This window comes from Ammodytes marinus (genome assembly GCF_949987685.1).
Source record: "Ammodytes marinus genome assembly, chromosome: 1".
Classification (NCBI taxonomy): Eukaryota; Metazoa; Chordata; class Actinopteri; order Uranoscopiformes; family Ammodytidae; genus Ammodytes; species Ammodytes marinus.
In genome coordinates, this window is record NC_137230.1 from 19,782,450 (window position 1) to 19,926,628 (window position 144,179).

Genomic DNA, 144,179 nt, shown 5'->3' on the forward strand with positions numbered 1-144,179 from the left:
AATGTGTTAAAAAAGCTTTTATTTGATCGCATAAAACACACTGAATTTGGAACATGGTTAAAACCAACCAGGTAAAATCAACAAGGGTCTTAGATAACTGTTTACCTACATTGGGACAAATAGAGACAGAATCAGAGGAACAGAATTCGGGCCACAGTGACTGTTGACTGAGGGTCAGAGTCTTCACAGCTGAGTTACTATAATACAGATGTGTTAGTGTCTGACCTGCAGTCCTCAATAGGAATCAGTCCGAGACAATGTTTGAAATCCTCTCTTCTGCTACCTCATTAATCTGTCTTCCAGTCGACGGATTCCACTAATAAACAGCTTTCACATAAAGTGGTTGTTTTATGTCATATTAGCTTTCTTTCTTCAAGCACTGCCTGCTAATGATTTATTTAGTGGGGGCATGCTCTGCTAGTTTCAATGTGTCTTGTTGAAGTGCACCCCAAATTGAAAGTTTTGTTAGAGGACGTACAAATACCCTGGAAACTCCAGTACAGTATGATTGCGTACACATTTAGGCATTATCTTATTGAGTTAAGGGGTAGTGACAAAAAGGAGAAAACCATTCACTGACCAGACCTAAAGCTACAGGGGATGAAAATGCAATAAGCTCACTCCTGTTAATTTTCTCACATTATCTTGCGTTTCACAATAAGCCAAGATCTCATTACGAGCTGATTTATACAATTAGTTCGCCTCAGCACTGCCAATTAAACAAGGCCAAGGGTTTTTTAAGGTCACGCCTATCTGATCTGTCACTAATTTGCACTACAGCACCTCAGTCGCCCATTGCCGAGGAGGCCAATAAGCCACCAACAACAAGACCAGATAAATGTAGCCAGTATATCGGCGCATTGTTGTCGGAGCACAGCACGGAGTCTGCTACGTGGGAGGCTGGAGGGCTAACAGACCAAGCCGGATAAAGGCAGGAGTTGCGTACGGGTCTGAATGTGCTAGCCTTGAGGCTGAAGGTGACAATGGGGGAGAGGGGACCCCGGTGACCCCCAGCTGAATGGAAAGCTGTTACATGAATAGCATCTCTGAGTTTAAAGTCTACTCCTGCCTCTCCAATGAACACATATAATTACTAAACACACAATTTCTCTGTTCTGAACTATGCTTAACCACCCACTCATGTATTTACACGCAAGCACGCACACACACGTGCACACACACACAAACGCACACACACACATACCCACAACCACTATAGGCTTTATTCCTGTTGTGCGTAAGCTCTTATAATCACAAAGAGTAGATATTAGCAAACCTTTAAATTCTTAATCTGATGTTAATTGAGAACAATGAGTTAATAATAAATTGGGATATGTATTCCTTGGTTATTGAAGTTAATTATTAGTCTGAGGGGAGGGGGGGGCGACAAAAGAATTTATAATTGCAAATAATGAGCGAGCCCAAATGATATTATAATGAAGCAAATTTAGTAATCCCTGTGGTGTAATAAAGAGTCAGTGTCAGTCGGCCTATTGTAGCTGCATGTAGGGTCTTTTTTCCCTGCTGTGAATTAGACCTACAGGCAGGAAACATGGCAGGAAACAGGCACTCCCCATTCCTAATTAGAGGATGTGGGACTTATTAAACCCAATTCCAGTCAACCCCAAAATTCACATGATTAGTTTTACTACATTTTAAATTGTCACCACGCTTAACTTATATATTATGTTTTTTGAAGTTAGAGGGAAAAACTTTTGGGCATTAGAGGAAGAGAAGCTGGGTGAATTTTGCCCCATTAGGCCAAAACAGTTGGAGTGAGGCACAAACATTTTTTCTTCTGTTAAAATCATTCCACTAGACTGAAGGTTTAGCTCTCAGATATAGTAATCCAAACAGTCTGATGGAGCTGACATCAAAGAAGCGGGGACAGAGAGCTCGCAGCCACCTGTGGCATTTCTGTCAAAGAGTGGCCTTTTCTCTCAGGCTGGCTCTACCTCAAACACACACACACACGTGCGCACGCAAACACACACACACACACACACACACACACAGAAATGCAAACGTGCGCACACACTGAAAGCTGCCACACAAGCTTTCATATGCCATGAAGCAGCATCGAAAATTATAGCATAATTTCCAGTGCTGTAATTTTGGCAGGAAATACACACACATACAACACACACAAACACACCCATACTCTAAACTTGGAGAAAACAGAAAACAGTTTGCTTGTGCTTGATGAAGTTATAGTGAAAAAAATGGATACACACACACACACACACCTATACAATTAGTCTGGGCACAACACAAGCTTTAAATCCTCATTTCTGCAATGATACGGTGGGTAAAATATAAGGTTAAACCATTCACTTGTACTTAAACCTCCCACGTAGAACCTGCTAATGTCTTTATGTTACACATCGAACAAACTGTATGCCTGCTGGAATTGCCATTTGAGCCTCTGTTGAGTACGTAAAGGGAAAGCAGTTTTTCAATTCCAGCTGAGAAAGATTCCCTTTCAAATCAACTGAACCTTCAAATTCCAGACATGTGTTCATGTATGGTGTGTGCTACGCTTGATTTAATTTCCCCTGACCATAACAGAGAGTTGTGTTTTTTAACCGTTATGTGACACAGACTCAGTGTGTCAACAGGCAACAACATCCCCACAACTGTATGCAACACAGGGAAAACCAACCACTAGTAAAAAACTGTCCCCACCACATTGAGGTTGTATGTGTCATGTACCTTTATGAACTCTATATCACATTACAACTATATTCAATATGGGACATGTCTGAATTGCATGCATTTGGGCGTCTTTAGGTTTAGGTGCCTGCCGCATACATGTATGTAAATGTGCATTTCACCTGTGTAGTTTTGTGAGGATATGCATGAGGCAAGCCAGAACTTGTACTTGAACTACTGTTTGGAATTCTTCCAGATCTGCAACATGTTAAAAAAAAATCCTTCCTATCCTCTATTCCAAATCCTAACCCTCTCCTGCGTCTAAAAAAAAATGCAAAAGTAGGAATTCTGCCGAGTTAGACATTTTGACAATAGAGGTAATCTATGCCATCGGCGGGCTGCTCCCCTACCTGGATGCTGTGTGGTTATCTGTGCAGAAGCAGCAGCCACACAGTCAAGCAGGGCCGGGGACTGCACGGGGGGGGGGGGGGGGGGGGAGTTTGGGATGCAATGAGGTGGGGCTATAACACTGGTCTCAGGGGAAATAGGGAAATTGGAGGAAGTGGATGCTGTGTGCAGGGCGAAGGGGCTGAAGCGCAAAAACATTCTGGCACAGAAATGTCTGATATAGTAATTGAGCACATGTGATTGTCTGTTAAATATCCAGTTCCATAAAGTCAATCCTCTCTGCAACGGCATCATCTGTGAAATATGAAACGACAGCTTCCCTGCAGCAAATAATCACCTAAGCCGAGGAATGAGAGGACATCGCTGCTTGGGAAACAGCAAGTGTTCAAGCCCACTGTGGTAAACAGATCATTTAAAAGGTGGTAGTATTTGTAAAGTCATTGTTAGCTCTTCAATTTATTCACCTCCTGCTGTTTAGATAAACTATGGCCAGCCATGGACAAAAAAAGAAAGTCTAGTGCTGTGTTGTTAGAAAGGACAAGCTGTATTTCCACAGCGATCCACCGTATCATTGACTTATTTGGTGTTGGAAACAGGTCAATCACGTGCAAACATCTGTTTCATGCTCCAGCACTCCTTTAACTGTCACGGCCTTACAAATCTCTCTTTTCTCCTCTTTTTAGCTCTACCCTCTGTCTCTCTCAGACTGCCCTTTTCTTTCTGCCTGTGGCTGTTCACATCCTGACACTGAACTACGGCAGACTAGACATTCACAAACTGTCTAGCACCAATGTGTCGGGAATGACTACCGGAGCGTCCCTCCAGTTAAAATATTTTTGTCGAGAGTCAAATAGTGACCTGTATTTTGGCAGAGCTGGAGTGCAAAAGTGTCAGATAGAGCAGAAGAGAGAGAGAAAAAAATCACCCTAAAACAGTAGCTAGTTTGTTACAGCAATAGTCTGATACAGATAGAGCAATGTGGTTGAACGAGGGCTTTCGTTCCGCGCTCTGCAAATGCATTATCTGTCATTTTCCTCTGCGTCAAATAGCAAGAATAAAAGTCTATTTACTGAGCGGCTGGGTTGAGGCAGGGTGAAGAGACGACCAGCAGATAGAATATTTTCTTGCACAGTGGACGGCGTTTTGGTCCCCAGTGCTCCAAACAGCGAGCGAGCAACCTATCAATTCTCTTTGATTCCATCTCACATACACTTCACTCCAAAGACAGAGAGAACACAAAATAGGCTTGTCTTTTTTGCACACTGGTGAGACTTTCCCCCCCGAAAACAAGATTTGCACACATTTTTCTTTTTCTCCTTGTCTCAGTTTCTTTCTTACTCAGTGTGGGGGTTAATGTATTTGTGTCTGTGTGTGGGTTGGGGGGCAGGGGCATGAAAACAAGTCTCTCAATCTCTCCCAGGTAATGTGTTTATTTTCCTGGGCCCATCTTCTAGTTTACTGCGTGGTGGCGTTTCTCCCCTCTTATCGCCTGGCCCTCACGGGGCACTTTAGCCCCTCAAATCCTGTTCACCACATACTGGTTTTCGAATCTGTGAAATAAGTGCTAGAGAAGCGTGGCCACAATGTCTGCCTGTGTTGCTACCGGACTCAAATGGGATTGGTGCTTTTTTTCTTTCTTTTTTGTCCTGGGAGATGCATAAATGGAAGTTTTTAACACCTCAAAAGGAGGCTGGGCCTTTGTGGAGCCACACTAGAGAAGCCTGCCAGTCTCCCGAGGAGGCAGACACACTGAGTGCCGCAGGACAAAGAGCTATAGGAGCAGAATCGGCAGGGGCATCACTCCCATACACCAGCATGCACTGTAAAACTGCACTTACATACAGAGCGATCATACGAACACATACACTCATACACAAACATAACAAAGGTAGGAATGGCATGTTCTAACTGTCCTAAAATACGTCTTAACAACAAAAAATATATAACATGTTAAAAGAAAGGAGAAATCAAATAAAAAATGACAGGCCTATCATGTTTTCAATCTGATAAATCAAACAAAAGCAAAAATGCTGACATATTTTGACTTAACACCTGCACTGCCACTCCACATGTAACCAAGTAACCAAATAATTTGATATAATTCTTCTGAATATATCACCACCATAAGAAAACAACATAGCTAACTGTAAATAGATTCATGTGTGATTATACAAACACGCTCAATAAAAATGACAAATACGAGACAGCACAACAAGCACCGCCATTTCATACTTATTGATTTCAGCTCCAGTGTTTGAAAATAATTCCCTCATTTCCATCCCAATTTCCCTTATTGAAATTCTTCTTTTTTTATTCCCAAGTGCAGCCCAACAGCTGGCGTTTACAATCAGTCTTTATGCTTTTTAGACATCTACAATAAGCATTTAGATGCAAATATATCTGCCTGGTACAAAAGGAGTTGCAACTTGTGTCAGAAGCAACATAATCAACCTGCAATTGTCTCCCGGGCTCCGAGTGGTTACCAGAGACAAGGTCTGCACCGTAAGCATCTGTATTCAAATGATTCCCTATTTCAGGCACGGTTTGGTGTGGATATTTTCCAACAGTACTGCACGGAAAATCAATCACATGGTGAATTAACCCAGAAAAGAAACAACTGATCCATAAATGATCAGGTTACAACAAGGCATTGGTGTCCGCAAATTATTCCGTGTTCCGTGTACCAATGACTTGTATTACTGTCGCCCATTTTTCGATTTGCAAAGGTAGGTTTAAGTTGACAAATAATTATTTTAGGGGGCGAGCTCAGAACAATTCAGGCATACAACTTTAACTAAGGACATGTGTGAAACCTTTGTAGCATATGACAAAGTAAAGGAAGTCCTCAATGGGCCGCAGTGTTCTCAGAAATATAACCCAACGCTGTACTTCACAGCATAGCAGCATTTCCCTGCATGTTTCTCTGCACCCTGCAAAATACTGATCACATTTTCAGTCTTTCTTCTCTGCTGGACCAGACACGCATGACAACTCCATTTACTTGAGAGAAGAAAAACGACTGAAATCTTGATTTCAGATTTATGGCTCATACATACAAATAAAAAAATGAAGCCTGTACTGAAGTGTATGTGGCCTTTTTGTAAATCTGAAACTGATCGGGGGCATATGCTTTGCTTTGGCTTGACTGGCCCTTTTACAGCCATTCAAAAAAATTAACATTATAGCCTCTGTGTTCTTTTCTTTTTATTTACAGTTGCAGAGGTCATTTGTCTTTTTTTAAACACACAATTAATAGCAGCGTTTGCAAATGCAAATGAGTCCATTTAGGGGGAGGGAAAATGATCAGTTTGAGAATATTTCTGCCTTCTTAATCTTCTTAAGAGGGAAATGATTTAAAAGGAGGACACAAATCTCCAGTGACATGGCAGGAACTGTAGGGCACTTTCCTCTCTCCCTCTCTCTCCATTCTCCCTTTCTCATCTCACTCATGTCTCCCTCCCGCCCGCCCCCATCCCCGTTTCTCTCTCCTCCTAATTCACCATCTCCCCCCTTGTTGCCCTGTAAGGGTAAAAGGGCCATGAGGAAGGGACAGGGAGCTGAGAGCAGGGCTGTACTGGTCTTGTCCCCCCCAGAGGAAACAAATGTAGTGTTTGAACCACTGATCGCCGGTATAATTGAGTTTAACACTCCTTTTCTGGATTAAATAAAAGAGCCTTTGAAATGAAAGGTCAAATTACCTCCACAGTCAGGCAATAAATAAGTCAAACAAGGTAAGAGGTTCCTGCCAGCATATGTTAGTAGCAAATTTCATTAGCGGAAAAAACAGGAGGCTCCTCCATTCCCCACTGCATTGAACAAAAGCAATGTTGGAGTCTGAATTGTACAGCAAAGGAATACAATAAAAATATACATTAATCATCAAATTTCATCATTTAATGTTAGATTTAACAGAGTGTGCATTCAACCTAATCTGTTGATGGTAAAGTATGAACACTCCATATTTCAGGAAAGTCAGCCTTCATATTGTAGTATCACTAAGATATCCACAGCAATTTTGCAAATAATCAAATTGCATTGGAGGGGAAAAAACTCAAATTGGGTTTACATTCTTGGCAATTAGTCTGCACACTTTTAATGTGTGAGCCCCCACCGACCCCAATTTCTGTAAGGTATCCTATTGGCCCATTGTCCATTGATTGCAGCATAGGAAAGAAAATCGGCATAAAGTAAGGCTGCAGTCTGGACTGGAGGCTGGGCAATGCACAGAACAAGGGAGAGAGAGAGAGACAGACAGAGAGAGAGAGAGACAACACTGCACTACACCCAACCAGCTACAATGTGGCCTTTGTGACATAATGCACTCAGCACAGCAGATTGTGGAAAATAATCCAAAATGTACTGGTTCACATATCCAGCAATAACAACTGACATCACAACCTGTACCATATATCCCATGTTTCTGGGCACATTTTACATTTAGTTGGGAATGAGGGGGGTAAAAAAAACATCGTCAGGCAGTTATTATACTCCCATCGTGTCCTGGGAGCCCATTACAGCATGGCACAAGCAATGGTAAAACTGAGAGACTGAGTAGGTTGAGGCAACCGGCAGAGAGAGGGCTGGGGAGCACTCAGGACTACAAACCTGCTGCACACTGTTAACTGCTGGATAAAGAAGTAGTTCAAACAAACACTTTGCACCCACAGATTATGTGTATTTAAATTTCGGTAGTCATTAAGGTTTAGTTTTTCCCTTCCAGTGTTAGCTGGCTTCCGTGCGCTACCATTGGTGTTAAGTGAAGCACCTTCAGGTCAGAGCTTCTTAAAAAGAGTAGAAAGCTGCAGAAAGGCAGGAGGAAGAGGTTCTTTAGCAGCGCTGCCCAGACAATAGTAACATGAGGTCAGTTTTTTTACTGTGCTGAAAGCTCGACAGGTGGGTCACATGAAAGATCGCTATGTTTTCTGCAGTTGCCCAACACATGCTTCTCATTATTCTACAAGAAAAACTGACATTGCTCCAAGCTAAAGAGAGAGGGCCCGCCATGGCTACTACTGTTCACCGCAAACTAGTTTTCAAATGTATCTTACGTTACATATGAGTATACATTTTGCAGCTGAGTATGCTTTGAACATTCCATTGGGACTAAATGAAAATGTAAATAGATTTAATGGCATATCCAAACATGCAATAAGTGCTGCAAGGTAAGTATGATCAATGTAATAGAAGAAAAACACTTTTCAGGATTTCAATTGAATGAGCCAAGCAGACTTCTAAATAAAGCCAGCAGACTGGTCCCCACAATCTTTAGAAATGTGAGTTAAAGTGTATACTGAATAAAACATATAAATAAACGTGCTGAAATATGTGACTTCCATCCAGCTAAAAAAAAATCGACAGCTGTACCATTTCAATTTTTAAATGGCAAAAATAATATTTTCAAAGCGCTGCTATGGTGTGTGTGTGTGTGTGTGTGTGTGTGTGTGTGTGTGTGTGTGTGTGTGTGTGTGCGTGTGTGTGCGCATGTGTGTGCGCATGTGTGTGTGTGTGTGTGTGTGTGTGTGTGTGTACATGTGTGTGTGTTCATGGTCAGTGCATGTGTCCATGTGTTAGTGCATGTGTCCATGTATGTGCCCATATATCGATGTGTGTGCATGCCTGTTCTCCACCACAGCCCCCTAGACGTGGTCTTGGGGCAGACTGTGGCCTACAGTGAAATGTTGAAATTGGAAAAAATATAACCCTTCTTTCTCTTGAATAGCCCAGAGATAAGCACCCTTTAGCAATGAAGCCAGTGGAGTTTAAGCTTATTATGAATACCTCTCAGAGCGCAGAAGCATGTATGGAGAAATCAAAGGGAGTAATAGGCAGGTAAGCCTGTGTCATTTTAAGGAGGAAGTCAGTTGTGAAATTGTAAAATCGCAAGGCCCTGCTGACAATCTCCTGCCCTCAGAACACTCCCATAAATGATTTCTAATGGCAGTGGCTATCACATATCTTAAAAAGTCAGAAGTTTGTGACGCGAAAAGAAAGAAAGTCCAATGCTAATCTCTCCATTGATGGAGACCAATAATAATAAGACCATCTATCTCTTTGATTAAACATAACATTCTCTGAAGTTCGCAAGAATGTGAGATTCTTTGCTCTAAGCTACCCAGAGTAGGCCTGGCTTTGCAGAACATTCCTCATGGTTTCATGTTCAATTGGCTGTGAAAGTCAGCATAACTTACATGCAGGCCTGAAACCATAAAAACTAACCCATCTTCATTTTTGTTAATGAAGTTTTGGGTACAGGAGCAGCTCATCAAATTTCTGAATTCCGACATAAAGTGCACATATACTCGAAAAATACACAAGCTGTAGGGTCAATGTATTAAATTGTGCCTTTTCTGACTAATAGCTTAAGTTGTAGATCTACTGTAAAGATGATATCATAAGCGCTGCTCCGAGGCAGCCCGGACTCTGTAGTGCTCCATATTCTACAAAGACGTGTGCGCACACGCGCACACGCACGCACACACACACACACACACACACACACACACACACACACACACACACACACACACACACACACACACACACACACACACACACACACACACACACACACACACACACACACACACACACACACACACATACACACACAGGCTTATACTACTATGCTTTTTCTCCTCTGAATATTCATCCATGTTTCCACATCATCTGCAGGTCTCCTAATCACAGTCACTTCCCCTTTAATCACACGGCCCTAATTAGGTCCTAATAAACCATTTTGCCATTCTCTTGGAGCGCCTCTGTGTCACTCACACATCAAACCAAGAAATACTCCATTAAGGGTCTGTCAACCTCAAAGGAAAGCTCCTCCAGCAGCAGTGATACAGATACCGCAGGCACACCCTCTTACACTAATTGAAATTATCGAAAGCTCCGCTTACATGTGACACTTGGCCATGTCTGAAACCATGGCCTGAAGTACAGCAGTCAAAAGCACAACGGTTGTGCCAGCACTGAGGCTCCACTGGGTTCTCTGATGTCTGGTAATTGTTTAAACCTGAGTGGATATGGCACAGGGCCTCATGCTGCCTGTTCTGCCAAGAGAGAGGGAAAAAATGTTCTTATAGCACTTTTCTCCTCTGTTTCTTCTATTCTAATTCAGTCCAGGATGGGCTTCAAGGAAAGCCTCAATGATTCCATGTTCATCTTGGAGAACCAGTGTTGGGGACGTTGATCACTGACCAAAAGTTGATAATGATGACTGTTTAATTAGAAGCCTTTCTTTGGCCTGGCCCCAACCCAAACTCCTCCACCCTGCAGATGGTAACCAATAAATTTAGCTTTGCTGAGGATAAGGAGGAATACTGTACCTCCCCACTTTACCCTCAACCCCACCCCTATAACCAAGGACATAAAGCCTTTCTCTTTTTCGCAAACACAGCCCTGCTGCATGAGCCTATATGTACCAGTAAGCAACATTCAATGGTCATATACATCTAAATTAGCAAATTGGCAATATGTTTCAAGGGTAATAAATATTTTATTTTCAACCTTTTTGTACATTTTCTTTTTTAAATCAACTTAACAAAACCGTTGCTGCAGAGAGTTTACTATCAACTTTTTTCATCGGTTTTTGCTGTAAAATCCCCTCCTTGCGTTTAAGTAATAATTGCATTTTTTGTGGTTATGTTTAGGCAACTCAAAGCACTTGGTTGAAGTTGGGGAAACACTGTGGTCAGGGTAAGCACATTATGGTCATGGTTGGGAAAACTAAAACACTTCGTTAAGGTTAGCAGAGACATCATGAGAGTGGTGAACGTTTAAAAAGTCAACTATGAGGGGATGCTAACCCAAGTCTCCAGCATATAAGTCATGTGCCTGGCCACCCGTTCCAAGCTCCTCCCTACGACTTCAAGCTGCGGTATAAGAACGTTACTCTGTGAAGAAGCGTTGGCAGTGAACGTGAATCACATTTGCAAATGAGTTGCACATGAATGTAAAACGTAACAGGAGGTTTCTGAAGTCATTTGTATATATATTTTGTATTCAGTCTGCAGGCTCATTAATTGTGGTTATATGATATTTCCAACAATAGCGAAAGTTTCATCTTTTCATCTTATGTCATTCCTGTCCCCTTTGCGAAGTTATTGTAGATTTTACAGCGCGTATACTGACTAATGGAAAAGAACGAGTGTTCCTGTTTCTCAGACCGGACAACCCCTCCCATCTTCCTCTGGTCCCCCTCAGCCTAGTCCTCCTCACCAACCTCCTGTCAATCACCCTACCTCGGACAAGCCGGACATGTGTGTGTGTGTGTGTGTGTGTGTGTTTGTGTGTGTGTGTGTGTGTGTGTGTGTGTGTGTGTAGGTGTGTGTAGGTGTGTGTAGGTGTGTGTGTGTGTGTGTGTGTGTGTGTGTGTGTGTGTGTGTGTGTGTGTGTGTGTGTGTGTGTGTGTGTGTGTGTGTGTGTGTGTGTGTGTGTGTGTGTGTGTGTGTGTGTGTGGGAGTGTTGGTGAGTTGTATGTGGGCGAGTGGCTCGTGCCAGAGTGGCTATCCCCTCAGATCGTCAAAGAGGCTCATGGGAAATTTACCGCATGGGCCAAACCACAGGCTTTCTCTATCATTTCAGCAGTTTTCTCTTTTTCAGTCCCATTCAAGTTTAGCGATTACCAGAGACGTACTTTCTTTGGCTTTATTGTCTGCATCGGGCTTTCTGGACTTTCCTCACTGTATCTGCATTTGTCTTATAGATGTGTAGGTGAGCTAATCAGGGATTTCTTAAATTAAGTTTAGATTGGGCAACATGTTTCGCAGTTGTAAAGCAGCAATGTTGATTCTTTCAGGAAAAAAATGTGCATTTCAGGAGAAAAAAACACTTTTTCTTACACTACAGGAGAATAGGTTTGATCTTCATATCTATCTTCAGAATGGTGTGTGGTAACATGAACACTATAACATCATTATTTGTGCACAGTCTTTAGCCTCAGAAAAATCCGCTCTTAGCCTATCTTATCACCGACAGGAACTGAGTGAGAGAGAGGATAACAAAGAAAGACAGAGACCAAGAAAGAACTTGTGGTCGTTTCTGCTGAAGCCATTTTCTCATAATGCACATTAAGGGCAAAGCCTTGTAGCACTTCCAAGTCGGTGTAAAAAGAAATTATTCAGAAAGGAAACAAAGGACCTGGGCAAGAAAAGGGAGGGGATAGGATATGGTTAACTTCATCAAAACTTTAGCCGCAAGACCCTTTCCATCTCTCCCTCCACCCTCCTCCTTTGTCACTTTGATTTATTTTTGGCACCGTGCATTAGCATTTTCCAAAGGAAAAACTGTTGGGAATCTGATTCTGGCCCAATATGTACTTTCTTTTCCATAACTTCCTCGCCTGTTTTAGATGTCACAGTAGCCGCTCCATGATGCAAGTGCTTGATCACTATTTGTTTCCATCTGAGAGGGCTGACACTGTCTATCTGCGGGAGCTTGAAATTCAGCGACGGCAAAGGCAAAGTATGTTTTTGTTTTAGAGGCCTGTCTTCAAAATTGTAATAAAATCGACACGTAACAGCTGAACTATGGTATTAATGCACTTTTAAAATGTGCAAACGTGTAAATATGGTGTCTCGCGGGTAATGCGTTTATGCAAATACTCGCTGAAGGTCGTCTCGATGAAGTCAAGATTTTGTTATTGCATTTTATTATCATGCAGTCAATCAAACGTGGTGTCACCGAATATCTGGACCAGCCGTCTGCGACATAGATCGAAGTGCCACAGTTTAGCAAATATGCTCATCATGGTCACGTCACACTTCAGTGCAAGACAACACACATGTATCTTACTTCAAAATCACAAATCTCTGAAGAAGTGCGCCCCATGTACGAGCAAACACACACAAATCTACACACAAACAGGGAAATGAGTTGCCAATCTGATCTGGAAAACAGTTGTGTGCCAACTAAAACGGCTCCCAGCATCCTACAGGCTGGACCGCGGAGTAGTGAAGGCAGATTGGCTGGCTTAGTCACAACTACGGAGCATATTTTACATCTCATGTCAGATCAAGCTGGCAGATACTGAGCCGGTTGTCAACTTCCACCAACTGGATAATGTCTAATTGTTCCGCTTTTACAGACAGTGGAGAACTGTGTAACTTGGATACAAAAATAACTACTGCCTTCTTAGACTATGGCGTACATAAACTTTGGCGAAAAACCGACTCATTTATATTTTCAATCACAAAGGGTAAATGATTCCAACCTTGTGGCTCATGCTCAACCCTAAATGTTTGAATAATTCATGAGGGATTTTTTTTTGTCTGCGATAGGGTTATTCATCGCAAATGAGACATTCAAATACGGCATGTGCTCCGTGCCATAATTGCGCTGCTTCTACCCTTATCAGAGCGCGAGGTTTTTTAAAGGCATTCTTTTACATTATTTCACATGAAAACCCCTCAGTGTCACTGCTGTCGATGTTTGCTCAAGTGAGATTTTTCTTTAAAGTCCTTTAACGCTTCCTCTAAGGCAGCGCGGCTGGCCCATGAGACTTGATGGGAGGGATCACAAGGAAAAGGCTTGTTGTGACGCTTTTGTGTGTGAGCAGCTCAAAAGCCCACATTACTCTAATCTCTTTTCCCTTGTTCACTCACAAGACACAATCGCAGGTCTTCAGAGCTTCTCCAATTCTAGCAGGACAGAAATCCCCCGGGGCAAAAGATCACAGTCCCTTCTTCTTTCTTTCTTCCTTTCTTTCCTTTTTCAAAACAATCTCGGCATTCTGCAGCAAGGTCACACACATGTATATATAGACTGTATAGCTATGAAAAGATTTTAAATAAGCATCAACCCTCTAAGACCTGAATTAAATGTTGGTGTGACTGCAGTTAGAGAAAGATGTAACTGAGTCAGAGCGGGGGAAAAAATGATAATTAATGCACGACTCTCTCAAACTGTAGCTAACAAAATGGTTGCCACAAAAATTAAATAAATAAAGCTGGCTTTGGATTCTGAACCCAAATGTCTGCAAAAGGAACATAGACCGACACCGGCGTTTGTTTAAAATACAGTTTCAACCACCTGCAATCTTTTTACACAACCTGACAGCTCTCAGCCTCGGTCCATATGCTGTGTGTGCACTCGTGTCTGTGTCCCCATGGCTGTGTGAGGGAATGAGAAAATGTGTGTGTGTGTGTGTGTGTGTGTGTGTGTGTGTGTGTGTGTGTGCGCGTGTGCGCGTTTGTGTGTGTGTGTGTGTGTGTGTGTGTGTGTGTGAGTGTGTGTGTGTGTGTGTGTGTGTGTGTGTGTGTGTGCGTGTGTGTGTGTGTGTGTGTGTTTGTGTGTGTGTGTGTGTGTGTGTATCTGTGTGTCTGTGTGTCTGTGTACATGTGCAGGGACTCCAAAATCCACCACATTTTAATTACTGCCCGGCTGCGCTGCATGCCTCTTTGATATGGAAATAAAGGCAACCATCTTCACACAGTCACTGTACAAATCTCGATCCGATTCATAAAAAACAATGAGCCTGGCTAATTCCTCCACCTGATTACAGTCCCAGACCTGTGTCAGAAACACGCTGTCACCAAGGCCCTTCCAATTAATTCTACATATTAATGTGTGATTTTAAAAAAGTCAACAGAGGCTACTTACCATAGCCTAGACTGTTGCATTTTGAATTCAAAGTTAATTATGCACAACTATGCTATGGACTAAAAAGAAAATGTCCAATTATTTTCAGAAAAACATTTTCAGTGGGAGAGTGAATGATACAGATCAAAATGGGCCACTTAGGTTACTTGTGCAATTATGCAGTTCCTGTGAAGATACACATATTTAGATTTTTTTTTTCATCTGTAATCCTTTAATGTCAGCAATACTGTTCACTTACAGCAGCCGGAGGAGCACACAGATCTGAGAGAGCAGAAACAAAAATGCACGAGCCCCCGTCGATGTTCAGTTAGTGCTCATACAGTAGGTGCTGCTATTTAACTGAACAGAAAATAGCGTTCATCAGTTTAACCGTTGACATTAGAGGGACCTGTGTTCAAGCAAAAACATGATCTTGATAAAACTCCATCAGATTGTGGCAAATTAAAAGCCAACGACTGGATGGAATTCAAAACGGAAAAGCTTGAGATTCTTGTTCAAACAGCTGGTGTATTACACTGTCTCCTATTCATCTCTCTGTCTAAACTGTCTTTCAGGTTCTCGTGTAATACTGTGACTTTGTGGAGGTGATGCCCCTACGTTTGCTCTTTATGACACGCTTGACTACAGATTTCACCATCGTTTCTCCTCTACGAGAAGTGACAATGGTTAAAAATTAAGAAAAGACTACATTTCCCTTTGCAGCAGCACACATCCCACTTCATCAAAACAGAAAAGCATGTGCACCGTTCTTGCTCTTCTTCAAGCCACGAAGCATGTGTGCCTTCGTCAAAAAGCCTTCTATGCTGCGTTGGTGTACGGAGGGAGGGAGACTTCTCTGTCGCTGCGTGCATGCATTCATTATGCCGTGCGACGCCTAATCACATTTGTCCCTGTGACAGGAAATGAAGCATCACGACGACAGAAGTGGCGTGTTACCAACTTGTCAGAAACTTCTTGTTGAAGGGGACGCATCAACAAAGAGGAACTGCGATGGCAGATTCCCGTCAGTTTTGATCATTGTTGAAATATTCTACAGCAAATTAGATAACACTTAGAAGGACAGATGTCGCAACATCTGCCGCCACCGCACCCCCCCCCCCCCCCCCAATCCTCCACCTTTACCAAGCCTGCTGTTGTTTACCTCCTCTCATCTTGTTTATCATCAGGTCTCAGCCGCTCCCTCCAATACCACAAAGAGAGGCAGACAAGTACCTTTAGCCTGCGCTCGCCCTGCCCTGCGTCCTACCAGCGTCTTGTCACTCGGAACAAAATAGCTGTCTTTCTGCAAAACACAGAATATATATGGAGAGATAATGCGACGTGTATAAGCTCTGATTTGACAGAGACAGAAGGGCTTCATGGATTTTGACGTTTCAAATCAAAATTTAACAGCAGCCCTTATCTGTGTGACATCTTCTGTGAATATCTGGCACAGGGAAAGTTCAGTCATGCATGCACACAGGCCAAGGCGCACAGGGGCCGCTTACACACACACACACACACACACACACACACACACACACACACACACACACACACACACACCCTCTCACTCTCTCTCTATCTTGTGCACTGCAGCCAGAAATAACGATAGTGTTGTACAGTACTTGTTACCTGAAATTTAGTTTGAAGGCAAGTGAAGAAAAGTCACTTTAGCATGTATCTGATAAAAAGACTTGATGGTATTATCCTGTTATCTGTTCACAGCCTATTTTATTTCCTTTCCTTTCCCTGTGCGTTGTCCAGTGGACAACAAGTATACAAGTGCACACCCGTGTTCAGACAATGACAGTTTTACCAGAGTTTAAAATATTAAGGTCCAGAGAGATCATCTTGGAATCATTTCATCGCAAATTGGAAATGGTTGTAATTGTGTAAGAAGTCTGTTTGGCAGGGAAAGGCCATAACATGAAACCTTCACAAACCAGCACTTTCATTTTGATTCACTGCGTGGCATACAGACAGATAATATTTGATTTGTAGTGAGATATGATAAAGATAAAGTATCACTAACCAACGTATATATATGCAAACTTAACACTGATTAAGGGACTTTGGTATGTTTTTCCCTGTGAGTAATCTCACAGTTGTCATAGACATTTCCAGAAAACAACATCTGCTGTTAACTCGAAATGATCCGATACCCCTTTTGCTGTGTTAATAGCATCGATCAAATCCATTATCAGTGATCAGTGTGCAACATATACAAGGTAAGGTATAGAAAATATATTCAAATAATATCACATGAAGATGATGTCTGTCTGAATCCCTTACCCTGTCAGTGTCTCTCTCCCTCTCTCTCCTGCCTTTTCTTTGATCCCACTAATTGCTGGCAGGAGAGTTTAAACAAATTCGACCTTTAGATGATAAGGATAGTTAAAAGCGAAGCTACAAGTAAATTTAGCTTGTGGCACACATTTTACGATGGCCTCTTTCACAGCCTTTTCTCTCCCACTCAATAGAACAATTACATTTTCTTGCAATGTATGCCACTGAAAAAAAAAATATTCTCAGCAACAAAGTTGCTCTTGCATCACGGGAGACATTGGACTTGGACAGAGTGCAGGATATGTTTAGACAAGCCGGGTGGCTTCTCCCTTCATGCCAAAATGAAAGTCCTAAAATATTTGAACTTACTGGCACATCAGCGTCAGCGAGTCTAGATATCTTATGCTGAGTCCAGGTGGGGAATGCTCAGGTCTTGCAAAAAAAGCACACACGTCACCCCGAGATCCACCTGCAGATTAGTCCTTGAAAAGTACAGAAAATGCGCAAGGCCAGTCAGTAGCCTACGAAGTATGATTTTTTTTTTACACAATTAAAAAATATATATTGCCCTGTGGTTCTGTAACGTAGCATTTACCAACAAATTGCCAGTCGTCAGTTTCTAATTCATGCTTGAATCAGGTAATATTACTGCGAAATAAAAGCACATCTGTCCCGGGGAAATAGTGATAAAACGTCAGAAATTATTTGAAGGGATCACCTTGCCAAAAGTGTGGTAGCACTTAATATTTCTCTAAATATTGTAATGCTAATGTAAAAGTTATGTTACAACTCCGAATAATAACTGTATAGCGGAATGAGGTGATTAATTAAGATGCCGGTAGTTTCTGTGCGCAAAGAAAAATAAGAGAGATGTGTTAAATAAGAGCCAAGTGCGGTTCTGTGGCATCAAAGGGGGCTGCATTGCCGCTTTTCACTCTTTCCCCTCTCGCTCTTTTTTTTTTTTGTGAGCGACACGCTGAGCTGCACAAGCCGAACTCTTATGGAGACAGAGCCGAGTGTCCCTGTATAGCAATCAGGACAATGTGCTGAACGGGCAGTCTAATTATAAATGTGCCATTTCTCCAGAACCTCCTTACCTTATGAGGAAACCTGCGTTCACACAGCCGCACTAAGAAAGAGCAACTGTTCAAAACAAAATAGCACGCGGACCAAAAACTTTACTGCGATGCCTCCGAGTAGTTTTGGATTATTTCCTCCTTTTCCACTCTGCAGTTACACCGCAATGTATTAATAACGTTCGGGACAGATTTAAGGAAAAGAAAACGTGAGAGACAATTATGTTTTCAATAATTATCCACAGGTGCGTTATTTGTGTAATAACAAGACACACGTGATCAGTGCTTAAATCTAAGAAAGAGACTGTACAATTCAATTTATAAAAGAAAGTTACCAGTTTTGTCAAAGCTGATTCTCCTCTTAAAATATTCTCATACGTCCAGCAGCCGTTTAAGGAGGCTCTTTTTGTACACACAGGGAGTGTGTTTCATTTTGGAAAAGGTGTTAAAATGAGGGGGCATCTCCGCACAACACACGCTGCCAATATTATGCTCGACTAGTGATTTTTTTTTTAACTTAATCTATCATTTATGATAAACAGCGATCTCCTGGGCTAGATGTGTGCAACATAAATATTACCGGATTGAAAATGTGTAAAAAAAAATTAAGTGATTTCCCAACACACACACAATTATCTAAGTGTATTGTGTACACTAGAATATCTTAACTATGTATTTTTTATATGTTTTGAAGGACAGGTGGTCAATTTTTCGGAATTGTCTTCCGGCAACGAACGGATAAATGCAGGAAAACAATTAAACCCTAATTAAGCACATTTGCACTTTTCACAAGAGAACCTCTGTGTGTTCTGTCCGGGTGCGCCGAGCGTCACAGCCTTCACAGGCTTAAAATGGAAAACTGTCAGCTCAAGTACATCTTCTCTAAATGGACAATCCTTGCGATTGTTGAATTTAATTTATGTCTTCTGCATTCTTTAAAAGGTCGGTTCCCCTGACCTCCCGACAAAGTTAAGGAAGAGCGAAATTCCCAGGCTAAACGACGGCCAGAGGCTGTGGTTTATACATAACAAAATAAATATAAATAATAAGACAAAATGAGGCAGTTTGGGGGAAGTAGCCCTGGAATGAATAAAGTCATAATGAGGAATGAGCGAAAGCTTGAAATAAACTTGAAGGGAGAGGATAACCTACCCGGGCGCACATCCCCGTCAATGAATAGTAGGCTACCGCTTTGTGGACACAATGTGAGACTGCCACCAGCAGAGGAAAGTTACGGGACATTCAAATACAAACACTAAAGCGATGTCAACCCTCAGACATTTAGCACCAGAGTAAGAATGACCACTTCTTTACGATGTTAAGTGAAATTGTTATCGGTGACAGCGGTCCGGTGGAGTGTTAACACTGCTATTTACAATTCGCAGGCTGCGTCCGCTCGCACGGCTTCACGCTGTTTAAATGATCAAAGACGAAACAAAACGGTGATTTCAAACATTAAAGCAATGCTTGGGGCTGTTTCCCACTTTAATCGCGGGGAAGTTAGATGTTGCGTTTAGCGCGTGTTTGCCGATTCTGAGCCGAACCCTGAACGCCTCCGAGGCAGCACCGCGCCACTCAGTTGTCTCGCGTTGAGGCTACTCCGCTTGTTTTGGCGAAAGCAACACATGAAATATTCTCCAATAATTAAGTTTGACAGTCGTTACTTCCCCCCCAGCCATACAATGTGCGAGTCCGTGTTAGCTGAACATATAAATAACTTTTCTGAAACTGGTTTTAGAGCGAAATGCGCGCACTGTCCCGGATCATTTCACTGTGACAGCGCGCGAGACTTTTAGGGAAATAGCGATACAACACAAGGTGTACATTTCAAGGCAACGTGCAGCATGTTGAAAAGTGTTGTTTACCTTGACGATCTGAGCCGTGGAGAAGATATTGCAGCGTCCTTTTCCGTGCGTAAAGACTGCTAAGAGTATGTTCTACTTTGATGAAAATGATCACTGAGCTATCTGTTGAGCGAAAACTTAAGTCTGCTCACAACGGGGCCACACGAAGGGATCCCGTGTACTACTACTGTCTGTGAAGTTCAGCTGTCCAAAACTACAAGTACCTTTTGTTGTTCGCCTAGGCTATCTGTTCTTTATCTCGCGCTCCCTCTCTCCCTCTCTCTCTCTCCCTCTCTCTCTCTCTCTCTCTCTCTCTCTCTCTCTGACTCAACCTATCTCTCTTTAACTCTCTCCCTTTCTCCCTCCCTCTCTCTATCACTCACTCAGACAAGAGAAGACGATGGGTAGAGCTGCTGTCAATCTTGGCAATCAATGAGCGCAGCCATGTCGCAAGTATTCAAAGCATTTCCCGTCGTGCAACATCAGAAAGTGAGTGGCCAGGGCATTGATCTTAGGAAGGCAAAGGGGCAGGACTCCCCCTTCCTCATCCTAGACAAGAGATGAGAGAGAGAGAGAGAGAGAGAGAGAGAGAGAGAGAGAGAGAGAGAGAGAGAGAGAGAGAGAGAGAGAGAGATTTGTGGCGAAATAAAAGTGAAGACAGCGAAGATGGTTGTAACTGCCCGCAGTTTAGCCACTTTAATAAGCTTACTTAAATGAACATCACCTTCAGGGCGAAAAGTTAAAGATGACTTTCTACTCCCCACCCTCTAGATATGCTACACTTTTCCTTTATTCCTTTACTTGGACGCTATTTATCAAGTGGGTGCACAAATATCGCGCTTCAGTGAAAGTCTTTAAAAATCCCAATGCCTTTAGAAGAAAATACGCGCAGCTGAGGAGAGCAGGTGAAAGAAACCGTACGAGGGTTAGGAGTTCAAGGACTAGTTCACACTTGTGTGATAATTTGCATAAATTAAATCAGCACCTAACATATAAATAACCATGTTGTTCCCTGTGACTTAAAAAAGGGCTCAATTAAGAAGCAAGAATTGTTCATTGACAAACTATTTCAAAATGATCAAATGGCATAGACTATTACGCACATCAGCTTTGTATAGATTTTTTAAACCGTGTTTTTGGAAGATTATCCAATTATTATTATTTTTTTAAAGGACGTCCAATTCTACTCGTCATTCAGAACGTCTAACAATTATTTCCACGCCGTGGTTATTAGTTAATTGAAATTATCACATTCAAAGTAAGACAAAAAAAAGAAAGACGTATCCTCGTGACATTATCAATTTTAGAAGCCATTGTATTTAACTAAATGGACTGATTTTAGAGACCAAAATTTAAAAAAGTAATTGATTGTTTAGAACATATATATAATGTGGTAAGTGGTATAAGAAAAAATATTATTTCCCAGCATCATATTGAATGTTAAACTTTCGCAGACTGTTAAAAAAATTGTATAGAATCTCATGAAGGGTTTTAACACAAAATATGCAACTTAAATGATCACATCAGTAAGTTAATGCATATTCAGTTAATACCATGATTACACTTATTTAAATAAGTCCAATATTATCTTTTAAATCAGACCTGAGAACAGCCCTTTGACATGTTACATTATAGCGAATGTCCAGCGTCTGACCCATAGCAGCACACAGGTTGCGATTTCTTGCCAAAACAGAAGCCTTTTTCCCCCCACAATGAGATACTTATCTGTATTGAATGAGCATATGTTTTAAATTATCAGCTGAGCCCGGAGGAGGCCCACAGATGTCAAACACACGAAATAAATTACAACATGGACCGCGCACAAATCAGAGGAGAGTCAAAAGTGGAAAAGAGCGAAAGCGAGACAACTGACGGAAAAGTTGTAATCTGTTAATCAGCAGCAGTCTTTTGTTACACTTACGAAAAAAGAACATAAGCCCAACTCACATTACAGCCCCCATTCACTATATGACCCCCCTACAAGTCAACATGCCTGTGAGTGTCATAACAAAACACTATCAAATAATGGAATAAAGGAATAAAGAAGAGTTACTTACAAAGACAGGAGACAGCAGGAAGAAAATTCTGATTGTTAACTGCAGAGTCAAATAGTGCTAAAGGAGGGAGGACAAGCAGAGAGAGAGAGAGAGAGAGAGAGAGAGAGAGAGAGAGAGAGAGAGAGAGAGAGAGAGAGAGAGAGAGAGAGAGAGAGAGAGAGAGAGAGAGTGAGAGAGAATCATACACAACATGGAATGAGCTCAGACTCCTGTGCGCCTCAGCGTGCCTTCTTTTTTGGCTCAAGGTGAAGCAAAACGCACCACATCTCCATCAAGGGGCATCACCAATGTTCAACCGCGCAGCTGCACACACGCCTCAATTATCTTCCTTTTTTCGGTGGAAGTTTGAAGTTTGCCTATTTTTTTTTTCTGCAGTGTGAGTGTCAATTTTCCTTGCTGCAATAAGTTTGAAGGGGAAAAAAAGAAACAGAAACAAAGAAAGAAAGACTTACCTTTCCTAAATAAGCTTTTCTCCGTAGTTCTGCGGACACCTTGAACTTGAGCGCCTCCAGAGATACGACAATGTAAAACTGTGAATCTAATACCTATCCCCTATTTTTACCAATAGGAAAAACTCACTCACACACAAACAGTGAAACACTCCAGTGTGGTGTCATTCTAAATAATCCCGGAACAATTTTAACACTGCACTACTTTTTTTTCAGATCAGTGCGTAATGAGTCATATGGGCTCAGATGTTATATTTGCTCTGGATGGGCTTCCAGCAGCATCTTCAGGAGCGGACTTACCGGGACGGATATGTGTTGAATCGCGTGTCTCATACGCCACCTTTTGGACACTTCGGGAAACACCTAGAGAAATCATCCACCCTACACAAAACAGAAGGTTATAGACACAACATTTAGAGGATTTGGTAAACGACCTTCATGCCTTTCTTTAGGTTAAATACATGCTGCTTTAAACTAGGTTGAACTAATGTCTGATGAAGCTTTATTGATAAGATTGCATTTGAGCAGTACAAATTATTTTCTTTAAATACTTAAGGTGTTCTTGAACTGCTTTGTTGTTTCTTTAAAAATTACTATCTTATCTGGTGCAAAAATGGCATGGCGTCCTTGGATTTGCGGTGTGGTATTTATTGCCGGGCTTTAATCCGTACAGTGACAAATTATTACTTTGGGGTGTAGCTGAGCAGGTGCCCGAGGACGCCAAATAGTTCTTCAAACACAAATACATAGACTACACTATTTAGAGGGGGCTGCAATGGCTTCCTCTTTACAGCTCCGATTGTATAGTGCATGGAGCCTGCGCGAATAGCAAAAGACAGTCCAACTTGTTGGGGGGTAAGGCAGACACATTTGCATACCATGTGAGTCTTTGATGCATCTTGAAAATTCAAGTCTAGCCCATAAATATTTGAAAAGGAGAGTGCATGAAAATCAACATTTTTGTTACATTAAATTAACATGTGTTCTTCTCCTGTTCTGCATGGTTAATTAGAGAACGCCATTCAGTCAGTGAGTGAGGATGATGGTGTGTGTGTGTGTGTGTGTGTGTGTGGGTGGGGGGGATTAGAGTGCAGCCAGAGCCGGTTTTCAAAAGGTGTGCAGCTGATTCATGATTAGGTAATTTGTATTCTCAACAAGGACGCACAATTATCTGCATTATTGAAGAAGAATGTTATAAAAGGTCTATACTTTCAGCCTTTAAGCATGACTTGAAAAAAAGGCTAACGTGTCAGGACATGGGATATAGCCCATTTAACACTAATGCTTTATTCTAACCCTCCCCTCGGTTTATTACACACCATAGCAATATGAAGCCGTTGTAAGCAGTCACATTTTAAACAGATGAGATCTATAACGCAAAGTAAATCATACTTATAGAACTATATAATCACATGTCTTCAGTAGCTTTTATACATTTGTAAAGAGTTTAGTAGCAGCTGCTGGACAAACGTTGTTACGAGCTAGTTGTATAAATATCTTACTTATATTCATTACATAATAATTACTATAACCCTGACCTACAAAGGAGGGGTTAAAACGGAGGGATATCTTGAATTCACATGTTCATATATTCCTGATGAAGTGTAGCTGGCTGCATCTGTTTTGTGATGTTAGAGATGTGCTAAAGAGCAGACGCAGCTTTGTTTTTCACTTTTCATTCAATCATCAAGAAGTTTTCAAGCATTACTTTATGGAAAAGTGATAGAATTGGCATTATTTAAAATGTGTAAGGATGTGCTGACAAGATCACATCCAGTAGCCTAACATATAGCTCAAAAGGCGGAGGAAGGTTCTGGAAGAAAGAGCATTTTAGCAGCTACTACTAGAGTGACTTACTGTCAGGATATCTACCATGCATTTATGTTTTAAGTGTGTTTTTTATGATTGTAAATAGAGACTGTGTTAAAAAAAATTTATGAACAGTCACCACTCACACTGACACATTGTCCTACATCTGTCTTGTTTGCTCTGTAAAAAGTGTAAACATACTAAAAGAAGATCATCAATGATAAGAGATGACATAACCCCGCATAAACCTCTGTGAACACACTGACCCTTCCAACAATCAGATGAATCTGCAAATGGAATCTCACTAAAGGCGTGGTCCAGTGGTAGAGAAAAAAACATTAGTCAATAGTCATTATGGAATGCCAAATTATGCAATTAACTCAAACACTATTTGCATACATGCAAATGGTCTCTCTCCCAATTGGACTTGCAAAGTGGGACGCTCTGTTCTCATTAGTTGACCCAAATCTCTTACTTGTAAGTCTGGATTTCATCAAAGTTTAGTCAGGATCTAATATTTCCTTTCAAGTTAACAGAGAACCACTGATTAATCATGTTGAAATAAGGAGTGCAACATGCCAATTCTAATTATATACTTATCAGGGACACCATCACAGAGCCCGAGCCAACACTACTACAAATATCAACTCTGTAGTACTCATAAATAAGCTTTAACCAATTATGTATAGTAGTATGTGTGTAATGTAATTCGTTCTAGATAGATTACCTGCACTATAATGTTAGGCCCAATCAAGAATTTGGTTGGGTAAAGTCTTTGTCTTTTTTATCCTAACACATCTTTGTTATGACCTTGGTAGTTCCAACATGATTTTTCCGCTCTATTTTATTACCGGTGTATCTAAACACAGATGGATGCATCGCCACGATAGTGCACTGTATATCGCTACAATGCATTTGTAGCCTTTTCATTTGAGTCGTTAAAAGTAGCAAATTTTTCACTTAAATCAGGGTGTGTGTGTGTGTGTGTGTGTGTGTGTATGTGCATGCATGCGTGTGTGTGTGTGTGTGTGTGTGTGTGTGTGTGTGTGCATGTGTGTGTGTGTGCGTGTGTGTGTGTGTGTGTGTGTGTGTGTGTGTGTGTGTGTGTGTGTGTGTGTGTGTGTGTGTGTTTGCATGCAGGCTGCTAGATTAAAGAGGAGGCCCAGGGGCATTTGGTTCATTTACAAAGCGATTGCTTTTATGTACAAAAAAAAGCCCAATTCACTGTAGGTATTGTAAAAGCCTTCCGTTTAAGGGACATGATATTAATTCATTGTTTAATATAAGACAGCACCATTTCAAAACAGTTAATCATTTATATCCAAGGAATTGTGCTCTCTTACATATTAAGCCAGTAAACGTATTATTCAATATTTAACATTTGTGCATTTGTGTCATCTCCCAAATGCTGTCAGAACTGTTAAACCTATAACCAAAGGTCTCTTTGAAATAAGAGATTAGAAGAAAGCCATTGTTTTTCAGTCACTACACATAGTTAGGTCAATGTGATGCAGCATGACTGTAATTCGGGTTTCATCTATTCTTTTTATAGCATGCGAGCACGTTGGGGAAGAATATTCAGTGATTCCTAACTCTTCAATTATTCAACAAATCACCATCCATTTCTTACATATTAAAAAATGTACTGTATGTGGAGCTTGAAAATGATAAAACGGCATAAAATACTGTTTTGAAATCAAAGCACCTATTGCATCGGTTTCCTTGGTTTTGTATTTGTACAATGGGACTACAATCTGGATCCCCGCAGTGTGCAAAGGAGGCGCCGGCTGTGTCTCCACTCTAATCTAATCTTCAGACATTCACAGCAAGTAACAATAATATTTATGTGATGGAAATAGGTATCACTGGGAATCAATGTAGGAGTTCTTCTTTTCTCTTCCCCCTATCAAGGGACAACGGTGAATATGTTTCAAATGCAGTGTGCAGTGCCGTGAACAATGTAGTCCTGAGAACAAGGTCAGACATCTCAGCGTGCTCTCAATAGACTCTCCCTTTCAACCACGAGGAGAACTGACAAAAAAAAAGTCAGAGCTCGAGTCATTAATATTGATCATACTCTAAACATTGGCATGAGGCACTTGGTGCATTTTACTCCCTGCTACTGACTTATTATCTCATATTTACTTCTACAAAAACAACTCTCTAACAAACATCCCTGTCAGGAAACTGAGCAGTATGTGTCTTATAATCTCTCATCTGAAAAGGAATTTCTGAAGCCAGTAAGTATTTAGTAAAGGGATTAATGTGGGAGGCCTTGATTGCGTTTAACAGAACAGGACCCAATTAGCATAATAGGCCTCTCTTTTATTCCCTTTGAAGTCCACAGCATAGAATAACAAATGTATAAGAACCACCCAGCCAAACGTCAATACATGGAAATGCCACAATCCTCGGTGGAGGGTCTTGGATGAATTTTTATTTTGCAGGAGGAGGGAAAAACATCCCATTTTTTTATTGCAAAATAAGCAAAACAGAGGATGCGATGGGCCTTGTAGCCACCAGGGCCAGCAGGAGCAGTGCCCCCCCCCCCCTGATCCTGGAGGAGAGATGGAGGCAGAAAGGATGTGGCTGTCGAGGGAGGGCCTCCTCTCTCAGGTGTTTTCCAAGCACTTCCACCATGCACACGAGTGATAGTAATTACTCTCCCATTAAAGATAAAGATGTCACTTGGGAGTGAGCTACCAACACAACGGCTCATTTGCAGACAAGCAAAGGGACGGGCAGGGCAACTCATCCATTAATAAGAGTGCATGCATCACGCCCTATCAGCATATGTACAGTAACGGGTGTGAGTAATGACAAATGATCAATATTTTTGTCGAAAACTGAGAAACTTGGTAATAACAGCACTGTCTAACCTTCTATTTAAAAAAACATGTTTCCCTCTATTCTTTTCCTTTGGAATCATAAGTTCAATACCCCGTATTTCTCAGAGGTTTCTTTTACAATTGCAATGGAGACATAGTTCATGATTTAAAGATATGAATTCTGTACTTCAGAATCCAGAGTTATTAGTATCCACCTTCTTGGTTGAAAATACATGGAATTAAAAATGCCCTTTTGAGATTGAAAAAGCTTTGAACTTAAGAAACATTTCAAGAAGCCTCTCTCTCTTTATCTTTTTTTGTATTGAAAGTTCACCTCCTTTGAGCATGCCATAGTTTGGTTTCCTTTTCAAATAATAGACTAAAGTTTATTAGGTCAAGGCAATCAATCTGGAAGTTCAAACAGAATCTCGGAGGCTATGATGTACACATTTTGTACTGTTCCTTTGTACTCAATTAGAATAAAGATACGGTCAATATACCCATCTGGCGAACTATATATAATAATGGGAAAATGCTCTTTAAGGTTAAATAAAGTAAAGTAGAAGTTCCCTTTTCTTAGACGTAGAGGCGAGTAATAATAATAAACCCTTAATCTTTTGGATTGGATCTGGACAGTTTGAACAGCTGTGTACATTAGCAAATCCCTCAAAGCGGGCGGCTAGGAAAGAAAAAAGACAGACATTGACCAGCGTCCTGCGGTGGAAATCAATGAGAAGGCGTGAGCGTGATGACTGGGGAGATTAATATGTCAACTGATGTTTCCAATGTTGAGAATAAACTTTCATTCTCATTGAGGAGTGTTTTTAATACAGCTTAGTTGGGTGTCAAAGATAAAATAAATATTCAGTGTCACACTCCATTACTTAGTAATGGATGAATGCCAAAGTGTCTCCTATACATCACATAATGCCGTCCATGGTTCTTTTTGTCATTATTTTCCTCCTTGTGCCGATGGTTGTATAGTGTGCTAGTTTCTTTTTACACAAGACATCTACCTTTCAGTGGTGCACAGAACACACCAACATATTGTCATAAACAACGTTTTGTTTTTAATCACTCATGCAGGAGGACAGAAAGTTATAGATTATTGAATTTAGCTTTGAAATATCATATCATTTTACCCACTGACTTTGATATTGTTATCAGTCAGCGAAGCCTGTGTGGTATTAATCTCATACAAATAAAAGTGGAATCAATGCAGTAAATGTGAAACAAAATCAATGAAATAAATACATACCAATCAGATGTTGTGTTAATATCTTTAATATTTACATTTTTATAAATTTCCATTGTGTAACCTTCCCCAGTAACACAGAAAATATGTTTTAAGGTTATTTTCATCCTGATGTAAGCAAAAATAAAATTCATTTTGGCAAGCTAAAAGGACACTGGCAGTGCTACAGGTACATACATATGATATTTCAAGTGGTTTGGTGTAAGAATATTATCTGAGTTTTTGACAAAAATACTACCATCATGAAGCATTAAGTACCTCTTGTTCTTTAACATTGTGTACCTGACAAAACAAACACATTCCCAGTTGAGCTCACACTGCAGGTAAAATCAAATCAGTCATACCTTGAAAACATGATATTGTGTACAATTCAAAGTGCAAGGATATGTAGAAAACATTTTTCTTCTTCTTCTTCTTCTTCTTCTTCTTCTTCTTCTTCTTCTTCTTCTTCTTCTTCTTCTTCTTCTTCTTCTTCTTCTTCTTCTTCTTCTTCTTCTTATTATTATTATTATAAGATTAACTCTTGTTAGACACTTTCATAGTTAATAAGCATGGCAGCTCCCATCGTACAGTCTTCCATTTTCCTGTTGCTTTCGGCAAAAAGAAACACTTGAGTCAACGCTGTGCCAGCCGCGGGGAGCAGGTTGAATGTTGAATGTTAAGTACAGTTCTGAATGTACCGCTGTATGGAATGAAAGGCATAAATGTCCCAAAAAATCTTCTCTACTTGCTGAATCCAGTAGTTTCTTTTTATATATCGTGGACTAGCACCTCAGTGTCCAGAAATTGCTTGAGCTGATTAGAGATAGAGAGAAAGACAAAGTAAGTACAAGAACAGTAACTATCTCACAAAAAAAGAGGACAAGCATGACAACATAATTGATCAAAATTAAATGAGAGTTTTGCCCACAAGTGAAGAAATCCTAAAAAAATGATTGTATTAGTACAAGGAGAGTCCAGGCTCTTTCTGTTTACTAAGAGGATGTTTCTGTTAAACAATATTAGCCAAATATTTTAACGCTTCACGTAGTGTAATAGTAAAGTAAACATGTGACATAGAAAAGACACTCAGAGGGAAAAAAACATTTGGCATGAACAAGTGTCACACACAGCACAACAGTGCAAAGTAAAGCATGCAGCCAAACAAGCCCTCAACAAATAAAGATTCCTTACTCAGGTAATAGAAACACACTTATGTCATGCGAGTCATTGCATGCTGTTAATTCTTCCAACATGCCAAAGAATTTATGAAAAAAGGTTAAATGCAGATAGATGGACAATTCATTACTGTGTGTTTGTTCACTTATCATCTAATTATTTTATGTATGTGTTGCACATTTATAATCTTCAGCCAACAGTTTATTTTATACCTATTTGTCCATGGAGGGCTAATGGTCATATATGCAGATAAAAATAAATCCGAAAACAGAATTTAGTAATAATTTGCCAGTATTGGCTTATAGAGTTTTTTCTTTTCATTTTTTAATTGGCAGTTACTGCATTTAGAGCTACAACAGTAATATCAAGTACTTTTTCTTTTGATTTGACTAACCCCTTACCAGGCTACAGATGGGGAGCTAATTGGGAGCTGTGGAATGCAGCTGTGCCGACGACTCAACTGTCAAGGTGCTAAATCAAAAAGGTGTCTCTTTTGTTAATTACACACAATGCTACAAACAGTCATGTTCGTTTGAGCCCCTTTCTTTCCTCCACCCACCATAAATATTTTGGCAGCCGTACAGAAAGGGGAAAAAAAACAACAATCCCAAAACAATTTACACACAATTATCACAGTGGGATGAGCAGACTGCCTGCAGATGTTTGTTTGGATTATAATGGGAGCAGAGGCAGGGCTTTCCCAACCTAGACAAGATGTGTTTCCTACAATCACAACAGTAGAGAGTTGCACATGCAGCCAGCCAGAGCAGAGCACACAGGAGCAGAGCCCTGTGTTAAGAGTCATGCACTTAGCTTACTTTTTTTTTCTCGCAGATTAGACAAACGTGTAGTGAATTCCGTTGCTAACGGGAGAGGGAGGAGCCAGAGATACGGGAGGGAGAGGGGGAGGTGGAGGAGGAGGGAGTGGAGGAGGGGGAGGAGGGGTGGGGAGGTTAGCCTGTGGTGGAACTACAGAGGACAGGAGGACAGGAGGAAGAAAAGAGAGAGAGGGAGAAAACCAACATTGGTTGTTAGTCAGATGAACAGTCATACTCAGTCACGGAAGATACCTTCTGCGTCTAATAATTATTTTCATTAGGATTAATCTGCCAATGATTTTCATCTTTGTTTGTCGTTTTGTCTGTAAAATGTCAGTGAGAATGGCCATCATATTTTCACTTGTTTTGTTCCACAAAACCAAAACATTAAACCCAAAGTTAAAATTAATATATGACAAAGGAGAGCATTTAATGATGGCATTTTTTAAAGCTTAAACAATAGAAATAGTTGTCCTTTGTCCTTGAAAAATGAAAAATTGCTGCTTAATTTCTGTCGATAAAGGTGCCCCTCCCTTATTAGAGAGTGTCAAAAGATTCATTTTTTAACAGTTTTTTCTTTAGAATCAGTGTGTGAATGATTTGGAGGTATTTAATAAAAAGAAAGCCATTATGATGAAAATGTCTGTAGTTGCACAATTATTATTTATTTCCATCATTTGAACTTAAAATGGGAAAAAAGCAATGAATAGTTGAAGAGGCACTACAAGAGGAAGTCAATTTTGTAGATCATTCATATTTTGCAGAGCATTCTGACCAGCACAAAATTAGAAATTATTTTAAATATTCCCAATAATTAATTACAAAATACCAAATAATTTAACAAATTAGAAAATCAAATTCAACAATTAAAAACACCTTTTTTATATGCTATGCATGATTTCAGGGCTGCATATTCCTTCTTGTATGCAGGCATTATTGAAGTCTTTCATGCATAATACTGTAAAAGAAGACCCTTCTTTTAATTCAGGGATTTGAAAGTGCACCAGCATACATTACTTTAACACCAAAGGCAGAGAAAGTCATTGATTTGCTCATCTCTGCTGACAAGTTGCCACCAGTTATATTCTCTGACATTTCTCTATGCTGGAAATAATGTTATAATTGTTGACTTTGCCTCACTGTGCATATTAAGCTTCCACACATTCTGACAGCTTGAGTGTTACTGTGTGTGACAGATGTGTGAGTGTGTCTGTGTGTGTGTGTGTGTGTGTGCGCGCGCGCGCGCGTGTGTGTGTGTGTGTGTGTGTGTGTGTGTGTGTGTGTGTGTGTGTGTATGTATGTGTGTGTGGGTGGGTGGGTGTGTGCGCGTGCGTGCGTGTGAGTGTGTGTGTGTGTGAGAGACAGACTGACAACCTGCTGCAGCTACAGTGAAAATGAACTTGCCTGTCTGCTGCGTGAGTATGAAAGAGATGAAAAGTGAGCGCAGCGTCTTTTATGCAGGTTCAGAGCCGCGTTCAAAGCAGCATCAATGGTATGCAGAAGGAGAGTGGAGTTTGACTGGGTCATTGATCAGCACACAAAATAGCCTCATCAAGCGATTCCTCCCCTGTCTGAAAGATTCTACACGGATTGCAATTAGAGGCTATCTGAGCACCTAAAAAGGAATAATGTTCTGTTATTAGGAAATGAATGGGCCTTATTGCTCGACTCTGCACCTTACGCCCGACTCATCTGCAATCCATCAATCCCTTTCTCCCTGTTATCCCTTTATAAACCCAGAGATTTTAATTTGATGCCGCGGGGGAAAATAAGCCGAGACTGTCAGGTTTGGTATGCTTTTTGTTGTGTATGAGTGTGTGTGTGTGGCAGATACAGTAATTATTTCTGTAAGTGTTTCAGTGGAATGATGATAATGCACTCCTTGATAAAGTAAAGGTGTATATACTACCTACCTGCTACCATCTACAGGCTCACATGAACAGATAAATCGTTTCAAGTTGCACAAATGACCAACCTGTGACTAGTTTGCTCTTGAGCGAAGCCTCCGAGGCCAGAGCGTAGGACATTGTGATGATCCGCTCCTGCTCCTGCAGAGCTGAGTCCAGGGCCACCAGTCCCACCTCTGGCTTGTCTACAGCCACGGTTGGTGTAAGGTTTTGCACACTTGTCCCATGCAGAAAGAAATAAAACATTAAAATTGACCAGACATGATGCATTGAGTTATAATGTGCAAAGGAATTGATCACTGTAAGAGGACACGCCCACCTACAGGGATGTAAGAGAGAAGCCTTTGAAGGTGGTGGGAATTCAGCACCTTGCTCAAGAACACATTTGTAGGATGAGGGATTGCCAACAAAGGGCTTGCACTTGGGTATACTCTGATTGTCTCTATCTGATTGTCAGGCTAACTGTCAAGGCCTTCCTGAAACCCCAGGATCATCGAATAATATGTACGATTGTCTTTCATTTACCTGGACTTTGCCAAGATGTTCTTAATGCGTTCCACCTTGCGATGGCGCTCCTCCACCTCTTGCGGACTCAGTTGCTCCTCAGGCTCTGAATCCACATAGCGCTCCGGGATCAATACTTTCGGAGGCTTGGACAGCTACACAAACGCAAACGTGCTGTGAGTTAAGATCACAACTGCTTTATCATCATACTTGCACCCCATAAAGATAAAAAGAAACACATTTTTTTTTCTACTTTTACGACTGTGATTAGACACTTCACAGAGACAAAGTAATTTTACCTCTTTGTTAAGGTCCACATTGTAGTCCAGTGGTTCCAGGTCCAGCTCATGGGTGGGAGGGCTTGTGTCCGTGTGGCGGAAGGTCAGCCATTCGTCAGAGTGTGAGCGGGGTCTCTCTTTGTGCTCGGGAGGCCTCTCCTCCCCCTGTACGCTCCTCACTCCCTGGGTGGACTCCTCGCCCTGAACAGCCCTCTCCAGTAACTGCAGGTCAAAGTCCTGCTCCCTCTTCCACTGGACAACGAACAGGGAAAGGAAAGGAAATAAAATAGGCTGTGAACAAATAACAGGATAACACCATCAAGTCTTTTTTATCAGATACATGCAAAAGTGACTTTTCTTCACTTACTTTAAACAACATTTCAGGTAACAAATACTGTACAACACTATCGTTATTTCTGGCAGCAGTGCACAAGATAGAGAGTGAGAGAGAGAGTGTGTGTGTGTGTGTGTGTGTGTGTGTGTGTGTGTGTGTGTGTGTGTGTGTGTGTGTGTACCATAGATAGTATGGTATGTACATGTGAATACAGATGTGGTAAAAGGAAAGAAAAAGATGCAGCATGCATGAAAGCTATCAAATCACAGCAAGCTGTGATCGTCTACAACAGTGACAAAGAAGACAGCACAATGAGGCCACTGAAACAAACAGCAAAGATCAGTTCAGTCATACAGATGACAAACACAACCATATTCTATATATATGAAAATTCAGTGAAAAAATATAAAATATAAAAAACATGGCAAAATTAGTTAATTAGAAAATATTTTTTATTTATTTGCAAACATTCACATTCGAAAAAAAATGAATGGGTTCTGTTTTGATAACAAAAAATTAATGAGCAGATAAAAATGCAGAACAAACACTGAAATCATGTGAAAAAGCTATGTGAAATGAATATCATACACATTAGTACTGTCCAAGTAAAAGGCTTACTCTCACAAAGACTTAGAAGTGCTACATGGGAAAACAGTTGGCCTTAATCCATTACCCACTCAAACTTTTTTTTTCTATCTTCATTTAAGTATAAAAAAAAATCCCAGTAGGAAAATGCCATGATTGCCATGATTAGGTTGAGATGAATATGCTTGTTGTTTCTCAGTATATATCAATGTTTTGGTCAGTAGAAAAATAAATAGGCACTTTCTCTCTCTCTCACACTCACACACACACACACACATTAATGGATTGCTTAGAGACAGCAACAGCACTTTCTGGAAACACAAGCCAAACTGTATCGTAGTATGGTGGAAAATCTACTGTTTGAGTTAAAGCAACCATAGCCAAGAAATGGAAAAGATCAATGAAAAGCGGTGAGAATGGATGGATATAGTAATGTTAGGGTCTACAACAGGGAATAAGGGGGAACATACACAGATATTGATGAATATGAGGCTTGGATGGTATCAAAGGCGTGTGTCTGAGGTAATTAGTGTGTTATGTGTTTGATAGGCAAGATATATTATTGGTTAAGATTTTGATGAACAATACCAACACAATTAAATCTTAATAAATTGATTTCAACTTCATAATAAACACTTTATGACTAAGTATTGTATACACTTTTTGTTCTACAGTTCAGTGTAAAGCAGAAACTGGTATCTACTTATCTGTTGGTCTTTTTTAACGGGAAACATTTTGAAATGTCCATATATGTAAAGCACAGGCGTAAATAATACAATTAATAATTTCTTTATTCCTTTCAATCGCTTCAGATTTGGGGTTGTGGTGTTGTGCATGCTGCCATAGCTTACTGTGGACAGTACACTAAAACTGACCCAATGGTAAACGTTAGCTGTTCTTTGTCTACTATGACAAGTCAAAATGTCTGCTGATAAAAAAGGCCTCTTGAAGTCTTAAAAAACAACCATCACAGTTTGAGCAACACATTGAATTACCATACTGCACTCATTGAATGTATCTCATATTTACTTTGTTATGTCAAGAACAGAGACAAACCACACTGAGTGAAAACGCATGCATGACCACTGTATAGAACCGGCACTCTCAGTTTTGGTTTGGGCGCCATGCATGATGCGTGTGACGTGTGATATACTGTTTCTACTAGTAACATACTGATCCCAGGTCTGCTGAAAGTGGACGCGATGACACGGAGTGGGAGCGCGGCGATGGAGAGGCCTGGCGGTCTCCGTGACTCAGTGTGCGTTTGCGCTGGCGGACCAGGGCCTTCTGGTGCCTCTTCATCCTCTCCAGCTGCTCGTCAGCACTCATCTTCCCCCTCTGCTGCTGCTGCTGCTGCTGCTGCTGTGAAGGCTCTCCAGAGTACAAACGCTCCAAGGCACTTCTGGGTCTCTCCTGAGAGAAGAGTAGGAGGAACCACACAGGGTTGAGAACATGAGCAAAAGGTACAGCAGAAGGCAGAGAAAGAAAAAACTAGAAAAAAACCTGAAACCTAATGAAAAGTTAAATGCTCATTTGAATAGGGAATGAAAGAAGGGGGGACATAGTACACACAATTCAGTTTTGAGTTAGAAACAGCTTTTCTTTCGGATGATCTTTCTTCTTTTATTCAGAAGGAATTTGAGGGAATTTGAATTAGCAGATGTTATTAAGCATGAGCAATTGGATATCATTATATGAGTTCAAAATATTTTTTTATTTGTCCTTTGTATTTATTTAAATATTGGAAAATATAAATATATAATGAGATCTGAATCTAAAGACAATGGCAAAAATAATCACAACTGAGATTATTTTATGGCAACAGTCAAAATTCAATAATTCTATCTTTGTAATGAGTAATAATTGTAACTCCCAACGATGCAATCCAGCAAACAAGCTTGTCTCCATTTGTTACTATTCACCACCTTTTATAAATACATTATTATTTTAGATTTATTTTTTTAATTTCAAGTATCTTGCGTGGAAATAAAAGAACAGGATCACCCTCACTGACTTCCAACTGTTCAATCCTTTCAGCTTGGTTTGATGGGAGGACTTGGCTCCAAATATCAAAGAATTTCACTCTTGGTTAATTCATTCATACATTTCATTTATATCATGTAGAATTTGGGTTACGTAGTACTGTATATCTGCACCGTCTTTCCACTGCTTTGATGACTCACTTTTCATTCGTAGTTCATTCTGAGCCTCACCTTCACACCGGCGGCCGAGACTGCTTTTCGGAGGGTCACGTACGAGGAGATGCTTGAGGACTGATTTAACCTTAGTGAGGAGCCAGCCACTCCTGAGGGAAAGCCAACACACATTATAGCCAAGTGCTGGTGTAAGGTTATAAAAATAAAAATAAAAATGGTACATCTAAATGAATCTGTTCCCGTCCAGCTATGGTCCATGTACCTCTGCTAGGTAACGTCTGGTAACCCTCATGTCCGGATACTGTTACACTGACTTGACTGGAGCCGTCTCCAGCTCCCATTAGCTCTGGATCGCTCAGGAAAGGCCGCAGTTCCACCTGAGATACACACAGACAAGAGATTAGAATGAAGAAACAGATGAAGAAAACCAGACATTTTAGATTTTTAAGCAGCATGAACACAAAAAATACACACATACTGTACTTACCTTACTATCTCCATTTGTGTACTGGCCAATCTCTCTGTCCCTTTTGCGTTCGTCTGACTGTCGTTTGAGGCCGCGCACAGATGTGTGTCTGATGACGGTTGTCTCCCGGGGCAACGGTGGCACAGCAGGGGGATGCTCATCAGGACTGTAGAGCTGAGGTAGAGGAGGTCTGGGAGGCACGTCATCCTCACCCTACACACAGAATAACAAACCTCTTCTTCTCATTGCTCACTGCATCTACCACATCCACAGCTACAAATACATGTGTGTAAACTCAAAGGTTCAATGTTTCCTTATGGAGTTTCTGACCTCCAGTTTCTAACTCTATGGCGTTATTTTTCTTAGTGCTTAATGGTTTTGACACACACCACATTACTGCAATGTCCCTGGTTCCATTACAGCCGAGAGCCTTTTTGTCGCATCTCATACCACTCTAACTTGATTCCTGTTCTTATAAACGTTTTTTTTTTTGTTGCATTTAACAGTTTCGGCTTCTCGAATGTTAGGATTTGCTATTTTTTACTCCATTGTTCTGTTTTCATTGTAAATGTAAAACCTTTTGGGTTTTGGAACGTAAGTTTGTACATAACAACCAGTTTGAAGACCATCACACTTGACAAATCATTATGGGCTTGTGTCACTATTTTCTGCCATTCTAATTAACCAACCAATTCATTCATGAATGAAAAGATCAAATCGACTATTTACACTACAAATAATTGTTAGTTACTACCCTTTAACGAGCGCTGGCTAAAACAAGTTAATATAGAAACACTGACCCCCAAAAAGACAGAGGGAACAAGTTGTTCTGATTATGAGATATGTTTAACGAATCACATTCAGCAAAGGTATGAGCAAACTATATAGTCCTTCCGCAGCCTCCGAGGTCACTCACCCATTTAAGCCCACTGGCGATGGTTGCAGAGTGTCGTAAGGGCTGCTGGCTGGGGCTGGAGCAGAGGGTGGGGGTGTGGCTGCTGGGGCTGAGGTGGGGGCTGTGCTGCTGCTGATGCGGCTGGGACAATCTCATCTCCATAGCAGACGGGCTCCCAGACACGGAAGGCACTGATGACGCCGACACTGAAGGCACAAATTTCCTCTCTGGGGAGTTGGATATATACGATGCATGTAACATGAATACACACTCACACACAAACTGTAAAAGACAGTGCTTTCTTTTCCCGCGGGACGTGTTCAAGGCATTAGTAATCAAGTATATGATTAAGAGCTTCAATGCCGAAAAACAAAGTAGCAAGACCACGTGGTTTGTTCTAGCATCGCACAGAAAGCAAATGCAATTTGCTTTGTACACATTAAAAAAACATCTTTTCTCACCTGGGTTAGTCACAGAGGAGACAGTGACTTTGTAGTTGGCTTTACTGGTGCTGAGGCCTGCGATAACATCCTCGATTCTCCACAGTTCTTTCCTGATCTGGACTTTCTCTTGCTGCTCACAAACATACAAACACAAACACATACATAGAACAAATATAATTGTTGCATACTGTTAAAGCTTTAGTGCGTAACTTCTTTTGCCTTCATGAGGAATTCAGAGGAATTAGCATAACACTGTCGGCGCATCTACATGAGGTAAGCTTTTGGTGATCGCGCATGGATTTTATAACCTTATGCTGTACACCCAGGCTCTTTTCTTAGCTTTAGAATCAACAATTAAAAGATTTCTTGGAAGCTTCTCACAATTATTCTGAGCTCCTGCGCCAGTGTCAGGGGGTGACACCAGTTTGTAAACGCTGCCACACTGAGAAATACAGAGAGAGTGTTGTGGTACTGACAGGCATAATCAACATTGTGTCAACTCGTTTGACGATGGCTTGAATGTAACCAACATTCATTCATATGAAAAAGTTACGCCCTAAAGCTTACTAAAGCAAACTGAAGTTTAGTTCAATTCGAAAGTGTTACATGATACATTGAACAGATATCAATCATGCAGTATTCTTGGCTTTCTTTTCTCTTGCTTGTGTGTGTTGTCAGAGAGACCACGGACCTGAGTGAGGTCACTGCGGTTCATATGTCCTTGCAGCGCCGACCTCAGCCAGTCCACATCTCTCTCCAATTGGCTGTACTCGTTCCACGCGTTCTCCATCTCCTGCGAAACCAAACTAAACATTACACACTGGTGTTTTGATAAGAGGAGGAACAGCTTTCAGACATCTAATGAGCCAATGATACTTTAATGGTTTCACGGTCCTAACCTATTATAAAGAGATTTACAGCCACATATAAAGTAAGCTCTTGTAGTGCTGCTGGAGATACACTTGTGAAAGCAAAGAGTAGGTGTCTTGGGGTTCTTCACTTTTCCTTTGCTTTCTCTCTTGAATCATGTTTTTTTTTCACTTTGATTTCGCCTGTTGTTTCCAGTTGTCTTATATATATATAGTGTATATAACAGACGCACACAGTTTATAACAAACATTTGGTTTGAAATGTCTTTGTCACCACCAAGTCAAATAAGCACTCTTGTTAACTCATCGTGTGTCACAGTGATTATTTTGAATATCAATTAACATTTTGACTTGAGAATGTTGAGTGAGAATCGTTCTCAGGAGTTTCTCTGTATCAGGTTTGTCCCCCCAACACTCATTGCGATAGTCACAGTCAACCTGAAACATTGTGCCAGTTGTGGAAACCATAAGGGAACAACTAAAAATAGAGGTGAACATCTTTGTTTCCAATCAATGAGAACATAACACAAGTGGTAGCATGTACAGTACTTTCCTTTGCATATTTTACACAGAAGTATTTTTTTTAAGTATAATCATAATGATATAATTTTAATATCTACATGTTGCCACTTGGAGATGTCATCAGGAGGCATGGCATACATTTCCATAGTTATGCTGATGATACTCAACTGTACATTGCCGTGTCCCCTGATGACCCAGAGCCAATCGATGTTCTTTTTAATTGTATTTTAGATATCAAGTCATGGATGGCAGAGAACTTTCTACAGCTCAACCAGGACAAAACTGAGGTTTTAATTATTGGTCCTGAAGCACAGAGAGAAAAAATTAACGCCAAACTTCAAACCCTGGCACTTAAACCCAGCAAACAATTTAAAAACCTGGGTGTTATTTTTGTTATTATATCATCTTAAGAACATTGCCAGAGTGCGCCCATTTCTCTCGCAAGCCAACACAGAGACATTAATGCATTATTTTATTACCTGCAGAATTGACTATTGCAATGCCCTACTTTATGGTCTTCCCAAGAAAAGTATTGCTAAACTACAATTACTCCAAAACTCAGCTGCACGGTTGCTGACGAGGACCAGAAAGAGGGCACACATTACTCCCATTTTAAATTCTCTGCATTGGCTACCCGTGTCCTTCAGAATTGATTTTAAGATCCTTTTATTGGTTTATAAAGCTCTTAATGGTCTTAGTCCTAGTTATTTATCAGATTTGCTTTTATCATATGAACCCTCTCGAACCCTCAGGTCTTCTGGCAGTGGTCTTTTAATTATTCCAAAAGTTCACACAAAAACTCACGGTGAGGCATCCTTCTCTTACTACGCCCCACGTCTGTGGAACACCCTGCCTGATAACCTGAGGGCCGCAGAGAGTGTTGATATTTTTAAGGGCAAACTAAAAACTTACCTTTTTAGTCAGGCTTTTTAATTAAGCAACTTTTTTATTCAGTTATTTCATTATTTATTTCATTATTTTATATCTTTTATAGTCTATTTTATTTATATATGTAGCCTGCTTTTATTTACTTTTTATAACTACTTTTATTAGTTATTTTATTTATTAATTATTATTATCACTATTTTTAATTCTAATTTTATTAATTTCTATCCTATGTAATTTTATTTATTTTTTATCTATAATTTTTATTTTTAATGTTTTTATTAATCACTATAAAGAGCTCTTATTTATTTTATCTCTTTATTTTGAATTGTTTTAGTTTTACAGTCTCTAGTGTTTTCTCTCTGATGATGGCGTTTCCTCAGCGCAGTTTCCGTCCTGTTTTTAATGAATTTCTTATTTTGGGGTATGTATGGGTGGGAGGGGGAATGTTTTTGCATGTATGCATATCTCTGGGTGGGGGATGTGGGGGGGGGGGAGTTGTATTAAGCACTTTGTGTTACATTTGATTGTATGAAAAGTGCTATATAAATAAAGTTTGATTGATTGATTGATTGATTGATTGATTGATTGATTGATTGATTGATTGATTGATTGATTGAATGAACGTGTGACTGCGTCTTGGGTCTTACTGTGGAGACTTGGGATATTTCAGCCCGGATGTGCACCACATCCTCCTGTAGTAATTTCTGCTGATAGGCAATCTTCTCAGAATGTGCCGGCTGATCTCTGTACTGCTCCATCTGCTGGTGGGAAACATCCAGCACAGACTCCAGCTTGTCCTACATAGGGACATGGAGAAGCATTTATGGGCCCCACCAATACAGGCTGAACAACACATATAAAAGACTCTACATACAAATGTAAAAGAGACTATGTATATTTTGAAACAAAATAAAAACCTTGTCCTCCTTCAGAGTGCGTATCGTGGCCTCTAGCTCCTGTAAAATCTTGTCTTGTTCACACAGTCGACTTAATTTCACCTAAAGGGAAATATAGGTTGACAAAGTATCAGATCTAAATCCACCTGTCCTAATTAATACTCTGTGTTCACCTCTAATAATAGCACAGAGTGTACAAATAATGCAACAGAAATACCGAATAGTACCCAGGGATCCGAGAATAAATTTGACAGAATTTGGCGCCCCTTCCTAAATTATTTTAAAAAACCAACAACAACAATAGAAGAGTAGCTACCTCCTCCCCTCTTTTATTTGATTTAATTTTATTTCTTTATGTTTTTTTTTTTCATATTGATTGTTTATTTTTGTTTCTTGTAGCGTGTATTTTGTTTATGTCATTTTTAACATTGTGTATTGTTTTTTTGTGCTGATTTTTTGATGCAGGATTGTTTGTAGTTGGGTGTGGGGGTGGGATATGGGCGGGGTGTGTTCGGGGGAAGAAAAAAGGGGAAAAAAACTTAATCATTGTACTGTAATTGCTTCGCAAATCTTTTGTTGAATAAAAAAACCTTTGAAAGAAAGAGAAATACCGAATAGGAATAATACAGTGAATAGAATAAAGCCTGATGAGATACAGAATCTGTTTACACCAGATGTCGACTGCTCCACTTTTGTCTTCCTTCAACTACATTCACAACAACAGCGCCAGATAAGACGAATTGATCGTCTACTGTAGTCTTCGCTGTCTGTAAATGTGTCAATAAGGCCCATCTGTGTGAAAACCCCAAGGAGTTCCTCTCATCCTCGCAGTGAGAAATATCAAAAGGCTCTATACTATCTGGTTCGGGGCTGAGATCTGGTAATACCCATTATGAGTAATCATAATCAAAAATCCATATTTTCACATTCACTTTTGGAGAAAAGCCGTGTTTATTGAGAGTGACAGATTTGTTTTCCCCGGAAATGGGTTATGTGTTTATGAAAACAACATAAGACTGTCTAGTTCACAGTCTTCCCTCACACAGTGCATTTTTTGTCTCAGATCTATTTATCATTCTGTTCAATTAATAATTAAGCTGTTTTCTATTTTGCTGCCATATATTGTTGTTTTTAATTGCATGAAATATTCATTGTTCAGACAAATTTACTGGCAATTTCTTATAAATTGTTAAAGTGGAACAATGCTAATGATGAAAAGCCAGGACATCCATCCTATTTACCTCTATTCAGCAGAAAACAAAGAGTGGGAAAAGCGGCATCAGGCAAATCAAACTGAAAAATTTAACAGCTCAACATCTAAAACTCCCATTACATGTATTTTTCCCTTTAAATTGAAGGGAGCAAAAGAAAAGCTGTGGTCGATACTCTCAGGCCCTCACAGTGCAGTGTGTGGATGTGTCCCTGCAGTGTTGCAATCTACATACGTTCCCTTCCCTCCGCAGCCTCTGTTTACCACTACTTAAGAGCACACACATACACAAACCACACCAAAACACACAGTAAAGTCGGATTGAAGTCAGCTTTGCTTCTCTGTAGTGGATTGTAAGAAGTCGGAAATGGAGATCTTAAAGAAAAGGCAAAGACGGATAAACAGGGTGCTTATCAGACTTTTCCTTTTTTTTTAATCCTGGGAACATAATGATTCACTTACATCAGCATCACTTTCTGCTATTTTCACAGGCCTTGATGGTCTTTCTTTTTTTAAACTCTCACGTCCAGTAACCTGAAATTCCCAATAGCCAAAAATAAAATAAAATGTTAAATATCAGTAATTGAGTGACCAATTTCGATTACCTCTACTTTAACACTTCCAGTAAACAGATGAGAACAACTGCATGGATTCAGTCACACTGCTAGACAAATCGTGCAGGATGGTATCCAGATTAAAATAATGAGGAAAATAAATTCACACAAACAAACAAAAACAAACAAGAAGATCATGATCATGTCATCCGCATACACCAAAACTTTGTGTAGAAGCTGAGAAAAACAATAATGCGCATAGGGCTTCCGCATAATGTTTTCAAGGAAACCCCCCAAAAAAGGCCCAAAGTTGCTCTTTCCTGGCTGCTTCTAACTGTACGTTAAACAGCCACGCTATATGAACCATGACGACGGGAAATTCTTGAAATGCTGATTTTATGATTCTTCTGATACATATTGAATCACAATGGAAATATTTGAGACTGACGTAAACGTTTAGTTCATTATCTGCCATCTGGTTATATGTTAAACTGTAAGTTATCAATACCTCTAGTTTCATTGTCAGTGTCTTTATGCAGATACAGAGAACAGTGCCAGTGCGAGCAAAGACATCATTAAGAATGATCAAAAGATAATGCCTTGTGTGTACTTGCATCATCATCATGCAGTTTTATGGATAGTATAGACCTAGTTTAAGTGTACTTAGTTGAAAATATTTAAGCTTGCAGTTCACCAATGAGATCCATCTGCATCAAGACAGAGAAATCCTAACGGCCTACAACTTTTCAACTTATTTCTAGTTAACCAATTTCCATTTGTATAAAAAGTATCTACTGACCTATTCTTGAAATGTGTTATTGATTATATGTTTGCTATCAGTATAATAACACAGGGACTGTCAGTCTGTGGGTCCTATCCAGAAATCTGCCCAGTTGTTTTCCACAGTGTGTGTCACAGTAAATAAAAAAAAAGTGTGAGAGGAATATTCATAACACACCCTAACTTTAGGATCAAAACACCTAGCACGGCGGCATAGACCAGTGCAAATGCCAGACTCAGTTAAAGGGGCATTCCACCAATTTTACTTGTGAGAGTCAATCACCATGTCATGTGGAGTACTACACAGCCTGTGAGAACGGTTTTATAATGCATGCTGTGGTCCACTGGAGGAAGCTTTGTCAAGTCTGGGAAAATGAAGTGATCACTAGGATATCTTAGCTAGGCCTTTGAGACGACATCTTTCTAGAGGAAATATATGCATCACGAGCTCTGAGCAAGAAAAGACGTGGTTGTTCCAGTCACAGAGAAAAAAAAATAAAACACAAAATTAATGTTGTAGGTCAGATAAACAAGTTATGACCACTGGTCTTTCTCAAGTGTGCCAACTTTATTTAAGTCCAATACTGGGTTTCTTTCAAGACAATAGTGGACACACACCACCGCATGTTATTGTCCGTTTCCGCCAGTTACCACAATGAAACTAGAGGCCCTGATGTAAGCTGTCACTGCCATATCATAATCACATTGCAAGAACAATTCTTAAAGAGCACCATTGGGTCATCTTTAATGCCCGAACAAGCAAAACAAAAGCAAAGGAAGATATCATGAAAAACATAACGAAATGCTTAACAGCATGCGTGGAAGCCCTCTGGCATAGCGACTTCCTTTCCATCATTTCAAATATCATAGCAGTTGTGGAGGATCACGCAGTGGATGATCGGATCAAGGTTAACCATGTGCAAAATCCTGCATAACCTCCAGGGATGCATCACATTCCTTTTGAAAAGCAGTTAAAAAAAATGGTCTGTGTCTCTTTGTATGCACACCATCCTTACATTCCAACTGTACCCAAAACTCGGAGTGGGGTTTTCAAACACATTGTGTACTGAAACGATCACCGGGTCAATACTTTGGATCTGTTTTGAAACAGGAAATGGAGAGGAGTTACAGGACGTACTGTACATCGTTAGATGAACTCCCTCCATTCCAAAACACAACCCATGTAGGATTTCTTATTAATGCATTGTGGTGTTCAACATACAAAACAATTAGGATCAAATGCTTTGCATAGGTGTAAATGGAATATTATGCCATTAGCAACAGTAGCTAAATGAGACAGACTGATTGAATACAGCAGTAATAGGCCTTGATATATACACAGTTTGTAACACTCACATATGAATTGGAGTTCACATGAATTAAACATTTTAAATATTAAGCCATGTGCTTTTTTTTTATTATTAAATTCCGATTAGGTAAGCTTAACATTGGCGGGTCAGGGTAGCAAAGCTGCATCTGAAAGTACTGTACTATCATCCAGTAGAAAACACTGGCAAACTGAACATCAGAACTTCTACCAAAGGAAGGAGTCAAGGATTCACCAGACTATAAATACAACAAAAAAAATGCTTTATATCCTCAAATGGATTATTTACATATTAAGGCAATTATACAGGTAAAATACATGTTAATTCAATCACAAGGAGACAGTAGAAAGCACAGCAGAAAAGACAGGGAAAAGGGGGAAACAGGGAGGCAGATGTTGGAAGGCAGCAGCAGGAGAACAATATTGCAGTTCCACAGAAGGAAGACGGAGAGAAGGAGGGATGAAAAGGATAAAGTGGCATTTACTTTGTTGGGGCCCACCTTCAGATCTAGATACTCCAGGTCCTTCTTCAGTTGTATGTAAGTATCATCAGCCTTTAAATGAGCAGTGGAGCAGAGAGATAAATCATTTGAAAATGAAGCTGCAAAGGATAATGGGTGACCAGATGACTCCAAAGGCCTTTATTTGCTGTTCAGGCTTTGCTAACAGAACTTTAATTAACTCGGATTGAATTACAGTTTTACTTTCTACCTCAGTATTTTTATCAATAAGTATATGTTAGTAAAGCCAAACTGTAATTTAGTAATGGTGTAATCTTTGAACTGGTTTGATGTCTCATGTTTGACCTCATACAGAAGTGAGCGGCACAGGTCATGTGCATGACATGTGGTCAAACTGAGTCTTTATACATGTTCATAAGCATGGAGCATGGTTGGATTTGGGATGTTAGAAAACTGGGTGGAGTTCTCATTACTGATCACCGTTGCAGCTTCACCGTGGTCTGCCAGTCTTACGGCATTGTTTGTGACCAGGCTCATAAAGGAGACTGTGGTCTGATGAGGGCTGCTTGAGAATGAAAAAAAAAAAAAACAACAGCTAAAGATTTATCAGAGCACACAGAACGATGTGTGTTGTGGCTGTGCAAAGGGTATGCAGCATAATGACGATGAGTTATTTTTCGCTACATTATATCAAAGAAAGGAAAGCATGAAGTGCAGGCACAGTCGACAAGCAACATGCTTCAAATAGGCCAAATTACTTTTTTACAAACAGATTAACACAAGCTCAAACTCTGGGAGCTTTTTACAATTTTTTTAAGAGGTCAGGATGAGTGACACTGACTAGAAAGACAAGACATCCAAAAGGTAATCTGGACAGTCTGAAGTGCAACAACACACAGCCCATGCCAAAATGGTTGAAAACACAAGAAAAAACAAGAAATACCAACGGGCCGCAATGTCTTATATGAATGACAGGGAAGTAATGTATGAGATTGTCTGGGGGGAAAGAGGGGACCATGATGCACTGGCAGGGGTTGCAGATTGCTGTAGAGGAGGTTTGGGGGAGGTGTGAGGGGCCCCTGACCTGCATGCTGGGGCCTAGCAGGCCGTTGTGTTGGTGGTGCTGCAGGTGAGCGAATGCATCGCCGGGGCTAAGCACACCAGCCATCTTGGCCTGGTGCCTCCGGAGCTGAATGAGGAGCAGAGTCAACTCCTCTGGCTGAAGCCGGGCCCAGGTTTAAAGTGGGGGCACAGAGGGACGAAGAGAAAATACTTGAGAACCATCTGGGCAGTACAGTGGCTGAGCTACAGTATAGCTGAGAGAGCCAAATAGTTGGGAAGGCCAGAATACTTTTTGCTTTATCAATGTCCAGATAACAACTGATAATGTAAAAGCTGCCCCTGAACTATGGAGACTTGGAGGTGATTTTGTTGTGCTATCGGGGAATGTCTGAAGGTAAGAGTTATCAGAACTGATAACACTGGAACAAATATACCACAATACGGTATAAAAAAGAAAAGCAGCTTCACACAGGGTTCATAAAATCAGCCAGCTCAATTAGCACTGGATTCTACATCTTGATACTGTCACCAAGATGAGCCCTACATGTTAATACCAAATGGCAGATACCTTTTAGAAATGACCAGTTATTTAGTGAATGTAATAAAGAGGTTCATACCGTTTTGCCGTGCAGGCTGGGTGCACTGACAGTGTGTGTGATGTAGCCCATGGCTGGCATGGACCTTCTCTCTATTTGGGAAGACTGCGGGGGAAACAAAATGAATCATCTTGTTACTTTAGGTCTAATAGAGTAATATAAACAGAATGTCTAATTTACTAAGAAATCGTCTATATGCCGCTGAAAGGGAGAGATGGACCACACACTGAATCACACTGAATCAAAGTTAAACCATTGCCTCCAAGTCTGTAAACAAATTTGACTACACAGCAGATTTATTCTTTCATCCATCCTTTTTCTCCCTTTCATCACCCCTACTCTTCTTGGAAACAAGGTGTGCCCTGAGTTTCAGGCGCCACGGGGCTTGAAAAATCTGACGTTTTTGCTTAGCACACAGAATTAGCGAAAAACCCAGGCCCACTACAAACCCTTAAAAGGACACAAACAACAAGAGATTTAATTAACTACACATAAATTATACTAAACCTGCTTTCTTAAAATAACATTTGTTTGCTACCAGCAAGAGAAGCACTGTAAGCCATTCCCTTTGAGATTCCCATGCCACTATTTTTTTGCTGTATAATAGGTTTTTTATTTAAATGCGAGATCAGAAGAAAGAGTCCGCTGCTGATGTTTGAGATAGAGCAGAGATGTTTATAGGGTGCTGAGGAGCCCTGGGCAAACTCCATTAGCTGCTAATAAAACATACTTCTTAATGATATTCCACCGAGGCATACAGACCGCTATTACTTTAGCGCACTCCAGCCAGAGAGCACCATCCGCCTCAAAGATACTGCGTGCACCATAGCTAAGTTCCTTGCAGACTAAATTTAGTTCCCAAAAAAATTGCTCCATAGTCACTGTGTCTCCCTTTGTTAAAAATGTATCTTCTTCCAAAGGGTTTTCCATAATTGCGCATCATTCTATTTTGTGGTTATAATTAGTCCTGGCACTGGGGTGAATGATGTAGGAAACAGAGCATCAGTGACACTTTGTTTACTTGTGTAGGGCCAACGGGTTGGTTATAAGGCCTGTGTGTGCTGGCAAATGTGGTGCTGGTTTGGCAGGAGATCCTTTCACATGTGGAGGGTGTGGTTGGCAGACAGCGCAGGGTGTGGATGACAGGCCGGCCCCTCGCTTCGTCTCTTGCGGCAGCGGTGGTGCTGTCTGAGCACTACGACGTATTTTTTTGGAAACGGCGGAGTAGCAAGCTTTCACTCACACATGCTCGCACCACCTGTGGAGTGGCCTGGGTGTGGACTGTGTGAATCTGCAAATGATTCACATGAGTATCAAAGGCGGAGCCTTCTCAGGCTCCTCGTGCTCAGCTTCCCATGGTATCCTTGTGAGCTCACAATGTTTCTCAAGTCCACATCAATAGACACCTCACATACACTATCCCAATTTACCGTGAGAATGAGACCTTTGTTTTTTATTCGGCTCATTCACATGTGAATCGTCAAATTTTACTCCAGTCCAATGCCAATGACAGACTACTAACATTTACTATGTGCCACTAATACAGTGTACTTAAGTCCATTTTACTGCACAGGGTTGATGGGAACTAGACCTTTCACAGCGTACATTGGACAAAAGGCAGGGTGCACCCTGGAATAGTATAAACATATAAGGAAATATATCCAACTCTGAATCACCCCTTGTCTTTGCAGAGCATACAAGACACATTGAAGAGATGTGGTATCTAGGGCTGCAACTAACAATTATTTTAATTAATAAATAATTGTGTTTATTAAATATCAATAAATCAGGAGGAAACATAGGCTATAGATCAACGTTAAAACGTGCCCAAAACAAAAGCCTGTGAGGGATTCATTTAGCTTGTTTTGTCCAACCAAAACTCACAAATATTCAGTTTTAAGTGATATAATACAAAGAGAAACAACAAAGCCTTACATTGGAGAACCTGGAACCACAGAATGATTGGTGTTTTTGCTTGATAAATGACTTCAATCAAACAATCAGTCAATCCATTATAAACTAGTTTCTGTAAATTGACTAATTGATTAATTGACTAATCATTTTAGTAGACAGCCTCCAAAGCATTCAGAAATTCAGGGTAATTCTGTCCACCACCACTGACAGTAGTTAAAAAATAAATAATGAGTCAACTGCACTTTTGATCTTTGGAGAGTAGTTCTGTGTCCGCAAGATGTTTCTGAGAAGCAAGGACATGGTTACGTGTTTGCACGGCTCAAAATAAATGAACTACACTGACTATGTTCATTATAATGAATTAATATGTCAACCAGTGCAAAGCTGTGACTGTTGTGTGTGTGTTAACAATCTTTGGATGAAAATGCTTTACGGCATTTGTACGCAAATACTCTTTAATTGCATATGAGCAATGCTGACTTTTTTCTCTTATCTCTCTCTGTATAACGTATTCCTAGACTAGGCTGTATGTTTGATAATCTAGGCTATAGGGCATGATGATTAAAATCTAATTAACTTCAGAAGCTGAGATAAATATCAAAGGGACTAATATACAATTATTTATTAATATTATTCTTTGAATGCAACATTTCTCAGTGTGTTTAAGACGCTATGTAGTACTATATTTAACACTCTGCAATTAGAAAGTTTGACTGGGAAAATACATGTTGTTTTATATTTTATATTATACTGGTTAAAGGTGGGGTCAGGGATTCTGGCAGTGAATATCTCCTCATGATCCACTACCTGTATGTACTGCCTCTGCACTAAAAAAAGCAGGTATTTATAAACAGCCTAGGCTTTGTAAACTGGTATGCAAACAAATATAATGTTAACAAAAGGGGGCACACGGTACCTCATTGCCCATTTACAGAGCCTAGGCTGTGTATTAACACTGTTAGTTGGTAGCGTATTGTGAGGAGATACTCATTGATTTTGACAAGACATTATTTTGTCAAAAAGCTAAATTGTCTGGAGAAGATTTCTTTAGTCAGCTTTTAATCATTTCCCAGAGTGTCAGAGATGCTCTTTCATTAGGTGTGTCCTCCTACCTGAGAAAGTTGGGCACACATATGGCCCGGGGAACTTGATCTTGTGCTGTCCCCGGTCATCACCACTTCATCCAGGGGCCTGACTGAGCGTCTGTCTGAGGGCGTGTGTGGCCTGTGAGGGGACAGAGGTTTGAAGGAGGGGCCCGACGGGGGCACTTCGCACGGGGACGGGGGCACGGAGACAGAGCGCGGCATCTCCACGGTGACTCTGATGGAGGACGAGGAAGAGTCTGTGAAGTTGGGGCCGGTGTAGATGGGAGCGGTGGGGCTGCCGTGACGGAACTGCTGCCTCTGCTGCCACTCGTACAGCTGCCACACCATGCCCTCCTTGGTGGCCATGCGCTCGTCGGTGGACATGCGGAAGTGGCTGAGCCGGTCGTGGGCGTACTTGTAGTCACTGGGCAGTTGGCATGTGGTGGTGGCCGGAGGAGAGCTGCTGCTGCCGGACGACAGGAGACGGGGAGACTTTGGCAACGACGACTGATAGGTGCTGTCCCCTGAGCTGGCCGCTTTGGGCTTCAAGGGAGGAGTCTGGCGAGGGAGGTTGTACTCAGCAGAGGGAGCAGCGCTAAGACAAGGGCAGGCAGAAAAACAGTATGTTGCTTCAATATTAGGAATTCCACTTTATCTCTACAAATCGAATCAAAATCAAATCAGCTTTATTTGTATTGCCCAATATCACAAATAAACATTTACCTCAATGGGCTTAAGATTCCTTACAATATGACACCATCTGCCCTTAGACCCTTAACTCGACTGAGAAAAAACTTGCAGTAAAAAACCCTTTAACGGGATTAAAAAATTAATTGAGAAATCTCAGGGAGAGTGACAGTGGAAGGGACCCCTCTTCCAGGACGGACATCATGCACTAGATGTCAATAAGACAATTAAATACATATTTCTCTACATAAAATAAAATACATTTAAGTTCAATGTAACGCCTTGAGCGATATAATATAGAAGTTGTCGTATTAGCCACCAGAGGGAGGCATTTAACCAAGTTTTTCTTTCCTTTTTCACCATCAGTCATGTTGCTGTTATACTGTATAGAGAAATGTAACATTGGTTGATTCAAACACGCGGTGAGGGGGTGAAGTCAAACTGACCTCTTGGGTGGGTCCCCTTTGTGAACTTTGACCCAATGCTCCACCTGAGCCAGTGTGTTCTTCCTCTGCACATGTTTCTCGGTGTCTCCCCTTTGTGAGACAAAGCCCCTCTGGTAGACAAGATTTCCATTCTGTTCCGGCGGCAGAGACACTTGGATCACGGGTTGCTGTCCATTCTTGTGGGCATGGTGGGCACCTTCCACAGTGTCTGGAGAGAGTCTCTCTGCTCTTTCCTCGGCCGCTGACTGATGGATGGGCCTCCCTTGAACCTCTAGTCCATACCTGGCCTCTTCTGCATGGGCCAGTTGGATACCATTATCTGGAGGTTCGTCTCTGTCTGTCCTGCGAATGCTTTCTGACTGCGATGAGTTCTGGGTGATGTGGACATTGTTCATCTGTGGGACTGCCTGCTGCACCGCCTTCTTTGGCTTCTCCACCTCTCTGTGAAACAAAGTGAGTCAGGATGATTGAATACATCAAACCAAAAGTTAATCCAGCCTGTAAAAAGTGAATAAATTGTGTTTTTTGCCAGCTTTTTTAAAGTACAGAGTGTATGCACTTAAGAGTTCAAGTGCCTCATTTGTCAACTGTTACACACAGCTATACTACACAAGAGTACATTGAATTTAACCACCATCTAATTTCTCCTCTTCTTTGCATAGTATTAAACACTACAGCACTATTTTTGAAACAAGAGAATAACACAGCATTATGCAGTGGATACAAAACATGTTGAATACTCAAATTAACCTTCACTGACCCTAATGGTAATTTCCCAATCCATTTGCAGAAAGACACTAGAAATGAAAGGAGAGTAGAGCCCTTGCTGGAGAAAGCATGCAGAGGGAATCCTCAGGGAACAGAAATGACAGTCACTTAGTCTTTATCAAATAGCTTGGGTTAGCAGACTGTGGAAATAATTCCTAGGAGGTGAAATACAAAGGTGGGAACAGTAATCATTTTAGCTAATTGAGGTACATGTTGATTGATCATCTCACTCAGTGGGTGTGATCAGTTGTCATTGGTCAATTAGAGCAAACTTATTCATATAATGAATCTTTCATATCATGGGACCTAACTTTCTGCATTCTGAATTTCAGGAGTACTGACTTACATTAACCTCTAGGTGGCGGTATTGCATAGACCATTCAAACTATGTAGCACATCCAGCTAATCATTTTGGTGCCTACATGCATTCTGTAATGCATTTACCACAGATACAAAAGTCACAGACTATTTTGCAGACAGCTTTTCTGCACCTGGTGGTGAAAATTTAAAAATAAAATGATGCACATAAATGTGCTTCATAGGTTGTGTTTACTGATGTTGAGAAACATTCTACAGTAGAATGTCTGGCAAGGGGCTGCATATTTCCCAGAACCAAATGCATTACACACAGAGACACACACACACACACACACACACACACACACACACACACACACACACACACACACACACACACACACACATTGAACAATCTTAGTATCCCAAAACAGACGGCCAGGGTTGGACCTGCTGTGGAAGACTGTTCATGCTTAAAATGCTAAAAATAAAGCCAATGCAGGCAGGAAAAAAGAGCTGATTTCAGATATAAAACTGATATTAAACTAGTCCAACAATGTAGTTGATGCATAATACGTTACACCAGCACATACAGTTATAATGCACCAGCAAAACAGATGACTAGAAAAATACTATTTGGTTGAATAACTGTAACACACAGTTTCCCTTTATGATATCATCATAATAACATGTCTAGATCACAGATACTGCCGTGCTTTATGGGAGGCATAATGCCGGTCCTGGAAGAAGCCCGACCAATGGGAGAGAAGTAAATGCTACTCTAGTCGAGTGAGACCAACCTCTTTATAGTGTGACTCTGCTGCATCAGCGCAGCCTGGTTCATGGCCCGGATCCAGCCATTCATGTCCTCCTGTGTGTCCGCACTGAAGAAATATGTCCGCATCCCGCAGTGTTCTGCCTGCGAGCCAATCACAGAGTTCTTATTGTAAATGTAGGAGCGCATTCCTGTATGGCTCGCCTATCAAAGAGAGGGAGAGAGAGAGAGAGAGATCAAGAGGGCAAGAGAGAGAGAGGAGATATGAGAACACAGGAGAAAGCTGCCGGTGAGGCTGATTAGAGAAAAACTTTGCATTGTGGTTTACTTGTGACTGTCGGCTGCCTAAGAAAAAGAAAAAGGAGGGTGCAAAGTGCTGCAGCAGAAACAATGTCAACATTGTCCTGTTTCTGACAAAAACAAATGCATTACAGATTATATTTGAAATCGGAAAGCAACTGCAGCAAACAACCAAACAGTAGCAACGAAAAGGGCGATTATGGGCATCTGTCACCAGTTTAGTCGGGGCACACACAGACATAACCACACGTCATAAACATTAGCTTACCTTTAGTAATTTGTAGTGGTGTAAATTAGCCTTAATAGCACAAAACCCATTCTGATGCAAAAAAACATCAATACATTCACAGCAAAGGAGCATTCAGAATCTTTAACATAGATTCAGTTGTTTCTGCCCCAATAATGAAATTGGTAATGCTCAATCATACAGGACCACTCCACAATTATCGTCTGAAAATGCTTCTTTTTTTTAATTCAGGCAACTGCACCATTTAAAAATAAATAAGCTGCTAACACTACCACAAGAGCGTCCACAACACAAACGTGAACTGCACTATACACATTGTGGACAGGCCATGATCTTGATCAAGTCAACACAAGCAATATCTACAGAAATACATAAAATATATCATGTAAGAAAATGTGGATTAGTGAAACACGACATAACTGATATCATAAGTGCACACTGTACATTTCCAAATGTATTGTATGTAATGTATGTAATACAAACATTGAGATCTGAACTAGCTTGAATTGTTCAGATCACCTGCATGATTTAAATTCTGAAGACTGTAAATAAATCCTAAATCTTCATAAATGTGTCCATAAATATGTGGGAATCCAAACCATGTTAAGTGAATCCATCAAGGGACCGACCTGCTTCAGAATAGATGTAGAGAAACAATTTAAAAGTTTTTTTTTTAATTTTGATCAATATTTTGATCAAAAAATGAATGTGTGTACAGTAGGGGGCTAATTACTGATGTCAACAAAGATCCCAAAAAATGCAAACAGAGATAAGGGCTGAGACCATGTTGTCCCACCACTTTACTGATGATGAGAATGTGATAAGTGATATGCAGCTTGACCAGACAAATACCAGAGCATATACTGATCATATACGTATATATGATATATATTAAATAAGTACCTTTGGAAATATGAGTGTCACGCATTACCTGTTGACAGCATTTCTAAAACATACACAATTGGCTAAATGTCTAAATATCTTGATGTTGTTGTTCCACATGTTTTCTTTTCTCACTCTGTGGTCATTTGAAATTTCACAATGATCTTGAGGTTAAATTGCTGACTCTCACTTCCACTTGTGTACAACCATATTGTGTAATAAGTGCAGGTACTGGTATTCTTGTTCTCTCACACGGTTTAAGATTTGGGCCTTATCAAAAAAAAGTTGAGTCTTGCACTGAATGTGCAGTTTTCAATGTTTCATTTCAAATCCAATTTGCAGGAGTGGAGTGCAGTAACAATAACAATATGTGACTATCCACAAATACCTATGCACTTTTTAACAATAACTAATAGTACACCTGTGAGCTTTGGCATTGTCCATGGATGACTATGGTCTTGTCTGTACATGATAAGAGTTCGAGCAGCTATACGAGCAGATATGAAACAAAGTGAGCAGAGGATAGCTGTCCACTGATGAGGCTCGAGTGAAATCAAATACCTATTCATGCAAGACAGCAAGCCTGTGTGATTCAGGGACGGTGGCCCGCAGAGAACAGTACTCACTCCGCCCGCGCACATACACCACAACAGGAAGTTACAGTAGATCAGTGCTGACTCAATAAGAAAGAACAGCAATTGTTCTCTTAGCGGGTGTCACAGAGACAAGAATGAGAAAACAGTGGAAGCATTGAAGCTGTTTTGAAACTTCACAATCAGACACATAAGACACAAGTCAGATAACAGTCTGAAACATCCCATTGTTAATCAATAACCGACATCTACTGAGCTGTCGTTATGCTCATTTAAGCTACAACTGATTTTTTCCACAGCACCTCAGAGACAGGTAAAGAAACCTCTTGATGGCTCAGGGAGAGCTGTCGGAAGTGGGGATCTCCCCTAAATACAGGGGCGGTACAGCAGAGCCCAAGCTCATTTCACCCTCACCTTACATCTACTCCCCAGTGAGCGGTGGGGAGGAGACGATGAATAGGCTGTAATGTATAATTAATATTCCCAGCAGCGCAATTACTGTTTCATACCAGTTCCATTGTATGTACTAGCTTCGTTAAAACCCAGGAGATTTGCATACCACACGATCACACGCATGCATACCCTCGCTTGTACACACACACACAGAATCCAAGAACAAAAGCCAAAGTACAAAGGACCTGAAAGGATTGCAACAGAATGCCCTGAAGCTGTAGTGGTGCATCAAACATTTAAGCACTATTGTTGCAACAAGCTCTGTGTTTCCACAAAAAGGAGGAGCTTGATAATGTAAACGCTCGTGCTGTAACCAAAAAGACATAAATCCCTCTGCTGTCCCCCTTTTACAGAAGCAAATAAGGAAGAGTTAGCCGCATTGGAATGGGTGGAAAAGTTCTGTTCTAAAAAACCTTTAAATAAAAATGACACAATCGCCTGATGCAGCAAAGGCTCTGTTTAGGTGCAGTATAACAAGCAAGTCATGTGCCAGTCAGAATTCAGTAAAAAGACCAAAGCTCTTCTTATGGACTGTATGGAAGACAAGCTCTGCTGCATCCTCTTCTGCACACTATCGAAAACACTGTGAAGAAAATCCTTCTGCCGCAGCTCACAACAAGTGAATAAAATGAGACCAGGAAAAGTCTCCCATACATTAAATGTGCATGTTAACACAAAGCTATTGTGCCCAGAATACATAAAGGGTTGTACTGCAGCAATTCACTGTAACAACCACCACTGGGTTTGTTTTAATAAAAAGGACAAACATTCCATCAGACTCAACACAAGTAGAATTCAGAGAGAAATCTTCATAGAAGCTGAGTTGCATGAATAACATTTCTTGCCCAAAATAATAAAATGTTATCTTACTTTGAGAATGTGTGTTTCTTACAAACCTTTTTTTGTTTGTTGTTGATTCCACTAAATATGCCAAACACATCAGTGTTTCACGTTGCCTTACTGTTACGCAAAGAGCTGCAAAGTTGACATGAACAAATGTATCTAGAATTTCAAATATTATGATTTGATAAAACAATAATGTCTGATTAAACAATAGGTCAACAAAACTATGACCTGATTCCCACAACTGACTCTCTCTGCGCTACGGACACATTTTGGTTGCTTCTCAATTAGTTTAATATCTAATACTAATAGAGACCGTCAAGAGAAAAAAAGAAAAAACATGGAGGAGAAACATAAATGCTATCTAGACATCAGGGAGTATCCAACCAGCCAGAGGATTGCATTCAAATAGTGATGTATTAAATAAATGTGCTTGGTATGGAACAGGTTTTGCTGGCTACACATTGGACAGGATAACTTCGGTGCCACTTCAGTGTTACCTTGAAAGCGTATTTCCGGTTTATGTGGTCGTCAGCCTCAACCGGTGCGATGACATAACTGGGCAGAGGGATGCTACCGAGCACCGTCTCCTCTCGGCTGTCTGTGAAGCAGGCACACACAACACGCACCAGTATTTGTTACAGGCATCCAAAAAACAACACACTAACTAATTCTGTCAGCAGGAAAAATGAGTGAGGCATTTATTCATGGGTGACTCTTGTCTAGGACGGGGCATGATACGGCGTGTGGACAGAGGTGGCATGTGGCTTATCTATTATTCAGTGTGATTAATAGAGGAGAGGAGAGGGAGATGCGCTGGCAACACAAGCACATATTACATCCCATAATAAAACACTTGAGTTAATAGGGAAGGAGAAGCCGGATGAAGAGTGAGCAAGATATGTCATACGTCCAATTAGAAGCTGTCATTAATCCAGATACGTTTTCGAGATCATTAAAGGTTTGTATGTCTGATTTAATGAGCAAGCCCATTTTCAGTAGTATCTGTTAAACCTATTGGCCAAGTGCACTTTTCATAGACTCACCTTTGTAGTAAAATAAGCAGTAGTCTGACAAAACAAACCACTTCCGTTTCCATAGTCGCATTCCAGAGCTGTCCTGGAGGTGAAGGGGGGAAAACACAACACACATTATTGTGTTTAGAAATCCTCCATACAGGGACACTTTTGAATTTAAATTCTAATTAAAATGTGTGGTTTGGGAATACAGCGCTTGTAAGCAGCAAGCAAGGTGTTGGCTTTGTGCATATCAATAGAACAATATATTGCAAGTACTTTTTTCTTCCCCTTGCAGCATTTGGCACAAGCTGTAGCCTCTACATGTAACTCAGTACTGTACTTTTTTTTCTTGTATTTAAGGATTATGTGCTCTTTAGAGACACTCAAGCCCAGATGAACAGGGTTTTAGAAGGGATGTCTGAGCATTTATTTTGCAAATTTTACAAATCGTATGACTTCTACACAAAATGGATTTGGTTATTGTTTAAAATAATTAAAAAGACTACAAAACAACATGCACCGGGAAGGAGGGAACCAAAGGGGAACCACTTGTGTACTGTATAATCTCCCCTTCTGCAAAAAAAAGGTTCATGTTTGATTATGTGACTACTGCGGCTGATATTCCACAATGTGACGGATGTAAACATGTGTTTACTATATCCTCCTGCATACTTGACAGATGAGGTCTTTTTCTGTGAGAGCCGCAACAAGAGCAGAGGATCCTCAACTCACCTGTTTATAGAGCCAGCCTCTCACCACCACTGGGATGTTGAGGTTTCTTTTAATAGAATGGTCCCTCTTGCCAAAACTGTGTACTTTCCCTGTAGCCCTGGAGCCCTGCAGAAAGCAAAGAAAAGTTGATTTTGTGGTGCCGTTGCTCGAGAAACCTGTTTACTTTGCTTACCTTAGCTAATACACAGTAATTGAATAGAGAGTAGTGGTGTGTATGATGATGTACCATAAGTTATAAAACTGGTGTGGGTAGAGGGGTAGATCAATTCTAGGGGAGCATGGATGACCAGGAGGTGGATTGTGTTTTGTGTGGGGACCAAGGACTATAAACAGCCAAGAGTGATGTTATGTTACCAAGAATATCTTGCCAGTCAGAATCTTTTCAATTAAATTCAAAATGGCTTGTTTCTCAGGTAGTCCGCAAATATTGTTAAATATTGATATAGTGAAAAGTGAAAAAAGAACCACTCGAACCAGCAAATCTCTTTTTTTGTTGCAGAAAATGTATGACAATTAATCAATTGTCAGAATCAATGCTCATCAATTTGACATAGGTCGACTAATGGGTCTTTTAAGCTCTACAGCTGAAACAGTAGGGTTTTGGAAACAGTTAATTAGAAAAGTGGAGAATTTGTGAAGAAGCTCAACTCTCTTTCAGTGGCTTTAAAGTGGAGCATTAGCAATTTCAGATTTTCCGTGTTTGCATTACTGTCCTGTAAAAACATGTGACAGCAAACATTTTCCATGATCACCAAGAAAACAACAGCAAGTCCATCACAAAGATGCACACTGGGCATCACACCGCTGTCCAGTCCCGCAGGATTTCAGTTGTATAATGCTTGAAAAATGACTTAACCATTGATCTCTTTGGCCATTAATCAGACAGAGATAATGCCTTCTTGAGTCGATTAAACCAATTAATCAACATGCACCAAATCGCATCAGGAGGGTGCCTAAAGCAATTTCCTTCCCCAAAAATAAATGTTTGGCCAACTACAATAAATGTAAATTAAAGAAAATTAAGAAAAATCAGTAAGATTATTTTTTTTTTCTTTGAAAGATTAGATTGTTAAAGTTTAAGCTTAAAATAGCAAAACAGTGTTTCCTCTCACAGAAGAGAAACACTGATACTCACCTTTGGCCCTGAGGTGGACTCCCCTGCCGCTTCAGTCACAGCCTTGGAGGACTCTGTGACCATAGCGGGGCATCTCTGATTGGCCGTCAACTTGGACATACGGGACGCTATCCTGCAGTTTAAAAGTGAGCGTAGAAGACAATCATTAACACAAAACACAAACAAGATGAGCAGTATTGGCTACTGATATTCCCTTCTCTCCTCTGATAAACTAAAGAGACGCAATGGAAAAAGAGCACGGGTCTGTACAGAGCTTTCACATATAAAGGATATGACTATTTCCTGACACCGCCACACGACCCGCGGTCACAGCCAATGGCTTTGCAGTGGATGTGTAAGTTGTTGTACAAGCTTTGTGTTCCGAATACACCAGTGACATTTGTTCTGACACACACCCCCTGAGAGGACCAATCTTATAAAAGACCTAAGCCATGTGTTAGAGCAGTATGCACAGAACCATATGTGATGCCTCATGTACAATCACTCCTTAAGGTTAATGGAATGAGGTAGAAAACAGCTCCAACCTTCAGCGCAGATTTAAATGGAGGCAGGTTTTGATGAGTCGGACAAATGGTACTATTTTAGTTGACCTTGAGGTGGTCGGTGCTATTTAAAACGTTTTTTAGCCACAACATAGAAAAAATATTTTGCAAGAATAACATCATGTATTTTCACAAAATTCCAAATACACAAACTTGGTTTCTAGGCTGCTGCACCTGTGCATCTGTCCTATGTGCTCAAGAGGAGATGCAACAAAGATAACAGGAAGAACTGGAGACAGCAGGGATCAATTTGATTTAACAAGGTCCCAGAAACCTTTCTTAGGAATTTAACTCCATGCTAACATGCAGTTCCAGCAAATATTTCATCCACAAATCATACAGGCCTCATGCTACATCACGTCCTAAAAGTGTTCTGGTAGGTTTATATCCGGACATTATGCAAACCACTGAATTAAAATGAAGTCACAACCATGTCTCAAGACTTTGTCAGATATAACATTTTCTAAACTAAGAATGGAGGCAACAATAGCATAGATGCCGTTATTAAGATGCTATGCGTTAAGGAAACATTTCAAAAATAAAAAAATATAACATCTGCAGGCAATCAACCAGCGTAGTTGACTAGTTGACATGCAAATGTCTGGTTTTGATTATCTTATTAGCTGCAGCAGTACAATAAGAAACAAAGTGTGCCTCATCCCTCTGACAACACTGTCACTAGCCCCCTGCATTGTTCAGGGGCAGTGCTAACCCTGTTGTTTTTTCCTGCTTTGTGTAGTGCACTACACTGAAGCTAAGGAAAAGGAGATAAGATATAGCTGTGTGTCACAAACTAAAGCAGAAAGTTATGGGAGAACAGGAGGGACATAGACATAGATAGAGACCACAGTGGAACAAAACTTACAGTATTGGCAATCACAGCCTGGACTGCAGCCAGCCTTTTTTTATTTATTTTTTAACTTTCGTATCATGAGGACTCTGCTGTTTTATGGGAAGCTTTCATACTGTTTACCACCCTTGTTATTGGAACAGTTCCCCAGGAGATTTGTTGTGGCATGCGGTGGCGAGGAGCAATATTTCAAATCAAAAGTGCAGAAGGGTGAAATGCACTAAGCTCCATCTCTCCCTCTCTACTTCTCTTGCTCTGATGGAAATGAGGGCATATTTGACGTTTTTTAATCCTTTCAAGTAGCGGGTGCACACGAGGAGAGTTGACAAATTGATCATAGCGTGATAATCCATAACAAAGTCAGAGCCTTCGGGCCGGCAAAGCCTCCTGAAGCTCCATTTCCTGCTCTGTCCTGGATCCGATGCGGGGTTTCCAGGGATCATTCAGAGGTTCCCCCGTTTACTTGGAAGGGAGTCAGCGATTCACGGAAGTAAAGCAACTTCCTTATCGGATATCATTTTGTGCAGAGTGAGACCTAGGACATCACCCTGACAGTGAACAGAAGCAACATTTTACAGCCACAAGCCAATGCCTTGTCGCACACAGTGGATAACAAAGACTGCACCCCAGACTAAACTCTATTACAGCAATATGAAAATAAGCGCGGCAGAGAGAAGCACGATAAAACAGCGATAAAGTTAAGTTGGTTTAGAAGAAAAAGTATCTTTAAACATCAATTAGAAAAGTGTGTGTGTTTGTACTGCAACACAGAGAGCCTTAGAGTAGAGCTTGAAGTGAGAGTTGAACTAGCTAATTCAAATGAATTTACTTTGTGTACCCTACAAACTTACTGTACAGAATGTAGATCAAGCCACAAACATAATTCTGTGACTTGAAAAAACAACGCAACTTGTGAAATACTGTAGTGTGTGTAACTGGTGTTGAGAGCTGGTGTTTGAGAGACTACTTCCAATGTTCACATGTATGATCTTTTTTAGTCGACAATTTCTCAGATTAACACAAAAAGTAACTGGGTCGTTGATTTAATTTTTTTGGGGAAGTGTTTATTAACATACCTGTATAATCCACCACTTCAAAATAGTACATTGTTTTTTTCAGAGCAAGTGATAAACAGTAGAACACAGGCAACTGAAAGTAAAATACAACAGATTTGCTGGTCCATGCTGATCAGCTGTGATGATCAATTTCAAATCACAGAGTAGAGCTGAAGTCAGAGTCAGTCTTTCAGGACATATTTAACATGTCTGTGTAACGTGTACAGAACACTATCTTTAATCTTTTTGTTGAAAGTACTACTATTATGCTATTATTATAACTATATTCTCGTACAGTAGTTTGCAACAGGGAGGTGATTGCTATAGTTTTTAAGAGTTTGCACGGACTGAATTCAGGGGCAGTTTGTAAGAAATATGCTGGAATGTCACTTTTAATATTAGAAACCTGAACTGGTTGTGAAAAAAATATTTTGGTGCTTGCTGTAAATGCTGAGATTAGGTTTCTTAATCATGTCGTTGTTGTGAAAGGTGAATAGATGTGAGGCTATTCTTACCGTAGCTTAAAAAGATAATGACTTGCATTTAAAAGTAAAAGAATCATTCTATCACTATTGGAAATATTCAAGTGAGGCTCAGGCGACCGTGACTTTAAAGCCCCTTGATGGTAGACAAATCCATAGCTCAGAAGATCTTAACTAGGGATAATGGAAAGTTTTAGGAGATGAATGACAGTGAAGGTCATGGATGAATGACAATCAGTTTTGCATTGCTATAAAAGAACATATTTTAATTAGTGAGAATGTGAAGGTCACATGCTTGTCCCTCAACCTGTTTCTGCCTAAAGCGGAATATGCACGGTGCATGATCATCTTACACTGGTCAGCTTAAATACGATCAGACACCTGCTGTCTTGTATTTTGCTCTCAAGCTTTGATGGCTTTGTAGGATGAGATTCACACAATGACATAGAAGAAAAATCATCAATAAATTCCAACTGTCGTGTCTAGTACAACTCCAACTCTCAAAATGTCAAGAACATGCTCTTTAATAATACAATATGTCTCATTTGGTAAAGAAGAATCTCTGAAAATGTATATCATTTCCTTTGTTAGAACCAAACAGTCAGGTTTCCATTTGTTATGACTTCAACTACATTGAGAAAAATGGCACGGAGGGACCCGAAGAAATCAACCCGGCGTTACCATTACTTGGATGATTGATGAGACGGATTCACGACTCCAGATGTGATAATAACACTGTCAAAAAAACATCCAGAGCCACTGACGAGTGAGTCTAAGCAGTTATGAATGCCCTGATGGTAAATAATGCATTTTAATATGATGAAAAACATTTTAATGCCGATACTTAGTGTTCTGACTATGACAACAACTCATTTTCATGGCAAACAGTTCATGTAAAACAGTTTTTCTTCTGCTTGTTACTGTGTGTCATGCTTCATCAGGGAGAATGACATTCTAATTCTCCCCGGTCTATTTCCAGACTCCCACCTCATGACCTTGAACTAACCTATCTGTACATTTCGGCACACAGTCTATGCCTCATTCCCACTGACCTGTCCTGTAGTGTGTATTCTGTGTTTTCAGGGGAAATCTGTCTGGTCACTGGGTGCCGAAACGATGTCGCCCTCAGGTTGTGGCTGCAGGACAGAGGGAGATGAGAAAGGAGGGAGCATGGAGAGAAAAAACAACACCACAGGAGAAAACAAAATGAGTTAGTCATTAATCATATTCCTGCCTGATCCCATCCCTGAAGGGCTGTGTTTCTATATGTGGCTGCTGGGTGAGGTAACAACAAGAATGTTTAGCTTGCAATGATCTGTAAAAGAATCCATGGTGGCAATGCAACCTGGTCAGGCATCACGGCACATGTTCTTTCTACACAATGTGGTGGGCTCAGCACTTTCCATTAGCCAGCTCACCCAGGCTTTATTGATTGCAGTTAGATGGGGCCATTCATTGCTTAAACTAGAGCATAAACACATGTTACTATCACAAGATGATATGGAAAACAGGCAAAGTAGCTAGCCGTGCTGGTGATTGTAATATTATGCCGTGACTTTATGTTTCTGTCTGTTGTCTATTCATAAGAGACCATTTACTGACCTTTTCCCATTAAATGGCTCTGTCACTACCTACCCCTTAATATTTAACCCTGAGAAATATGTGTGTGTGCACGTGTGTGTGTGTGTATTAGGGCTGTGTATTGGCAAGGACTTCAGGATACGATGCGCATCACGATACATGGCTCACAATATGATATATCACGATACATTGCAATATGATGCATATTGTGATATATTGCAATATTCCACATAGTTCAATGAAAAACAGAGCTTAAAAACAAGTTGCTGTGGAAGATCTGGGTGGTCTTAAGTGGCTATTTCTTTTACAGATGTACAACAAAAATAAAACAAAATCCCAGAAGGTATTTAATGGTAAATGGACTCCATTTATAAAGTGCTTTTTTCCTATTTTTTCACAGACCAAAAGCGCTTTACATTGTTTTGTACACATTCACCTGATCACACACACATTCATACAGCGATAGCAGCAGCTACCATACAGGGTGCAAGCTAACTACCAGGAGCAATCTAGGGTTCAGTGTCTTGCCCAGGGACACTTCGACATGTGGCGGGTAGACGGGGGATCAAACCACCGACCCTGCACTCCAGTGGACGACCACCCCTACCTTCTTCACCACAGCCGCCACACGTTTAGTCTCTACACACTGTGAAGTTCTAAGTGTACATTTGTTGCCAGGTAAATAAACAAAGATCCCTTATCTGACACAGTATTGACGCATAGCAGATTGATCTACTCCATACTTTACTTGGATGGTGTGTTCGCTTTCTTTAAAAAAAAAATCCATCAATCTCTAAGCACTAATGCATTTGTCTGATGCCCTAGCTTCATCTAACCATCCAACTATCTTGACACAATCATTCATTGGTACTTTCTATTTCACTGACTTTCTCTCACTTTTTACACAATATGGCAGAGGGCCTTTAAGGTATATGGCGATTCAGGATTAGTGAGATGCCACCGGTACATACTGCTATCCATTATCCACTCAAGCTGTGACACATCCCTTGAAATGCTGCCAGTTCTTTTATCCTTAGTGCTGGAGACTTTTTCCATTTTATTTTGTATGCACATATAAAAATGTGGCTCCATTATACATTAAAATGTTATGGGTGATTTCGAAGCATCAGCATCTCCTTTGCCATTGGTAAAATCATGCTGCAAAGCCCTATGTCTTCTCTTTATGTAGGTGTAGCTAGCTGAGGGGACAGCAAGTCTTTGGCCGATTCAAGCTGGCTGAAAAACAGATTGACCGTGTGTGATAAATGTGCTGAAGTGACATATTATGCTTTCAAATCTGTCTTTTGTTGGGATAATATTTTATCCCCCTTAACATTTTCTTATCAGAACCATAACACTATTCCTCAACAGAAGGCTCTGGAGCGTGCAATAAAACCATAGAGTAAATACTGCTATGCAGGTCAACACTAGCTAAGATAAAACAAGTTCTCACCATCCTAACATTAAAGAGTACCACACCGCGTAAATAAATAACTATAAATCAAGCAGTAAAGAGTGAATCCTCTGAAGGGCTGCTGCAAAACTTCAGTTCTAAAGGTGCAGAATAGTATAAAGAGAAAGTGATGCCTGACTGCATTACCACCATGCAGCAGAGGGACGGGAGGGAAACTGAGCAGGGCGCAAAGATTTTTGAGTTGACATTTCAGAAAAGTTCAGAGGCTAGGCTGTATTGAAGAGGAGTGATGCTGAGTGATTCTGCACATACTAACAGCATGACATCAAATGTAAACAATACATATGAACATCGCAAATGTAACGCAACTCATACAACTTACACATGCACATGTGTTTGAACGGCTCTCAATCATGCTCTCTCTCTCTCACACACACACACACACACACACACACACACACACACACACACACACACACACACACACACACACACACACACACACACACACGCACACAACGTCTCTTAAGGCTGACAAACACACACACACACAGGTTTAGCCAGGCGTGTTCCTGGCAACAACTCATAATTTGCCGAGCAGCACAGGGCACACACAGCACTGCACCAGCATCCCCCTGTTAATTAGGGAACCTGCATTCTTTTAGGCTTTTGTTTTAACCACATTACTTCTGAACTATTTGTCATGGAATGTGCAGCATCCCCAGTTTGGGGGTACACACACTGCAGCACAGTGGGTCTATTTGTTTTCTAGAAAACGAACTTCCTTCAACGCTTGCGACGATGTTTCCCAAAGGAAGAATTGAAGTCCTGCTGCAGAGGAGCTGTGGCACACTGCATTCTGAGATTGTTTGGTGGAGAAGCAGCTCTGTTGTCTGTGCCAGTCAGATGATGTTGATAGAATTGTATGTCACAAATACGATTCTGTGTCGTGAATCATTAAAAAACTAAACCACCTCGCAGTGATTGCATCAATTTCTTTTGGAAAGATGATTTATTTAGATCACATTGATTTGACTGCAGTGAATATTTCACTGACTCACTCACATAACAGACCTAATAAATAAGCAGCCAAAAACATAATATAGTGCATACACACAATACCAAGTTACTACTTACATCTCAACCTCAAAAGCAGTCAAATAAAAATAATGGAACCAACAGTCATATATTATTTCAATGATTCAGATTAATATGTTCACATTTAAAACCAATATGATTAAAGTAAATCCACGTTACTTCCACCATGAATAAAGCTACTTAGGTACCCCTTTTGATACAACAAACCCCCTTCTTTACTGTAATGTATCATACTACAGATACACATACTGTAATGTAATAATTCTATAAAGAAACCACTGGCACCTTAATAGCCCGATAGAGCAGAGACCCTTTTTTTGTAAATATTTGTTCTTCGGCAATATACACTGACAAGGCACTGCCTCACACCCCTCACACCTTATACAGGGCCCCAATACACTAACCCTCAGGTCAAGTAGAGTTTCTTCTTCCATCAGTCCAGATAAAGCGAGAAAGAATTGACTGGCATGATCCCTCCTTGCCTCAAGAGGGCTTTTGTTTAATGGAGCAGTGTTACCGCAGAGCAAACTTAGTTCAGTCCTAGCTGAGAAAAGAGGCAGCTGTCAGTCAAAACTACCACATACAAAGGGGCGCCCTTGGCTCAGTTGGTAGGGCGTCGTTGTCGCCCCCCCGGGCCGGGCCCAGCAGCAGACCCGGGTTCGATTCCAGCCCGCGGTCGTTCTCTGCATGTCACTCCCGTCTCTGCCCCATTTCACCTCTGTCTCTACACTATCAATAAAGCATGAAAAATGCCAAAAAAATATCTTAAAAAAAACCTACCACATACAGTATAGTATAAAGTAAAAATAACAGTTGTGTGTGTGTAAACTTTATCCTTAAGTATAAGCAAATAAAGGACTTTCCATACACTCGGTGAGTTTGATGTTAACTAAGCAAACTGTGAATAGTGAGCAACCTGAGAGTACAATGGGAACTCCTGGTTTTCGGCCAAAGTGTCTGTGTAGAAACAGAAGCACTGCAGCTGAAATCATCTCTCTCTCTCTCAAAGCTGGAACAACCTGGGTCCACTGTTCAGACCTGGCATACCATAACATTTTTTTTATCCGCAAAACAAGAGGCTCAGGGTAATCCCTGTCCAACACGAGGGCTAAGTCTTGGCAGCGGGGGCACGGCTTCCGTGGTTTGATCCAATAGAAACGGGCCGACGCTCCAAACTGCCCCACACAACACGCTGTCTGCTCATGGTTTCAACTCCTGTATCTATTTACAACAGTCTCCCTTGGGGAAAAAGGAATATCCAAGTGGTAGAAACTCACAGAAAACTCCCCAAACTGTACCCACCACTAGCACAGACCTCTCTGTACTATGTAAGCTCTGCTGTATCATGCACACAGTGGAGGCATGTCTCACCTGCTGCGATAAAGCGGATCATCGTGAATCGGCTCCTAGACTCACTGCAGGTCATGGAAATCTTCCCGGCATTGTGTGGAGGATGCAGGGAGAGTGTCTTTCAGAGCAGCTGGCATCCGCAAAGGGCAGAGTAAAGTGAAGCTAGCAGGATGAGAGCAGGAGAGGGAGCTCTTTATCTCTGCTTTCCCCAGCTCAAACGTGCCGTCAGGGTTTTTCACCCCACACTTGCAGAGAGATGTACTGTACCTCCCCTCTCCCATCAGGGGAATACCTCGGTTGCTTATCAGATCCTCCTCCTCCCCTTGAATGTTTTACTTCCCACTCTACCACTTCTCACTCTCCCTCTTTCCAAGAACTGCCTTCTTTGCTAAACCTCATCTCTTGCAAGGAAACAGTAGCTCCTGTTGAAGTAAACAGCCTAGAGTATACATTGGTCATCAGTGTGGTCTTGAGATAAAAATGTCAAGGGGTATTTTTCAGTTCCTCTCTGTCAGTGTTGGCTGTTTAGATGTACTTTGTTTGGTGTTTGTCACACAGGTACACCAATGGAGTGGCAGCATTGCAGCGGAAGTCGTGAAGACATGCGGGCATGTTGGTAATTTAGTTTTTTCTCAGTCGGTTACTTAACCTGCTTTGACATGTGGAGACATTCACAATTTACAGGACTGATTGGTTTGTCCATGTGCACTTTAAATGCACTTCACTAAACATTGCACAGTGGACAAACACTCACACACCTGGAGCATTCAAATCATATTTTGCTAGACATCTGCTGTTCAGTCAGCATCTTCGTTAAGGCGGGGCTTCTTAAAACTATTTAAATAATGTAACAGCATCCATAGTAAGCACCAAACAAACAGAGTGTTGAGTATGTTCAAACAGGATCCCGAAATATATTTCAACTTGTAAAACAGATAAACTCTGGAACTTCTCGGGCCCCTTCAAGGGCACCTCGGGGTCGTTGGTGTATACTTTTTTGAAGTGATGGTTTAGCAGTAACATTGACCTTTGACCTCTTCTGAGAGGGTGTTTAAACTAATCCCGAGGAATGTGGCCCAGAGGAGCAGGTGGTACCAACATACTGTAGGCCTGTGGTAAACACTGAAGCTGACAGACAAGTCAACCCAAGTCTAAATGTTTGCTTCGGTTTTATGTTCCAATGTAAAGGCAGTTTAATTCAAAGACATCTCACTTCAACTGAAATAAAATCAGACACAATTATGCTTTACAATAGAAACCAGTTCCAACCCAGAGATAAGTACAGAAACAAGAGCTCTTACGACAAGCAATTATTTTCAGCACTAGAACATTGCGAGAAGAACCTCTTGACTCCCTCCATGCAGCCTTCATAATAGGCATCACAGCATCAATGTGGTGTTTTAGAGTGAGAGCCGGGGACAGCCAAAGAAAGCACCTGTCACTTCTCTGTGGACGCATTTATAAGCACAATAAAAGTGAACCTGAAATGAATACACCACTTATGCATGGGAACTGGAGGGTGGCCTGCCGAGGTGCCCTTGAACTAGGTTCTGAACCCCTAACTGCTTAGAGCGCCGACTTTGTAGCAGCCAATTCACTCTGACATGTCATCATTAATGCATGTCTCTAGGTCCTGTGTGTGCATATGTGTGTGTATATCTGGTCTATGTTGATGTAACGAACAAAATAAAAACAGAACATCTGATTTCCCCAAGAGGAATGATAGAGTGCTTCTTCTGCTTCTTAATTAACCACTGGGAATTTCTATTATGTACACGTTGCAGTTATATGTGACAACTCTTCGACCCTATACAGCCTGTTTAAAAGAACCATTACACCCCACGTTGTGTTAATGATCAAATGCGCCCATTGACTGATTAAGGTGAGTCAGTGCAGTGCAGCTGAACAGAATATAATCTCTTGAACCATTGTTGTGGAATACATTACTACGGTGGCATTCATTTCGCCTCACACTGCAGCTCTGAGTTGAGTAAAACACAAATCAATGGTGTGCATCTAATTACTGGAGAACACACAATCGTTTAATTTAGTTAGTCTGCTGACTTCATTTCAAGGCAAATTCAAGAAGCTATAACGAATGTATCATTAATATCAGCACAATGATGATGTGCCTCTGAAAATATCCAAACCAATGAGACGAAAGCAAACCATAAAAGGGCTACAGATGTGAGCATATAAGAGGTGCCGCAGGAACCAATACCGAACTCTGCAATGACATGTTATTTCTGTGCGTACGACATGCCACACCCAGACAGTGTGAATGTGTTAAATGACATAACACTGTGGGAGAGAGTGATATGGTGCAGCTCAAGAAACCCCCTGTAGCATCCCGGGCCTGGCAGGCAGAATTAATTATGCCTTAATAACAGCACAGTCTCCAGACACAGGGAGCCGTTTAAGAGATAAGCATTCTGCGGCAGGATTTGCAGATGTTGACTGACCTTTATCAGTTTCATGGCAGAGCACTGCGGCGGCCTCGCTCTGGTTCATTCCCCTGACATGGGGAAAGGAACTATCTGGGCGGTCTCCCCCGAAGAATCATTGGGAGATTGAACTGTCACTCAGTGTAGAAATGAGGAAAGCCAACCAAAGACCACCACGTAGATCAAAATGCCTCTGTACGCATTTGGATACACCTTCAACCAATCAGACCAATGATCCGCGGCCGCCTAACTGTTTTCATCGGGTTAATCCCGCCTCTAGCGCGCCTGGGGAGAAAACCCATTTGTGATTGTTGCCAGAATCTTTGGGAGAAAGTAAACCCGGCCAAACAGGGGTTGGGTCCAGACTAGTCTGCAGAGCGAAATCAAATCGCCGGCAGACTCGGCTGGGTTCATCCAGGCTAGTATAAAACAGCATCAATGAAACAGAAAAAAAAACTGGTCTGCTTTTTATGGAGCTTGTAACTCCATCCAGCAAACCACTCAAGCAGCACTGGGCAAAGAGTTGTAAAGGCAGGTTCAAACAGGCCTTTTGGGGAGCAGAAACAGGTGCGAGGACGTGCCAGCGTCTGTAACCCCGTCAGACAGACGGTTTGGCAGAAATTGAAAGAGCTGTCACCTTATTAACATTCAACTCACACGCAGTTCTGACACAGCACATTTCATTGCAGTCACAATGGTCCTTTGGGCCATGCAGTACCAAAACATAAGCAAGGCAACAGCTAATTGCATTGCAGTGAATTCAAGAAAGGCCTTTGTTGGGATAATAACAAATGATTAGGATGCAGAGAAACACTGATCTCCAAGCACAGAAAGTAATCCTGAAAAAGAAAAGCACCAAAGAGAGTGAAAACCCTGCATTACTCTCTGATACACAGGGAGGTTTTCTCTTTGTTGCAAAGTTATAAACTTGTTATAACCAAGTAGTGGTTCCAGCAGCTGCTTAAAGCGAGGGAGAAGATGGCTTTAGGGAGAGAAGGATACTTACATTGCAGGACTGTGAGCACATCAGCACTTCCTCTGCTCTATTGGCACACATTTAGCTGACGGACAAATATTTGTAAATGGTGATTTGGAGTAACTGAAATTGTGGTTTAATGATGCCTCCATCCATGACGATGAAATGACTTCCAAAAGCACTTCTCTCAAGGATCAATAGCGACAGGGATATGCTATGACAAAGAAAAAATAAGGACGTTTTCTGGAGCGTGCATCGCGCTGGGAAAATAAATCAATGAAGGGTCCCTGTAGAGTATGAGTCAATATTGAATACCACATATTTATCCAACACCTTGCTCACTGAACAATGGTGACCCAGAGCTCTTGTTTATTTCAACTAAGGAGTGTCACTGTGTGAGTGTGACATGGTAGATGTGTGCAGGGACAAAAGGCTATAAACTGTTAGATACTGTTGTACACATATAATAAAAAAATAAATTAGGTCATCCTTACGTATAGTAATCACTGTTTTGTACTCAGGCATTATTTAAATTTACTTTTATTTCACTGCACTTCAACACAGTCAATAAAGCCTTAAAACATTGTGTTAAATGTCATTTAAAAATACACTGCACATGGCAGCCAGAACAAAATGAACAGACCACACTTAATTTTGAACCTAATGTCCCTGGCCCAAAAGAAATAACATAGTAAAATAAATAAATAAAAGAAAGCACATTTTGTGACCCCCACCTCCACAGGGGTTGTCTATAAAAACTGACCAATTGAGTGAATGTGGCAAAGCTTAAAATTCTCAGTGAAGAGGGAGTAGAATACTCATCTCTGATGCAGCACTGCATTTGGAATTCATCTGATTAAACGGATGTATTATACAAACAAATCTTGTTGTGGTTTCGTCCAAACATCACAGCAGCATAGTCGGTCTGAAAGTTCTGAGATTTGATCTAGCTTGGCAAATCTCCTCTTGGGGCACTGACAAACTTCAGGGGGGGGGGGACTTTGCAAAGCAGATGATCTCTTACCGAGACATAAAACACACATTTAGCAAAAGCATCCCATACTGACAGTCTGCAAAGCACATACGTTAATCTCCATCTCAACTGTAGCCCTTATATAGATGCAAGGACACATTTTCTAATAAACAGACCATCTTAAACTGTCTTATCAATCAAACAAAGTGATAAGCTATCTAGAAACGAAAAAAACTCTGACACAAATTAAATGAGTAGAGGATGAATTTTCTCTTTGCCACCCCAGTCTGTCTCTAGGGGAGGTTCAAAGACACTTTGTTTTCCTTTCACTTACACACGACAACATACAGACACACCTCTACGGCAGCACTGAGTCAACCAAGTGTTATGCCCCGGTCTAGGGGAACCCAGAGACACAACACAAATACGAAAAGGCCCACTCCCCGATCCCCAAACCACCACGCACAGACCTAAAGAAAGTAAAATAGATATAAATTTATTTCAGCTGAACAGTAAACAAAAGAGAGCAACAAAGCTTCAGGGTGAGTACTGCCAAAAACCTAACTAGAAACAAAAAAACAAGCGAATCCCTAACCTTAACATGAAACAAACAAAGGAAACAAACTCTGGAAAAGAACTGGCAACTCACCCCTACCGGACACAACTGAATATAATAATTAACACATGACAAAATAATAGAAGTGGTTCAGGAAACCGCGAGTGCTGCTGCTGCCAACCATGCCCCCGGCTGAGTGAATCCGGCGGAGCCTTTGAATGCCCGGAGGCTGATAGTGAGCCAATCAGCTTCCGCCACTTATGGAGCCAATCACTCGCACCTGCACCTGTGTAGAAAAGCTCATTCACACGCAGAGGTCTCACTCCCACCAACCACTCATGAAAACCAAAAGGAAAATAGCAAAGAACATAACAAAACTAACCATATGCGGCCAGGGTCGTAACACCGAGCCACTCGCTTCAAGAAATCACACGCTATAGGGAATGCAAAATCAGCGTAAGTAAAGGTAGTTCATTGCCGTGTATATGGGCGCAAAGTGAAAACAACGTGCTTGCAGTATTTATTTTAGCAAACTTAGCTTAACTAAGCATTTTTCTGCTATTAATGTCATCACACCACTTTACCTTCACAAGCAGTAATACCTAGCAGACTCTGCTTACTGAAAATGTGAGGTTGCAAATTGGACTTGACAGCGAAGACTGTGCTATGATAAATAGGAATTTACAGAATCAGGATCACATACACACAATACACCTGAGACATTGCTGATAAAAAGTATGTGGTTAAGGTGGAATCATTTGCTGGCACTAGTAATACCTGAAATAATGTGGCAAATGCATTTAAAGAACAGAAGCAAGTGGAAGGAAAGACACAGTCCCAAAACAAGCTGAGCATATATATAGAGTTGGGAAAGATGATCATGGCATTGGCAATTAGCTTGTATCGAGGAGACCCATGATAAAATGTACAGCAGGTGAAATGGTTTGTTCAAGCATAACTCTGTAAAGTTATCTGGGTCATTTCTGCCTCAAGTAAAAATGCTCCACTTTCTAACAATACACCATTATTTCATTTGGCAAGCACAGTGTGACTACTACAATGCCCTAGTACTTGTAGTGCCCTTGCTCACCATTCATTGAACTGTTGTTGGCACTATCTTACTGATGCATAGAGTGTACCATTTCTAAAAGAAATGTAATGTATATTAGTGTACACTCCACCAGAACAGAGGGCTCTTATCGGAAAGCAAGCTGTATCTATACGACAGACAGGCAAGCTTGGCAGTCAGTCCAGGGACAGCAGATAGAGGTCTGGGTCCAAGCAAATGATTCCATGTCAGGTAGAATGTAGCCAGTCTCAATAAAGGACATCTCAAATGACTAGGACCCTCAAATGAAATACACACTAAGGGAACCTGAAGTGAATGAAGCACGGAGGCTAACTGCCAGCCAGCCCAGCAGGCTGGATGATCAGCGAAGGGCCCCTAATTAGAATAAATGTAATCAAATGCATGTTATTATGTTCCATATCAACCCCAAATTATTTTTTTGCCTTTCCTTTCCCACGCTTCCGCAGCTCTTCTCTTACTGACATAATGGAATAATGAGCAGGCAGACAGGAAGACAGCCTAGCTCATTCCACTGCATCATTGTACAGTATATTGTAGAACATTTCCAGAATGCAATATGAATATGTGATATCATGCAGTGATTGTCTTCAGATGGGTTGGAGCACCGCCTTGATTTGCAAGTCTAATGAATCCTGGTACTGCTATAGACACAGACAAGCACAAATAAGAAAAATAAGAAAGTAACCATTCAAATCGGCCCAAAATAATGAAAGAAAACATAAAGTAACTTATCTGGCTAAGTAGATTACATTTGTTTGTCATACAAGACAGCACACTCCTCCTGCCTGTGGCTCCTGAACTAGAGCATCTGCTCAAGTGTTGCATACTGTATCTCAGGAGCTAAATGCAAAAGTCCAACCCAAATTGTAAAGCTGAACACAGCAAATCGCTTAGCTGTGCAAGGTAGGACAGAAGGGGATGTTAAGTGCCGGGAAATGTCACAGCTGAAAATCTTAGGGAGGGCTTACAGCTAGCTCCAAGAAACAGAATCAGGTTTATCACCTGGTACATTCACACATCCAAAAGAATTTGCCAAGGTCTGGCGGTGCACACAATAAGCATAAACATAGAGAAAAGCAAGTCAAAGTCAATAGCAGAGACTAGTGGAAACAGTGTGCATCAAGTTCTGTTGATAGTGTCCTCTGTTGTTGTTCAAGCATGTAAAATACTGGCATATAATATAATACACCCAAAAAACAGCTAGTTCCATTTTTAATAAAGCTCATCAATAGATAAAATTCTCGTAGTGTGAAACGGCGTTAACTGGTTAAACTTTTATTACGCCCTCAAGAAAAAGACTAAAGTAGTAATTCATTTGAATTTGACCGACTCACCCTTGAATCCCTTCAGGGAGCTCCACCCAATGTGTAGGAGGCTTAACTAGCAAAAGGATCAACGTCAGCAGAATAAAAATTAAGAATATTAGAGAGCTGATAATCAGACAAGAAAAAAGGTGTTGGGTTCCCGCTCCTCTTTTAACCTCAATGTCCTTCCACAAGCTCCCATCTGTGTAACTTATGAGCTAAAACAAGGCACTGCATAATGTCAACAGAAGGATTTTATTCCTCCCAGGTCAGTGATATCCTGCACACGCATATTTCAATCTAACATCAAATACAAATTAAAAAATCACAGCCCTACAGCATTCACGTTTAGCAGAGCATAGTGCATCAATATGGCAATTAACTATAAAAATAAAAGACCACAATTTGAAAAGAAGGTGATATCTGTCAATAATCTGAATTGCAGTGAATGCATAAGGAATATAAATGCACATTTAGGTTGAAATACTTAATACCCTATGAGAAAAAGGTGTATTAGTGTTAATATTTGCTCTTTGTAGTTGCACTTTTGTTGATGTTGCTCTTGCACTCTTGCACAGTAGGAGGTTTCCTAAAACATTGAAAGTAACTTGTTGTTATTAAAAAGTGCATCAACTCTTAGTGCTAAGAAAACTTATTTAATGTGTTCTCGTCAATGCAGTGCAGCGATTTGTTCCCTATGGTGTCCTTATCTACTCTGGGAAACCATGTGACAGCCATTCAGTATCTGTGAAGGAAGATTATTCAACATACACATGCATTTACAGAGCAGATTTCTCTGCTCATCCTCATTAGATTAAAAATGGTTCTCCACCATTTCTCTAATTATTGCAAAAGCAAAATGAGGATATGAGAAGAGATGTGACGAGAGTAGAGATGAAATCATTCTGGGAAAAACAGGCTGCCTACGACATCCTTTACACTAAACTGCATTTATCATTTGATATTTCTACAAAGCATCCTTGCTGTGATAAAACGTGTCCTGAATGTCTAATGGACATGGTGCATCAAGGCATAACCAACAACAAGGTACATGTGTTCACCCATGTGAAGTGCCTACTAATGCTGCTGTTTATGGCGGTAACAGAGTTTATGGAGAGGCAGCTTCTCCTGCATTCTGCAACAGACCTCAGTCGTGGATGACGTCTGTGTTCTCTGATTAACACAAATCCCTCTCTGCAGTCATTAAAAAGTAAAAAAGCTAAGTATGCAGAGTAACAAAACAAAAGAAGAGAAACTGCAGAAGTAGTCAGCTTCTTGTTCTGACGAAAGACAATACTCTTACCAGTCACTGGTAAGGACGCATTTAACAAAAGAAAAAACTGAGGAAATTGCCTCAACTTGTGTTTCGATCGAAGCATTGTGCAGCAAAACAGCAGACATCTGTGAGTCATTATTGTTGACTAGGTTAAGCTTCAATACCACGTGCACCTTCTGAATGCATTCCTTTCAATTAGGAACAAATAAAACACACAGAGCAACACAAAGATGGCCTACCTGCAGGTTCTCAGTGCGAGTCCCATGCAGCAGCAGTTATCATGTACTCTCCCAGCCGACAGCTCCCAGGGGGTTTTAAGTTCCAAACCAATGACCCGCGGCATGACTTTGTCTTATTCAGCCAAAGTAAGGCAGTCTGTCATACTTCATACACGTTCCCCTGAGCACATACAGAGACTTACACACCGACACAAATTGCATATGTCAGTGGTCAGATTATCTGCCTGATCTCTGATCCTCATAATCCTGCAACATCCAAAATAAATCTCCAAAAATAAAAAAATAAATCTAATTGTGTCAGACAAGCATGTCAAAAATAGCCAGAGAATATCTGCGACTTAATATCATTGAACAAGAAACCGTAGGACTAGATCAGATGGAGACTTTTCAGTTCACATCTTGCTGCTATTAAAACTAAAATCCTGTGCTACATCTGAGCGACTTCCAACAGTCATAAAAGGACTAATACAGCCAAGCGTCTAGTGAAGAAAAGAATAGAACTAATGGAACTGGTGTGTCCAGTTAGCTAATATTGACATGTTCTTAGGAAGAAACGCCCCTGTAAGAGCTGGATGTCCAGGTAATTAAGATCAATGGGCACAAGTACAACTGTTTTCATCTCTCATCTGGAAGCATGTTAAAACACAACTTTTTCCTACAGTCAACCTATCTACCACATACTGTGCCTGTTATAAACAATCAGGCGTATGGTTGAGCTTCATTGTATCCTTAAGGATTACATTATCTGTACCATGGTAATCCCTGTTTTCCAATACCATCTCATAAAAGCCATGTCAATTGCCAGAGTTTTGCTCCAAAAGCCAAGAGAAGTTAAACAGCCTCTGGATCATCCAACAATCAGCTTCAGCTTACCTTCACACTGTGAAACATGTCGAAAAATCCTCTACACAATCATGTCAGAGGCATTATTATGTGATCCCACTGCTAAATACCCTCCTCCTATCCCCAACCCTAGTGCCTCTCCCCGCCCCCCCAACACACACACAAAAGTTGTTGTCAGCAATACACAAGTGGAGTATCACATTATCCAACTGCTGATATCCAACTGCTGAATGCCCTGTAAAGAAAGAATGCTAACAAACGCATAGAGTATATTCTTATCATTCAGTGATTACATTACATTATATTTCTTTCGGATTTGTTACGATGGCAAACGATATAGTCATCACTTTTACTGTTAAAAAAATAAAAATACAAAAATACAGATGCTACTGCATGAGGGAAATGTGATTAGTCTGGTAAATATTGCTGCATAGAAGGTTGGCCCCTGACTGAGTGTGTCCAAGCTTGTACAGTGCAGCACACTTTCCTGCAGCAGGCCTGTCTTTGCAGCTGTTTTGCTTTTGTGTATACAGTGTTGTTTGTAATATGTTATGTTTTCCTTTGTTAGGGAAACAAAAGACATTTTGTGTGTGTGTGTGTGTGTGTGTGTGTGTGTGTGTGTGTGTGTGTGTGTGTGTGTGTGTGTGTGTGTGTGTGTGTGTGTGTGTGTGTGTGTGTGTGTGTGTGTGTGTGGGTGTGTGTGTGTGTGTGTGTGTGTGCCTAAGTGTGTAATATCTGTCTTCTACTGGGAGCTAACTGTGTCCAGACTGGCTCCAGCCTCGGAGGGACCTCTCTCCTGCAGTTCTCATTACAGAATCTGAGCAGACACACACCGCACAGGCAAAGCGGACAGAACACACTCCCACCGGGGAGTTCTATTACAGTGATACACCGGGTTAAGACAACACAACCACTGCATGACTGTGGTGCTCAGTGGCAATGAACAACACACGGATGCCCTAGGGCAAAATACTTGTTTGCAAACTTATTATTGTTTTAATGTCATTGTCCTCTTATATAATGCATTATAATAACAGTGTGGATGTTCTTTTGCATAAACAGGCTGTAAACTAAACTATCAAAGCACTGCAAGTTTCTTTCGCAACTTGTCTGTTTTTTCTCTGGTATTCCCCTACTTAGATCACAAGACCACATTTCTTCAATTAAAATGGTGACGTACAAATGTCTGATCACCACATTGCATGTTAAGACATCAACTAAGATTGTTTAACATATACAGAGGTTTACAAGAAATATATACAAAAACAGCTGTGATCATTTGGTTGAAGCACACTCCCATTTTTCCCAGATGGTTGCTAAAGCATCCGGGCTATCACATTATAATTTTATTGAGGAAATTAAACAGATGGATTTAATGAATTAGGTGAGGTTCCCCTTGGCTTAACAGCAGTGTGGGTAACTGAATTTAGAGGCTATTTTTAGATCCCTGTTTGAGAGTGTAGTGAGAGCTTGTAGGGACTCATTAAGACAGGGATCAGTGGAGGAAGGTCGGCCACATCTGGTGCACAGACCCTAAAACTATAACTGGCTGGCAAGATTTTTTTTTTCAGTCCCTTCCCTAGAATTTCAATCCCACTCACATGGGGTGATCTAAATCACATTCTGGTGGAATTTAAAAAGCTTGTGGTTTTAATACACAGATAATGCACTCCCTTTTGAAATACCTCAGCTCTGTTATGTATCATCATTGTGTCTATTTTTAGACATATTAAGTCTTCTTGGGAATGTGCAGAATGTCTGTGGTCAAGGAGTGGTCTTTTTTATTCCATACTCTTTATCCATGGATATTTTGTCCCCCTGCGCCAAATTTAGGTGTGTCGTATTTCAGTCTGAAGTAGTCCAGCCTTTGAAAGATATGACCTCCATATGAGCCAGGCATACAAATGAAGCGCTGTTTCTTTTGACAACATTTCTCCATTTGGCCAGAGGGATGAAAGGGGAAGGGGTGAGATGGGCTGGGTGTAAATGTAGTCAACATTACTGGAACCTACTGGGTGAACTGAACAATACATCAGATATTATCCCAACAACACCATGAGTAAAACCAGACCAAGCAAAAGCCGACCATTGCACAATCCCTTTAAAAACATGCAAGACCAGACACACCCAGAAGAGGCTCACTGTTGATACTTTTTTTTAGTGAGAATAACATTGATTTAAAGCTGACCCAAACTGTCAACCTCTGTTATCTGCTCCTCATACTATAGGTGAGATATTTGTGGTCTGGTGTTTGCTTCTGTGGCTGACAGCAAAGCAGGGGCACTGACCAATGAGGGAGCACATGATGGAATGATAAATAGGCTGTATAACCTTATCACCCTGACAGAATGGTAATAAGCTTGACATCTCGTGGGTGACATCTCGTGAGTGGATCTATGGCAGGATCTCTGTGTCACAACTCAATTAAAATAGACAGAAAGAATAAACCAAAGAACAGCTTAAGGCCATATGCAGCAGCAGATATACTGTATATCCGATTGATGCTGATGCTGGTAAGGGACATTTCATCATCTATGCCATCATAACACTTTGGTTAGAGAGCTCACGGTGGTGCTGCTCAAGTGCAAACTTTGAACGATTTCAGCAGCAAGATAACTGAAAAGTTCGGCAATGCACTTAAAAAGTGTAAAATGCAGCAGATGTGACATTGCGTTTGTGAGACTGTTTCTCTGTGGGTCTGCCTGTGTGTGGGATGGGCCCTATCAGCTATACTGCTGCAGCTTCAGCGTAAGCAAACCCTTGGAAATGAGTACATTCCTTAAAGAAGTGCAGCTCTGGCTCACTAAGATGTGGCGAGGAGGACTGCATCAAAGCCCCACTACAGTCTATGATATAGAGGCATCCCACAGTATCCATGTATGTAGAAGAGCATCATAATCAGCCTGAGAGATCACAGTTCTGCTGACATCAACACAGCAGTCAGTGACCTGTGATCATGAGGCACTGCGGTGAGAATCTCTCTCTCTCTCTCTCTCTCTCTCTCTCTCTCTCTCTCTTCCCATTCCTTTAATGACTGCCCCATTAGCAGACATTGATATACACACTACCACACTACCACAAAGACAATTCCAAAGGTTTATAAAAGGCGAAACGGCCAGCTGCCAGCTTCTCTGCACTGAACGTTCGCTATGCACTTTTCAGAATGCGTGTAACTACTCCTGCCCTGCACACATACACTTTGTACAAACACTCAACGGCATGCGATTGCAAAAGCACTTCATCTCCTGCAGCTGCTTAGAAGGCGTTAGCAAACACGCTTCCTCCTGAGTGGCTGGCTGGCTGTACGTATAGCAACACAATCCCACACATGTGTCTGGAGAGAGGAGCTGGGATATACACACCTGTGAGTCGCACGATACACTGGCTGCCTCTTGTAAGCGACGCGTGAGGTCGACTGCGCTGGTTGGCCCAACATGTTAGCTGCAGATTTGTGATTTGCTGTGCTGTGCTGGGCTGTGTGTGTGTGTGTGTGTGTGTGTGTGTACTCCTCTCAGCTGTGTGGTGCTGCTGTTGCTGCTGACGTCCTCTGCTAGTGCACCGAGGCGTCGATTCATTTAAAATGTCCTCTTTCCCGCTCCTTGCTGAGGTGGAGCTATGCACACATCACATGCGATCGCTGAACTGTCCCCTTGCCTCCCGAGAGCATGAAGGCTGGCGTTGGGTAGTATTAAAGTCAGCCAACCTCACCAGTACATCATGTAACAACAGGCCCCCAGGGCACCAAGAAAAAAAGTGCAGGTACAATGCATTAGCCATAACCCACATGATCAGATGTTATTCCTCTGTCAAATTCCCTTTCCTGTCGTGGTAATTCTTCCTTCCCTCCTCACCTCTCCTCCTGTGCTCACTGTTCTTCTAATGTATGCGTTCCACAGCAGAGCTCTGCCGTCAGAGCGTTTTCCCTGAACTGGAAAAGCTCTCTGCTCCATTCCCCCTGCAGTCACAGGCAGGCAATACTCAGTATGGACGGCAGAAAGCAAGAGGGAAGAGGGGACTTAACAAGGACAAGGAGGAATAGCAGCAGTGCGTAAGGGGAAAAGAAGCAAGAGGTGAATCGGTGATAGGTGAGAGAAAGTGCATTGCAACTTTAACATTGCACAATATGTAATGATGCTAGACAATCATATAAAGTATATGCTATGTCCTCCTGATAACACAATGCAAAAATAAATTTTCACATGGGAACATTTTGTACCAACTGTAAATGAGTATTGGCTATGCACCAGTGAGTGTCATTAAAAGAACATCACTTTGTATCTTCTATACATTTGGAAATGTCACTAAACGTGATTCTACGCAGAGATGATCTTAGAGGCAACCACTTCTACATTGTCACTACACATTGCATTGTGGGACAACAGGGTTGAACAACAACAACAAAAACTAAAAAATCTAGCAATTCTACTGTACAGTGGCACGGTAAACAGCTTATACAGGAAAGTGCGGTAATCACAACCAGTTCACTTGAATGGGTGGGAAAGTGGGAGTTGGGGAGACATCATTCACGTCATGAGAAATAGAAGTGAAGACTACTGGGCTACGACCTAACAGCTGTAGAGACTGACGACTACGGCAAGATACAAATACCTTCCATCAGCTGAGTGGGGGAGGGGGGCAGGTGAGAAATGGGTTCTGCACCAGCTAAGGACTTGGGAAGTCAACTCACAGATTAATCTGACGTTGCCTGAACACACTCGCACACGTACGTGCAGATAATGCATCCAGATGCTGTTGCCCTCGTCTCGATTCTCATCCTCTGCTGCTCTTTCTCATCCATCTCTACACTCTCCTTCATATCTCGTTAGCATACCCCAAGAGTCACAGTAAAGACCTGTTCAGCGCTGTGGAAATGATACCAGTGTGATAGATCTCTGGGTCCAACCACCACCAATGGTCATTTGAATCGCGTATTAGCCCTCTTTTACAATAAATTATTTCATGGGCATGGAAAGTAACTGAAACATTAACTCCATTCAAATGTGAACAGCATCTCCACAACAACAGCAAACAACTGAGCGGAAAGAGTATATTCATATACCCTGTATATATATGACGGATCCTGTCTTCCTGTCTGCCGCAAAGAAATTCATTTTACATGCAACTAATTTTCAAATCAATACAAATAAGAGTTAATAAGAAAATGTGATGTTTGTAATTACTTGTAAAATGACCTGAAGCACTCAAACACTTTGCGTTGCCTTTGTGTACCAAATGTGCTATATAAATAAAGTTGCCTTGCCTTGCCTTGCCTTGCCTTGCCTTGCCTTGCCTTGCCTTGTAGGGGAATGTTCTGAAGTACTAAAGTATTTATTCAATCATGGAAACGAAATAACTGAAAAAAACAACACCCACCCCCAGTCAGTGTTTTTTTAGTGCAGTTCACAAGTACAATGTTAAGGTTTTTGCACTTTCTTTTTATACTTCTGCACATTTCAGAGGAAAATATAAACATTTTAGTCCACCACATTTATCTGACAGATATACTTTAATTACTAGTTACCTTGCATTTTTAGCTTCAACATACCGTACAAAATGTGATACATTTTTAAAATACGATGCATTGTTAAGGTTAAAAACTGCCCAACAATGCATTCAGGGGAATTATAGTGATGGGCCTACGGTGACAATCCAATGACGTGTATATAATAACACTGAGAAGGACAGGGTCATTTTGCTGCACAAGGAGTAGTTTTACTTTTATTATTTTATACTAATAAGTAAATTTTGCTGTTAATACTCACTTTTACTTGTAACAGAATCAGAGTATTTTACATTTTGGTTTTACTTTTACTCAAGTAAACTATCTGAATACATAGATCTACCCACAACCGTTCACCACAGCATGCCCCTCAATATATTTTATGACCACTTCAAAAATGTACAATGATATTCCAAATGGAAAGTGAGTGAATTATAAACTTACGTCTTTGATCAACATGCAAGGAAACATTTGATTGCATACAATAAAATGGCATAAGCATATAATGAAACAAATATGTTATTTACAGTTTTAAAACTGAACTGGCTAGCTTAAAAAATAGGGACTTCTTAATATTCAGCATTATTCCACTGTGTCTCTCTGTTTTCTACATGTTACTACATTGCAACTCACCAGTTAGTGACCAGATGTGGAAAGCAGTTAAGTCCATTTTTTAAAAGTCTCAAAAATGGCCGAATCTGTCTTGATCCTGTAGACGATCGATTAGCATTGTCCCTTTCTGTTGTAAAAAATGAGTTCCTGAGCCTGTTTAAACGGTGTGCACACACAGTGATGTGTGGGTGTGCTAGAAATTGCACAAAGAACGCCGGTGTCGGATAGGAGTATAACTGCTGTTTCAGCCCTCTCTCTTTACTTTCGATATCACTCAGTAACACAGCCAGCACTTAAGCTTCGGTACGTGCTGTAGCTCTCTACTTTTAGCCTCTACAGGGAGGAATAAAATAATAACGTTCCATTGTTCAGCCCACCAACACATGAAAGATGAATTAGGAGGAAAAGGAGAAGGGCCCACCGACTTACTAAGAAACTCTGAAGCTACCAGACACTTTTTCTGGTGACGACTAATGAGCAATATTCACCTTGCTGTGGAGTCCAGTCAACGTAAAGTGCTGACCTTGGTCTCTGATTGCAACCAGAGCCTCCTGTCTCACCCCGAGTCCTCTTTATCAGATCACTTGATTATCCCAGTCAGCCAGGGAGAGAGAGAAAGAGGGATGGAGGATGGAGGAGGGCAGGTTAAAGCTGAGTGGCTGGCCCATAGGCTGCTGCAGTGCCGGTTCGATAATCCACAGACAGACATATAGATAAGAGCAGAGGGCTGTATGAGGGTTGGCTCAGGTCGATACGCACAATGGACTGCCAGGTCAACATTCCTACCTCACTCTATCATCTACTTTACCTCTACTGTGTGCCACCTGGCTGTTGTATAACAATATGAAGCACCATTAACACTGTCAATCCCAGTCTGTTGTATTAGCTAATCAGAAACCTATAAAACCAGAATAAATGCTTTGTAATTATAACACAGGTGTTAAGTTGACAGATAATAATAATCACTACTAAAAGGAAGGGAAATATTGTCGAGTAATACAAAACTTCAATTCAGTCCAATATAGGAAAAGGGTGACATGAATGAGAAATGAATACGGTACTATATTAATATATTATAAGAAAGGCCAGAAAAAACTTTATGCATTACCTGTCTTGATTAAAGGAAACAAAACAGAGACAAATGTGACACTGCATCAAACTGTCAAATAGAGAGAGACTCAACAGCAATACCTAGTGGCTACCTACAGAACAGCCTTTCATACACACACATGCACCAGCATTCAATGATGCACTGGCATAAAGACATACAGCACCACTTCACTGGGTGAAACAGCTCTTGCAGTGATTTCAGTCAAAACATCCAAATATAATATATGTAAAATCACCTACAACTACATCTCTGCAGCACAATCAAAGCTTTATTTAACCAAGCAAATGACAGACAATGGAAGGTTGGAGGTGGGGACATGAGGAGGAGGTGATTTACATCAGCACAATAGTAAAAAGGGGAATCAAGCAGCTCACGAATAAGGAACTCAACTACTCTCTCTCTGCACCAAAGCAGATTAAATCTGATTGGTTTGTGAGAAGTCACACGGCCTGTGTGGTCATTGTGTTCGATAAATGATGGATCGAGTGTAATTGCCCTCACCACCACATGTTCTCTCTCTAGCATTGTTCAAATGAGCCTATTCATTTTACTTTACTCAATACTACGTTAATGGGAAAGGCAATATTCAATCAAGTAATCTACGATGAGAAACATTTTTAAGAGCTCATACACTTAACCTTCTGAAGATAAGCTTATTGAAGTGTTTATTAACACTTCAGACATAATACGTGGGGGAATAAAACACCACAAAGCACATTCTTTATGCTACAAATCCTATCACCAGTCAATACATGTCACATTGAGCATATCTGTACAGATCTTAAAGGTGCTAGGTTTAATGAAACGTTGATATTACAAAGAAGAATTTGCTGACTGTGTTTGGTCAAAAAAAAACTATTTTAATCAGGACATGACACCATTTCACAGGGCACACAGATATTTGGTTAGGTGCAAGGTCATATTGTATTTAACCAGTCTTGGCTTTTTCTTTAAAATAACCATCTTTCTTAAATGCATGTAAACACTACAGAGAATGCTCTGTAATTGCTGATATGTCATGTCAATTAAATCAATTCAGCACATTTGCTTAAAGCAACATTAATCAGGTTCATGGGTCAACAGAGAAAGCTGAAAAACTGGCCTAAAAAGTTGTTGTGCTGAACTTGTCAGCAAACACCTGCTTACTTAGAAATCTCCGCATACACAGAGAAACATTAGCAGTCATTTGGAGTCCTGTTTGTGGTTGCTTTTCTTTGTAGCTATTGTTAGTCGTCAGGGAAATACTCAGGGCTCAACTTTATTCACCAGTTAGTCTTTGTCCAGCTGCCTTTGGGTGCTGGGCAGCTATAGTGTAGCTATAGTGTATGGTGAGTTTATCAAAGCTTGTTTGCTGAAAACAAGCATTGAGAGAGAATCGAAACAGTAAAACCAATACAATCATCTGAAGTATGCTGAAACACTCATAAGAGCTGAGAAGATTGCAGATTTGGCTGATTTTTTTTCTGTGGGTTTGTCGTTAAGAGTGATGCCTTGCACATCAATCCTATTCATTTGTTAAATTTTTTTATAAAAAATATTGATTAGTGCAGCTTTATACTAGATGAGTTTCATAGATTCTGCTCTACGTGCATGTATGTGACAGATTTAGTACGTGCTCAGCAGCAGCTTCATTCATTGTTGAACTAATTGAAATATTCTGCATGCACTATCTTAACTTTTACCAGTCGGATACCTTCACTGAACCTAGGTGATTTTTTATCTAAATGCAAATTTAAATCTAATTGTGAAAATCGATGCAAATAAAAAAAAATCGTATTAGATGTTCTACTGGTGAGGTGAACCTCTCACGATTAATGGGCCTATTTTATTGTTCATCACTTTTACACAAAACACTGGCATCTTTTGGACAAAATAAAAATGAGCACTTCCATGAAAAAAGGGGTTGGCTCTCTCAGATGTGCTTCTCTAAAAAGACTGGCTCTTTTTAAACAAACATCCATCTCCAAACCTTTGTGGCTGCTAACTTATCACTTCTCCTCTCACCCGTCTGGTGGGAGGAGAACGATTGTGGGGACCGCAGTGGCTCCAGTCACACTCAGGCTCTGACAGAATGCGGCAGAAAGAACTGTCATCTGAATTCAATCAGAGGAGGAGGGAACACAAACTCTCTCTCTTTCCCCCCAGAAAGCTGCAGCTGGAATTACTCAGGTGCAGAGCCTCCTTCTTTAACAACATCTAAAAGTGTGATAAATGACAATAGGAAAAAAGTGTTTTGGATGTTTTGCATGCCAGTTTTGCTGTACATTAACGTATGTTACAGACATTTGAATTTTAGAAGCGTTGATTTATGAAAAACATGGCATTTCGTTCACAAGAAGCCAACAACCAGCTTTCCCTGTAATAAAACTATGAAACCAGTGTTACCTTGTCTCAGTCTGCCTCTCCTCCTTTTCCCAACTGGAGGGCTCCAGCTTTGCAGCCACCTCTGCTTCATGCCCAGCTGAGTCTGTCACCCAGCCAAGGGGAAGGCAACTGCAACAGCAGGTCCCCATCCTGACTGGGGCATCTCCCGTGCCCTGTTTCTGCTCTGCCTCCTGCTCCAACACTGACTGCTAAACTTGCTCCAGCTGCCTGGACAGTGTATGACTCATTCCAGATAATGTATGTCATCAGACAGACAGAGCAAAGCACACCTCGGGGCTCGCAACATCTAAATGTATTCATTCATTGCCGGTTTGTAAATATCGCAAGTCCGAAACGTGGCCTGATGGGAATCTTTCTTTGAATTCTGCAGCACAAACGTCCACTGTCCCAAAATGTTCAATCTTCTCTTTGTTTTTATCATCTTTAATTCAGTCCGCTGCTTTAACCTCCGACTCTATTTGTTTGGCCCTGACAGTTACTGCACACTGCACAGTTTGTATTGTTTAACCGCCACAAGCCTCGCAATAAGTCAACGTGTGGACATGATATTGACAACACCGCTCTGTTCTTTATAACAATCCGGCACTCAAGTGAAAGTTCAGGCCTCACGGGCAAGGACAGGAGATGGATGCACAAACAAATAGCTGGACACGATTTAAACATGGGAATACTGATAATACTGATGATGACAAATGGTCGACATAAATCACCCCACAAGAGTGAGAGGACTTGCAGCCTCACCACCAACAGCCCGTTTCCTTTGCATTTCCTCTGCCATAATTCCATACATTATTTCCAGCATCAGCTCCTAAAGAAGTCGCTAGCATGTGCACTGGTCGTGTCAAGCCATCTTCACAGGATTAATGACCCATGCTTCAAAGCAAGGTTGTGTGTCTACGCTTGTCTGTTAGAAGGAAATGAAGTGTTTGTAATGTCCCATCACTTTCTCTGGTAAAACATTAAAAAAACAGGGAACATTTATTTTTATTGTGGTTCAAATACTGGCAAACGAGTACTACATTGCGATTTCCTTGACCTTGAAATGCCTTTAGCATGTTCATTCAGTATTTTCATTCCCTGCTCAGCGCACATGGTGCAATGGTGGGAAGTGAGGTGCAACAAGCGGGCAGTTAAGATTAAATGAGGCAGCGCAAGCTTCTGTGCTGGTATTTTGTCAAACACTAGGACTGTGATACTGCAATAAGAATGACCAATGACCCCTTTAGGATGACAGCTCATCACTGAAGTACAAATAAAATGGACCATGGTGATCTCAATCATACAATAATGCAAACATGAGTGAACCCTTTGAATACCTTCTTCAACCAGCAGACATTTATAGCCATTAAGGCAAGAATTCTGTCTAACTTGACAAATCTTTTCCTGCAACAAGGTATAGCAGTGCAGTGTCTTTAAGTTCCCCTGTCATAGGAATAATGCGCCTAAAACCAAGTTTCTCCTTTTTGCAACGACATGGCATGAGTTATCTGATTCATCCAGATTGTGCCTGTCAAGAATGACACAAACAATTTCAGAGTATCTATTTTAAGCTGAAGGTCACAGTCTCAACAGACTGCTTGAGGGGAAGGTATAGAAAGAGAGAGAATGAACCGTGTCAATACGACACTATACTGATATACTGTAATACCATGAAGAAAAGAAAGGAAAATATGTTGTGTTATGTTGTGCAACATTTGTTTATAACATATCACATATGAGCAGTAAGTAGTTCTTTAGACTAAAAAGCACATTGTACTTTGTGTATAGGCTTATGTGAGCAGATACATAAAGTACACTTTTCTCAAATAATCCAATCAAAATGCAGCCTGCTTCCTTATTTGAATATTAACATGCTTATGCGCTGCTATGCTTATCAGGCATCTCTGTTGTAAACAGAAAAGTGTCAGACAAAACTAATTAAAATCAGTAACAGCTCTTCTGCCATCATACACATTTTACATGCATGGATTACATGCAGTATTCAGAATATATCAAGCATGTTTCAGTTACACAGTATGTAGAAGGGTTTAAGATCATTCTTTACCCTAGTAATGCTTTTTAGAAAATAGCTGTGGTTACTTTGATGTCTTGTTGTTGCCTTTGCTTTTGCATCTGCAAAGCATGCCAAAGCAGCTTCAAACAATCACCGGACACAACAAATAAACTAGGAAAGTGCAAGAGAGAAAAACTGAAATTGCAATTACAGTAGGGACAATAATTGCAAAGTTGAGCCAAGTTTGAGGGCAGACCTATGTATGCAATTAATATTTGCTCGCTCACTGGAGCAAAACATACAGCAGGAAAACTGATGATGTTATGGGATCATATTAAGTGAAACATTTGGTCTAATTGGATGAACCTAATAACATATTCAAAATGTAACCAAACGTTGTCTTATCACCCAAGCACAGTATATGCACTTTCTCATATAACACAACTGATATATAGATACAGACAGTAGCTATTTCTATGTTGAACTTGATATTCATAATAGACCACTATTTTAGTCACTCTCCTCACCTCAGTTTTGCTTAAAAATTATCCTTTTCCTGTTGGCCCAAGAACTCTATCTGATTTGTATTCAGTGATGTGTTTTCAATCTTTCTTCACCACTTCCCATGGTGCTACACAAATGATTTCCAAACAAGGTGCCTTTACATCCACGGTCCTTTGAGCAAACATGAAGGTAACGGTAGTCAGTCTCATCTACAATACCCATTGGGATTTTAGACCAATGAAAGTCAATTATGTTGTTAAGCCTCAATACATACACAGTTTGAGTCTTAATCTGAGCATTGAGCTTTTCTGAAGGGGTCACTATCGACTTTCTGCTGCTTCTTTGTCTCGTTGAAAAAAAACCTATCTGAACTGTTTTTGCCCGAGCCCAATGGAGGACCAGATGGGATGGGAAAGACACTTGAATGTACAATTTGACAGTTGTCTGATAGGGCAAAAGGTAACTTGGAGAACATTGGGGCTAATGCCTAAACTAACTTTTTGTGGCAATGATGTTTTGAACTCAGCAATCAGGTATGGATTTGCTGTGATTGCAGGAAAAGTAAGCTTCATTAAGACAGCCCTAAGATAAGGGCCCGTAGGGGTACTTACTGTAACTTCGCTTTTTACCCCCTCCATTAAAATGCCTTGCTTCAAAACTCCCTAAGCACCTCATGGCCAATTAACTCCTACTGTCCCGATCAAAAAAAAAAAAAAAACGTCAGCTTATTAAAAAATGCAAGCACCACCTAAAACCATAAAAAGCAGCAGGAGAATGGGAAGATGAACACTCATACCAAATATTGATGGGGTTATCACATCATGACGAGTAAAAAAAGGTGAGACAGAAGTTTGAAATCATGTGTGTTTTACATCAAAAACTTTTTTTGCTTGACTGTCCGACAGCATTGTAAGCCCATTGAACTATGTGAACTGTGTCCTCAACAGGACACCATTGTACCTCAGTGGGGTCATTTCTTTTTTCTCTAAGGGTGCTATCGAGTTGCACATTTCCTATGCTCAGTGAGTGCCAACGATGTGATGGAGAGTAAACCTGAATTCCTGGCTTTATGTGACATTGATGAATCCAATTCCAGTTAGAACAATAATTCCAACTGTTACTTAGTCTAGTTAACCACTAACTAACTAATTGTTTCCATCCCATGCCATCCATTACAAACGATCTATTTAACCATATGGTTCATGACAGGTCAGCTTCTTTTTGCAGCCTAATTCCTTTCTTAAATCGATAAACCGCCATGACACGAGTTACCCTCAACGGCACACAGGCCTGTTTGACCTGTGGCACGTCATCTGCAGGGATTGAAACGGGATGATTTTGGAAGTTGATTTCCAAATTGGGTCACTTCCTTGGAGGTTTTCCAGCTAGAGACACTATTTCAATCTGCAGTCACATATTAACAGGACAACCTCCTCTTGTCTATTGGTAGGTCGATGTCAGTGTATTAAGAGAACTGTTGAGTGAACTAAAACTTTTATGAAGGGTTAACCGTTTAAACTATATTGTATCATATATAAATCCTTCTCAGTCTGATAAAAGACACTCGTAAGACAAAGCTTCAACCCTCACACACTGTCGGAGCATCCAAAATAAAAAGCACTGCACACATTAAATAAATAGTTCAAGTCCGCAGGCCACAGGCTGGCCCACAGCGAGGTGTAAATAAATGTGAGTCTGAACAATGCCTCCTTTGTTTCTTCAGCTAGGCTAAATTCCACCATCAACACACAACCAAATCTACCCACAGTCGTCACGGCAGCACCGTGCAGACTTCAGTCCTGCTGGAGTTTATTGCTTTAAACTTTCTGGACAGCTAAGAGTTGAGAAGAGAGCGGGACGGACATCAGTGGTTTGTATCAAATAACCTTTACACTTTGTGCTAAAGATCTGCTTCGAGAAAGTTTCTCATGAACTTTGATGTTTGAGTGAACATTCTATGAGCACAAGCTGAAATGTCTTCAAACTAAAATAAACATGACCATAAACAAACTCAGTCCTAATAAAGCTTGTCCCTGTGGTGTTAATAGGATTTTTAAAATGCTGAGATGTAGCGAGTTATTAACTTAAAACTAACATTCTGTTTTGGATGGTCTGAAATAGGGCCACAGTCCAAGCTGTCCTGTCCCGTTCCAATCTTTTTTAAAGTGATTTAAAGGAAGAATACAATTGAGCTGGTTGAGCAATCTTGGCTGTCTTCACTGTTTGACTTTTGCCAGGCAACCTTAACAACCAAAGCATATCTTGCACCAACACTGTTGACAGATTTTCTGGAGAGCACGCCATTTTTAACCTTAAATCTACCAAATTTACCTTTAATCTACCAAAATTACTCTCTTTGTTTTTAAGATCAGAGTAGCAATAAAATCAACCAGGCCTGCATATCCCACTCATAGCTTAATTAGCTGAGTGCTGAAGTGAAAAGCCAGGTAAGCTTGACACGAGCCACGGTTCCTATAATTACCAAGTGGACACATTGGACTAATACAGAAGCCTGGCATCATCCAGCAGCGCTGCAATAAATCAAATAAACCACCAGAGATAAACTTCTCCACAATGAGACAATGACACTACTCCATCACAAGAGAATGAGAAATGCTTGCATGAAGTCTCCCCTCCAGAGTTGTGCTTATTACAAACTCTACTCCAATCAGCTGTTTCTTAAAGTCATTACCCATATCAATACTAAACTTCAATATGGTACTTCATTGGTCGCACTCTTTCAACTATTAAACAAAAAAGACCAATCCATTTGTCATAATAGCAGTTCAATCAATGCTATGTTTTCAAATATTTACATAATCAAAGTCACACATGTACAGTTTGGTGTGTTCCTGACCATCGTTTGACTCCAACAAGCAGCGGACAGGAGCAAAACAGGATCCTTCCAGCGAGCCATCTGGACAACAAGTAGTCTGCTCATTTAACAGCCTTGACATTTAGGCTTTACTACGATGTATCACACAACTCTACTGTCGTATTGTTCTCACTTCTTACAGAGCAAAAGTGAGTGAGCGAGGAAAAGACAATGGCAGCCTTTATTCTACACACAATATAAGTGTCAGCAACAGCAAATTTGTCAGTCGGAACCTTTTTATGTCTTTTTTAAAACCCAGAATGTTTTCCAAAGTGGCTATTCAATGCATGGACATCCATTTGTTTGGCTATGTGAAAACAACATCATGTATGATTTGTAATCCATGACAAGCCGACTTCGAAACAACAATTACAGTATTATACACTGATTTATAGTTATTTCTGAGCACAGTTATTACTACAAAGAAAAACAATTGTTTATATTGTTTATTCAGTACTGCAAACTGTCCGTCTGCAGAGGACTGCATGTTGAAGAGGAAAGGGCTCTTATTGGTAGCCTAAGTATCAACCTCAGAAAGATTGCTGCTCTGGGGGCATAAAACCTCTTCATATAGGCCTTCTGTCAGTAACAAATGGGGCAAACTAAAAAGGCCAGGGACAGGGCTACAGGCAGGACCTTAAACAAGCTGCAATAGGGTGTGGGAGGAGACATTGCATATCCCAATGATCCAGCAGTAATGAAGAAGAAATGTGTCTCTGCATTGTTCCACAGTATGCTTTCTATTTGTCATTATTGGCCTGACTTATCTGATGCCTTCCAGCATCAGTTGTTGGTTGCTTGTGTCCAGCCACAGACCAGAATCCACACGAAAACCCATTGTGTAAAAACACAGCAGATTGAAATTCCAATATTATGCGCATACTGTTAACCTTTATTTTAGAGTCATTGCCGGAATAATTTTGAATGTGTGAAGGACATGTGGATATCGTGACAAAGAAAACAAAAAAGAACAACAACTTAACACTGCGGTCTGTGACTTTGGAAATCCTGTCCACTCTGCTTCAATAATGCAATCATGCCATACATCTCTGTCACCACATGGTCACACCCCTCTCCTGCAACCTTTACAGTAGCTATTAGCCTATAACACATCTGCTGCTCTCTCTCTCTCTCCTTCTCTCCCACACACACACACACACACACACACACACACACACACACACACACACACACACACACACACACACACCATGGCAGTACACCTACCTAATGGAGAGAGTAGAGGTCCTGCATGGAGGATGTGAGGAGAATTTTAATAGGCTTTTTCCTGTCCTGCTAGGCACTGCCACTTTCCACTCACAATGCAGGCAGAGGTAATTGGTTGCACCTATCCGATGGGACCCATGTGTGTTAATACATATGATGGTGCGTTTCTGTGTCATTTGTCACGTTGCTTCACACCGTGATTTTAGATAAAATGTAGCGTTTAAAGTGCAGCCTCTAGATCTAGGCTATAGTTTGAGTAGCCTACCGGTGTTTTTTATTGAAATGAAAGGAGTAGTAGAAAGCATTTCACACACACACACACACACACACACACACACAGTACTCACAACCATCTCGTGGGATCACATCTTCCGCGGCCAAAACAACACAACACAACAATGCTCACGACGAGACACTCACTTGATGAAGTAGCTGGCTCCTTCGTCCGTGAAGCCCTCTTCCCATCCTCTTGGCAAATCTAAAAAGATACACAAGCATGCACACACAAAACACACATTGAAGGACCCGCCACTGCCGGCAGAAAACCAATTGCAGCTAATACAAAAATCTCCTCGGTATCACAAAAAATCGCATATTGTGTGGCGTAGCCTACCTGACCGTATCATGTGTCCCGAGTTAACGGGCTCTCCAGTGCGTGGATGTAGCCAAGTAGTGCTATGAGTTTTATCACTGCAAGAAAGACACCTGTTACTGAACGATAATAAAACCGACAGAAAAACCTTCCACGTTAATAACGACTCGTAAAGAAAACCACGCGTAGGGTAGCCTATTAAAAAAACGCTCACTTAATAAAGAAGACCCGGCCATCTCTACAAACTCCGTACGACCAGTGATCAGGTAGGGTGTCCCGTCCGAGAGGTGCCGCCATGATCTCTCGTCTCCGGCTCGGCTTGTCCCCCTCTCTCTTTTCCGCAGACTTTTTCCAGGGAGCCTGGACAACACCACCGCTAGGGCTGCAGAGTTTTTTTTAAAGGGGAAGAATATCAAACTCGGACCACTTCCACGACTCTGTTTTTTTTAGGTAATTTGAGCTGCTTTATGTAGCCTAATTCAGCTGTCTGGTATTAAAACAAAGCTATTTAATAGAAAAATGGATGAAGCCCAGAAAGAAGTGTAAGATTGTAGCATCTAGGCTAGAATGCACTGGATGAAAGCTGGAATTCATGATTTCGATAGCCACTTTCTATTAATTATGTTGATTTGATGTTTGGCACATAGCTATATAGCCTATGCCTAATAAAAAAAAACATGTAGAAAACCTAAACTAATTATAGTTAGATTTTACACTCATGGAAGAGTATTGTGATTTCCTTAAACCTTAAAGGAATCACTTTCCTCTTAAAGTAGGGATGGGTTATGCTGTTACGGGTTAGGCTACAAGAAAATGTCAATTACACTCAAATTAAATAACATGATCAATGCTCTTGCCAAAGGGCTAGGGTAGGTCCATGTGTGTGATAAATAACAACCAAACATCCTTCTAGAAGTGTGTTTTATCACAGGTTAAACATTAAATAATGAGTCCAATTCTTTCAGCCATCTTTTCAGTTCTCTAGTTTGGCCATGTTTGAGAGCAGAACCATCAAAATGACAAAGAGTAACAGTGTTTTCAAAAGGAGTTGCACAGGAACAGAACAAGAAATTTCAAACAAAGATAAAGTCAGACAAAACATTTTCAGGTGCAAGGCCAACTGAGATTCTGGCCTGGAGGATATGTGTTCAACCCATCTACTGACATCAAGTTAAACTGAGGCGTTAATCCGCTTTGGATGCCTTTGTTAATCTTAATGGCAAAAACTGTGGAAATCACGCCCTTCCCTCTGGTTTAACAATTACAGAAATCAACATTGAAATGGCCTACTTCTAATTATTGATTCAGATACTTTGCCTTGGCAACAACACTCCAGAAAAATCCCAATGAGTATAACAACATGTGGAGGATTTCAATTATGCAAAATACCTTGAGACTCCAAGACAAAGAGCCTTCCTGACACATTATTATAATGCTAACGCTGCATCGAACCAGCCTGTCCAATTTACCAATGCTGCCCATAAATTTCATTCAGACTACGTGAGGGCAGGCAATGTTCAAAGTCACAGAGGTGTTGGCACGGAAGCTATTTTTCTGAGCGACAAGAGGCAAAATTCCACTTCATCATTCCGTGCTCTCTTATAAAAAGCATTATCATTAAAACACTCCTCTTCATTTTAACATGTGCTTTGACACTGGAGTAAGTATCTGAATAAACTAGCCAAAATAATCACAAAAAGACATTGAGAATGAACTCACCCCGGTCCCTTGTATTTCCTGTGAGGTTTATATCATGGTAGTCTTTATCTTATGAAAGGAAAGTATTCTGTCAGTGAGCAGAGGACAACACACATCTGTCAACATTATAAATATTTGAAGGGTGATTCCCTTTTGGGGATGCTTTGTTGAAACATTCTCCAGTGGGTTTTAAGCACTGTTCTTCAAAAACAGTGAGAGATAAAACATTTCCTCAAAAAGAAAACATTATTGTAGAGCTGCTGCTGTACGGAAACCAATTCCACTGTGAACCTTTTAAGCCTTATCTGCTTGACAGAAAAGTCAAAGAATAAAAGTGTTTTGAACTGTTGTGTTTCTAATCTAATATATATATATATATATATACTGTATATATATATATATATATATATATATATATATATATATATATATATATATATATATATATATATACACTCACTGGCCACTTGTTCAATTGCTTATAAAAACAAAAAAGCTTATCTTCCAATCACATGGCTGCAAGTCAATGCATTTAGGCATGTAGACGTGGTCAAGAAGTTAAAACAGTGCATCAGAATGGAGATGAAAGGTGATTTAAGTGACTTTTAACATGGCATGGTTGATGGTCCACGGCAGGATGGAGCCATGCTTTCATGTTGTTTACGCCTAATTCTGACCCTACAATCTGACTTTCACAACTGAAATCGAGACTCATCAGACCAGGCAAGACTTTTCCAATCTTTCATGGTCCAATTTTGATGAGCATGTGCATATTTTAGCCTCAGTTTCCTGTTTTTAGCTAACAGGAGTGGCACCCGGTGGGGACTTCTGCTGCTGTAGCCCATCTGCTTCAAGGTTGGTCGTGTTTTGCGTTCAGAGATGGTATTCTGCATACCCTGGTTGTAACAAGTGGTTATTTGAGTAACTGTTGCCTTTCTATAATCTCAAACCAGTATGCCCTTCCTCCTTTGACCTCTGACATCAACAAGGCATTTTCGTCCACACAAATGCCGCTCACTGGATATTTTTTTCTTTTTCGGGCCATTCTCTATAAGCCCTATAGATGGTTGTGCGTGAAAATCCCAGTAGATCAGCAGTTTCTGAAATACTCAGACTAGCCCTTTTGGCACCATCAACATTACCATGTATAAAGTCACTTAATCCCCCTTTCTTCACCATTCTGATGCTCGGTTTTAACTTCAATAATTTGTCCTGTCCATATGCCCAAATGCATTGAGTTGCTTCATGTGATTGGCTGATAAGTTAAAATTAACTGCTGTACCTAATAAAGTATATATACAGTGTATATATATATAAAGGACATTTTTTATGAAGTAAATACGATCTAGAGATAAAACGGGAAAGTTGAATAAATAAGTGTAGAGACATAACAAATGCACTTGACTATGAAGGGCACCATTGAGCTCTGAGTAGTTTGAGGGGTTTTTTCCCATAGTTTTTCACTCATTTTCATTGTATCTCACAGGAACAGTGAAAATGTGTTCATCTTACAAATGCATTTTTTGAATACGTCACGATATGAGAACAGTGCTACCTGAGTGCAACTGATTTGAAGACGAAAGAAGAAATGGTGCTACATTTTAGGAAATCAGGGTTCTACATTGCAAGGTAAAGCAGAGAGACTATAGCATATATCCGCAACAGACAGAATAAATACTGCCTGGACTAATCAATAATACTGTACTATTGAGTGCCCAATTCATCTAGTGTATTCTGCAACACGACTGCATAATGAAGCACTGGAGCTGGAATTCATACTGTACATACTGCAGTGTAATCATCTGGCACCCCCACTCAATTACTGTTATTTGACCTTGCTATGATTTATCATCATCTCCACCACACACACACCTTCTCATACATACTAATTTACACACAAATACACACATAGTTAGTGCTCAGTCCAGTGCAGCTCTGCAGCAGTCTCTGCTGCTGCTGATTCCAGCCTCTCGGCTGCCAGAGGCTCACAATGCAGCAAGGTGACTCAATGTTATTGTCTTCTCCTCGGAGAGCCTCCTGCTGAATCACAGCTCACCAAAGGTGCTGAGCAGGAAATCTAATAACAAATCTCTTTTTCCCTGCCGACTTTCAGCTCCTCAGCTTTGAAGAGTTTGGGTGCTTATCTGTCTGGCGGATGCCCACGGAAGAAATCAAAAACCTCCGCACTAAAATGAAATGCATTTGTCAAAGGATCCCTTCATCTGGGCAGGGTAAGGTGAGTGTGTGCAGGTGTCTCAAAATATCTGAATTATTATCTACACTCAGTGTAGAGTAATACTTAGACGATAGTCTCCTGTTCATTATGTGGTGCATTTAATCATCCTATTTTTTTTAATACAGCTAAGTGCTGATCATCTCCATCTGCTTTAGCTTTCTTTCACTTGGTGTGATGATCTAAGCCAGTGATTTACTGCCTTCCAGCTCATTGAACGATTACACTGACACCTACAGGGGAGGGACATTTTATATTTAGTCACAGGCCAACTGATACAGATACAAATTTAGATTCATTGTCTTGCTGTTCCTGCCAATTCTCATAAATAGCCCTTTTGGATCTTTTCTTAGCACCCGTAGTTACAGCAAAAAGCCAATGTTTTTACTACTCCTGGACAACAAATTTATGCCCTCTATCCGAGCCGCACAAGCGGTTCATAAAACAGGAGGCAATCTTATTTGAACTGTTTAAATCTTTTTTTTAATTTATCATTTTTAGTGTTCACAATAAAACTCAATGAACAAAACAAGTAGGTTAATGATAAGGTTCTGCACTGTTAAAACCACAAGATCCTTGAGGAACCTTTGAGGGTTCTTCAGGGTACCTATACCTCGAGCAACTTTTAAGGAACGGTTATTTTCTTAGAAGACCCCATTTTTAGGGTTACTTGAGGAACACTTTGAAGGTATGTGATGAACCTTTGGAGGTTCTGCAGTAATTAAAATAATAAGATTTAGGATATATAATAATAATCATAAAAATACATGATAATTATGAAAAAGCAGGTTATGCAAGTTTGTTTTTATATACGTACAGCCCGAATTTGGTAGAAATGCTGTCAGTTGTTTATATTATAAAATCTAAATTTTCCTTCTACTCAAATATATGCCTCTAAAGAGTAAAACAAGAGACACTGAAAATTTGGAGTGGTCTCTTAATTTTTTCCAGAGCTGTATATCAGACTTTATTTCAACTATAATCATGTTGAGGGTTGAGCATGTATATTTTACAAAAGAAATACCTAAAACTCAATAAAATAGTAATAAATCCATTTATCCAAGAATTCAATACACAGGGCTTGACTTCCAATTTAAGTCAGACATTTGCCTTTTTAATTACCACTATTGGAACTTTATAGTTTGACTAAAGACCAACATTGCTCTGTTGCATATACACTATAGAGTCTCCTTTACATTCTCTGCATATATAACTCAAAGATCAAATAGATCCATAGGGCTCCAACTCCTATTGAGTTGTCATGTCAACTTCATCCATGTGAAGAGAGATTTAAGTGTCATGAATACAGGATGTTTACAATGTGGTGTTCAAGGACTCTCAGTTTCATTGGCATAGTTGGTTTTAATCAGGCACTTTGTTATCTGTCTTCACATAACAACATATTAAACATGGACTCCAGTTCTACATGTTATGTATCTTATCCAAAGCCCTTCAAAATGTGTCTCTCATTCAAATCCGACCAAGTAATTGTCATTATTTAATAAATGACTCCCAACAATCACCAAGATTCAAAGATGATCATAACCAGATAATGTTCATGTTTACAACACATAAGACGTGTGGATCAATGTGTCTTGGTATTTGCATATAAAGCAATACACAGAAAGTCTTGACTTCTTTCACTACTTACAGTAATACTGCAGAGAATTCATTTATTTTAGTGTCAAGAATGCTAATATAAACTCTGTTTTCTGCAGCCTGTGCAGGGTGCAGGATGCATCGAGAGGCTGTACAAGTCACAATATTTCATATAAGATCTGTCCATGACTGAGCAGTTAGCAGGCCGGGGTGAGAGGTTCACTTGGACCCATTTATCACAGACTGCTACTCCATGGGGTGAGGGAAAAGTTGAAAAGTGGACTCAATAAAATACTCAAATACTTTACCAAGTGCAATTTTGAGATACTTTTAGGCCAACTTCATTCAAGTATTCCCATTTAATTTTCTGCTTCTTTTACTCAAGTACATTTATCTGACAGCTACAGTCTGGTTACAAGTTATCAGCATATATTTTTATTTGTTTAAGTTATTTTACATGTAAAAGATATAATCAGAAATGTGATTAATTGTTTTTAAATTGGTTCAAATCCACCTTGACCAGCTGCAAAATCTAAATGCTTAACATATTAACATAATAATCTTATAAATATAATGTAGGCTATGATAAAACTAACGGGGGTCAGTGATGCAAGTGGAAGAACATTTAAGACATGAAATACGATTTTGCACATTGACATAATATTGCAAAAAAATTAAAAACATTTAAAAATGTAACATAGTAGCCTATACTATATAGAACTATGGTCTAAAGAATAGAAGAAAATACTGTAATACAGTACAGTACCGCATACGAACATTATTGATTCGATCAGTCCCCCCCACCTGCTCTGTCGTCATCTCGCCACGTACAATTCAACGCAACACAACTTGCTAGTCGTGTTTGACAGACAGATGAACCGACCAATGGAGATCAACGCTGCTACGCGCCCAACCAATCTTGCTGACTAGCCAGCTAGCTGCCGAGTCCGACACAGGTAGCTCCAGCAGCTGAGAGGAAAGCGGAAAGGATGAGGGCTAGTATTCACAATAAAGTGAGTATAAAAGTAACAAATATCTACGATGTTCTTTAATGAAGCTCCTAACAGTAGGCCTATGTGTAGTTTCACGAATATGTAACTGCCCTGCTCAGACTGAGAGCATACATAAGAAGCTAAGCTTCTTGATTATCATTAGCCCAATCTGTCAGTGGCACTGCTAAAGCTAACACCAACAGCTTCTTCTCTGGGTATGATTAGCTAGGCGATAATGTGTTATCCTATGCATGCAAAAAAAAGCTGCTTGGATGAGACAGCAAATGAGGACACTGGCTGTACAGCGACCCTTCAACATCCAGGGATATGTTGACTGTTTTATCTGCACTGCATCATGTAAATAATATTATAATTCCTGATTTCCAGATGTGTTGGAGGCAGGCCCTTCTCACCGGCTGGGCTGTGATGCTGGTCCAGCTGCTGTGTTCAGAGGCAGTGCCCATCAGTATTGATAAGACAAAAGTGAATGTGCCAGAGAAAACACCTCAAGAACCCCCAGCTAGTGTGGTAAGATGACACTAGTCCACACACACACACACACACACACACACACACACACACACACACACACACACACACACACACACACACACACACACACACACACACACACACACACACACACACACACACCTCTCTGTACATTAAATTAAAATTGATCACAAAGAATAATGACAGTTATTTTGTTTAACAGCCATAATAGGTATCACTGAAATTATTCTGCAGTTTTTCAGATATATCAATAGCTTAGAGAGTCAAATCTGACATTATCTGCCCATTAAAGGTAGAGTCAGCGATTCTGGAGAACGCCTGTTGTCCATGTTACGTTTTGTCAAAATCATTGAATATTTCCTCACGATCCCCCTACTTGTTTGTACTGTGGGAAGTCTGAAAAAAAATCTGGTGTTAATACACAGCCTAACTGGCATGTTGATAGCCGCGGTGGGCCCCCTTTATTTACATACCCTTTGTTTCCATGACAGTTTACAGAGCCAAGGCTATATATTAACACCAGTTTTTTCAGCGCACACACAGTACAGACAGGAGATAATCACTGTTTTTGACAAAAAATAATTTGTCAACAACCTTTCTCCAGAATTGTTGACTCCACCTTTAAATCATGATCCTGCTTCTGTAATAGATCCTTGGTCCACACATTTTTTGCTCATTACAGGTTCTGTAAAGTTAATTGTTTTCTGTTTTTTACAATTTAAAATTAAACACTTTATTTCGGGGGAATATTGTTCAGAACAATATTATTAAGAATTTCTTCAATAATTTGTGTGGGCTTTGGTCACTTGTGGTGGGCTTTCTTTTTCAATGTTATACAGCAAAGGATGAATCGATGTTCAGAAAACAAACAGCCTACTTTACTTGTTAGTTGCAGCCCTGATGCTGCGCAGTTATGTCACTGTTGTCAGCTGCTTCATCGGCAGTAAAACAGAGTTTGGAACTCAGACCAATTTAAGTGAGAGCTGGCCTGATGTCTCATTGCACTGCTATTAAATTACCTTAATCATACACTCGACTCGAAACGTTTCATCCCACAAATCCATTTTATAATCAGCGCTACAGCTCCAGATGTGGCTTTCTGAATGCACACATATTGGGATCTCTGGTTTCTGTCACCAGAAAGGTTTAGTCCATGTTAAAAATTGACATTGGCTCAACATAGTATAACAAATACCATGTAGATTATGTTTTGAGGTGAGAATACATACGCAAGCAAGGTTTTTTTTATTGGATACTAAGTCTTTAAACACAGAAGAATGGCAGCATATGGCATATTGCAGAAGGCATTTAAACAGTTTATATTTATAGTTCATTGCGTCTCTCCACAACAAACACCTAGACTGAGGTTTCATTATGTTGTTTAGCAGACACTATCTGTTAGCTGAAACCGAAGGTTTTAAGCGACATTTGATTTGTTTTATTTTAAAGGACACTGGACTCCACTACGACCGCTATCTCAGGGAAGTCATCGACTTTCTAGAGAAGGATCAGCATTTCAGAGAAAAGCTCCACAACACAGACATGGAAGACATCAAGGTATCCCGCTTTTCTTTAGTTTGATCTTATCAACAAGGAGGGAAGTTTTTTGGGACTTTATCAGGAATGTGATAAATCTTCTCGGTAAATTATGGTCAATAATACTAACCAACTAGTAGCTAAAGGATTTTCTTTTTCTTTAAGTAGAGTTTTGCTCCATTGCACCACATTTTAAGTTCAAAGCAAACTGAAAACCAAAGCTAATGTTGTTTAAGGTTTAATTATTTTATTGATTATTTCATTAATTAATTAATTACATAGACTGCTACAATCCCAAGCGTTAAATAACTCACACACTTGTGTTGCATCTTTCATGTATAATACAGAAAGGTAACCTTGCCAAAGAGCTGGACTTTGTCAGCCATCACGTCAGAACAAAACTGGATGAGTTAAAGAGGCAGGAGGTAAACCGACTCCGGACTCTCATAAAGGCCAAGCAAGACCTCGAAGGAGGGAACGGTATGTTTAGGCAACACACTGAATATTTTATTTTGATTCATAAATAAATTAAAATGCTATACATTATAATGTATAGCTATGTTTTATATATTTTACATATTTTTAATTGTGTCAAATAATTACTCCCTTACTAGACATTGCAGTGGATCACCAGGCTTTGCTGAAACAGTTTGAGTACTTGAACCACATGAACCCACATACATTTGAAGTGGATGACCTGGATCGGCTCATTAAATCGGTAAATGGCATTGCTACTTAATGCACTATTTCCCTTATCTAAACTGCCGTTGGCCTTTTTAGTTTAGTAATTTGGCACACACACACACTGTACAGCAATGTTGCGCCTTAGCACAGTGGAATGAAACAGTACAGACGATAAAACAGGATGACACACACAACGGCATCATTTGTAAGCCACCGATAATGGCAAAATAATGAACCAGACTTTTATGGATTGTTGACGGCTTAACATTCTCAACATCCAGTAAGGAAAGAAAGACAGTTGGAGGTATAGCGGAGAACAGCGGTGTCCTCACCGGTACAGGTTGTGTTATGTGACATGATTTTTATTATCAGCGCTAAATGTCAAGTGATGCTTTTTATCCACTCTCACAAAAAGTGAATAAGCTTGGGCCTTGTGTTTCAGTTATAAAACAAGAGCACATAAATGCAATTAATATCTTTTGACCCAGATGTCTGAGTGTCTCATGAGCATATACATGATAAAGAGCCTGCCACATTTTCAAATCAATGTGCACAATGATAAAAGCCACTTGGATTCATTATTTCAGACGCAATGTTAACTGTGATGGATTTCCTTATTTCAAGTATGTTAGAAGTCTTGACAAGTTGGTTTGCGCATACCAGTCTGAAACGACGGGAAATAAATGGACCCTAGGAGGAACAAAAATGCATTCTGAAATCTCATTAAACAGTACTAGATACTGAATGGGATGAGCGAACGACATGAAAAAATGTCATTGCTCTATAACTTTTAAGTAGGACATTGTACCATAACATTTAAATCAAGGTGTATTTCCAGCCCTTCTAAATATTTTCTCCCTGCCCCAAGGCCACTAACGATCTGGAGAACTTTGACAAAGAGAGACACGATGAGTTCAAGAGGTATGAAATGATGAAAGAGCACGACAGACGGGAACACCTGAAAGGTCTGGACGAGGACGATAGAAAGAAAGAGGAGGAGCACTACGATGAGTTGAAGAAGAAGCATGCTGACCACCCCAAGGTCAACCATCCGGTAAGTACACACACACACACAACAAACACACACAACACAAACACACAACACACACACACACACACACAGGGGGACAGCATGGCACACAGACCCCTTTGTTATATTTCTGCCAGTAGAAATGAACTGTTCCTGTTGAGTTTCCATGGTATTGTATTCCCAGTACTGATGTGAACTATCTAACAAATCGTTGAAATGTGTGATTTATCCGGAATGCAATTTTTTCTTCCTTGTTGCAGGGTAGCCAAAATCAACTGAAGGAGGTGTGGGAGGAAGCTGATGGCTTGGACCCTGAGGATTTTGACCCTAAGACCTTTTTCAAGCTGCATGGTAAGAGCTGACGATGTCCATTCGTGGTGCTACATAATCTGTATTGTGCACTATATAATATAATATTAATTATAATGTATAATATGATATCGGATAACAAAAAAAAAGTATTTATTCACCAGTCTTTCTTTCTTTCTATATGACACAGACACAAATGGAGATGGCTATTTCGACGAACAGGAGCTAGAGGCATTGTTCACTAAAGAGGTAAATCCCTGGCAGCTAATCATTGTGTTATTGTTTCAGTGAATGCTCTTTGCACTGATTGTTGGACGCTCTGATTTTAGCTGGAAAAGATTTACGACCCCACCAACGAAGAGGATGATATGGTGGAGATGGAGGAAGAGAGGCTACGTATGAGAGAGCATGTTATGAGTGAGGTACAGTTAGTCGCACAGTTTTTTTGTTGTTGTTCCATTTCAATAAAGACTTTCAAAATATTCTAGCATATATAACTGACACACAGCTGTTTGTCCTCCTCACAGGTGGACTCTAACAAAGACAGGCTGGTCTCTTTAGATGAGTTCCTGGTTGCTACAAAGAAAAAGGAATTTTTGGAGCCAGATAGCTGGGAGGTGAGACAATATATTTCTCACGTTTATGTTATTTTGAAGACCCTGTAAACCCAAACCCACAAAATCCTTCTAACTATGTCATTTGGGGAGTTAGTAGCATGAGTCTTAGCAATAGCATCTGAGAAGATTAAGGCATATTTATCATTTCAAATCAAATAAATTGTCATTTAAGTTTGATGAACTTGACAGGAATTAGGTTTCAATGAGGCGGGCTATGCTCTGGTTCTTATGACACAAATAGTATTTTGAAGAGGCTTTAAGAGTAACTAAAACTATTTTGTTTAAAGCTGTCAGACTCTGATGACTTTGTGTTTGTCAGACCCTGGAGCAGAACCAGGCGTACACAGACGAGGAGATGAGGGAGTTTGAGGAGCATCTTAATCAGCAGGAACAGGACCTCCATCTGAAGTCTGTAGACCTACAGAAACAGAGAGACGAGTTGGAGAGACAGCAGGAGCAGCTGAATGCCCAGAAGGTTGAACTGCAACAGGTAAGGAGTGGAAAAAATAAATAAGTCAACTATTTTAGTTCTGGAAAGTTTGCTACAGTAGCAAATAGATCTGTGTGGACTTTACTGAAAAGTGATTTCCTTAGTGTAATATTAAAATTACTTTGACTAGCCACTGTACTGTGTGCACTATCCTAATTCGAGCCAACCTTACATGAACCTCCATTGTTAACAGGCCGTCGAGCATATGGAACGGCTGAAAACACCGAAAGTAGAGCCCCCTCCAGAGGTTCACGGTGAGTGTCGACTGCATAACTCTGTTCTTTTTGATAGTTGTTTTGATCTTACAGGCTGACCTCTGAGAATGTAACACTTCTCCTTTGTTACAGTTGAAGGAAATGCTGTTCCAGAGACGCATGCATTCGACAACCAGTTGCATCACGAACAGGCCCAAGCACAAGAACATCAACCCGAAGATACACCTCAGGAACACCATGAACTACAATATCAAGACCTGGCTCAACAAGGTCTCCCCCAGGCACACCACGATCTGCCTCCAGGCCACCAACAAGCTGCACAAGAGCTGCATAACGTGCCTTAACATAATGCTGTTTGAACTTGAACGTTTTCGCAACCAGACTTCTGCAGCACCTCCATCCCAGGGTGCAGAGAAGCAGTCATTATTAGGCCCATCAACCAGCATGCCTTAGGTGTTTTGGAGTACACTCGAGAAGAAGGAGAGCCACACAAAAAGAGAATCCCTGTTGAATCGCCATTTTGACCTAGACTTTTTTTTACTTGACTATCAAGATACACCCAAACATTGTTTGGATAGGATATTCATTTACATCAACTTGTGGTGAAATTTGTTTAATTGGACTGCAAGAAACATTTTAGAAAAAACATTCTTTAAGATTCTTTTTTATTACAATAAGAGCAAAATAAAGAAAGTATAGAGCACCAGTATACATTTTGATGCCCTAACTTGAACCATTTCACTTAAAAAGTAACATTGGTAAATTATGATTATATGATTGTTCCTCAGTGTCTGGTCAGATCTTTGTAGAAAACGTTGTCTTTATTTTCATCATCTCCTGCTGCTGCTGTCACCAAACTTTAAGATAAGCAGAAATGCCCTCCTTAAACCAGATTACAGTTTACACTTTTAACAAGAAATACTTTTACCAATGACTTTTGGCTTCTTCCTTAATGTACATTCTGTTTGCCATCATAACCTGTGAGCTGGTTACCTCGCTTGAAACAATCTTCACATCACTAGTCAGATTTTCTCAAGTGTACAAAGTGTGCTCTGCCTATAAAGACATTGGGTACAGGGTTACAGAAACTAGACTTTTTTTGGCCACTGAAGCTGCTCTCCTTTGATATTGATGCTGAAATAAGTAAAGGTTTACAGGTTATGGGTTTATAAAGTAAAGATAGGTGTGGAATATCCTTCGGTTCAACAAACACTGTCCCTTATTCCCGTTCACAGCCCAAAAACCTGCAGATGATTATTATATTGGAATATTTGGTTACTTACAATATTAGTGGCCGAATGTGGCTCCTGAAATAGCAAATTTGCTTTGGTTCACTTAACCATGTGATGGGCATTTTGGATTTTGGTCTAATTGTCATGCACAAAATGTGTATGTGATGTTGTTTATTTATGAGTTGATCATGATTTTTAATGTTCAACTGATCAGTGTTGATGTTAATTAGCTCATTTAGTCAATTTAGATTAAGGCTTTTACTTTATCAAAGTATCTTGCTGAAGCAACCACTGGATTTGTTGAATTAGTTCACTTAATTTTCAATACATCAGAATTTAGGGAAAAAGCACTGAGTCAGTGTCTTTATACTGTGATAAATATTGTCTGTTGAAGTCAATGTGTGATATAGTGAAAGCCTCTAGATTTGAGTTTATTTTACATCACCATGCGTTTCCTAACCTGAAACACTTCGTGGCATATTTTCCCCCAGTTTTTTGTGTAATTGCTCTGCTACCTAGGTTGCTCTTTTCCTGTGATGTCGTGGTTTCTAGCTGGCAGACTGTGGCCATGGCAAACAGTTGTTGAAAAAGTGGCACGTAAAGGCGTCATTTGCATCCAGTGAAATAACAGGTCTGCCTTACTGTGGTTTTACTTTTTATATAATGTAGACATGGAGTACAGTTATTGTGTTGTCAGTTGTTTTTCTACATGCACCAAGAGTTCCTTTGTGACAATACTGCATCATTATTTGCACAAAAGATACATATGGTGTTATCCGATCGCTTGCTTAAAGTTAAAGCTCATTTGATAATATTGTACAGCTCATTTCAAAACAATAAATCAGTTATGTCCTTTCAGTTTATGTAACAGTTGATTACTTGGTGTATGACCTGTCAAACTCTTACAGTACAATGTTAAACTATCAGTAGAGCATGGATTATCCATACAAACATGAAAAATGTAAAGCAATGGCACCTTGTGTTGAAATAGAAAGCTTCATATGACCCCAGTAAAATGTGCCTTATTTTAAGTGATGCATTTGCCTTCAAGTCAATGTTTTGCGTTTCATCTTAAATAGCATGTTTGTTTTAATCATGTTGTACAAGCCACAAACTGCACCAATATTCAGTGAGGTTGACTTATTTTTCTACAAACTAAAATGTATCCTATCAATCAAATTCATTTGAAAGATGCTATAATTTCATATAAAGAAATCTACCCATTATTAGCCGATTGCATTGTTCTACATACAGCTTGTGGCACAGTTCCAAAAGACAGACTACTGTTACTCTAATGTGCAATTTGTTTGAAAGGCTAAGTGACAGGAAGGACCCATCTGTCCCCGTCACCAGCGATAGATAATAAAAACCATACCAATCTGACATGTAAAAGCATAATAATAATAGCATAATGAATAGAAAAATTGCTTATAACATAAAATTAAAGCAGGAATGGTGTATCATTAAACAGAAGGTAATAGAACACAACTTTATTGAAACAGTCTCAACCAATAACAGCGTACAAAGAGGTGATGGGGCAAGAGGTGGCGGGTAAAAAAAAAAAAAAAAAAAAAAAAACGGTTAAAAAAATTAGCAAAAAAAGAAAATCAAGTGCCTTTAATGAAAATTATAAGATCACGAGGAAAAGGTGGCTGACGGAACAGGGCAGAAAAAAAATCCTTCTCGTAGTATCAGATCGACAGTGGCAGGGTATTTTTTGCATTTATTTTGTACAAAAAATAAATTAATGAAATCTTTCAAGTTTACAGGAATATCTATTTGTTGTTTTATATCACACATACTTGCTGATAATCCTACATATGGTGAAGTTCAGCATTTTGTGTTAAAACATCCAGAGGATCTAGAAAGACCAAAGCAGGCTGATTGCTAAGTAGGCCAGGAGATTACCAATGAGAAACAAAACATTGTTATAAAAGTGAGCTGGGGGAAACACATTCAAAAATCCTGAATGTTAAACGTGGCGTGACTTGATGGTCTTATGGATCCTTTAGGATCGCATTGCTTGAGCATTTCCTCGAGACAAACCTCGAGGTCCTTGGGCAGCTCCTCGCTTGTAGTTTTGCTGATATCCCTCCTTCAAGAAACAAAGAAAAGATTAAAATAACTAGCCATCTTACAAATTTGTATTTTTACACTGAAAACACAAGCTACATATGAGATATTTTTAGAACATTAAGTGTATTTAAGTAAATTAATAAAGGACCCTTACCCGCTGGTAGGTGTTATTGGAATAGTCCCGAGACGTGCTAAATTGGGCTTGACCATAACCACTACTGGGAGCATTTGAGAAAGGGGGACGATAGCCTTCATATCCCCCTGATAACAAAAGACATAAGAATCAACAGTGGACTTGTGTAACTTCAACATGTATCGTGTCACCAGACCACACTATTACTGTATCCCTGTAAAACAAAAAGACTGACACTTGTACCTCTAAATCCATTGGAGGAGCCTCGGTATCCGTTAATCATGCCGCGGGCATTCCTGGGTCCACCCCTGGGCACAGCCCTGCTATTGTAGAAAGACTGTCCCGGCTGTCCAAACCCAGTGCCTGGAGAGGACTCCTCGTGGCCTCCTGCTGAGGGCATTACTTGTTCTTGGGACTGGAACCCACCAACAACTGGATGGAATAATGCACACAAGAATCTATAAGTTGTGTATAGTGCACAGGTGGTAGAGGTTAGATTCTCTGCCTGGCACCAAGGCCATTGTTTTTCTCGTAGCAAGGTGAAACTACTGACGCACAACCTTAGAAAGTGTTTACATTCTTTATGCTTAATGCTGTGGGGTGAATATAAAAGTGATGCCAAACTATGTCAACGGCTTCTCCAGTGTATGTAAACTGCTTGGTGCTTTCAGCCAAAGCTAGGGCCTCACCTGACTGTAATGTCTCCTGTTCACTGTCAGGCTGGTCTACAGAACTCTCTGACTGGTTGCTAAAGCCCTGTCCATAGCCACCAGGGAATTGGCTTGGCTGATTCAGAGGATCTGCTGGCCCATCGACGGCTGTAGGTACAGGTGCATTCATGTTAAATACCTGAAGAGAGAGAGAGAAAGTATTGTTGTTTATGTCTGTACCAAAACAATATCACAATCCTTTAGGCAGCAAGATGTACAGGTTTGGGAAACGAGGGGGCATGTCAAACGGTTGCCTGACAATGCTGCTAATAATAAATTGTATCAACTGGCCTTTTTTACTTTTTTATTGAAGAAAACACAAAGAAGGAACCTGACTTAAGGAAGAAAGTCCAAACATGTTTTGTGTCATATAGTTAAATTGGTCCAAGGTAGATTGCGTACCGCTTGCACTGACTGGAAGGGTGCTGCGTTGACATTGATGCCTCCAGTGTGGGAGGGTTTGGCGACAGGTGGGAAGGCAGAGGATAAGGGACATGGAGCGGGGGACTGCTCAGACGACAGAGATATCGCGGCCTGGGGAAGGACGAAGGAAAGGAAAGGAAAGGAAAAGGGGATTGTTGAGGTCATTGGGAGAGACGGGATCTCTATATTTTCCACCTTAGCAGTCCTTTCTACCCCACTATTACACACAAATGAATCCAATATATCCCAGTAATAGTGAGTAGACAACATCAGGACATGTCAGAGAGCATTACAATAGAACCACTGTAGCAGCGCTACATAAAACAAAATAAACTGCACTGCTCTTGCCATTCAACTCTTTAAAGCAAATGCAAAAAACAAAGTGTCAGCAACCACTTCCTGTTGCTTCCACTCTACTTACATTTGAGGATTCCTGTGTTCCAGACACCGCACTGGTTTGAGGAAGTCTGGACTCCGAGAGGGCTGTTTTGAAGAAAATAAGAAACAAAAGAAGAGAAGCCCTTTAGATTTGTTTTTACTAACTGGTGTATTATGCTTTTGGGATAATATATCAGTATTAGAATACAGCGATCCTAATCAATTAAATCTGTTAGAGTGGAGGTAAATTATCTGGTGCTCACCAGAAGGGCAGCCCATCTGCTGCAGGTCTACAGTCTGCCCAGGCTTCATCGGCACAGCAGACACAATGGCTGGGTCCAAAGCCTGGCCGTCAAACTCCAACATGGAGTCCTGGGAGAAGGAAACAAGAGTTAATGTATTGGTGGTTCATGGATCAGGTTTAGGGACGGTGCACTAACAAACTGAGTTTGGACACTACCCTTTATCTGAAAGATCCGGGTTCAATCTCTCTCTCTGAACAGAGCTGCTGAGAGCATACAGCTGTATGTCAGTATCCTTGTTTAAATCTCTTTGTTAAATATGCTTTTATCGATCCGGAGTTCTTTTAAAATTTTATTAATTTTGGTTTAATTTAATTTAAATTTAATTTTATTTACAGGAACTGCAGTGGAAAAGAGGCTAATGAGAGCTGCTACACTGAGTCCATCCCTGCAGAGGCAGACAAACGTAACACAAGCAGCAAAAATAGACTCAAAAATCTATTTGTATGCACGTTGTCTGAGCCCTTTACTTAGGATTCAATTAATGAAATATGCATTTGTGGATGTTTTCACACATGTTCACTAAATAAAATTATTTCTATATTAGTAGTTGTAGCTGCATATTGCAATAACAATATTTACTAGAAGTCATATTTTGCATTCCTGCATACAATTTATTAATTGCAGCCTAAACATTTTGTTTGCGGTGTGCGTTTGTGGTAAATCAGCCCCACAGTTCTGGGGGACTGTGAATTTGTCCTACAAAAACTGACGTTATGTATTCTACCTGCATGAAGTTGTACGTCCCTTGCATCTGGGCCATGAGGTCTTGCACTACCATCTTTCTCTCCACTGGGGCATTGGATGGAGTGGGACTGCCATGGTTCACAGTATCAGTTGGTTCTGAAGCCAGCTGGGCAGGGGGCTGATGTTGGAGGGAAGTCACCATCTATTTGACACACACATGTGACAGGCACATTTAAAAACACACAAATCAAAGGTGTTGAGAAATATACATAGTGGCAATAAGGACTGTGGTGTTACAGAAGTGTAGCATACCTGAGCCTCCGCTGTCCACTCCTCCACTTGGACATTGTCTGTACTGCTGTATGCAGTTTCTGGAATGAACTGTCTGTTTACAAACTTTAAGACAAGACAACATACTGAAAATGTTAGATGTAAAAAAAAACAGCTTTTCACTGCAAAGTTGAGCGATTTGCTATGCAGTCTATATGAGTATATACACAGTATAAATAATATAAACAGATCTCACCTCTGTGGTTTCCACTTGAATTGGCTCTGTGTATTTTTCGGTAGCTGTTACTTCTGGAGAAAATAAACAAATGTGAGGGCTGTTTTCTAATTGGGCCAAACAAATATTTCAAACACACATATTTGAATTGGTTGTTAGTTACCAGGTTCTAATTGCTGCTGCGCAGCCTTAGACTCATCCACCACAGTCTGCTCCTCTTGTTCCTCTTCCTCCTCACATGTCCCATTCTGATGAGTTTGTGTTCTGTCAAAGTAACCACTCAGCAGCACTTTGTCCAGAGTGTCCTTCAGGGACTTGTCTGGAATCAAGACAGCATGACAAGTCAGAATACCAAGAGTGGCTTAATTATATACACGTATTAATTATGTTTGTGTGTTGGGTCATCAAGAGCCATGAAAATACTTACATGTGGTCCCTGCCACAGCCTTGTCTCGACCCTCAAGCAGGTCCCACAAGTGCAGTGAAGCCTCCTCATATTGGTCAATCAACCTGCAAGTTACACAATAGGGTAAATATACAATGAATCAGTATGCTTTTGAAATATCCTTACTTATACAACACATTTAAGCTGATCATTATTATGTATCCACTGCACATAACTTGAATATTAAGCCGCGTTTCCACCACAGGAACTAGTTCCTGGAATTAGGAACCTTTGCAGGAACTACGTGCGTTTCCACCGCAGGAACTGGGGTCTAAACCGTAGTTCTCTGAACTATTGGCGCTTTTCCACTGCGTGGTATCAGCCCAACTCGACTCCACTCGCATTTTTGCCGTTTCCACCGCAAAAACATGGTACCTGGTAGCGGCTGTTTTTTTGGTATCGCCCGGCTCTAGGTTCCAAGCGAGCTGAGCCGATGCTAAAGGTGACGTCGGCAGACTGCCGGCAACTGATTGGCCAGACTACTAGCTTTACTCTGTTGTTTATATCCCAAACTCTCCGGGACTTTTCGAGTGTATTTTGTCTCGTCGCGTGCAGCCTTCTCTGGCTCTCTTTCATTTGATTTGCGTCACAGATCCGAAAAAAAAAGAAGCTCACCAAGTTGTGATGGTTGTTGTTACTTTAAACATACTGTACACGACACGAGAGGAGACATGTAGGGCAGATAGCAGTTCACCAGCTGGGACAGAAATTATAGCGAGCGATTACATTATAAGCCTCGGACTGCCCTGATTACGTCAATAAAATATTCAGGCTGAACATGACTTGCATTTGAAAACACATATCCTAAAACAAGCACAAAACAGTCAACTTTATGATGCCCTAGTTTACTTGCATAGGGATGTTCGTGATGCATGCCTACAGCTGACTAAGTGGCCGTCACACATCAGGACACCAATTCTCCCTTTTAATGGCCCATCGCAATATTCTTCTACTTCTATTAGCAAGCAGATACAAGGGGGGTATTTCTTAAACATTTTTCATACGTATTTTTGGCGGTTGGTTCTGTTAATAGTACAACAACTGCTCGTAATTTCTGCTTTGCTACTTAGCTCTGGAGTCGGCTTTCTGCCCCTTTGTATGGCGACCCCGCCCACGTCCAGGAGGTACAGTTTGTGGTGGAAATCGACCCGTGCTGCTACCAAACCAAGTTGAGCTAAGTCGAGTTGAGTCAAGTAGAGCTACATCATGCGTCATATGACCCCAGAAAAAGATCCTACTCTTTGCCTTTTATTTATTTGTACCGTCAGATGGACGCTGTTCTTCGCTAAAATATACAGAGAAATAATCTGTCCGGTGCCCGTGTGAATAGACCAGAGCAGCCACACTGCGCATTTCGCCAGCGTCACTATTCATTTCACCGGATCTCCTCTTTTTTTTGTTCACCAGACGATTGCATCTCTCTGCTGAAATAGATCGGCCTAGAGGAATAATCTGTTGATTCTGATTCTGTCGAAACTCATCATTTATTAAGTTTAGCCTATAATAAAATGACGTGCAATGCATATCTTTTACTGCTTCTCCATACATCATCAGCCTGATATCAGTGTTTCCCCCAGCGCTTTATGGCTAGGGCGGCCGCCTTAGCAACGCTAGCCCCCCACCTTGACTACCGATAGTTCCTGGTAGTTTTGGTGGAAATGTGTCTTTTGGTGGCGCTAGAATTGGCAGGAGAGCTCATACCTGACATCATAGTTTCTATCAGGTCCCACCAGTTTGTAAAACTCATCCAGGGACGTGAGGTCAGCGTCACTGAGCAGAGAGGAACCAGACGCATCAGGTCGTTTAAGGTCCTGCCTGACACTATCATCTCCCAACTGGTCCAGTAGAAACTGAAGCTCCAAAACTGTCTTCAGTCGCCGTTGTTCCATCTCCTCCCGCTGCAGCTGCTCCCGTCGTGCAGACTTCTTCACTGCCTTTTGGACCTAAACACACACACACGCGCACGCACACACACACACACACACACACACACACACACACACACACACACACACACACACACACACACACACACACACACACACACACACACACACACACACACGTTATGGTGCATTTATGGTTCCCCCTCAATTTTCACTCTGTAAATCACTGCACTTGCTAAATCTAAAATTTCTGAGGGCAGGGTCTACAAAGCATTATTGATTAATTCCCATTGCTGTTCTCTCAAAGACATGTATTAAACTTTCTTTTTAGCAGTCTGTATTCTTGGAAGTCCTGTCATGTTGGGTAATAATATGCTGCCTCACGTGTTGTCTCTGGAGTATGGGATCAGTTACAAAAGGTCATGGAAACCAGAATATGTGGAAGCAGGCAAATTTGCCTTCTGGATATTGTAGCAATTCAATGCTACTAAAGGCCCATGTCATCCAGACAACACCTTTCACATGAATGACAACCAATCAGCAAATAATTATAACTAGGAACTCACCTCTTGACCCAAAGCCAGGAAACCCTTCTGCAATTCTCGAGCAAACTCAAGGTTGTAGGTGATCTCTTGGAACTTTGTCAAGGCGTCCTTTATGAAAAGAAAATAGAGATTTGTGTATCATTATAAAACAGATTTTCCTTTTCTAGAACAGGATATAGGAACAGCTTAAGATGAACTGGCTTACAGATAGTTTGATAACACTGATATATGAAACATTTAAAAAATAATGTGTGTAAATGTAAATTGTGGATAAAATTTGATTACATTCAAATGTCAGTGTACTGCAATAAAAGAGAAATGTAAAAAAAATAAATGCCATCTTCTTATCTTACCAGTTGATCCTGATTCAGTCTTTCTCCCTTATTCTTCTTTGCCTGATAGTCATCCAGTTTGGACTGTAAGAATGTTGTGAAACACGATAATGTGAATAATTTGAGTTGAGACACATACAAAAACAACAACACATCATTGCAAAACAGAAACTGATCTCATAAACAGTAGGGAGAGAGAGAGAGCCTTCATGCAGTTTAATATGTGAAGGTGGACCTAGTCAGAGGATAAAAAGAAATCCAGACACAACTTAAGGCAGTAAGGACAAACTAGGACCAATATAGACTGAAAACTGTCTGCTGATGTTTCCTATGTAGAGCAAATGGTGCAAAATTCTGAACCAGGATTTAGCAGAATGTCTAGGACCTAGATTCTAGGTGAAATGAAAGACACGCTTCTACAGTAAACCAGTAACAGGCTAAATTCTGCAGTTACCACTGGTTACCATTCAAAATATACAAACCAGGCGACAAACAGTACAAATATTCTGACCATTGTGTATGTTTTCATTCTCGCAAATCAGTAAAAGGGATATGTCATGCCCCATACTATGTCAAAATAAACTGTAAAAACTAAAACTAAAATCTCACATCTCGCTTCAGGTTGAACAAAACACAAAGTGATGACACTTTACATTTTTTTATTGAACTTGAGATACCTTTTTCTTTTCCATGTTGCGAACTTTTTTGTCCATCACAGCAAGAACCTGCTTCATCGTCTCACAATGGTTTCCATTGCCCAGGTCTGGAGTGACAGACTGGACAGCATTGTTGCCAACCATAGCTGAAGGCATCTGAAAATGTATTATCAGCGTTAGAAGATTCAAAATGCTGTGCCACGTTCGGAAGAAAAACAACAAACACAAGCAAATGTAACTTTGGTCCTGGACAAAGGCAGAGACAATAGCGATTTAAAAAGTCTCCATTCTAAAATCATTAGTTAGTAGGCTGGACATAAGGGTTTTATTGCTGCCGTGTAAAGACAGCTGAAACGATCAAAGTCTATAATTTGTGAATACATTGCAAAAGTTCCTTTGATGAATCGCTCAATATTACTTTGGGCAAACTCTTCACTGTTCTTTGTCTATGTGTTCTAAAGCATAAGATTGAAATAAGGTTTTTAAAGCTGAAAAATTAATGTGGGCTGTCAAATTCACCCAGTCAAAGTAAATTAAATTAAGAATGTGCTGATTCATTAACAGAGTTAAATGGTGCATTATAATTAATTATAATAAAATAAGATTATGGTAAACCCTGCTTGAAGCATAGCTTAATGTTAATTAATAAATTAATATGAACAGTTGGCTAAGCTAAGTGTAAGGGTCACACAGGACTTTTGACAGAGGAGGTTAACAGAAGATAAAATGTTGGCCTTCCTATTCAAAGTTAAAAAGCATAGCTCATTTGGAGACGCCACTGATGTTACATCAGAGTCAGTTCCCTCGCCGAGATCTGTTCCCTCCTTTGCCCAACAGCGCGCGTTCACGAAAATCTCGCCCCCGAGATGCGGTGCTTTTTTAGAAAGCCATTTGTAAATCATATCAAATAAATATACATTCAATTTTTTAATTTTTAATTCCTACTTCCAATGTCTTTTTAAAAATTAAAACAAATTGATTGGTTATTTATTGTAATGGGCTATCAATTAAGGCCTTATTTTTAGATTAATGTATTCAATGCCTCTTAAGACTTTGTGTGGATCTGTAGGAGCCCAATATTCAGAGCCAAAGTCTCAACAATATTTTTGAGCGCATTCACTTTAATAGGCTATTTATATATTTAAAAAAAGTTCTGCATTTTCCATTTGTAAGCTACCTCAGTGGTCAGGCACCGCATCACGGGGGCGAGGTTTTCGTGAACGCGCGCTCCGCTGAGTGGAGGCAGATCTCGAAAGGGCAACTGAATCTGACACAACACCGGCTAACGTTACCGAAAGATGCTACCAATACGTTACTAACGGTTGGCCACGAAATAAATGCCAGTTAACGATGTAAACTCCTATTTCAGGCCTCGTACATAAGCTAGACTTACACTGGGGAAAGATAAACGTAACCCAGCACCGTCCAATTAATTTGATAAACGGGGAGCACTGGTCCTAATCTCCTTGTCCTATTGTTAGCTGAGCAGCTAGCGAGCCCATGAACCGTATGCGGCTAATGCCCCGGGTTAACCGGGTGTCAGTTTGCACTAAATACTTTTTTTTAAATAATGGGTTCGTATAAAATAAATAATGTCGTTCACAGCCGCTTAAAACTGTGGGAAAAAAGACTACTTCGGGGACGCTGCGACAACTCGTGCAGTCGTCTCGAGTAAAGACGCCTAAAAAACGAATTATTATAACACATACAGGTTAAACTGCGTTCTCTCGAAGAGGACCTGGATCCCATACCTTTATACTCTTTGTCTTCAAAGAGATGTGCCTTGTCGTATCTAACGTTAGCTGAATCAAAGCCGTCCGTATCTTTTACTTTCGGTGGTGTTTTTCCTCGAAGGATGCTCGGCTCACAGCACCCAATGACTGAGCTATCGTTAGCGGCTACTAGGACCCCTCTGCTCACCTCTAGATTGCCTGACAGTAAAATATGTAGGCTGTTAAAAATGCATATTCCCACTGAGAGACCAAATAGTGCTTCACCTTGATTGTATAATATATAGCCCATACTTGAGTGTATGGGTTAAACACTATGGTTAAACATGAGGGAACATATGTGTTGCTCACCTCTAGATTGCCTGCCAGTAAAATATTCAAAATGTACAGAGGAGCAGACTAACATTTACACTTTTACAGATATGTTTATAAATGTGTCCTGTCCTTATAAATAAAATAGAAAAGAACAATGCATGGATTAAACTTGCTGTCAATTTAGCACAACATAGTCAACAAGGTTGTCAGCCAGTATGATGTATGATGCTCATAAAATAGCCTGATGCTTTTATTAGAAAATGACTCAATAGGAAAGTGGCATAAATTGCTTAGCCTACTTTGAAAATAAGCACTGTGATCACATTTGGGTTGTAATCTCAATAGAGATCTAGCCTTATACTGTATTATGTGTTATATGGACCTGCAACTGCAATAAAGCTTTAGGCCTACATTATATAGGTATGGCACACAGCAACAGAGGACATTAATTACAAAGACAACCAATGAAACTGGAGCCAATCATAAAAACCACAACAGTGTGTCTGGTATTCACAGTTTATATATGCCTACAAAGAGCAAGAGCCAACCCCCACCAACACTCTTTCCAAATTTTTTAAAAGAAGTTTAAACTCTCCAAATGCCATCAAGCTGGACAACTTAAGTTCCTGCTGTAGTGTAGGCATACTTCAGGATTTGTGTCTGTGTTTATGTGGATATGTAGATGGGCAGCAGTCCAAATACGGATAGATAAAGTGGTGCCAGTGCAGAGTTCTGCTCATTGATAACGATCAGTTGACTAGAGAGAATACAAAGTACAAGGGTGAATGAAGGGAGAAGAGTTGGTTATACATTTCGAAGCTCTGTATTAATGTCCAGCAGATGAAGAGAGTGAGCTGAAACATTCATGTATTAAACTTTGCATTGAGAGAAAAGAATGTGGCAGCAACCAACTGTTTCCTAACACTGCAGGAAACACAAGTTGTTCCGATAAAATAACATCTATTTTTTTCAACATCCTTCTGTATTACTAACACTGGATTTTTTTTTTCAGCACACACATAGTACGGACAGGTAGTGGCTGGTGAGGAGATACTCATGATTTTGACAAAAAGTGATTTTGACAACATGCTTTCTCCAGAATCGCTGAAGAAAAAGGCAAGTAAAACCTGTCTATGATTCCAAAACACCTACATTATCAGAGGGAATTCCGTGGATGTGTCCTCAGTAGATGTCAGCTTCCAGCTCTTTCACACACAATTGTGGAAAGTTAAATCTCAGGATGAGATCATTTTAAAATAACTGGTAATAGCAAAGAATGAACAGCAGGTGGCACAGATGCTTTATATACTGGAAGGATATACTTAGAATGTGAGCGAAAGATCAGCTCCAAGACAAATCCTCCCTGTCTCAGATGGTCCACTGATGTGATTTCACGCTGGTCCTGCTGACATTTAAAATGGGTTTCTCTTGGTGTATGTGGCGGTGTATTAATGGCTGAAATAAAGGGTGGAAAAGCAGCAGGTATAATATATAACTGGAATGGCGAAGAAAAGAGTAGGAGCTTTGGCAGAGTTTTGTGTTGAGTAGCCTGACTGGAATAACCTTGTTGTACCACATAAATACTAACAAGCCAAAATACAATACAGTACACATGCATTCACAGTGGTGGTGCTGATTTACTTCTCATGTTCTAAAACTAATCCCACCGGTGTTTATATGGATCAAATCAAAACTCTAAACTGTAAAATGATCTGTTTACAGATTTAAAATCTTATGAAATTCAACAAACATTTGCTAAACAAACATTTCAGTTGACATGTCCTAATGGCTCTGTTGGCATCACAGTTAAAATTTAATTCCACTTTTACTCCATTATGGCTGTGTAATAAATGCTTCAGCAACATTATTTGCATCATATGGTAATTTAACAGCATATGAGCATCAGTATCATCAAACCTGTAGAGCTTCTGACCTTTTTCTATGAACTTTCACAATCAATTTTCACACCTCCTTTACGATGACGGGTACATCAATAACTGGTGAGGTGGGGGTGTATGGATATCTAAGTCCTCTTTCTGATGTGGGCGGCAGAGTAATGGCCGTACATCCTTCAGTGCTCCTCTCCAGCAGCACATCAGGCTGGATTAAATATGTGTAGAGGATTTATTGGCTGAAAAACCACAAGAGCCCCACAAAAACTTCGGCCTCAGACCGCTGGTATAGTGCAGCCTAGGCATGCTGCAGGAATTATTCTGCAACCCCTGGGTTCCCTTTTTTTTACTCTCCCGTTCAAACTATGCATCTTTACATGTTTATGTCCCTGATCTTTTCTCACAGTGTTATTCATCATAACTATTATTGCAAAAGTGTTTGTATTTTATTATAAATCACCAGAAAGACAGAGGTGAAATCAGGATCGTGGGTGTTTCCAGATTTTTTTCTCGTTTTGGGAGCGAGTAGCTTTTTCCACTCTCAGCCTCTCTTCAGTGAGTTGGGCATCATTAATAATTCATGGCCCACATGTGTTGCAGACAGATTACAAGCATCTCCACCTAACTACCATCATTATCATTATTACAGCCGGAGAATTTTATTCACCATCTTGCAATTTGTGATTCATGCACTTGATGTTTGATTTTTGGAGTGTGGTTCAAGGGTGGATTTGTTTACAATGCACTCCTTTGGGACAAACAATGGTGATTTGTATCTCCAATCCCTCACATTTGAAAACCAAATGCATCGTTTTTCTAACTGCAATGGCTGTTTTCTTTTGTTTTTCTAAGATGTTGCAAGAGCCTTGTGCCGGGGATTGCATGTTGTGTCTGTTTTTATATTTAAAAGTTATAACTCACAATGTGTCAAAGCAACTACAGAGGAGCAGGGTGACCATGCTATAATGACCACAGACATCCATCGAGATACACCTCAATCCATATGCTGTCTGGCACTGGGCCTGCTGCCTGGTGGCCTCTCTGTATTGGGATGCACTCTGTGTCATTTATTACATGTAAGTCCCTCACAATATGTCTTAAGTCCAACCTCAACATTTTTGTGCCTCTATCTGAATCGTAAACCTAGATTGAAACTGTGAGTGTTCATTGAGCACAATGACCATAGCATGGACAGGCATTCTTCCTTGTGTGAAAAGAAGGCAACCTAATTTGTTAAAAGAAAAAGTTAAAAAAAAGGAAAAAAAGTGCTTGCCTCTCATAATCTGGTCTACAGTATGATTTTCCACAATGTTATGAGCTTCAAATGACACATGGCTATCGATCAGCCAAATGTGATTCAGTTATACATAAAACAAAATAAGAGGCACATCTGTGGAGGATACATATTACACGACCATACAGTATAACATTTTAAATTCAGGTGCATGTGAAATGAATAACACAATGAAGTTGTGTATGTGTCATCTATACTCCAATGTTCCAAAATGTCCCATAAACATATAATGCATTTTCTGCTTTGCCACATTAAAGGTGAAGTAAGCGATTTATTTATGTTAATATAAGTGCTAAATCGCTCTTTATTCATACAGTGATCACTTATATAGTGTGCGCGTTTCATAAAGCCGATCTCTCACTCACCCGCTCTGCATGTAATCGACAAATACACTTTTCGGTGATCCCACTACTGATAACCAATCAGAAGAGAGAGCGCTACAAACCGGCACCCGTCTCACTGCCGGTGCACGTGCAGAGCGACAGATGGGTGAATGTGTATGCGCCTACAATGGCGGAGCAGGTAAAAATCCTTCCTAATGTCTGTTTTGGTGGTTTTTATCATGTTTTATCACACTTACGGATCTGAGATGATGCTAGATGACTTGCTGCTTAAAGACCGCAGTGCATTAATGTGGTGACGTGTGGACGAGGGGGGGGGGGGGGGGGGGGGACGACGACTGCTAACTGCAGTCACTGACAGGAAGTTAGCTAAACTGACCATTCCGCTTACTGAACCTTTAAGTGTAATGTATCTCACTTAAGACCCAACCACGCTAAATAAATGTGTGGATACATCAGGTGAGTATATTGTCCACAGCTGGTGTGTTATGAAAGTGGGTGTTTACAGGCCAAAGAGAAACATATTTATTAATATGATCATACAATAATATTAAGTGTATAACTTGCTAAGTTTTCTCTTACCTTCAAACTGGGATCAAGTATTAACAAAGATAAAAAAAAATGATTACAAAATAAAAGTCAGTGACATATTTGGTAAAAGTATTAGGTTTCTCTTCCAAGTTGCAAGTATTCCCGGTTTCGTTTGCATGTTTGGGTTTTCTTTCATCACAATTTCTCAATTCGCATCAGAGAGCCACACAGAAGTCACTGAATTCAGTCAACCCATTTAAGACATGGTTTGATATATGTGACAGATGGTTAAAAGTGATGATGCCACGCTCTAATTCAGAACATCTGCTTTGCATATCAGATAGTTCAAGAACAGTTTGCATACTTTTTTAAATCACATTGCTATCAACCAAACCAATGCATGTACTAGGTATGGATCTAGCCAGAACCAGTTTAAAGGCCAGGGCTTAGTTTAACATGTACTATAGTTTGACCAAATGCACGTCACGTTGGGCCACATTTTGAGTAAAAATAAAAGAATGAATGAGTGAAAGTAATGAGAAGCAATGATTTCCTGATTTGGATGTACAGTAATTGCAACAGTCAGGACAAATTCCTCACTTAATTACAAAAAAAACATAAATCTTCAACAATGCTATACGTTACTGAGGATGCATGTTCAAAGATCTCATCCATCACAGTCAAAACTCCTTGTGAGAGAAAAGAGCAAACAGCTTGTCAACATATTTGCAAACTAGTCTTTGTAAAAAAGTTTGCTGTTGTTCACATGTGGTGAAAAAGGATAGTGTGCGCAATGTCAATTACAGAATAAGCCTGCGCTATTCTTTTGTATTTGGTTTCGGTCCTGCATGTGTGTTCCCACATAACACACAAAAAACAATTTCGGCAAAAAAAAAAAATTGAATGTGCCTAACTTATATGTGACAGCTCTTAAATCAGCTCATTCAATCAATATCTCAGCTTAAAGAGATCATTTGAGGCCTCAAAAACCCATGAATTAAAGTGCCATTGCTTTTCACTCACAAACTGCTCTTGCTTTCCGAAAGCTTGGTAGCTGTTTCACCCACACAAGAGAAGTTCAGGGGTATATTTTTTGCTGTTGGTGGTGAGCTACCACTGTGAGGAATAAAGTCAGTGAGAAGGTGGAGGAAAGGTAAGTATATAGCCTTTGACTTCCAGTTCTGCATAGCGTGACTAGCGTTAGTTCCTTAGTGGACCTCAGTACTGGGTCAGCGCAAACCTGGTCTGCTCAGTAACTGGAATCCAACAGACAAACTGATCTTATCTAACAGCTTGAAACCCAAGCAGACCTTGCACTGCCGTCCTACCGAGCCTGGCCCAGAGGGCATCATGGGAACTCTTGGGGATGCAGCCTGGGGATGAAACACCGACAGAGGTCCACAGACTTTTGACCACCTTTTGAAACCAACATTGGAATAACATCTGTCAGTCATGTACATAGTAAGAGCAGCTCCCCGGTTCCAGGTGTATGATTGGTAGAACATTTCAGAACTTTAACCATTATATATAGGAGAGATTTAGACAAAAAATATTCGTCAACAGATTTGATTTGAATTTTCAAATATTTTTTCTGGGGATAAAATATTGCTTTAAAAGACATAGTGTATACATTCTAAAAAAGGGAATAAGAAATAGGATACAAAACAACTTCTTATCAAAACTTTATACACTGTAAAAGATGAGGGCAAGATGTGAAATTAGTCCAATATATTAATATTAAATAATTAAAAATTGTTTTAAGTAGTTTGATTTATAACTGATCAGTTTAAAGGGGAATGTTATCACGTCTACATATGTATAGTAAGAAAAATTCAGAAGCTAGTAAAAATAATCAAAGCCAAAAAAGTCAAGTGCTAGAAGCTCGGGGCACCCTTAGCTCAGTTGGTAGGGCGTCCCCCCCCCCTCCCCCCCGGGCCGGGCCCAGCAGCAGACCCGGGTTTGATTCCCGCCCGCGGCCGTTCTCTGCACGTCACTCCCCTCTCTGCCCCATTTCACCTCTGTCTCTCTGCACTATCAATAAAGCATAAAAATGCCCAAAAATATCTTTAAAAAAAAAAAAAAAAGATTTTACAAGCTCCTCAACAGAGGTGACAGGAGACGAGCTGAGCTGAAATACGTATTCTTGCACTGCTTTGAAACATTCTGTGGTGTATGTCAAAACATCCATTTTGCAGCAAAGCAGATGCGTCTTGTTACTAGCCATTTAGATTCAAATCAATTTTGATGAAAATCTAAACCCAAACTCACCCTGTGCATTTCAAAGTTATGGGAGACTTTTGGATGTCCACTGGTACCGCCGATGAAATCTATCCTCGCTGAAAAACCAAAACAAAAGCAATGTGGGGGATAATAATACAGCATGCCCCATCTGAGAAAGTCAAACCAGAAACATACTTGGATGTAGCTTGACCGTGAACATGGTATCAACCACCGACTGTGAGTGGCCACACAAATCCTCTCAAATATTAGCTGAAATTAAGCAGTTTGTTTTGCAACAGAAACAATGCAGTCAATAAGACCTTCTCGGGAATAGAATCCATGAGTTCAATGTCAGGAAATGTGAAAGCTCTAATAAACAGAGCTTTAATACCAGCAGCTTAAGTCTAATATAGTCTCCATAAATAAAAGGGCAGACGGACCATGGAAGACCTGACTGGCCAGGAAACGCAGAGCCTCAATGAGAAATGCAATACACATTCATCATATGCCAAGTCAAAGCTTAAACAAACAAGTGCAGACCTGGACAGTGACAAATGCAAGACTGTATTTTAAATGAGTGTGCATGGAGCTCCGGTACATGCACAATTGTTTCCCATAGGCATGCATGCAACATCAGGACACACATGTGGTGGACGTCTGGTTAACATCCTCGACAAAAGTGTCTGTCATGACTCCCCTGTATGTATCCCAGAATTCCCTGTGTTTCTGGTGAGACGTTTTGCACAGAAAGAGAAAGTATCTGGACCCTGTCAGAGTTTCCCCCAAGACCTCAATTATACAGACTGGCTTAATTAGATCAGCTTTGATTGTTATTTCAAATGACGGGAATAACATGAAGCTGTGTGTACGTCCTTCCCCACCCACTTCTCCCTGTCGTAGTGCTATTGAGGGTTGTGTGCAAATTCTGTCCAGTTCTATGTCTGCCATGTCTGGAGCTGGTGAGAGAGTAGGCGTTGTGACAATGATGAAGGGGCTGACGTGGCAGGTGCTCTGCCGATGATCTGGGGTCAGACTTCTGAATTGAGCCTGAAGAGCTTTTAAGGAAAGGCAGGACTTTGGCATTATGCACGCAGGCATATGTCACAGCAGAGTAACCTGCCCTTTAATAGTTCAGCACAGACAAACATAGACACACAAACTGGCACGCAAAGAGTGGCAACCATTTTAAGAAGAGTACAAGGTACACAACAAGTACACTGACCAGGAACGAGGTTTAGGCTTCCAAGAGGTCCACAACAGGTCTCTTTCTGTGCTATGTATAGGTGAGTATGAGCAGGAGGTCATTACCATGTTGGTATAACATTATATATACTGTATGGTATGCTATGTTCTGCTGTATGAGTATTATTCATGCTTGCATTTACATAAGTGCTTGTTGTTATGTGCCTTAGTAAATTTGCCATTTTGATGTTCCAGTGATCACAGCATGGGTTTGATTTCCAGGCATCAGGATAAGGGTTTATTTTTATTATTTGATATTTTTTCATTCCTTTCATTTGTTAACTTAGTAAAATAAAATGTAATGTAATGTTATTTTACTATAATGTTTTTTTTAGAGTTGATAGCTACTGTAAATTTTAAATGACTGTGACATTCTGACACTGCCTTTTAAAAAGTGTTCTGATGTATTTACTTAAATGTTCATGTAAACAGACTAGTATTCATTTGTTTGTGCCTTGACATGTTTCGACTACTTCCTGCAGTCTTCTTCAGAAGCGTCAGCTGTGAAGATTCTGATGGAAGTTCAAGGAAAGATTGTAGAGAGAGAGAGAGAGAGAGAGAGAGACAGAGAGAGAGAGACAGAGAGAGGAAGACAGTGTGTGACTGACATCTGAGGCTAAACCGTTCATCATGTAGTTAAAGCTGCCGATCAAGTAGTAGTGGTGGTGGTGTGACTATGCATTCATTGTGAAGCGGCCTTATATTTCATCAGGTTGAGAAAAACAGGCCGCAGAAAATTGCACTTGGCTACCGTCCCATCTTCAACCATTTAATTAAGTTGGTTTAATAAATCTGAGCCAAAAATACTGTGAGCATATAGTTTTAAAACTGATAACAGACTTTACAAAAGGGCGGCTGCATGCCCTAACAATTACCATTGATGCAACTTCTTTTGCAATTATGAGCCAACATGGGTGAGCAGAAACTGAGTTAAAAAATGTACTTCTGAAATTTGTAGCAACCAAGAATTTCCAAACCTGTTTTCATAGAGCAAATGACTTCAACTCTAAAACTTACTCTGTTGTTGAATGAAGTGCTCTGGTGGAAGTCTCTGTAAATTCTGTCTATTTAAGCCGACCAGACCCAATACAGACATTGACCACTTGGAAAGAACAACAACAGGCACAGGAAAATGAGTAACCAGCCCACACAAGAGAGAATGAGTCAATTCCTAAGGAAATGTACAAACAAAATCTGATGCTGTTGTAATGGCATGTGTCTTATTCCGAGCTAGAGTAAATACTGGAACTTTTCACTAAGCACTATTTTATTTTGTGCAGTTCACCTGTCCCATAATACTTAGCTGTTCTCTTTGGAAAGCGGCTAATGACTATGTCACGAACAAGAGTAATAAGCATACTGCTGCAGTAGCCTCCATATGTGCTAACCGTATGTGTCTTGGTCAAAAATAACATCTGTTTGGATTGTCTTGTTTTGACCTATGTCAAGCTGTGGCTAATCCCTCCTGTTGCTCTGTATCTGCATGCTAAAGAGGAGACTGCAGTGATGCTGACAGGCTCAGGCTAAGGCCTTTGATGTCCGATGCCCCATGTCCTTAAAATAATCTTTTTTTCGTTATTCTGTAAAACTGTTTATTTTGCTTGATTTGAGTCCCCTTTTTAATAATGAACAGTCATTGTCACTGTCTTTCTGCTCATTTTCTTTGACTACACTTATTCAAAAATAACACTGTCCCTTGCAAATGATAGAAAAACCTCCATCTTGCCCATTCGGTGCATATCAATAAACATTTTGGAGGGTCAGGGGTGTGCGTCTGGGCTCCCTGGGGATAGGAACAGAGCTGTGGTTCTGGTTTTAAACATACTGTAACTGCCATAGGAGGAACAGAGAGGGCTTCAGAGAATGCAGACTCGCCTGTCAGTGAAATAAGGCCATGCCATTTAGATCGCCAGCAGGGCTTGTTTCCCCCTGTCAGTGAAGAGAAGAGACCATGAACAGCATAAATACAGCACTTCCTCAACCTCATGGTTTTCATTCTCTGCAGCTAGCCTCCTTCCACTCTGTGCATCTCTTCCCAGATCTTACACAGACAAAAACACATGCAGGGAACATGCCCAAACTCCCAATTAGGGAGGACAATGTGTCCACTTATGGGCAGCCTCTTTAAAATGACAAGAAACACAGTCCACTCAGATGTTGACAGAACTAAACAATCGAGAATTAACTTTATATATTTGATCTTAGTTTGTGTATGTGTTTTGTGCAACAACAAAAAAAGAAAGAGAGAGAGAAAGAAATCTCATCCATAATTACGCTTGACATAGTTCTGCCACGGTGTACATCAGGACAAAAGCATGCAGGACAAAGTGATTACAGTGACCTTACAGATGCAATCAAGAGTTCAATGTCCTCAAGCTGTTTCTCTTCTTTTTGTTCCACAAGACCGTCTTAAGCGCTCGCGTTTTGGTGCTTGTTCGACAAAACAAACAAAGAGAAGCAGAGTTGGAACAGTGATTAGAGAAATCAACAAATCCTCAACAGGACATGAGCGCATGGCCCTGGAGGCCAGATCAGGTTCTTTGGAAAGGCTGAGTCAATGAGGTTAAAGGATGAAGGGTGAGGGTGGGGTAGGGTGGAGGGGGACCAGAGGTGTGAACCCAGAGCCGACAGAGCAGCCTCTCTCAGTTTAGTTTACCAAATCCGTCATGGGAACATCTCTCCTATTTTCTTTTCATTACGAGACCAATCGCTCCACAATCCTCCCAAACAACAGTGGAATAACAGAGTATTTGCTCTGTGTGGCCTTGGTCAGTGGGATCCTCTTTTGTGCTGTGCTTAGTGATTTTGCTAAGGTGGAAACAATCTTTCACTCATTGAAAATCTTTATTTCTCTGAGTGTCACCTGAGCAATATTACATGTACACCGATCACAAGCATGCACAGAATGCTGCAAATAACAAACCAAATGAATAAAATACATCCAAAGAAAATTGTCTACCTGCTACCAGAGACTGTAAATGCGATGACTGTGTTTACAAAGATAAAATAAGAAAAAAATAAATGAACAAGCATTAATAATGATTTAATTACTTTCTCTACCTAGTGATAAGATGTTACAGCAAAAAGCAGAAATCGATGTTTTAGCTGCACAGCTTCAGAACTCCCATAGTGCATAATGGGACGGACATTTCTACTCAGTTTGATAACATGAGTCATTTGTCCCTGGTTTTATTTGGCCAGATAGGTGAGTGATGCATAATGCCATGGCTTGCAATGTCTCAGCTCAGTCTCTGCCCTAATTGTCCTCCCCACGTGTAGCCTGGTTCAGATCGGATCTGGCAAGAGTGTGTGCAGCAGACACACAATCACTCTATGCGTACGTGTGAAACACTTTAGGGCCTGTTTAGAGTTTCCCTGAGGACTTGTTTAAGTTGTGTTTAACTGTACAGATGGCCCTGGCTTTGAGGCTGGGTGGGATGGGTACTGGCATATCAAAAGAATCTAAAGATGAGGATGGCAGGATATCAGTTACAAAACACTGGAGAAGTCTGTGAAGTAATAGTCAAGGTAACATGGGATCCACACTGGTGAATATGACCACAGGCTTTAATGCTGTATCTAAATCATATCAAACCAAATCAGTTGTCAAACTATTTTTGACGGTAGAGATTCTGTAGAAATCTGTCCAACCTTCAAAACCCTCCAGAGATGAAGATCCATTGATGCTTGCTGCCAGTAAAGACGACAACCAGTCAAAGCTGTATAGTGATATATATCTCCACATAATCAAAAGCTATAGTTTTTCTCCAGCGAGTGTGGTCTCGGAGAGTCAATAAATCAATACAGAGTTAGAAGGGAATAACAAAATGGGTAAGTGTGGCTATGTGCGGCAACATACTTTCGGAGCCCTGTTTGCTGAAATGTGTGGTGCGATATCTGCCAGGAGTCCTTGAGATAGCTTCCTGCTATAATAGTATGTGTGTAAAAAAGGAACATGGACTGCTCATTTTGAAAATCACGTTAACACCATAAGTGGAGCTGGAAAATGTCTGTTTTGAAATATAAATCCAGGACTTATCTCATGAGAAAATCAAAGGGATGTTTTGAACATTATGTTGGCAATTATTGTCTGCGGACTGTGGTGCTATCCAGCTATTCAGCATGCTTTTATGAGACAGCCAGACACTCTGTACATTCACTTTTTTTTTTTTTGTGCGCTTAGCTTTTAATGTAACTGCAATCAACCACAACAAGATTTTTGAGGCCCAGCATTCATCCCTCAGAAATCCCACCGAACGTGAGTAGTATTGGAATTCCGGAGCACCATGCCAACCGTGAAGCCTCCCTGCCTCTCCCAAGCACTGCACGGAGGGGCAATTTTCCTCCGGCTGAACTTCCCAAAGCTGCCTCACCTGGAACCAATCTGTAACACAATCGAAGGGTCCTAACTTGAAAGCCCATTCCTTCCCTTTGATAGTCTCTTCTTGGTAGCCTGCATGGCGCTGGAAACAGGCCTTTTGTAATCTGCAGATACAAAAGAGCCAGGAATTGAGATGAGTATCCACCCATCAAAGTGCATTATGCAAATAATCCAGAAACAAAGCTCAGATACTCTGTGTCTTTTTTCAGGGATGAGGAGGGAATTGGGCTGGCGTTTGGTAAATTTAACATATTGTTGTTGTCCATTCTGTTCCTCTGCATTGTGCTTCATTATTTCGTCCTTTTACTTTTTCAGATAAGAAGCTATGAATTAATGAGTCCCAGGTTGTGCGTATAGGTCAGTGTCTCTTCTTGTTCACTTTTAGCGACAGGTGTGAGTCGAGTGCTGAGCTTCTTCAACAGCTTTCCCAGTAGCTCTAACATTTACTCCAGCAGTGCACTCAAAGCTATTCCAATGGGCTAGAGGAGCAATTAAACTTTAATAGCTGTCCATTTAGGGCTCCTGGGGAAATTAGCCTTGAGTCAACATGCCAGACCTTATTTCCTCCCTTCACTCGTTATATTAGCAAAAGCTCCGACGTACTTTGTTGGCTGTACTGTAGTTATGTGGTGTCCTGTCGTCTTGGAATTTATTTTTTATGTGAAACAACAATTGGAAAATACAAACGCTTTTAGACACATCTCAAACTAAAAACTATATATTTTATACAATGCGCACGCTAAGTTGCACCAGAGATCAACTTCTTTCTTGGACATCCATAGAAAGAAAAACAACTTTTTTTTGTGCACAATCCTTTGAAAAGGTTATTTACTTGCTCATTCATGTGATTGCAATTGAGTGATTAGCTTGAATTGAATAAGTAGCAGATGAGAAGAGGACACAGGCATAAAGCATGAAATGAAAAGGACGTTTGTTCAGGAAGCCCGTCATCCTTCCCACACAGTCGCAGTCGCTAACTTCGACAGTCAGCAAGTCACAAGCTGATGTCGAAACTCAGTCAACAGTCTGCCCTTTGCCACTCTACCCAGAGTGAAGTCCGGCCAAATTGTACACTCTGTTGTTCATTCTATATGTAATTAACTTAAGTTAATTAACTTAGTCCCACTGTCTTTCAAGGTCCTTATTCTCACATGGAAATCTTTTTGATTCTATACATCTACCATTTCGTTCCATACGCAACTTTGGTCAAATCTCTATTTTGTAAGAATTATTGTTAATTTTTACATGTTGAGGAGAAAATGTACTTATCATTGTAATGAAACATCTCAGAATTGTATTTACTTGCGTGCTAATACCTTATGGTCTGATTGTTCATATATCCTGTCATTTATTGCGCATTTAAGGATCATATCCAGGTTTCTGAAATACCCCATTTCAGAAACCTGGATAAACCATTGTCCCAGATTTAGAAATGTGATTATGATACTTGGAGTACTCCAATAGACCACCAGAATACTGTGGCATTGAAACAGTTAATCCAGCTTTCTACCAATATCTGCATGCATCTTCTCAGCTCGAGCTATATAGTGATAAGTAATTCAGAAAAATAGTATAATCTAAAGAATGTTCTACATGCTTACAATGCTTAAAAAAGTGGTACATTATGCATTATAATTTAAAGCCCAACTCACTGTTACTCCCAACTGCCAACTCTGGTTTGTGCCTCATCAGCCTCTAGATCACAAGTATTAGTTAAAAATGTCAAATTCTAGAAGTATAACGAACACAATTTCTAGTTTTTACGAAGGGGATTATACAGCAGGCCTTTTTCCACATTGGACATTTTCTCTTACCAGGAAAAGCACAGATGTTTCTAATAACATTAACAATGGCTCTGTTCAGTTGTAGTGTCCCAGTGTGCCATGGCAGTGTGACAGTGAGTCGGCATGCACAATAGCAGGACCCTCAAATGTTAGCAGTGAAATGGAATAAGTTATTTTAGTAATAACACTTGAGCTTATTTTGCTGTGACATGTCAACATGTCCTCTGTGAAAAACCCTGCTGTCTACACTTGACCTGCAACTATCAAATTAAATAAAAAAATGGCGTGAAAAACTGACTAAATGAAAATTCAACGCATAAGAAAAGGTTAACCTGCCAAACATGTTGACTCTTGTACTGAAGAGTCCCGGCTTTGCATTTTGGATCTTTGGACTTTTTTATTTTACTTTTATTATTCTAGACTTCCTTTGCCCTCTCAGACAGGTCACTTCTCTTTTTCATACTCAAACAAATGGATTTGTCTTGCTTTTCCCTCGTCTTTAACTTTGAATCTGATCAACTAGCTGAAAATGCTGATATCTGGCAAGCCTGACCGCTTTTATGCACTGTTTTTTGTATTATAAGCTGTAGCTGTGTTGCATTATGGAAATCAATTAACACACACACACACACACACACACACACACACACACACACACACACACACACACACACACACACACACACGAAAACATACTGTACAAATTGAAAACAAACTGCCTTAGTCACCTGGCTGAAAAAGACAGTGGCTCTCAGTGTTTGCCTGAACAGACGCAGGTCAGTGTGATCCAAGTTTCTGCTCTCTATACTTGTAAGATCAGTCTCCTTCATGTTTGACTTGCATGACCCTAGCCTCAGTAAATAACACATGCAGCTTTAATTGGAATCACTTGGTCCCTGTGAAGCTGGATGAACAGGGCTTTGTTGCAGGCAATGGCAGCTCCAACTACCTGACATCTCTAAAGAGGTGACAGGAACACAGAAACTAATGTCCCACGCTTACACAAAAGTACTCCTATTGCTTATTCAATTAACATTATATAACTTATGTATAATAATGGTGGCAAAACTGACACAGGTAAAATCTTTTTTATTTTGTATGTATTTGTATTGATATAATTTGTAATACATAGATGTAGTATTTGCAGTTTCATCAACTTAAAAAGATCCGAGGTGAAAAAACAACAATTTTATAAAAAATATTTTCAGAATAAAATGAGTAACACAAAAACAAGCAAGAATATATATAATGACGGGGCGCGCGCACCATATAGGCTCAGTCCTTGTTACAGTGGTCGCAGGTTCAAATCCGACCTGTCGACCTTTATTGCATGACCCCCCACCCCCCTCTCTCGCTCCCCCCATTTCCACTTTGTCACTACTTCGATCTGTCAAATAAAGGTTAAAACACCGGAAAAAATATATTTAAAAAAACGTGACCTTCCTGCTGAGCAGCTGTGAAAGATGCTTTTCTTTCTCACATACCTCACTGTGGTCCAGGCCTGTCAACATCACTCTTTAGTTATTTCAATCCAGATCATATATTTGACTTGCCAGTTCAGCAGTTGAACAGAGGATTTATATCTGACTTCTCAATTATTCCCTGAAACCTGTTCTGAAAAAGAAGAGACTGTTATTCTTCAACTTTGACTCAATTGTATAAAAGCTCTTGTCAGTTTTTTATCAGTGAATCAGTCAAATCAATGACGTACTCCAGCTTCACGTAAGCATCTTCCTGTCAGCAGCCAAGTCTTCATTTCTCTGACAGATAAAGAATCATGAACTTGGTCCTGCTACGTAATGAGCACAAACAGCCTCAGGATCATTTTCTGCAACACAGATTCAGTACAGAACAGTCTTGAAGCAGCTCACAGAAATATCACAATAAACACTGTAACTTAAATATGAACTGTGCACCTTTTACATTCACAGTAACTCACTTCTGCCAGGTTGCAATGTTGCTCTTCTTTAGAGAAGAAGGATCGCTTCATCTTTTGGACTTGGAAAATGAAGTTTGGACTTCAAAAGTTGTCAAACTTTATAACAGGTTAAAAACAGTACCAAAAGAGTGAGAATCTATTCAGCTGCACCTCAGGTATACAATGTTCTGGATTAAGAACTATGTGACAATCACAACTGTGAAAATTGTCAAAGAACAAATCAAAACAAAGCACAGAACCCATATACAAATTAGGGAACCAAGAGCAAAAATTAGGGTTCTATTAGCTTTCATCAAGTACCTTCATATTTTGATATAAACATATGTCAGAGTCTACTTCTTGCATACTATAAACTGCCAAGTTGCCACTGATTACAAATCAATGATTAAAGCTGTATTATTTTCCCATTCAAAAATCAATGTGAGGATTATCAGAGTTTGAGTTTAAAGTGTTAGAGTGGGGTTGTAGGTTACTGTATTTATCTTATTGCCACAAATCCCTAGCCTGCTCAAGATTATTTATTTAAGATTGAAAATGGGTCTGGAATCGACGTTGTAATTTCCGAGTTTGAAGAGGCGTGATCAACGGACGTAGATGAAAATGCCGTAGTATGCAGTACCCAATTGGATAGACTTTCAACCAATGCCTGGGCGTTTGGTGCCAGAATCTTTGGGAGGAAGTAAACTTTGCCAAACAGGGGTTGAGGCTAGGCAAGTCTGCAGAGCAAAATCATATCGCAGGCAGACTCCAAATCCCATGAAAAGACCAAAACCGACAATGAATTGACTATTTCATCTTGTGATGTATAGTTAAAACATATGTTTTGGCTGTCATTGGAATTTAATATTTGGATTCACTGTCTGGGAATATATGAATCAGAGTAAGGGTCTTGGGACTGAATTATCAACACTCAGGCAGTATACTGTATGGCTGACCATTCAGTCTTCTATAATTGCTTAAACTTCCTTAAGTGAATGAATCACCATCACAAGAACAGGGCATTTGCTTCTGTGTGAGGGTCCTCTCGAAATTGAATGAAGAACATGACTCTGATTAAGATGCTGTTTGAAAGGACCTTTTTTCTCCCTTGCAGCTCACAGGACATTCCAAGATATTAGAGCAGAGAGTGAGCCCTCTGTTTTCTCTTGCTGCTGAACTTTGCTAAAACAAAGGTCACATGGGTTTCAGCTGTGGTCATCGATGCTGTTGCTATCTTTGCTACTAACTTAACAATGTATGAGCACCGATCCTTGTCATAGGCTAAATGTTGTTTCAGACAAGCAGATGCACTCAGCTGCTCGGGCCCAATATTTATGTTAAAACCTCTTGTGTGTAAACAGTTATAATTATCATAATGTATGTATTGTTTGTTTGTTCATTCTTGTGACCAAGCACATCCAGGGAACCTTCTTCTTAGTTGTGATGAATACAGACACAAAGATTGTGAATTAAGTGTAGGCTTTTATAAAAACAAAATTAAACATTAAAAAATATTTATTGGGATAAACTTGAAAAAAAGACGTTTCCTTCCTCCCGAGGATCACTTTTCTGGCTGATTTCATCTTGATTAAGTTGGGTATCAGCACAGACAGTAGGACACATCTAAATCTTTTTGTGCTAGAGTCCAGTGGTCCTTATAAAAATGCCTGCTTCCTCTACAACATGATATAAGGTGAAGATAAAACATGTACGTATACTGCCGCTAACAAGAGTATTTCATGAGGCAGCTGCAAGCAGAGATTCTGAACAGAAATTTTTATCTGCCTTTGGGGAAAAACACTTTCTATAACTAATTCTTCCCCATGGTGCTCTTAAACACGATCCCTGATTGTGGACAATGACAATGACTTACTTTAAATCCTTAAATGTTGTAGTGGCTCTCTGGGCCAGTCAATCAACTGAGTCAGCCATCGCTATTTGAACTTTGAAGCTGCATAAATTTTTTTCTCTGAACTCAAGTAAACCGATACAATTAGAATAAGCATATGTTCAAAAATGCTTGAGAATAATGATATTAAAAGTGTGACCATTTTCTGCAAAGGAAAACTTGCAACTTCCTCATCTTTAGAATTCCCCCACGGCTGGATACTTTTTTCAATAAGTGGGCTATATTCACATTCTTTTGAAAAAACTGCAGCAAGTCAAATAAATAAATAAATAAATAAATAAATAAATAAATAAATAAATAAATAAATAAATAAATAAATAAATAAATAAATAAATAAATAAATAAATAAATAAATGAACAAATGAACAAATAAATGCATGCCTTTTCTGGGCCTTTTCTGGGCTGGTTCTTGAGGTTCTTGTCTGTGCACATGTTCAGCAGCAGCCCTGCCCTTTGCCCTCTTCACTACACGTCCCACATGGAGTCCCGGTGATGTCCGGTCGGCTCTGGGTTCGTAGGTCACAGCGATGACAGCGAGCACCTTGCTGTGAGACTCCTATCTGCCCACCAAAATAAACACAGGAGGGTCTGCTCCAGCCCTCCCTGGTCAGCTCGGACTGAGACTCCTAGAGATGAAACGCTAAGGGACGCACAGGTTCCTGCCTCTAATCCAAATACTGTCAGGGTCAAAGGTCCAGCCCGGAGATCACAGTAGACTTTTATCCCAGGGACAGCGCCTTTCTCTTTTTCTCTGCTTATACGTTAAACAGCCAGCTTGCTTCAGGGAAAAGGATGACTATGCATATCAACTCAAGTGAAGTAAATGACAGTCCACATCTGTCACTGTCTTCAAAACACATACCAATCTAAATGTCAGATGTTGAAAATATTGTTGTCTAACAAAATGAAACATTCATTACCAACATTTATCATCCTATTCACCATTTTACTGCATTTCACAATTCATTCATTCATTCATGCATTTCACCCGAAAACATTTTCCGTAATGGAAGTTTAACTATCTTGTGCAGGACCAGTTAATCTGCCCTTCAGTGGTTGTTCAGAACTTAACATAGTGCACTTCAAAAGTCTCTGGGTTTAAGACAGTCGGCTTTGTAGACGTTCAACCTGCTTGTATGTCTAGGATGTAATTTAAAATAATGAAAAAGATGTGTTCAGTTTGTGCAACAAGAAACTGCCTAATGAACAGAGAGACAATGAAACAAAAAAGGTGACAGCAGTAAACAACACTTCAGCATCTGGACATTTACAAAGACAGGGTGGTAAAGGAGGGAGACTACAAATTGCTGGACATTAGTGTAATTTATTCAGAGTACGGTGCCCTCTCTAGATTGCAGCCTGCAGCCTGCAAACTATTAGCATTATCTCTCAGAAGTGGTTGGAGTCGGATGAGGTGCCAGTGCAGTGTTTCTGAGGTATCTTTATACTGGTAGACATTAGAATCACATGTCTCCTCTGCTTGTTTTTTATTACTCGGCAGACTTAAAAATGTGTATTACTTTAGTTGTATTGGAAGCACTTTAGTTTATTTGAAACTGTTTACTTCTATGTATGTATCTCACAAACAATGTCTATATTTACCCCAAAACACATCTTCACTATCAATATGCGGCGAAATTAGGCCTCAATAACACTTTGTTCTTTTGGAAACCATTAAAAGTGATCAAAAAAATAATTTAAAATATGATTTATTGTTGTTCACAGCAACTTGCAGCATAGCCCTGACCTTGAAAATGCTGACAGCTGCGCAATCACCATTTTCAAGAGTCATTATCTTCTGGGGAGTCCTGTGGACATATTTGTGGCCGTGGTTTCCAGAGATAGTAAAGCCAACTAAAAACCTCCGTAAAGCTTTCTACCCAGTGGATCCAGTATGGTTGCTTGTGGGAATTAAATTATAGGTCGGGGCACGAACTAGGCAAGAGAGGTTACCCAACATGCCAAGCATTAGCCAATGAAATACCAACGGGTGATTGCTAAGTGGTCAAGAATTTTTATTATTTTTTTTGCTAATGTGTATTAATTGACAACACTCACAAATATCTGTGTGCATTGCAGTGTGAGGGCTGTCCATAGTCATTGATGTTTCCTATACTGCAGCTCAGGTTGAGGGTTCATTTCCCACTGCTGTTGTCTGACATGTCAGTGTCTTTGAGCAAAATACTGAACCTCAAATTGATCCCATTAAGCAGCGATAAAATGCATGTTGCTTTAAACAAAAGTATCTGCTGAAAGTTATGTGAGCCCCCTGAAAAGGTGGGTAAGCATTTCGCTTGATATAAGTAAAATCCAAATTTGTGGCTCTTTATTAAAAAAAAAGAAAGAAAATAATTAATTCAACTTAATGTTCCTCATCCCTATATTGTGCTCATTTACTCAGGCTACAATCCTCATCAACATGCCTACCCTGTTAAATGTTACTTTAACACGATTGTACACATTAATAGTTTGATTATTCAGCATGTCACACTGCCACCACTTTGAATAGATCTGCACAATAAGCTCATGGTAAACCAAAACTTTCAGCAGCTCATAAGCAGCTACTAAACACTTCACTGCATGCCTCTATGTTTTTCTCACCCCATGAGCTTAAATGTATCAAGTCAGCAATTAAGTTTTTCGAACCACTAACTTCTCACATTCAACACATCACAAATTAAAACACAAACACTGAAGGGTGGGTAAAAGGGACCATAAACCATTTAAGTCGGTGAAACACACAATCCATCTGCTCAGAAGCATATAACCTCACTGTGCTGCATGCTCTGAATTTGATGAAGCAGGATGATTCTCCCAACTGATCATATCAGTGAAGGAAGAATCCCAACATCAACACCAGGTCCTGGATGTAGTCACATATGGGAAACATTTTTCCTGATCCCAATAAACTTTCATCTGTGGATTGTGTGGACAGTCAGGCTGGGCTGGGCACCATCTCCAGACCTCCTGCAAGTTCTGCAGTGAGCCCGAAAGTCAAGATTCTTTAAAGAAGGCAGATGGGAAATAATAACTCTGAAATGAAATTCACAGAGACTTGCATGAAAATACATCTTACTGAAAATGACAATCTTATAAAAGAAGTGTGTTTGAAATAAGAATGGTGACTTCAAAGTTGTTATTATATCACACAAACATTTATTGAACCATGAAAGTACCTTTGGAAATCAAATTTTTATAACCCAGAGACCCTAAACTCCAATGGGAGTTTACCTGTTCCGTCTTTGAACCTGCCATACCGAAGGTGCCAGATGTTTAAAGTTCCCCTCCAGGAAGTTAAGCACATGTTTCACTGGCTCTGTCTGTGTTCAGTGGAGGTGCAGACTTCTTCTCTGATTGTGTGCATCAAGATTACACACCCACCCAAAACAGCAAAGTTTGGATGAAGGATTTTTCTCTCTTTGCCTCCTGCAGCCTTTATTTTTTATTTATTTTTTATTAAATTCAAGATGAATGACACCACTGGGTCCTCTTGCTTTTCTTTCTTTCTTCATTTAATTTGATCAGAAAATCTGCTGACGCAGTTTGGTCTCATGTGAAAGCAATTTGAGCAGCACATAAAAGGTCTGCTGCAGCGCTTCAAACAGGCAGAGGCTCATCTCGTCCTCGCCCAAAAGACCCACAGTCAGAGTGTTCATACATATGGGAAACTGCAGGTGTACAAAGCAGCAGAACAGTCAGTATGTGCGGTGGTAAAAAATTAATAATAATAATCTTTGTGCGACTGTGAAGAGGAGAACACATGCACTCAAGCAATGGTCTAGCAGGGACTTTATCTCAGCCAATAGTCTGCATGTTTAATATGATATCACTGTTAGCGCCATACAATGTGTGAGACTATAAAGTGACACAACTGACCTTGACTAACTATCTTCCTAAATAACCAGAAAACTATGATTCAGATCTTCAGTTTCTTTACTGCAGTCCCATTTTATTCTTTAAATGCAGCTTTTAATGATGAAAAAGTGCAGAGAAAAATACAGCAGAAAGGAGACATAACGATAATAAAGATAACATTTTGCACTTAACACAAATATGTATGCGATATGTTTATTTAAAAATGGATAAATTAAGTTATTTAAAAATTGTAATACAGTAGCTTTAGAGGGTAATGTGGATTCAGCTATATCACCAACAAAAATCACGTCATAGTGGCAGGAAATGTGCAAAGTAGAAATCTGATTATAATATCTGGTATCTCTTCTCTTTTGCATTGGTATTTTAGGATGACTTCAATGTTTCACCATGAATCATACAGTGAAGATCACATCCATATAGTATCTGTGTTTCATTTTGTGAATCCGACAGCCTTTATTGTGATCTATCCTTCACTGAAGTACAAATCAGAGAGCATTAACAGCATCCACACATCTGTGGGGAATTTTGTTCTACTCTGACATTCATCAACACACACAGTATGTTATCACTGTCCTTCGAGCCAAAATCCAGAGCGAGCACTCATACAGAAGCCCAGCTCAGAGTAAAACCCAAGGATACATCACCCTGCAAATACCATAGGAGAAAAGTATCAACATGCCAATACATTTCAACTTCCAGTAAGTAAAGTGCACCTTGTCTGGCCATACAACTATGTAGAATAAATAAAGCATGTTTGTATAAGTGGTTATAATGAGTTAGCTTTGTGACACTTTTTTCAATTCATTGTTGTTTTTTTAAATTATTTATTTCCTTTTTTGCACCTTAACAGGCAGTGTATTAAGAGTATGAGGAATGAGGAAAATTAGAATAAATCCAGTACATAGTCAAACGTTGTGAGCTGCTTCAACCTTAAATTGTACTGTAACTTCGCCTGTTACCTTAATAATAATTTGAGTCAGCTGAATTAACTATGAATTATTAGTTCAACGTCGGCTAATAAATTATTGTAATGTAAAACCGAGTCATTGACCTTGAGAAATCATCTGCAATCAACCTCGTCACATTGACACGTTACATTCAGATTCGTCAGTCAAACGCGTTGTCACAGTTTGAAGAATCAGTTCTTCAGTTGCTGCAGATGCTCCCACTGAAGCCACTTCAGTGCCAGTTACTTTTGTTACTTTGACAGTGTGGAGAGGAAGGTACCAGAGTATGGAAATCGGACTTGGCCCCTCAGTTTGATACTTGGCTGAGGGAACTGGTGGACATTTTGCATGTTGAGAGGCTGAGATATGAGCTGTCCGGCAACACTCATAGATTCCTCGCCGTATGGGGCCCAGTGCTGCAGCACATCGGGGCCTGAAATGTCTGCCCCCTTGGCGCCACTTGTAGTGGACGAGTGAGGTTTGGCTTAATCATTTTGTCTTATTTGCTTATTTCATTTTTTTTGTATTTCCTGTCTGTTTATGTGAGGGAGGGGGAGGGGGTGGGGTTGTGTATGTATTGTATGTGTACTTATTGTTTTTTGTCTGTATGGAAAAAATTGGTAAAACCATTAAAATAAAAGTTAAAAAAAAAGAGGAAGGTACCAGAGTGGAGTCTTACCTTAATCATTGTAAGCATATTATCAGAGGTACAGTAAGGGACTTAACTCCACATTTAAGACTAAGGAACTGTTCATCATGTATGATACTGAAGAGCTCTAATGCTCAAACAATGCATGCTGGGAAGTTATTGATATGCTAATAATGTTTTGCTAGGAGTTAAAGTGAGCACTTATTCGTAAATTAATTTAACTCCTCATATTATCTTATTTACTCTCGAAATTGAGATATTTAAATTTGACATAACTTCAAAGAATAAAACCTTTGTTTTTATGTTAAGTTAATTGTAAAATAGTAAGTTGATTCCACTAAATAAAAACGTTTCCCATTGTCCTCTGCACTGTTGATGAGCTGAGCAAAATAAGCATTGTGTAAGTTTCTTTTGTTCAAGTTTACCACCTGAGGAACACTGTGAAACATATTGATGTCCATGTTTTCTTTGTTCACTAGAGTGTCATTAAATCCGAAGTCCAGACGTCTTCACTCATAATCCCCAAATAAGACCAACTGACTTAACTGATTCCCAACACAGTGTGTTGTGCTTTACAAAACAATTGCAATGTATTTGAAATTAAAGTTAACATTCCACATTACCATCATTGAAAATACACAAACTGGGTTGATTCAAATAGTCATCAAAGAGACCAAGGCACCACTGGTGCAGTACTGTTGTTCCACACTGAAAACATTGTAATAGCATATGACAGCACCAATCTTTGATTCAGTCAGATACAATGCAGATATTTGCATGTCAGGAGGATGAAAGACTTGAGCAGAGCTTAGGTCATTCTTTACACTGTGAAAGACAGAGAATATGGTCAAGACTAATTACAGATGTTTTGCTTACGGGCAGGGCCGTTTGTCATTATGCCAGGTAGTGGCTCAAAACGTTCCTAAGCGCTGATTTGGCCAGTGCCACTGAAATGTTGTTCCAATCATTTGTTGTTGTTCTTTTTAAAGTCTACCACCACATGTGATGTGTTCAAACTTTTCTGTTTTGGCTCAAAACCGCTCAACAAATCTCTGCCTCTGCACACACAGACCGAGTATGACCTCCAGTGTGTGGAGAAAGTCTGGGTTTGTCGTACAGCGATGCCCGAACAGGCTCTGTGAAGATGGAATGTCTCTTTTATGTGAAATTAAATAAGATCAGCTTGTGGGCCTCTCTCCTTCCTTTTCCGCTTTCCGTTTTATGTTCATTTCCATTCCTGAACAAAGCCTTCTCTCCACGGTGTATTAATGCCCATCAAAGGCCTCAATCAAGTTGCTTTGCCACAGGCTAAAGCCAAACTGGAGAGGCTAAAGTTTAATGTTGTCAGTGCAGCGAGGATGTGGGCTCATGTCTCTTCCATGTCCTTGTGTTTTCTTTTAAGCCCCACATACCCAAATATCTTGCAAGTCCGATTAGTGGAACAAGGCGTCTGAAAGCAGAACACACTGAAGGGCCATTTCAAGGTCACTGGCTGTCACAACACTCTTACTTATTGTGCCATTAGGACAATGTCTTCATGTATGTCACTGAGAGAGGAAAATCCAGAAAATTAAACATAATTACATATTGCTTCCTAAAAAATTTGTCACGGCCGTGGGTCAATAGCCTCTTAGTTTAGACGTATCCGGCTATAAGGAATTTTTAAGAGGAAGCTGCCGAAGCAGATGCCCACTAAAAACATCCCTTTAACTTATTAACCCCAACTTTTGTTCGTTCTGACAAGACTTTTTCCTAAGTAGTGCTTTTACATTGTGTTAAAGGAATGACAGAAAGGGATTTTACAGTAATAGATTTCCGTTTTACTGTCAAAGCTTCCCATGTTGGACTGTTAAACTTAATATATTCATTCATTCATTCCACCTTTATTTATACTCCAGAGATCATTGAGGGGTCACCCTCATTTCCAATGATGTTGAGTCAAACAAAACAATTCAAAGCAAAAACAACAACATAAAACCCAATGTACAATGCAAATACCTCAAATACACAACAAGCTGATAAAGAGCCAAAACCATTGAAACATTTAAACAGCTATGTAGAATGGCTGCAATGAAAATGATGTGGCTAAAAGTACAGTAGTCATTTTCAATATAGCCTATTTAAAACAGTTGCAGGTAAAGTTGGGCAGATTTAAGATAACATGTCTAAATTTGTAAAGGATATGAAGGTATTTATTTTGACTGTAGGTATGATTTTTAAGTTATAGTAAGAAATGTTTATTTAAAAAAAGTCATGGATAATTTTTTTCAAATAAAAATATGTGAGTTAAGAATCAGTTATTCCTCATCTCATGCAGTTTATTTCCCTGCTACAAATGAATATACTTGTCTTTATAATAAACTGTAAAAATATGTATGATATTTCAATGGCAGATTTGAACCAGTTGTCTCTCCACGGGTGAATTAACAGTCAAATAATTGTTATGATATTATTTGATTCTTACTGTAATCAGTGCAGTCAATATTTTTTAAATATTAAAGGTTTAATATATTATATTGTATATAATTATGTCATTATACTATTGTACTTCATTGTACACAAGTTACTTCTCCCTTAAAGGCAGATGGAACTTGTGTTTCTAAAAGTAAAATATGACCACAAAGATTTTTTTGTGTGTGTGTGTGTGTGTGTGTGTGTGTGTGTGTGTGTGTGTGTGTGTGTGTGTGTGTGTGTGTGTGTGTGTGTGTGTGTGTGTGTGTGTGTGTGTGTGTGCGTGTGTGTGTATTCATGCTCCCTTATTCCCTGCAGGTGGGCCATACACTTAAATGGAAGCATTCCACTCACTGTGCCAGAGAACTGACACGTAAATAATAATAAAAAAAGAGGAACCCCTCACTCTCACTCTCGCCCTCATCCTGACCATCCTGAGCTGCCTGTGACTCTGCATGGTTCTTATAAT

The 144,179-nt window shown here is 40.3% G+C and overlaps 4 protein-coding genes across 8 annotated transcripts in view; 1 reads left to right on the forward strand and 3 right to left on the reverse strand.

Moving 5' to 3' along the window:
• The window catches only part of sox6 (SRY-box transcription factor 6), a 136,578-nt gene extending 116,492 nt beyond the window's left edge, over window positions 1-20,086 (reverse strand). For both annotated transcript variants that reach the window (XM_080030930.1, XM_080030929.1), the window contains exon 1: window positions 19,871-20,086. The gene's annotated coding sequence lies outside the window, so the exon portion shown is untranslated. The remainder of the gene's footprint in view (window positions 1-19,870) is intronic.
• Window positions 20,087-28,361: 8,275 nt separating this feature from the next.
• plekha7b (pleckstrin homology domain containing, family A member 7b) lies at window positions 28,362-94,323 on the reverse strand. 4 transcript variants are annotated; one of them, XM_080034135.1, is made up of 28 exons: window positions 94,219-94,323; window positions 94,026-94,102; window positions 93,833-93,890; window positions 63,114-63,197; window positions 59,133-59,244; window positions 57,998-58,102; window positions 57,293-57,365; window positions 56,747-56,847; window positions 52,954-53,132; window positions 51,089-51,529; window positions 49,983-50,550; window positions 46,978-47,061; window positions 46,383-46,517; window positions 45,323-45,391; window positions 42,639-42,710; window positions 40,988-41,068; window positions 40,718-40,867; window positions 38,483-38,584; window positions 37,810-37,921; window positions 37,370-37,575; window positions 36,475-36,666; window positions 36,250-36,364; window positions 36,045-36,136; window positions 35,005-35,244; window positions 32,934-33,164; window positions 32,656-32,789; window positions 32,199-32,347; window positions 28,362-29,042 (listed from the first exon to the last, which is right to left on the reverse strand). In XM_080034135.1, exons 1-28 carry the CDS (start codon window positions 94,299-94,301, stop codon window positions 29,020-29,022), a joined length of 4,068 nt encoding a protein of 1,355 aa, XP_079890261.1. In that variant the 5' UTR covers window positions 94,302-94,323; the 3' UTR covers window positions 28,362-29,019. The 4 variants fall into 4 exon arrangements, with proteins under 4 accessions (XP_079890261.1, XP_079890258.1, XP_079890259.1 ...); XM_080034132.1 differs by lacking the exons at window positions 42,639-42,710; window positions 45,323-45,391; window positions 46,383-46,517; window positions 94,026-94,102; window positions 94,219-94,323 and having other exon boundaries at window positions 93,833-93,882; XM_080034133.1 differs by lacking the exons at window positions 42,639-42,710; window positions 45,323-45,391; window positions 46,383-46,517; ... (1 more) ...; window positions 94,026-94,102; window positions 94,219-94,323 and adding an exon at window positions 83,339-83,411.
• A 6,142-nt stretch (window positions 94,324-100,465) lies between these two features.
• nucb2a (nucleobindin 2a) lies at window positions 100,466-108,010 on the forward strand. Its single transcript, XM_080030142.1, has 13 exons — window positions 100,466-100,547; window positions 100,914-101,054; window positions 102,489-102,596; window positions 102,923-103,055; window positions 103,190-103,293; window positions 104,128-104,313; window positions 104,550-104,640; window positions 104,789-104,847; window positions 104,928-105,020; window positions 105,126-105,215; window positions 105,535-105,705; window positions 105,899-105,959; window positions 106,053-108,010. Exons 1-13 carry the CDS (start codon window positions 100,524-100,526, stop codon window positions 106,262-106,264), a joined length of 1,473 nt encoding a protein of 490 aa, XP_079886268.1. The 5' UTR covers window positions 100,466-100,523; the 3' UTR covers window positions 106,265-108,010.
• Window positions 108,011-108,141: 131 nt separating this feature from the next.
• Window positions 108,142-118,120, reverse strand: caprin1a (cell cycle associated protein 1a). The gene is made up of 17 exons (XM_080030130.1): window positions 117,982-118,120; window positions 116,252-116,386; window positions 115,596-115,658; window positions 115,264-115,350; window positions 114,513-114,754; window positions 112,794-112,876; window positions 112,530-112,685; window positions 112,388-112,440; window positions 112,174-112,257; window positions 111,902-112,063; window positions 111,136-111,244; window positions 110,916-110,977; window positions 110,474-110,605; window positions 110,051-110,210; window positions 109,605-109,793; window positions 109,383-109,489; window positions 108,142-109,247 (listed from the first exon to the last, which is right to left on the reverse strand). Exons 2-17 carry the CDS (start codon window positions 116,384-116,386, stop codon window positions 109,161-109,163), a joined length of 1,911 nt encoding a protein of 636 aa, XP_079886256.1. The 5' UTR covers window positions 117,982-118,120; the 3' UTR covers window positions 108,142-109,160.
• Between the last annotated feature and the right edge of the window lie 26,059 nt (window positions 118,121-144,179).

Excerpts from the sequence above, each read along its gene's own strand:
- plekha7b (XM_080034135.1), bottom strand. The coding sequence starts at position 94,301 with ATGGCGGCACCTCTCGGACGGGACACCCTACCTGATCACTGGTCGTAC. Across the intron at positions 46,518-46,977 it reads CCAGCCTGCACGGCAAAACG|CCAGAGGAGTTGACTCTGCT; the intron begins GTATGAACCTCT and ends GCCCGGCTTCAG. Across the intron at positions 32,348-32,655 it reads AACATCTTGGCAAAGTCCAG|TGTGCAAAACCTTACACCAA; the intron begins GTAAATGAAAGA and ends GCATGGGACAAG.
- nucb2a (XM_080030142.1), top strand. The coding sequence starts at position 100,524 with ATGAGGGCTAGTATTCACAATAAA. Across the intron at positions 103,056-103,189 it reads AGACCTCGAAGGAGGGAACG|ACATTGCAGTGGATCACCAG; the intron begins GTATGTTTAGGC and ends CTCCCTTACTAG. Across the intron at positions 105,021-105,125 it reads GAGAGCATGTTATGAGTGAG|GTGGACTCTAACAAAGACAG; the intron begins GTACAGTTAGTC and ends TCCTCCTCACAG.
- caprin1a (XM_080030130.1), bottom strand. The coding sequence starts at position 116,386 with ATGCCTTCAGCTATGGTTGGCAACAATGCTGTCCAGTCTGTCACTCCA. Across the intron at positions 115,351-115,595 it reads GACTGAATCAGGATCAACTG|GACGCCTTGACAAAGTTCCA; the intron begins GTAAGATAAGAA and ends CTTTTCATAAAG. Across the intron at positions 110,978-111,135 it reads GCAGATGGGCTGCCCTTCTG|CCCTCTCGGAGTCCAGACTT; the intron begins GTGAGCACCAGA and ends TCTTCAAAACAG.